General features: G+C 37.7%; 4 protein-coding genes, 1 long non-coding RNA gene and 2 pseudogenes across 13 annotated transcripts; 5 read left to right on the top strand and 2 right to left on the bottom strand.

The window, feature by feature from the left end:
• Positions 1-25,652: 25,652 nt before the first annotated feature.
• Positions 25,653-26,054, top strand: LOC142166735 (18S ribosomal RNA; annotated as a pseudogene).
• Positions 26,055-26,375: 321 nt separating this feature from the next.
• On the top strand, positions 26,376-34,317 carry LOC107806177 (GDT1-like protein 3). Its single transcript, XM_075224765.1, has 9 exons — positions 26,376-26,799; positions 26,907-26,975; positions 31,248-31,385; positions 31,712-31,810; positions 31,973-32,045; positions 32,720-32,808; positions 32,948-33,031; positions 33,584-33,643; positions 33,889-34,317. Exons 1-9 carry the CDS (start codon positions 26,725-26,727, stop codon positions 34,075-34,077), a joined length of 876 nt encoding a protein of 291 aa, XP_075080866.1. The 5' UTR covers positions 26,376-26,724; the 3' UTR covers positions 34,078-34,317.
• A 2,715-nt stretch (positions 34,318-37,032) lies between these two features.
• LOC107806174 (CRIB domain-containing protein RIC4-like) lies at positions 37,033-39,527 on the top strand. The gene is made up of 3 exons (XM_016630283.2): positions 37,033-37,289; positions 37,956-38,105; positions 38,955-39,527. Exons 1-3 carry the CDS (start codon positions 37,157-37,159, stop codon positions 39,203-39,205), a joined length of 534 nt encoding a protein of 177 aa, XP_016485769.1. The 5' UTR covers positions 37,033-37,156; the 3' UTR covers positions 39,206-39,527.
• A 7,690-nt stretch (positions 39,528-47,217) lies between these two features.
• Positions 47,218-54,371, top strand: LOC107806175 (methylenetetrahydrofolate reductase 2-like). Its single transcript, NM_001325781.1, has 11 exons — positions 47,218-47,622; positions 48,948-49,008; positions 49,158-49,240; positions 49,379-49,552; positions 50,633-50,806; positions 50,916-51,016; positions 51,099-51,210; positions 51,759-51,839; positions 51,924-52,101; positions 53,362-53,696; positions 54,288-54,371. The coding sequence occupies exons 1-11, from the start codon at positions 47,218-47,220 to the stop codon at positions 54,369-54,371; spliced, it is 1,788 nt and encodes a 595-aa protein (NP_001312710.1).
• Positions 54,372-55,755: 1,384 nt separating this feature from the next.
• LOC107806176 (uncharacterized protein At4g37920) lies at positions 55,756-62,032 on the bottom strand. Of its 5 annotated transcripts, none has more exons than XM_075224767.1 (7): positions 61,833-62,032; positions 60,198-60,382; positions 59,059-59,465; positions 58,447-58,615; positions 57,728-57,972; positions 56,606-56,793; positions 55,756-56,382 (listed from the first exon to the last, which is right to left on the bottom strand). In XM_075224767.1, the coding sequence occupies exons 2-7, from the start codon at positions 60,352-60,354 to the stop codon at positions 56,223-56,225; spliced, it is 1,326 nt and encodes a 441-aa protein (XP_075080868.1). In that variant the 5' UTR covers positions 60,355-60,382; positions 61,833-62,032; the 3' UTR covers positions 55,756-56,222. The 5 variants fall into 5 exon arrangements, with proteins under 5 accessions (XP_075080868.1, XP_075080867.1, XP_075080871.1 ...); XM_075224766.1 differs by having other exon boundaries at positions 61,890-62,028; XM_075224770.1 differs by having other exon boundaries at positions 61,768-61,837.
• Positions 62,033-72,483: 10,451 nt separating this feature from the next.
• On the bottom strand, positions 72,484-78,792 carry LOC107766104 (uncharacterized). 5 transcript variants are annotated; one of them, XR_012696407.1, is made up of 5 exons: positions 77,643-78,792; positions 77,404-77,530; positions 75,486-77,150; positions 75,322-75,375; positions 72,484-72,800 (listed from the first exon to the last, which is right to left on the bottom strand). It is a non-coding gene; the product is annotated as an uncharacterized LOC107766104 (long non-coding RNA). The 5 variants fall into 5 exon arrangements; XR_012696408.1 differs by having other exon boundaries at positions 75,486-76,874; positions 76,983-77,530; XR_012696406.1 differs by having other exon boundaries at positions 75,486-75,585; positions 75,924-77,530.
• Positions 78,793-78,798: 6 nt separating this feature from the next.
• Positions 78,799-88,120, top strand: LOC107763519 (methylenetetrahydrofolate reductase (NADH) 1-like; annotated as a pseudogene).
• Positions 88,121-125,768: the final 37,648 nt, after the last annotated feature.

Raw genomic sequence — 125,768 nt, forward strand, 5'->3', positions numbered from 1 at the left:
AAGGAATGAATATATACATCAGAAAGTAACTTTATATACAGATCAGGGTTGCAAAGTACGAAAATTGAAAAAAAAACTGGTAGAAATTATATACATACCAAAAGTAAAAAAGCATAATAAAACGGAAATAGTATCATAGTTACAACTCAATATCATCAAAATAGGGCTACCCCCTCAAATGAAAGCTAGCATTGTCCTCAATGCTAACTAACCAAAAATAGCTCAAGAAAAGATACAGAGTAAAGAAAAACTCCCTATTGGCCCTACGTCTACATAGGATCACGAGTCTGGGTCCTTAGGTCCTGGGACTGCTCAAGAACATGTGACTCGACCTCTATAACATGTGCCTGCAATGGGACCTGTGGCTACTCTGAGACCTGAGGCTGGCTAGAGGAACCTCTTTGCGGGTCCTCCAACTCTATCATTGCGTCAGCCATCTGTGGGATCGCTCTCCTCCTCTTTGGTGCCCTCTCCATCTCCTGCTCCTGCTCTAGCTCAGTCTGAGATGATGGAGGCTGCTCATGCTACAGCAGCTCCAATGGCAAATGATCAGTAGCCTTCATTTTCCACTTCTACCCTCAATTCCTTCATAGACTCCTTTGATGCTCGAGTCTTTCTCAACTTCTTTGTTTCCTTTGTCAGCTCCTTCAATGCTTTCCCATGAGTACCTACAGCCTCCAATATCAACTGCTGGTTCTCCAGGAGCTTCTTCTGGTTGTCCATAAGCTCCTTGAGAATCTCCTCCACTGAGGCTGGAACCTGTGGCTATGGGGGTACAGACTGGGCTGCCACCGAGCTAGAAAGCACAGATAACTTAGAAGTAGCTGCCTGCATCCAGTTGTTGACACTAGCAAGGGTTTGGCTTAAATGGTGGGCAGTCAATGGGTAGGTTGTGGATGAGGGAATATCTTTAGCGGTGGAAGTAGAGGGTCTTGGGGTAATGTCTGGTGTAGCTTAAGGAGGCTGAGAAGAAGCAACTACTACTACTGGCTCTTCAGATTGGCCAGTAGAAGCAGTGGCTTTGACTTTAGGATCTTTGCCTTTGGGGTTGTCATCACCCTTGAGGTTGTACCAAGAGAAAGGCATCTTTGACTTCACCTTCACATCAAACTTCATTTTCTCCATATCTTGGTCCTCAAAGTACATTGTCAGGAAATTCAGAAAGGAGTAGGATCTATCACCTTCATTTACCACCCTTGTGATCACCTTAGACATAACATTCCCGATGTTTATCGGGTACCACACCATGATAGAAGCCACCAATATTGCCCGGGAGATAGGTAGAGAGTTCTCATGAGTAGTGGGGTCCAGCCTGCTGCATACGAAAGTTTCCCATCCCTTTGCCTCGAAGTTTAAAGTTCTCCTCAAAATTGGGACTCCTGATGTCAACCATGCTGGGGTGGTACCCAGAGTTCTAGGTATTCTGCCAACCATGGACGGACTGCCTCATCCAATGCTACCTTTTCTAAGTACAGTGATTCATCTTCCCCCGGAAAGACCAGGTAGTCATTGATTGTCTTCCTATCAAACTTCACTGTCAGATTTTGCACCTTAGTCACTTTAGTGCCCTTTTTGATGCGGGCAACATTAGTGTAGAACTCATTGACTAAGTGCTCATTTGCCTCCTCGACCTTGCTTGTAAAATATTCCCAGCCCGGTCTCTCTCTGAATTGCCTCTTTACATTAGGGTTGTGAGGCAGAAGGTCCTTCTCAATAAATTTCCGCTTAAGTATCAATTTCTTCTTGGGCTGCCACTCTTGGACCTTGTGGTAAGCAATCTCACCAACGAACCTATCCTGCCAAGCCTCCAGGTTTCTAGTTCTCTCCACCCCCCTAGTTTGGGGCACACCCCCTCTTTCTTCAGCAATGGGATCCTCCCCGGGTGTTGAAGTTGATGTTGCACTATCACTGCTCTCTGTTGAGCCCTCAGATGACTCAAAAGAAATTTGAACTAAAGCTTGAGCAGTTGGAGAGCCCGGAGGTGTGGGCACATCTCTCAATCTATGTCACTTCGGCCAGTCAGAAACATACTCCGGCATGAAATCGGAGTCAGATGCCTCCCTGAAGGGTAAATACTCACTTCCCTCTAAATGGGAAGCAACTCTATTTGTAGCCTTTATTGACTTTTTGGTGTCCCTAATTGCCTTGCGAACTTGTGGAGTCAATTTAGATCATACCTCTACCCCTACCTCGGGAGGACTCTCCTTTGCCTTTCTATTTTTCACCTCCGCCTCGTGATTTAACCATTGTCTGCAAGGAGAATTCATTTAGTGTTTGTTAGTAGCACAGTACCAAGAGAAACAGTGAAGAATATGATTAAAAACAGCTTACTGCGGACCGCATAAAAAGTTGTGCGGACGCAAAGGAACCACCGTGGACCGCATAAAATGGCACCGCGGTCCATATTGAAGTGGGGTTCAGAACACCCACTCTCTGATTCAGAGCACCGCGGACCATGAAAAATCAACCGTGGTTGTGGTCCTCAACCTTTACCTCTCTGAAGTTTTACTATCGCGGACCGCGAAAAATCACATCGTGGACCGCAGATAGGTACCACGAACCGCGGAAAAATCCACCGCGGTCGCGGCAAGCATCACTCAGCAACACCAACATAGGGTTTCAACATTCTTCTCATTTTTAGCCTAAATTCACATGTCATCAACCCCCTAGGTAGTTAATCATCATTTTTCACTAATTAACCCTAATCTAAACAACATTATGTAACCCTACGCTACAAATTGAAAGAAAAGGGAAGAAAAAGAAGTACAACTAACAAATTAAAAGAAAAAAAACAAAGTTAAAAACTGGGGAAAGATTAAAAGTACCAGTAATGAGATGCAAAAAAGATGAATGAGAATCAGTGATTGAATTTGCACAGTTAGGGCTTGATGAACATTAGTTTTTTTCTATTTAGAAAGCAAATGATCGAAAAATGTAAATGAAGGCCGATGTCCTATTTACAGAAAAAGGACCTGGCACCTACGTTACCTACCCACCGCAGACCGCACAAAATGCACCGCGGTCCGCGGTACTTAAGCACAAGAAGCACTAGGGAGGAAGTCACTGCGGACCGCAAAAATGCTCTGTGGCCGCGGTAGGGCACCGCAGACCGCATAAAATGCATTGCAGCCACGGTGAAAATCTTCAAAGAACCTCCACTTTTTACCATTCAACACTGCGGACCGCAATGAAATTTTGCCCCTACAATAAGGCCATTGCGGCCGCGAAAAATGCATTGCAGCAGCAGTCCAAACTTCAGAGAGAATATTTTTCCAATTTGGTCCTGCACTGCATCAAAACAACCCTACACACATCTCACCACCAGTTAGTCCAAAAGCAAATCTTACACTAAAAAGAAAATCAAAGCAAAACAAAAATAAAGACACATGGGTTGCCTCCCAAGAAGCGCCTGATTTAACGTCGCGGCACGATGCAGATTACCATCAAATCACTTTAGATGGATCAGTGCCACCACTTGGCTATCATCAATCTTGCTAAGGTAGTGCTTGACTATGTTCCCATTAGCTCTAAAGACCTTCCCATTTTTGTTTTTCAAGTCAACTACACCAAACGGAGTCACAAGCACCACTTCAAAAGGTCCACTCTATTTCGACTTAAGCTTTCCCAGAAATAGACGTAACCGAGAATTAAACAAGAGAACCAAATCACCCACTTTGAACTCCTTGCCACGAGCATACTTATCATGAAGATACTTCATCTTGTCCTTATACAAGGACGAACTGAAGTAGGCATGAAATCGGAATTCATCAAGTTCATTAAGCTGCTCCACACAAAGATTTGCTGCCACATCCCATTCAAGATTCAGCTTCCTCAAAGCCCACATGGCCTTGTGCTCTAATTCAACCGATAGATGGCAAGCTTTCCCAAACACCAACTGGCACGAAGACATACCAATCAGAGTCTTATAGCAGTCCTATAAGCCCATAGAGCATCATCCAATTTCTTTGACTAATCGGTCCTATTTGCATTGACCGTCTTTGACAATATACTCTTGATTTCCCTGTTTAAGACTTCAACTTGGCCACTCGCCTGAGGATAATAAGGGGTAGAAACTTTGTGATTGAAACTATACTTTGCAAGCAAAGTGTCAAAAGCTTTATTGCAAAAATGCGACCCCACATCACTTATGATTGCTCGAGGAGGGCCATACCTAGTAAAAATGCTCTTCTTGAGAAATGCAACAACACTCCGGGCCTCATTATTGGGTAAAGCCATGGCTTCAACCCACTTTGAAACATAGTCAACTGCCACTAGAATGTATGTGTTCCCACACGAACTAACAAACGGGCCCATGAAATAATTGCCCCACACATCAAAAATATCAACTTCGAGAATAGTATTAAGAGGCATCTCATCTTTCTTCGAAATTCCACCCGCTCTTTGACATCTGTTGCATCTCTTCACAAGTTCACTTGCATCTTTGTACAAAGCTGGGCAGTAAATCCCACAACTAAGAACCTTTGAAGTTCTCCTCACCCTGCCATGATGACCACTATAGGGAGAGGAATGACAAGCCTCTAAGATACTCAATTGCTCCTCCTCTAGAACACACCTCCGGATCACACCGTCAGTGCAAATCTTGAACAAGTATGGCTCATCCTAATAGAAGTCCAACTATCCCTTTTAAGCTTCTTCCTTTGGTTAGAAGAGAGCTCACATGGGATTATACCAGTCACAAGAAAATTAGCAACGTCCGCAAACCATGGTATACCATTCACCGACACAGAAAGGAGTTGCTCATCGGGAAATAAATTATTGATCTCTATGACATCATGAGGCCTCCCATCCTTCTCCAAGTGGGAGAAATGGTCTGGCACTTGGTTTTCACAACCCTTCCGGTCCACAATCTCTAAATCAAACTCTTGAAGTAATAAGACCCATCGCATCAGCCTAGCTTTGGAATCCTTCTTCCTCATCATGTACTGCAGTGTGGCATGATCGGTATGAAATATGACTTTGACACCCATGAGATATGGCCGAAATTTCTCCATTGTGAACACAATAGCCAAAAGCTCTTCTTTAGTCACCGTGTAGTTCACTTGAGCATCATTCATTGTCTTGCTTGCGTAGTACACTGGGTGAAACATTTTATTCATTCCTTGACCCAAAACCGCCCCTACCACAACATCACTCACGTCACATATGATCTCAAAAGGTAAGCTCCAATTGGGTGCGGTAATAATAGGAATGGTGGTCAACTTGTGCTTGAGAAGTTCGAATGCTTGCATACATCCCTCATTGAACACGAACTTGGCATCTTTTTCCAATAACTTGCACAAGGGATTCACTACCTTTGAAAAGTCCTTGATAAATATCTGGTAGAACCCCGCATGCCCAAGAAAACTTCTAACTCCCTTGATTGAAGTAGGGGGAGGGAGCCTTGAAATTACTTCAATTTTAGCTTTGTCCACCTCTATACCGTGCTTTGAAATTTTATGGACAAGGACTATTCCCTCCTCAACCATGAAGTGACATTTCTCCCAACTAAGCACAAGGTTGGTTTCTTCACAACGGGCCAACACTCTATCAAGATTTTTCAAACATTCATCAAACGAGTCACCCACAACACTGAAGTCGTCCATAAACACCTCCAAAATGTCCTCCACCATGTCGGTAAATATGGCCATCATACACCGCTAGAATATAGTCAGTGCATTACACAACCCAAATGGCATCCTAGAAAAGGCAAAGGTACCATACAGACAAGTGAATGTAGTCTTCTCCTGATCTTCTGGAGCAATCAAAATTTGTTTGTACCCAGAAAACCCATCCAAGGAATAGTAGAAGGCACACCCAACAATTCTGTCTAGCATCTGATCAAGAAAAGGCAATGGAAAGTGATCCTTGCGGGTCACTTTATTCAACTTGCGGTAATCCATGCACACCCTCCACCTGGTGACAGTCCTGGTAAGAATCAACTCATTTTGTGCATTGGTAACCACGTTCATACCACTTTTCTCTGGCACACATTGCACCGGTGAAGTCCAAGAGCTATCAGAGATGGGGTACACAACCCCGACATCCAACCACTTGATCACCTCCTTTTTCACAACTTCTTGCATTGCCTCGTTCAACCTCCTTTGATGTTCCAAGGAGGGCTTTGCATCATCTTCAAGAATAATCTTGTGTATACAAAATGCGGGGCTTATCCCTCGAATATCAGCTAAGGTCCATCCAATCGCCTTTTTCCGTTTTTGGAGCACCGCCAATGTGGCATCTACCTGAATGTTAGTAATATAAGAGGAAAGAATAACTGGCAAAGTTGAGCTAGGGCCTAAGAATTCATACCTGAGGTGTGGAGGCAACGACTTCAACTCCAACATGGGAGGTTCCTCGATTGAGGGCTTTGTTGGTGGAGTCTCCCTATTCTCAAGATCCAAAGAGAGTTTTCGAGGCTCATAAGAGTAAGAGCCCATTCCATGTAAAGTATTGACCCACTCCACCCGGCCTTCATCCTCATTTACATCAAAATTTAACAATACCACCTCTAGAGGGTCCTCCACATTGATCATTGCACTAGTATCATCAACTATCACTGCCGTGACAAGATCCACAAAAGAGCACACTTCAGAACTGTTGGGCTGCTTCATTGACTTGCACACATGAAAGACCACTTTCTCATCATCCACCTGGAAGGTGTGTTCCCCTGCTTCTACATCAACTAAGGCCTTCCCAGTAGCAAGGAAAGGTCTTCCTAATATGATCGGAACCTCATAATCTACCTCACAATACAAGATCATAAAATTAGCTGGCAAAATGAACTTGTCTACCCGAACAAGGACATCATCTACAATACCAAGCGGCCTATTCATAGTTCTATCCTCCATTTGCAACTTCATTGAAGTAGCCCTAGGTTGCCCAACACCCAAAGTCTTGAAGACGCAGTAAGGCATCAAGTTGATACTTACCCCAAATCACATAGACTTTTGCAAAGTTTGCACTCCCAATGGTACAAGGAATGGTGAAGGCACCGGGATCTTCTAGCTTCGGAGCCATCGGGTGCACTATTACACTAACTTGGTGGGTCATCTTGATGGTCTCACAATCTATGGATCTTTTCTTTGTCATCAAGTCCTTCATGAATTTGGCATACCCCGACATTTGTTCTAGAGCCTCTACCAACAGCACATTAATCGATAAGCTCTTCATCATATCAATGAACTTCTTAAACTGGTTCTCATTTTTCTGCTTTGCAAGCCTTTGAGGATAAGGTGGAGGTGGCCTTGGCAAGGGGCCTTAGCTTTAGGCGCAACCATTTTCGGCATGTCTATTACGTGTTCCCTAGATGGGTTCACGTCGTTCTGTGTTTCCACCTCGGCATCTTTGATATCAATCCTCACTTCCTCATTCACATTCTCATCAATCACATTCTTAACCACCAAAGGGATCTCATCCTCTTGCAACTCAACTTCATCACTTAAAATTTCTTTTTGTTTGGAGGCATTCACATCACCGCCTCGTCCACTTCTTGTAGTTACCACCATTACATGCCCGAAATTGTTATCACCCTTCGGGTTAACTACCATATCACTATATAGAGCCCCCTTAGGGAGAGCATTCAAGGATTGTGAGATTTGGCCTAATTAAACCTCCAAATTTCTGATTGATGTATTGTGGGATGCCAACTGGGCATCAACGTCAGCATTCTTTTTCATCATCTGTTCAAACATCATTTCGATTCTCCCCATTTCATTGTTGGAAGAACTAGGACCTTGGGATGAAAATGGGGGTGGATTGTTCGGTTGTTGATACATTGGGGGCCTTTGAAAGCCTTGCCCCCGATTTCCTTGGTTGCCATTGTTCCAACCACCCTGATTGTTGTTTTCACCCCAGTTGTTATTGTTGCCATTCAATTACCCTTATTGTTCTGATTATTATTCTGGTTGCCCCAATTTGCATTTTGGTTGTTGTTCCCCCAATTACTATTCCCATATTGTTGTTGATTTCCCCAATTGCCTTGGGGTCTCCATTGTTGTTGGTTGGAAGAATTACCCCTTTGGCTCTGATAGTTGTTCACGTATTGCACTTATTCATTCTACTCGTCATACCCATCATCTTGGAACCACCACTATCTTGGTCATATGATCTGAACTCCCTTGGTTTTGTTGACCTCTTTTTCTTCTTTTGTTCACTAGCATGTTGACACCCTCCATAATATTTACTTGTCGTGGAGTTTGAACCTGCTATAATTGTGCCTTTCCTAGATGGTTCATTGTGGTTGTCAGTTCTGCTATTGCCTGCCCATGATCATGGAGCTCTTTGTGCAAGTGAATGACTGTGGGGTCACCTTGTGGTACATTGGCTCTACTTTGTCAAGCGGAAGACATGTCAACCATCTCATCTAATATTGCATTAGCCTCATCATAAAGTGTGTTCATGAAATTACCCCCGGCAAGTTGGTTCACTATGTACTGATTTGTTATGTTAATACCCCGGTAGAATGTTTGTTGTATCATTGCCTCAGTCATATCATTGTTGGGACATTCCTTTACCATGGTATGGTATCTCTCCCATATCTCATGTAGTGGTTCGTTAGGCTCTTGCTTGAAAGCTAAGATTTCATTCCCTTAAAGTTGCCATGTGCCCCAGCGAGAAAACCTTTGCTGAATTTATCCGCCAACTCATCCCAAGTAGTGATGGAATAGTTGGGAAGTTGTCCAAGCCAGTCCAAAGCCTTCCCTCTAAGTGAAAAAGGGAATAATCTCAACCGAAGTGCATCCCCTGACACATTTGTTTGTTTGCTCCCCCAACAGGTATCCACGAAACCCTTAAGATGTTTGTATGCATTCTAATGGGGAGCACCTGTGAAATACCCTTGTTGCTCCAACAAAGTCAGCATCACATTTGTAATTTGGAAATTGCTTGCCCGGATCCGGGGTAGGACAATTGCACTAGCATATCGTTGGTTTGGAAGCACCCGAGGAGCCACGTTTGGAAGTGGCGGGGGAGGGTATGGAACATTATCATTGGCATGTCAGCCTCTCGTTTGAGCTTGAGGAACTATAGGAACCTCATCATCAATATTATCATCTACCTCCTCCCCCGGCGGAAGATCTCCAAGAGGTGCGTTGTTTGCTACCATTTTGTACCTGAATTAGCGACACTCACAAATTAGTAACACAAAAGGAAAGAAAAGCAATACACAAAACTATTTAGATAGATAGCCAAAATCATTAGCTCCCCGGCAACGGTGCCAAAAAGTTATCGGGTCCAACCCTACACCACTACAAAGTGGCAAGAGCGGACGATGCAGCCTTTACCCGAGATGGTCGGGATCGAATCCACAAGGAGCTAGATTATTTTGGATTTGGATTCCTATCTAAACTAGCAGAGCGTAGTGCTCTTAATTACACTTCCAATCATAATTGTTCGTTTGTTACTTCTAATGTTATGCTAATAAGATGCTAAATTAAACTAAGTATGAATGCTTGTAAGGTTTTCTAAATGGTTAAAGAGGCACTAGGGAAGTGACTTTCTCCTAGGTGAATACTTGATGGGATCTAAAGCCTAAGGCAAAGTTGCTATGTTGAGGATTGCGATATAGCCAATGCGCGAAACTACTCACTCTATACCTCTCGGTAACTTGAGTGACTTTTCCCTAATTGACTTTCTCAAGACCAATTAGGTGTCAAAATTGTGCAAGAAATATAGGCTCAAGTCGGGTATGACTATCTCTAGGTTTAACGCTTTAATTGGGGCTATCAATCTCTTGAATACACCCCCAATTTCTTGTTGGACTGATTTTCCTATACTCAATCTCTCTTTCTCAAGAAGAACCCAAGTCAAAAAGACACAAATTAGTGTTTGCAACCACTAATTCAACATGGAAAACACAAATCAGTCCAAATATCAACTGCCCATTAACATCTAAGCCCTAAAATAAAAGACCCATCAAATACCCACATTAGGGTTGAGCCACAACCCTAGCTAATGAGCCTAGCTACTCATAATAATGGAAGAAATCAGAAATTTAGATGAAGAATAGCCCATATAATATGATTACAAACTAAGAATTGAAGATTCAGTGTTAAACTAGCTACAAATTACTCAAAATGGACTAAAACCGTCGTTCACATGCTCTGCTAAGATAAAGATGCCCTGAAAATGTGAAAAAGAAGTATATATACAAGGCCGAATTTTCTGGACAAAAATACCCCTAACGGAGGTACTGCAGACCGCGGAAAATACACCGTGTCCGCGGTGAGGCCTTTTGGCTTCGTTTCTAAGTCTCTGAATCTGGCCACCGCAGACCGTATAAAATGCACTGTGGCCGCGGTGGCTTCACTGCGGTCCGCACAAAATGGACCGTGGACCGCAATGGCTTCCAACTTCAAAACTCCCAGCTCTCTGAATCCCCTATCTGCGGACCGTATAAAATGGATTGCGGCTGCGGTGAGGCTACTGCGGCCACGAAGAATCAACCGCGGACTGCAATTCTTGAGCTTCCAAAATTGCATCTCTCTGATCTTTTCCACCACGGACCACACTAAATGGACTCCGACCATGGTTGGGTCTGTTGTGGCTGCAGTGGATTTTATGCTACAGTAGTGCCTTGACTTGTTCTTGGTACTTGTGTAGGTTTCACTCCTTTTTGAGCTGGTTTTGACTATTTGTCACCTTTTTGACCAAACCCTGCAAACAAGCACAACATGTAAGCTTTTGGGATTACTTGTATACATTTTTAGTCCAAAACTCAAGTTATCACACATGCAAAAAGGAGTATAAAATATACTATAATCCCTAGTTATCACATATGCTCCTCACGCCCGTAGAAAATATACATCTCTAACCGTGGTAGAAACCATCAAGAACTCTCTGAATTCCATTTACACAAAACCCAACCGTGAGGATTGAATCCTTCTAATTCAACCAAGATACGCATGTCACTAAAACCCAAGAGCATTACCGTGAAACATCTGTAGAAACTCATTACCTTATAAGCACCCAAAGAACTAATCATATCCTTTTCCATGCCGATCCGACCTACTACCAAGCTATCACATATATACAAGTTCCTTTGAATTTACCTTCAACTTGATACTTCTTCTCGCTATCACCTCACAATCCTCGACCCAAACTCACCACACGAGACTCAAGCATAATACTACACCATCCTAAAGCTCATAAGATGATGACTACTCTTTCAAATATCCCCAAAAGCACCACATTTGAAATACTTACCCTGAAGAGGCTTCCTATGAATCTAGAGCCATTACCTTCACCTTCCTGATACTGATGTGTAGAATCCATAATGATATAGAAATGCTACAAGTCTTGACACCCTTCGATGTAAACCCCCGTTCCTAGCCAAATATACATCATGAAGATCTCCATTTACTACGTGTAAACCTTAAATCCTTCAAAACCATTCTTGGGAGTCATCCACTCTACTCAGGTTTCAATTAGACTGATCAAATGAACCGAACGACTTGTGCCTCATTATAACCACAACACCTAGGGAAGTAATCCCACCTTAACGCAACCAAAAAATCCCTGCTCTATACACCATATATCCTTTACCAATAACAACTCAAATCATTCCGTGATTCTCATATACCCATGAAGCATAACATAACCTTTATTAAAATTCCTTTACTCGAACCATCCTTGATCTCAACCCCTGCAAGACACAACTGATTCACTAGTATACCTCAAACTAAAAAAAAATACAACACATAACCATGCCATCAACTCATCAATAGCGGACTCCCCCATTTGGCTCGAAGCCATAGGTCAAAACACACAAAACTCACAATTCACATACTCTACCACCACCATAATACCGTGGTGAGATTAAACTAAATCCTTCATAAGCTCGTGCAACACAAACCCTCTAGTACTTCAAATCATCTGAAAATCTCGTATTCATTCTTGTAACAGACAAGCCCACTCTCAAGCGATCCAATTTCAAATTGTAACACATGTCGCGTCCCTTTTTTTCCCTTCGCATGGAAGTCCGGGTTTCGACGTTCATGGGGTAAGAACTCGTTTTCTTTTGGGAATTGGGTATTTGAAGAGTCGCCACCTAACGGATTATGGTACGTTAGGGCACCTAGAGTAATTAACTCATGGACTAGTTTGCATTACCAGAGATTAGGGTAAGGGCTCGAAATAACCTTGAGGTAAAGGTGTTAGGCACCCCTCGCGGTCCACAACGACGGGTCTCGACCGAACTTAAACTATAGGAATTAGTCCTCTTACAAATAAACAATTTCAGCACGTATTCTCAAATAAAGGCATGTTTTCACATTCTAAATACATGTATGATTCAAGTAATGAAAACAAGGGAAAAGGCTTGAACAATTTGCACATATGTCAAGAAAAGTAAATTCATTTTAACAACGGGAGTTGGGAAAGAGGGTCCTAGGTTGGTTAGTCTACAGGATCATATCCACACAATGCCCGGTAATCACTCCTCAATGAGGGGCTATATGTGACATTAGCGCGTAGTTATTATATCCTTACTACCCAATTCCCTCCCCTTGGTCATAGCCTAAAGCGTTCTAGCAACCTTGAAAGATATCCTATGCGTGCACTACCTGTCCCTTCCTTGTGGCCCTGAAGGTATTTAGGTCCTCTAATTTAGGTAGTTCTAGACCATCCTAAGGTACTTAAAGGAAAAAAGTCTAGGCGTCAATCAAAACAGTTAGGACTGCATTTAAAGAGGGAACAATTAAAGGCTCACATTTTACCTCCATAAACAGAACAAGTAAGTGCACGTCTCAAACAACAGTTTCAGGTATTTATGAGAAACCCTTAGAATATAATATCTAGGTGAGCAGAAAGTATATAGTATTGAATTAGGACCAAAGTGTTAAAGACCTATTTAGCTTGTCTACTGATTTTAAACCTGTGGAATATGAGCAATCATAGATAATAGAGCATAGTTTCACAGTTGCAGGATTTTAATCGCCCTATAGGCTTGCATAGGCATATAATAGTGATATCCTATGAGCATGGTATCTATTATTGATTAGGAATGCAGTAAAACAGTAAACAATTTTAAACGAGTAATTTGGATCATATAGGCATGCTTTCTAGTAATATTAAGGCAGCGTTGAAAACTTATTAAAGAAACAAACATATTAGTTAATTAAACCGATTCAGAGTCTACAAACATGAGTTACAGTTAAACTAAGCTGGTTTCAGATCTTATAGGTATGATTTCTAGTTAGACATAAGGCGAAGCAAACAGAATTTATTTGGCCAAAGCGAAATCCCTATAGGCATGATTTCTATTAAAGCTGATTTAGACCTTATAGGCATGATCTCTATTATTAAAGCTGATTTAGATCCTATAGGCATGGCTTTTAATTGTGTGGAAGTAAAACAAGCATAATTTATTTAAACCAAAGCAGATCCTATAGGCATGTTATCTAACAAACACATTTGAATCGACATGGACCCTATAGGCATGGTATCTACCCAACTTTACCCACGATATATAACTACCCTCTCTTTTCACTCCTCGCCCCAATATTTGTTTACAATTAATTATTAAAGACTAAGAATTGAATAAATTACATAAATAGAATAGAAATTAAGTTATAGGGAGCCTGAAGTAGGCCCAAAGTGATTTCCAGGCCTCCAATAGTCTCAAATGCGCAAAGTTCCATAGCCAATTTCATGTTTAGGTGTGTCAGAGTTCCCTAAGGACCTCAAGGATCCCGGGCAGTGCTCACACCTAGACTTTTCTCAAATAATAATTGATTTATGTCTAGTGTGGAAGTGTCAGCCCTGATATGCCAGAGTTCAGAGAGATCTGAAGGGCCTCTAAGCAGTACACATACCAGAGGGGTAAGACTTAATAATCTAGGAGTAAGTGAAAGTGCATAATGGTTTGAAAGAGTTTAATAGACAGTATAAAGAAAGGTTTTAGGAAGGAAAGGATTTTCTGAAAACCAGTCCTGATTTAGTAATAAAACAGTTTGAGGAAAATGTCAAAAACAATTTGCAATCAGCACACAAGTCAAACAGCTTTAGGAAGTACTTTGGCAAATAGCTTTCACACAAGGGAAGAGAGGTTGGGAACATAGAGAGTACACCTTAATGGAGCACACAAACAACAAGATACATAGAGTTTTTGAGGGGTTCTATAGAACTAATAGGTTAGATAAAATGCAGGTCATACAACAAAGATCACAACAGAAACATATTGAAGCCACTCTAGGGAGAATAACTAACTTAGCAGGAGTGAGGCAGAACAGGCAAAGACTTAGATGGGCATGTTAGGCAAGTATTAACAGGTAAAGGCATGCTAATTGTCCAAAAGCAGAGTTTAGGCATGCTAGATAAACAGTAGTCAGTCAAACAGGCTAGTTACATATGTAGACATGTTAAACAAGATAGCAAACAAGCAAGTAAAGTGGAAACATGCTAATCACAGATTTTGAATAGGCAGTATTAGGCATGTTGGGTAAGCAATAAACAGAAGTAAGAGTGGACTCAGGCCATATGAACAAAGGCAGTAAATAAACACATAGGTTTAGATTTTTAAAATTAATCAGAAGCATACCTAGTTAAAGAAAGAAAACACAAGATGTGAGAAAGGTATTGTGCAATTTCCAGCCTTGGCTTGCAGCCGGCTAGAATGACAGAGATCACAAGTAGTAGAGAGAGCAGAGAGCCTTTTTTAGAGTGTAAACGTGGTAGTTTCTAAACTATTGTTCGTGTCTAGAAGTGAGAATATGTATGGGCATATATAGTAATCAAGAGTTAAACAAAATAAGGTAAATAATAAATTATCTAGCAATTAGGAAAATTCACAGAATCAGTCACACACGTGAAATCAGTAAAGTATTTCCCTTAGTCAAGGGATAATCACTCAACGGTAAAAGTATGACAGATATTTAAGGAAGGGAATCAAGTAAGACATGGGTATAGAGTAGGTAATTAGGGGTGAATGAATAGGAGTTAAATTAAGGAAACAATTAGTAAGAATCAGCAAATAACAAATAAGGTAAGAGAAAACTAATTAAGGCGAGAAGTTCAATCAAACCGAGTAGAGAAGTAAGATCAAAGGTTTTGTTGAGGAATAGAGTTCGAATCAACCAAAATAAGAACTTCAGAATAGTCAAGGGTTCAATTAAAGAGAAAATCACGTAAAGAGTCAGCAAGTCTCGCAAACAAAATAAGGCAAGAAAGGAATAGTCAGGACTCAACACATAGGTTTTAACGAAGCAAATTGGTAAATCAAAAATTCAAAACAATCCTGATTTAAGGAGAAAAATATTGCTTTACCATGAATAGATAGAATGAACATAGACATATAAAATCAGTAGAAAAGTTGAACCAAGAAACTTAGTAGAGGCATATTAGGATAAAAAAATCACAAGACATCTAATTGGCTAAAGAAAAATCACAAGAACCAAAGCAAGGACAAAGTCGGTACACAAGTAACTCAGAAACCAAACAAAAAATATCGAAAAATTAGGGCTTTTAGTATAATCGAGTTAAGGTTAGAGCAAACCTTACGAAATCGGTCAAAACATATATAGGAAACAGAAGATTAAACACTCAAAATTATCAAATGTTTTGGAAAAAGAAATTTCCGAGAAACCCTAGTTTAGAAAAATGGAAAACCATTCGAAAATCAGAGAGTTCTTGTAAAAATCAGAAGGTTCTTGTAAAACTCATACGAAATAGGTTCGATCTTTCTCAGATCTTGCACAGATCTGAGAAGTTCAAAGGACAAAAATTAGGGTTTCGAGAAGAACAACATAGAGGTGAAGAAGCAAGCTTAGAAATCCATAGATCTAAGGCGATATAGGAAGATCTTACTCGGAATCAAACCGGAACAGCCTGAAACAGGCAAGAAAGGGCCATAGATGCAAGCAGACTAACCCTGGTCCTTTGAGGACCATGGAGATGGTGATACCGGTACAGGAAAAGCCATTAGAGGCTTGGGGGTGGTGAGAAACCACCATGGACGACCATAGATGAGTGCTGGCGAGGGCGTATTAGTGTTTAGTCTTGAGAGCATTTGAGAGAAGAGAGGATTAGGTGACGGCGGGGAGGGTGTTAGAATGATTAGGGTTTGGGGGGGTATAGGTTAGTTTATTTTAGGAAGGGGGAATTTAGTCCATTGATCACAATGATCAACGACCAGGATTTAACTAGAACTGGGCAGGGTAGATGTTGGGTTTGGGCTGGGTAGATTTTAGGCAGGATTTAATTTGAAATTGGAGTTAGAATTGGGCTGGGCAATTAGGCTAAATTTGAAAATAGGGGCCATTTTTAAATACCTTATTTAATTGATAGAACAATTTTTAAAAATGGTTAATAAATTATTAAAAATAATTTTCATGCATGGAAATATTTTAAAGTAATTACGTAATATTTAAAAAATATAAAAGGCTATTTTTCGGTAAAATAATATAATAATGCATACATAGGCTATAATTGCAAAGTAATTGCAATTGTATCCTAAAAATACAGATATGACTATTTGTGCAATAATTGAAACTTAATACGAATGCAAATGATAAAAATAAGCCACAAAAATTATTAAAACTATTTTGTGATGCAATTTAGTGATTGTTTTATAAAATAAATGCTGGGAGGAATTAGTTAAAATATTAAAAAAATGCAGAAATTGTATGAAAAATACTAATTGATGCTCATTCATAGTTTTAAAATATTATGAGAAAAATTGGGTATCAACAACACATATATTTCACTGGTAATAGAGATCCCGCTACAAAACAACATAGGAATCACACCACTTCAGAACACTCCGCAGGAGATAACCCACCTGCTTCGCCTCAAACTAACACCTCTTTATACTCTTCCACTGTCATAAACATCACGCAATCACTTAATCTTCTTGAGTCTGAACTAGTATCGTAACATGAAATCTACTCTACTCCCCCAACTAGACAACATGACAAGATCCTTCAACACTCGCACAATTCGGGATATACATCAAATCACGATGTAAATCAAACACCAAATAGTTCCTTCTACCTTCAAGCAACCCCTTCTCGTCACATTCAAATCAAACGGACACCTCTTGCCGTCACATCATATTCATCACATAGCCATCTGGTCATCACTCCCACTAATAGGGACACTATCGAATATATAAATCCAAAAGCACACGTTTACACAATCAACACCTCAGTGCTCAAGCTACAGGCAAAACCCGGCCTCAAGTCTTCCAAACTGGACCAACATCAACACACAAGATCACATCTCGCCTCTTGATCAGGGAATCATAAGCCATCGACGCACATCTAATACTAAGCACTCATACGCGCATACGAACGCATGAAAGGAATATCAAGAGTTACATTTCAAGCTGAATCAATGACGCACGAAAAGAATTCAAGAATGTGGGATTTCCTAAAGGTTCTGCAGCCTCTAGAGGATAAATACAGACATCTCCGTACCGATCCGCGAGACTCTACTAAACCTGCTTATGACTCGTGAGACCTATGTAACCTAGGCTCTGATACCAACTTGTCATGACCCAAAACTGACCCAGTCATGATGGCGTCTATCGTGAAACTAGTCCAGCCGACACAAATTCCCAAAACCAACCAAACATTTATAATAATTCATTTAAATCCATTAATTAGATAAAATACCAAATATGAGATAAAATCAACAGTGCGGAAACATAACACAACCCGACATCGGGGTGTCACTAGTCATGAGCAACTACAACTCATCTAGGAATAAGAAAGGACAACATAGTCTGAAAACAAAAAGCTATTACATAGCTGAATAAGATAGGAAGGAGAAGCACTGGGCTGCGAATGCCAAGCAACTACCTAGTCAACTCCGGAGACCTGCTGGATGACTGACCAACACTCACTATCGCGCCACGAGACTCCTGGATCTGCACAGAAGGAATAGAGAATAATGTGAATACACCAACTCGGTAAGTAATAAAAGTAAATGAAAGCTAAGCAGTAAGAAAACACATAAACCACGTCATAACGCCACAACAAATACAATACAATTCCAAAACAGTACAGAAATCATTTACTTCATGAATCAAACTCGATTTCAGTAAAACCTTTTAAAACAACTTTCAATAGTTTCAACGAGTGATGAAAAAACGAGTGATGAAAATAGTGAGAAAAAGATAAAAACGTAAATAGCCCCTCGGGCAAAATATGTACCATAAACTGCCCTTCAGCCATAATATCAACAGAACCAGCCTCTTGGGCTACCTCACAATTACTCGTAATCATCCCCTCGGGCATGACATGTATCAAGAATAGCCCCTCAGGCAACAATATGAAACAACAACAGCCCCTCGAGCTACATCACATCACTCACACTGGGTACCCGTGCTCAATATGGGTGTTTAGACTCCGAAAGGGCTCCTACAACCTAAGCGCTATAACAAGACATCTCGTGTCATAATCAAACAGGCCCTCGGCCTCATAATAATCACAAGCCACCTCGTGGCATAACAAATCAGGCCCTCGGCCTCATAATCATGAAGCAGTAACAACCTATTGCAGCACGCAACTCGATACTATAATATCCTCACAACACAGGCCCTCGGCCTCACTCAGTTAGAAATCTCTCAAGCCACTCGGACAACAGTAAAAACATGACGCTCAACCCAAAATATAATTTCAAATATCAAAACGGAGTAAATATGGCTGAGTTATGAAAACAGTAAAGTACAACATGACTGAGTACAAACATGAAGTCAAAATAGTAAAGAATAGTGGTGAAAAGCCGTTAAGGGTCCAAAATAGTTGGCATGAGGCCTAAATATGGCATTCAGCCCAAAACATAATAATAATTTCCAAAATAGTTGGCAGGAGGCCCAAATACGGCATTCAGCCCAAAACATGATAATAATTTTCAAAATACAACGATATCAAACAGGTTTTAATCAAATATACGACTTAATAGTCGTACAAGATGGACCGAGTCACAATCCCCAACGGTGCACGACCCCACGCTCGTCAACTAGCATGTGCGTCACCTCAAAGTAGTACAACGATGTGAAATCCGGGGTTTCATTCCCTCAGGACAATATTTACAATCATTACTTACCTCAATCTGGTCCAAACTCTAGACCACGATGCCTTTGCCTCTCGACTCGGCCTCCGGATGCTCCAAATCTAGCCAAAAATAGATTCATACCATTAAAATATGCTAAGGGAACAAGCCCACTCGAAATTAACCAATATACATAAAAAAAACCGAAATTGGCCAAACCCGACCCCGGGCCCACGTCTCGGATTCCGCTAAAAATCACAAAACTAGAATCCTTACACTCTCACAAGTTCATACATACCAAGCACATCAAAATCCGACCACAAATGACCCCTCAAATCCCTATATCAAAGTCTCTAATTCCAAGCTCTATCTCTCCAATTTTTAACCCTTAATTTTCATAAATTTCAAGCTTAATCAGTGAAATAACACAATAGAAACGAGTTTTAGTTCCAAGAATCTTACCTCCACGAAGTTCCCTTGAATTCCTCTTCAAAAATCTTCCCAAAAGCTCCAATATCGGATAAAAATGGTGAAGAACAACTCAAATTTGGCGAAGGCCATTATTTATATGTTCTGCCCCAGTAATACCACACCTGCGGACCCGCACATGCGGTCCCAGGTGCGCACCTGCGGAAATCACTTATCCGCCCCAAACTCACACCTGCGCTCAAACACCCGCACCTGCGCCATCGCAGGTGCGCCCAAATATCCACATCTGCGGCTCCAGTCCTTTTCCACTTTGGCCGCATCTGTGACGCCTTTTCTGCTTCTACGAGCCCAATCCGCAGGTGTGGTTATGACAGGAACTTCAGCAGCTGAAACATGCTCAAACTTAACTCCAATCTTTCCGACAACCTCCCGAAATCATCCCGAGGCCCCTAGGACCTCAACCAAAGATGCCAACAAGTCACGTAACACTATTCAAACTTGCTCCAACCCTCGGAACACTCAAAACAATGCCAGAACACCAAATCACCCTCGGATCCAAGCCTAAGAATTCCAAAACTTCCAAATTCCACTTTCGATCAAAAAGTCTATCAAACCTCGTCCGAATGACCTAAAATTTTGCACACACTTCCCAAATGACACAACGAACCTACTCCAATTTTCGGAATTCCATTCCGACCCCTATATCAAAATCTCCTCTACCAACCGGAAAATACCAAAATTCCAGTTTCGCCAGTTCAAGCCTAAATCTACCCCGGACCTCCAAAACACATTCCGATCACGCTCCTAAGTCCCAAATCACCTCACGAAGCTATCCGAATCATAAAAACCAAGTTTTGAGATCATTTACTCACAAGTCAACTTCCGATTGACTTTTTTAACTTTATAATCAACTTAAAAGACTAAGTGTCTCATTTCTCTCTACAATCATTCCGAACCCGAGCCAACCAACCCAACAAAACATAAAAGAGTTGAACCACACAAAATGAAGCAGAAATAGGGGAAACGGGGCTAAACTCTCTGAACGACCGATCGAGTCGTTACATTCTCCCCCACTTAAATATACGTCCGTCCTTGAACGTGCCTAGAGTTGTTCCAAAAGCCAGCAAATCGTTGTATAACCTTACCATGCACATACTCCTAAGGCTAAAGTAAATTTAACTGAAGTCAAAGCTGATGACATAATTGCTGCAGTTGTTTCCCAAGTGGACCTTGTGGCCAATGTGAAAGATTGGGTGTTAGATTCGGGTTCCACTAGGCACATATGTGCTAATAAAAAAGACTTTGTGTCTTACACCCAAGTTGAGGAAGGAGAAGAGGCTGTATATCTTGGTGACTCAAGGACTACTCTAGTTATTGAAAAAGGCAAAGTTCTTCTCAAACTCACATCTAGCAAAACTTTGGCATTGAATGACGTGTTGCATGTTCCTAGTATCCGAGCCAATTTGGTCTATGTGGGATTATTATGAAAAATAGGGGTGAAGGTTTCTTTTGAATCTGATAAGGTCGTGTTGATCAAGAATAATAATTTTGTTGGAAAGGGTTATTATAACCATGGATTTTTTGTACTCAATGTTATGAATGAAAATGCTAGTACTTCTGCTTACTTGATTGATTCTTTTAATTTATGACATGCTAGACTAGGACATGTTAGTTTATCTTATATTAAGAAAATGCATTCCGAAGGTCTCATTTCAAATATTAATTATTCTAATATTGATAAGTGTGAAGTTTGTGCCGAAGCTAAACAAACTAAGAAATCATGTGCTTTAATATTTAGAGAATCTGAATTATTAAGTTTAATCCAAACTGATTTAGGAGACTTGAAACAAACTATGACTAGAGGAGGAAAAAAGTATTATGTGACTTTTATAGACGATTTTTCTAGATATACAAAAGTCTATTTGTTAAGAAATAACGATGAAGCTTTTGATAAGTTTTTAATTTATAAATCTAAAGTAGAAAATCAATTGGATAAGAAAATCAAAAGAGTTAGATCCGATAGAGGTGATGAATTTATTTTGTTAAATGATTATTGTGAGAAAGAAGGCATAATTCAAGAGATAACTCGCCATATTCTCCACAATCAAATGATGTAGCGGAAAGAAAAAATAGGACCTTAAAGGAAATGATGAATATCATGCTTGTTAGTTTTGGTGCGCCAGATAATCGTTGGGGTGAAGCCATTTTATCTGCTTGTCATTTACAAAATAGAATCCCCTATAAGAAAACCGGTGAAACTCCTTATGAGTTGTGGAAAGGGTATTCCCCTAATTTGAAATATTTGAAAGTGTGGGGGTGCCTTGCTAAAGTTATATTATACGATCCTAAGAAAAGAAAAATAGGATCTAAGACATCTGATTGTATATTTATTGGGTATGCTGAAAGTAGTGCAACATATAGATTTTTAGTAGTCAAAAGTGATGTGCTTGAACACAATACTATTGTTGAAACAAAAAATGCTGAATTTTTTTAAAATGTTTTTCCTTTAAAATTTGAGAAAATTTATGATGCTCCTATTATTACAAGTGATAGTATTACACATGTTCCAATTATTCAAAATGACTTTGAAAGTGAGGATTTAAGAAGAAGCAAAAGACCAAGAAAAAAAATCTTTTGATAATGATTTTTTACTTATCTTGTGGATAATGAACCTTTAACATATTCTGAAGCTATTTCTTCGTCTGATGTCTCATTTTGGAAAGAAGTTATTGATGTAGAATTAAATTCAATTTTACAAAATAATACTTAGATTTTAGTTGATTTACCTCCGGGAACTAAACTCATTTGTTGTAAATGGATTTTTAAGAAGAAACTCAATCCGGATGGTTCCATTGATAAATACAAAGTTAGACTTGTTCCATTTTGATACTTATGCTCCTGTAACTAGAATTTCCTCAATTCATGTTTTACTTGCCTTGGCTTTTATTTATAAACTTTTTATTCACCAAATGGATGTTAGAAATGCATTTTAAATGGTGATTCGGACAAGGAAATTTACATGGAGCAACCTGAGGGTTGTATAGTGTCTGACCAAGAAAATAAAGTATGTAAATTGCTAAAATCTTTATATGGTCTAAAGCAAACACCTAAACAGTGACATGAAAAATTTGATCAAGTATTGATTAATGATGGTTTTTCATCAATTGAAGTAGATAAATGTGTTTATACAAAATATGTAGATGGTACATGTGTTATTATTTGCCTTTATGTGGATGACATGCTTATTTTTAGTTCTAGCCTTGATTTGGTACATAAAACCAAATTTTTCTTGTCTTCTAATTTTGAGATGAAAGACATGGGAGAAGCTAGTGTTATTTTAGGCATGAAAATTATAAGAGATGACAATAGTTTCATGTTGACTCAAGAATATTATGTTGAAAGAAGTCTTAAAATTTTTGATAATTTTGATGTGATACCTATAAGCACTCCTTATGATGTTAGTAGTCAATTAAAAAAGAATAAGGGAGATGTTGTAGATCAAAATAAACATACTCAAATTATTGGTAGTGTAATGCATTTGATGAATTTCACTAGACCTGATATTGCATATGTTGTGTGTAGATTGAGTAAATATACTCAAAACCTGAGTCATGATCATTGGAATGCATTAGTAAGAGTAATGAAATATTTGAGAGGTACCATGAACTATGGTATTAAATATAGTGGATTTCCCACTGTACCAGAAGGATACAGTGATGCTAACTGAATCTCTAATTCAGATGAGACAAAATTCACTAGTGGTTATGTGTTCACCCTCAATGGGGTGTGTGGCATGTAAATCAACTAAACAAACATAGCTAGATCTATCATGGAATCAGAGTTTGTGGCATTGGAATTAGCTGGCAATGAGGCCGAGTGGTTAAAGAACCTTTTGGCGAGTATTCCACTAGGAATTAAACCGACACCTTCTGTGTCGATGCATTGTGATTGCCAAACTGCAATAGCCATTGCCAAAAATAAATTCTTAAATGGAAAACATAGACATATCCGATTGAGACATAATATGATAAAGCAGCTGCTGAGAGATGGAATTATTTCCATAGATTATGTGAAGTCAGAAGTGAATTTGGCCGATCCTCTGACTAAACCTTTGGGAAGAAAATTAATATCTGAAACATCGAGGGGAATGAGACTATTGCCAATTTGAGTTATATCCACAATGATGGTAACCCAACATATGTGATTGGAGATCCCATGAAGTAGGTTCATATGGGTAATAACAAGCCATTAGTTGATCAAATATGCACCATTAAATTATGTCCCTTCCTATGGTGTGTGTATATAGTGCATGACTGCAAGGAATGAGAGGCTGAGTTATTAAACTCTTAATCCAATAATCCATAGTTTTTTTATATGTGGTATATTGTGCTGCAGAATACACTTGATGAATGTACCTATATGAGTGTGGAGTGGGGTCGCTCCTATGAAATTTATGGCAAAAAATTTCTAGAGCACTCATGAAAACCAGGCGCGCAAAACCGCGACAAACAATAAAGTGTGTGCGGGTATAATGTGATAGATAAAAACTAAACTTACAAAAGAATTCTTGGTTCATAGAAGTTCTAAACTTCACCAACTGTTCCGTAAGGTTAATCTTATTTTATCTAGGTTTGGTTCATAGTCCAAGAGACACCAAATTCGACGCATTATGCTCATTTGTGAAAACCCAACAAAATTTTTTATTTTATTATAATATTTTTTTTGAGCTATGTGGGGGATTGTTAAAAAATAATAATTTTAATAGCTCAAAAGAATATTTAAATTGATGTATAGATTCATTTTTTTAATGGGTCTTTATTAGACAAATCAGTTTGATTGTATTTTAATGTGTGTAAAAGTATATTAGAATAACTTTGAATATAATATTTTATTAACATTGAATGGATATCAAAATCGGGTATGTTTTTGTAACTTTGAAATTGACCAAAATTGGTCTTGTATAACCGTTTCCTTAATGTCTAATTTGATAACTTTTCATTAATATTTTGAGAATAACAGTTCTTTGGTCTTAAATGACTATAACGTTGATGGTATTGAATTCTTAATGCATTTTAACGTTTCTTTCATTATTGTCTTCTTTGGACTATACATAGAGCTATCAACTTGTGTTTATGGTAGTAGAGTGAAAAAACAAAGTTAAAACTTTTCTACCATTTTCTTTTATGTTGGGTTTTCTTCTTAATCGTTGTTGTTTCTGCTCCTAGTTATACTAGAAGAGTTTGTTGAATCCTGGGAATACGCCTAATAGTATTCATCTTGGTGTGGGGGAAATATCCTTAAGGACAGTATCTTTGACACACCTCAAGCTAAACCTATTATTCTCCATAGTCATTCAATTTTTTCCAACAAGCTTCTTTTTGTCAAAATAAACCGCTGAACATTTCTGCCCTTCTGGTCAAGGGCGGAGCCACGGTGTTGGTTGTGGGGTCGGTCGAATTCAATAGCTATTATCCAAACTTCGTATTTGCATTAAGAAATTCAATGAATATATACAAACAATAACTTCAAAAAATTATAATTCCGAACTCATAAGGTTTAAATTCTAGTTTCGCCTTTTGTCGTAGTAGAAAATTGGAGAAGAACGCTTCAATAGGAAGAAAACAGGTTTTGAACTTCGTATGTTTTCGTTCAGAATTGTGGAAATATACTCTCAGAAGTGATGTGCAATTAATACATGGGACAAAAAGGCCTCTTCGTTACTGTTGACTTTTCAGACAGCAGCAGCAACAGATTGAATTTGGACTTTGGACCAAAAGAGTCATTTTCAAAAGACTGAAATGAATGTGACCAGATTCATTGTTTCAAACCATTACTAAAGCATTATGAGTGTGTCAAGTCTGAAAAAATATTTTACAAAAAAAAGAAGATATACTCCTATAGAAGATTAATAATAATAATAAAAGAATAGAAAAAACAATGAATTCTATTGATCAGACTCATTAATTCCGTAACTTTGGAAAAAAGTTCTATAATTCCATTAAAAATAGATAGAAAGGAGTTTTTTATTTTTTATTCTCCTTTGTTGGAGCCATTATTGTTCCTTTGGTGACCCGACACCACGAGACCCTGGAGTTATAGGAGGGGGGAGGGGGGAGGGGTTGCTCACCGCCTGAGCAACCTCCTCCTGTCGATAGAAGGGAAAATATTGCTTTAGAAAAGAAACAATAGTTAAGAAACAACAGTTTTTGACTTTCCATAATTGACTCCTAAGCTCGATGGAACTTGTGGTTTAATTTGATGCAAATTAAAGAATCTTACTAGGGCTTGATATGCCGTGAATCCTCTTGAAAGAGAGGGGCGCCTTCGGGAACGCGGGCACAAGTGGTGCATAGTTGTCATCAGCTCGTGCTGTAAGGTGTTGGGTTAAGCCCAACAACGAGCGCAACCCTCGTACTTAGTTGCCATCGTTTAGTTTGGAACCCTGAACATACTGTTTGTGATAAGCCGGAGGAAGGTGAGGCCGACGTAAAGCCATCACGCCCCTTATGCCCTGGGCGACGTGCTATAATAACGAAAGCAATTTGACAAAAATTTTGATTGAAGATTAAAAATAATGTCTATATATTTGGTGAGTAAAGTAAATTTAATGTTTAAAATATTATAAGGAAAATGACTTCGATCAACAAATGAGACAAGTTATTTTCCTCCATTTGTTGAAAAATTTGTCAACCAAACATTAGAAATAACTATTTAATCAAAATTTCTTTAGGTGTTATGAAACAATAAAAGAAGAAGAATATTGCAGAGCAAAGTAGAGAAGTAATTTTTATTGATATGACATGAATTACAATGGAATAGAACACTCTATTTATAAGGAGAGACTGACTTAACCACCAAGCAATAAACTTTAGAACACATTCACCTCTATTTATAACATTAGGTAAAAACTTACTCACATTTTGTGCTTAACACCGCCCAATGCACTTTTTCTTACCACATTTATTGGTTAATTTCTCTTTCTAAAAATAAAACATTAAACAAGATCCCCACTTGCCGTTTTCAGCTTTTGGGGGGAGAGAGATCTTGCTGGCAGTTTACTCTCTTTGCTTTGCTTGTGTCCGCAAGATCTCTCCTCTCCTTCTTCTCTCTTTCCTTCGTAATAATTAATAAAACTTCCGCGTTAAACCCAAATCCCAATTCCCTCTACTTGATCTTGTAACACCATTTTCATTTCCTTCAATAAAAACCTCAACTTTTCTCCCCTTGATTTCACTCATTTGCTCTTTTTCTTGAAAATTTTCAAGAACTGAGCTTTATACTCAATTACCCAGAAATAAAAACAAAATGGGTTTGCATTTAAACCCAAAATATGTATGGATCCTCTTACTTCTCATTACTACCCCTCTGATTTATGCTCAGGTAGTGTTAACAATTGGTTCTTTAACATTTTTCTTGTGTTTTTGGGTGTGCAAATGATGTATGATGTCCTTTTAATTTTGATTTTTTATTGTTTTGGGTTTACTTAGGATGCTGTGGATGAAACTGAAATTGTTGAGTCAGGTGGACGGTTCAAAGATCTGGGTAGGCGCAGTAAAGTGAGTATACTTTAGCTTAATTTGAAATTTTATCTGTTGAGATTTTGAAATTTTACTGGATGTATTGAAAGGTATAGCATTAGCTTGATGTGTGCGTGCGTGTGTGTATATGTAGTTATTTACTTTACTGTTTTACCTTGCTGCAAAGTGGAAACTAGTTATGATAGTGCTAGGCAGAGGCGGATGCAGGCTTTAAGATATGGTCCAGACCCTATACATCCATTAAGGTATCCACGGAGTATGTAAAAAAGTTAACTTCAGAACCAGTTATTAGTGTCACACCTCCTTTTTCCGCCCCGCGAGGGGTGAAGGAGTTTTTCCAATTAAAGGACAATCGAAACAGGATTTGTTTATTTATTTCAGAGTCGCCACTTGGGAGATTTAGGGTGTCCCAAGTCACCAATTTAATCCCGAATCGAGGAAAAGAATAACTCCATATTACAGTCCCCGAACCAGAAATCCGGATAAGAAATTTTGTTAACCTGGGAGAAGGTGTTAGGCATTCCCAAGTTCCGTGGTTCTAGCACGGTCGCTCAACTGTCATATTTGGCTTATATATCTGATTTTATACAATTATGAACTTATGTGCAAATTTTATCCTTTAGCCGCTTTTTTGTATTTTTGGAAGTCTTAATATTTTCGGAATTTTTCTCTCTTAAATATTCAGCTCCCTTTTTTTCTCTATCTTCTTCTTTCTGTCCTCCCAAAATCTGATCAAGTCTATCTTATTTATCTCTCATCCCCAACCCTTTAATCAATTAATAAAACAACCACTTTCTCTTACCAAACCCACTACTACATAAAAAATACAATTATTATTTATTTAAACAACTTTTCTTGAGCCCCGCAATCCCACAATGTCTTGTTCCCCATTTTTGATTAAACAAGTGCATTATTCCCAACCATTATGTCTTGTCCCCCATTATGAATTATTTTAATATTATTTAAAATATTATTTAATCTTAATGGACAAAGCACTCAAAATAAATAATTGTTCAGATTTTCAATTCCAAAAATACCCCTCCGACCTTACTGAAATTACCATTTTAACCCTGAAAATACTGCATTTCACCAATCTACCCCGTCAGCTATAACCAATTCACTTAATCAATACTAACCAAATATAGCAGTTATAATCAATTCCTAATCAAATTTTATGAACAAAACTCAAAATAAATGATGAACGACAAAGAAACAACTGGAATTATTTTGACTGAACAATATTTTTTAACAACAAACTTATTTTCAGATTCAACAACAATAACAAACAAATATATTCAAATCATGAGCTCAAATTCAAATTAAACTTAAACAAAAATAAATAAACAAATTGAAATCACTAAACTCAAATAATCAATTGATCTTCAAATTAAATCCAACGAAATTACAACAAAGATACATGATTCAAACTAAATCAAAAAATTAAAAACCAAAACATAAACTCACATTAAATCACTAGATTAACATGAACTTCAAACAAAAATGAACATGAATTATCATGTCTCAATTAAACAACAAACATGACGGATTCAAACGATTTAAACTAACACTCTTCTATATTAAAATTAAATCCTTTTAAATTAATAAAACAAACTGAAAAAATAATTAATTGAACTTCAACTTAAATCTAACAACATTATAATTAAACTAACAATTTCTACATAAAAATAAACAAGAAAAATGAAACAAACTGAAGAAAATAACAAAACGATAAACATGAAATTAATATCGAACATATTTAATTTCAGATCCGAAAATATCAAACAAATTACGGACAGAATCGAAACTTAAACCAACTAACCGGATCGGAACGACGACGAACTCGAACGAAAACAAAACTCGAACCATGACTGCCAACGACCTAACGGATCTTGACTTCAACGACAATCCCACCTTCCTTTTAACCTTGACGAACTCAAAACGACAAACAACGACCTCGACGAATTGAAACTGAAGATCGTCGAGCAGCAGTAGCTTGTGGTTGAGCAATGGCAACCATGGATGCTGAACGAAGAAGAAGAAACATCCAAGGTGGTCGTTTCCATGGCGGACGGGGAGGCAGTGAAGCAGAAGAAGCAGCAGCTCGTCCATGGTTGGACGTAGCAAAAGCAAGCAGCAGCAGCGACGGGCCTAGCAGGAGCGGAGCAGCAATGGGCAGCAGTGGTGGCGGAGCAGCAGCAGCGACGGGCTGGCTTGGTTGAGCTAGGTTTCGACGAAGGTTTTCCGGCGACGTGACGACGACAAAGAAGGTGAAGACGAAGAAGATGAAGATGGGGCAGCCATGGGAGCTGCTTCACGTCGTCCATGGCCGAGCTTCGAGGGTGGTCGTTTGCTTCGTATGTTTGTTGTGTGTGTGTTGTGTATGTGTGGTGTGTGTTGAAGGTGAAGGACGGGGGGAAGGCAGCCATGGGAGACCGGGTCGGTGACGGGGACAGTGTGTGTTTGGGTTATGGACTGGGCTGACCGGGTCGACCCGGTTTGAAATGGACCGGGTCGTAGGTGTTTTGGGCCTAAATTTATAACTGAAGAGGAGACCCAATTCCGATTTTCTTCTATTTTTTGCTCTCTTTTCTTTTACTTCCTAATTAATAAAACTAAAATTCTAAATTAACTTATAAACTAAATTAACTTATCAAAAATACTAATTAATTCCAAATAACTATTATCGCACATTTAAATAGCAATTTAGACGTTAAATGCTAAAAATGCAACGTACATTATTTTTTATGATTTTCTCATTTTTGTAAAACAAACTTAAATAAATACTAAATGAAAATGCGACATATTTTATATTTTTATTAATTTAAACAAATAAACATGCACAGACAAAATACAAATAATTATACAAAAATACCACAAAAATTCAAAAATTGCACACCAAGGAAAAATCGTTTTATTTTGAATTTTTTGGGAGTAATTCTTTCATAGGGCAAAAATCACGTGCTTACAATTAGCACTTGAGATTCCCATTCTAGAATCCAGAACCCATAAAGTTAAGATATTGGATTGGTCTCTGCTTGGAATTCCACTACTATAACCGTATTCGGAAGCGGTGTGTTTGGCCGAACCCACTGCACGTACAGTTAGTCCGCCCATAGGTGCTGGAGTAGTGTGTCATTGGATAATGCAAAGAGTGGAATAGAAGATCTTTTGACTAGTCTTGGTCTTTTAGTTCATATCTACTGAATCTTGGTGTCAAATATTGAGGTAAAATCCTAGTTCGATGTAAACTTAAAGAGATATGATGCATACAGAACTAAAGACATACCCCTATATAGATCTTATATATTTACTAAAGTAGAAGTGTAGGGCGGAATACTAGTCTTGCTATAGAGTACAATGTTGGATGGAGCTAAGATCAGATGCAAGCATGTGGTTTACCAAGTGCATAGAGTGACATGTTATATGCACTGCAGGAGCATCTATCAGAGAGAGAGAGTATCACTTTAGTTTAATAAGCTTTTGTCTGAGCAGTTGTTTTGTACTCTAAAGTAACTGGGAATCAATGATTCAGTTGTCTGTGTATCATTGAGTCAGGTGAAAAAAGATGTACAAAAATGATATTTGCTGGGAGTTATATGATTGAATTGATACCTTGGTATTACTCTGCTGATAAATGATGTGTCGTGGCCCCCAGGGCTTTGGTCTAGTAGTAAGAGCACAATGTGTGATCTGTGAATCAGGCGTGCGCCACGAGTTCGAACTCTGCACTTGAAAAAAATTGATATTTAAGTGGAGTAGATGGGGGAGCAGGCTCATTATCTGCCGAGTTTCGAACCGCGCTCCAGCTGACCAGAAAAAAAAATTGATCCATAGTGTGTTGAGATAAAGAATTGAAAGAACTGCAAACAAGAAATGGTTCCGTCTATATGTATGGTTTGAAATCTAATGGGTTACTAATAACCAAACATCAAATTTTATTGCGGCACTATTTGAGGAGTTTAATGTGTTAATTTGACTTGTGTATTATATAAGTAGTAACTTAAAAAAACTCTTAAAACAGTAATTGGAAAGTTAGCTTTATTGTAAAAACATCATATCCAGTTTTAATTTGTTTAGCTAAAATGAGTTTGATTTTGAGACTTGTAAAATTTTATAAAGTAGTAATTTAATGGTGTTAAACTTTTTGGTATTTCTCCAAATAATAGGAACTTGTCGTTGAACGGGGATTAGGGAAACAATACTCAGCGCTAGCTTAAACGATCTAGCTTGGCATTTCTACCACATGTGTTTCTTATCAGTTTGCTGACTTTGCATTTATTTACTGGGCAGATTATAGTTGAAAAACTTAAGACTGGTGTTGTGAGGAGTGACGATCCAGATTCTATTGATGTTGGTCTGGGTTTGGACTCTAATCTTGGCACCCTTGATGCCTTCTTTGCTAGTTTGTCGATGATCCTTGTCAGTGAGGTCAGTAACTCCGCCACTGTATTCTTTTACTACTGCTGTTTTTCATTGCAGTTAATTTCTGGTTAGTTCTGCTTTTCTTCAATCTTCATGAAAGAAGTTGTATACTAACTTGTGATTTTCTGCTTCTCATGATATTAGTGATGATGACTATGAGGTTATCTGTTGAAAACATAAAAACCAGCTGGCTGGCAACTTTTTAAATAAACACCACTGTTTCCTAAACCTAACTGCAGTTTGGCGATGTACTATTCATTTTGGCAGTGCCCTCCTCAAGATATTGCCTTACTCTCGTTTAATAAGTGTTTTATGGATGGCTATGCTGCTAGATTGGTGATGAGACATTTATAATAGCAGCTCTGATGGCAATGCGTCACCCCAAATCAATCGTTTTATCTGGTGCACTCAGCGCCTTGTTTGTTATGACTGTAAGTAATTGAACTTCCTTCATTACTTTGTTAGTTCACACATACAGCATTTCTTCTCTCCCCTTCATTAGGTTCAATTATTTCTCATACATTTACAGTTCTCGCTCATAGTATGTGCCAGTATGTTAGTACTAACTCTAGGTCTCCTCTTCATATAACTAGATACTCTCTACTGGGCTTGGTAGGATAGTGCCAAATTTGATATCAAGGAAGCATACAAATAGTGCAGCTACAGGTTGGTATTTTACATATTGCTGTTCTGTAATTGTCTCGGTTTACTTTAACGATGTGATACCTTTTCTGTTGATTTTGGCCTTTTAGCTGTCTCTAAGATCTCGAGTTGAAACTTGACAGTATTTTTCCACTGTTCATATTCCAGTTTCTTGCCAGATTTTCTATTCGTCCTTTGTGCAAGTCGAACTAGTGAATAGCTATTCGGTCTCTGTGCAACATAATGTAAATTGTGATTTCTAATTGGGTTGCAATACTATTATATTTTTCTGTTTTTCTTCTTGACATGCCTATTTTCCCCTATATATTCTTTTTCTTCTTCGGCAAAAAAGCTCCTTTTTCTTCTTTTTATTTCCCCATATTTTGTCGGATAAGGCTGATTCTATCGTTCCCATCCGTATTTTGTTCTATTAGATAGACAAGAGGGGTTGCTTTGATGGTAAGCAACCTCCACTTCCAACCAAGAGGTTGTGAGTTCGAGTCTCCCCAAGAGCAAGGTGGGAAGTTCTTGGAGGGAAGGATGTCGGGGGTCTATTTGGAAACAGCCTCTCTACCTCAGGGCAGGGGTAAGGTCTGCGTACACACTAACCTCCCCAGACCCCACTAAGTGGGATTATACTGGGTTGTTGTTGTTGTTGTAGATAGATACAAAGTTCTGTTTTTTCAATTTTTGTGCAGTTCTTTATCTCTTTTTCGGGCTTCGGCTTCTCTATATTGCATGGAGATCATCAGATTCAAAGGCTTCCCAGAAAAAGGAAATAGAGGAAGTATGTTCCCCTTTCTATTGTTTAGATGTTTTACATTGCTATATGGTCTTGCTTTAAATTCTGGAGTACTACTTTTGATTTTCACTTTTTCTGGAGTTGCCGGTAAATTTGATCCCTTGGTGAATATTAAATATTTCAGGTGGAAGAAAAACTTGAAGCTGGACAGAGCAAAGCAGCAGTCAGGCGATTCTTTTCTAGATTGTTCACACCCATATTTTTGGAGGTATTTATGTGCATTTGAGCTCAATATGTATTCCATTCAAAGGAATGCCTGTTATTTTTTTAAATTTCACTCAATTTGGGTCAAACACTTCATGACAATGGCTAAAATATGCAATCATCGAGGGATGGGGTATTAAATTCTTTAACGAGTGAATTTTGTGCCCTTTTCAAGATGCATTGATTGCTTTATTTGTCAAGGAAAAGGGAATTTCCCCACGGGTGCGTTCAATAAGTGAACCGGAAAATTGTGATAAGAGGAATCTAAGTAATCAGTTTTCCTCTTAATTTCGTGGAGAATATTACATTTTCTTCCATCAAATATCTGGAATGGCATTGCTGACATTTCTTCTTCAAGTTTACTTCATTTCCCCGTTTCCCACTTAAATGACCTATTCCCACATTCTAATTTCTATCCAATTTCCCATTATTTTGCTTCCTGCAATCGTGTCAAATGTTGTATTTTGTTGGTCCGACCATATCAGTTTATTACTTTATTGATAAAATCTATGAAATTTATAAAATAACTAACATTAATTTGTTGTTGTCTATGCAGTCCTTTATCTTGACCTTTCTCGCAGAGTGGGGAGACCGCAGCCAGATAGCAACAATTGCTGTAAGATATTCTTATTTCCTTTTGATTGGGGCTCACAAAAGACTGGGTGCTACCTTTGTTTTCACGTGCTCGTTAATATCTTGGTTTTCAAGTTGTAGCAATTTTCTAAAACAGTTACTCTAGAAGTATCACTGGCTCGAGCAAGAATACAGCTATGCAGAAACATACCGTGCTTATTAGCTTAACAATGTGTGTCATTTAAGTTCAAGCGACGTGTTCAATTGATTATGATCTTCATTCTGCAGTTAGCTACACATAAAAACGCAATTGGAGTTGCTGTTGGGGCAACAATAGGACACACTATATGTACTTCAGTGGCAGTGGTAGGTGGAAGCATGCTTGCATCGAAGATCTCACAACGAACAGTAGCTACAGTCGGAGGGCTTCTTTTCCTCGGGTTTTCCTTGTCATCGTATTTCTATCCACCTCTATGATTTTGACTTCATAAATCGACCTTAATTCTTCTGGAATGGCATTGTTGAATCCAATTTTTCGGTTATTTCAATAGGCTTAAGAGGGAAATGAATTATTTGTACTACAGCAATTTTACCTTATTTTTTTGTGTAAATGCAAGATTATTTAGTATGTTTTACATGAATCGGAAACATTGCTGAAAAAGGGCAGTGGTCTATGTTTACATTGTTGTAGAAAGAATTATGAAAAATTTGAGATGACTTCCTGTCAATTTATTCAAATGCCTAATGTCTAAGAGCTACTTTTACAAGTTAGAATATTGGAAACAAGGGGGAACTAATACAAAGATACAGGAATTTTTATAAAGCACTACAGTTTAGAGTCTAAGTACCATAGGTAACTATAGTTTGCATAGTTACTATTTGTAGCTACTGTTCTATTTGTTATCAGCTTATATCACTTGTATTCAGACGCGTAATGAATACAACCTGTGTCAATTGTATTCGTTGCGCAAATGAGTACCACATATATCGGCTGTATTCTTTCGCGCAGTAAATACAACCAAGGCGAAATATAGAATAACAGAATGCTCTTATTGAAAGTCGAATTCAAGACCTCCGCTTACTAAGCGGGCACTCTAACCAATTGAGCTATGGGAGGTTGTTGCTATCCTGTTTCAGTTCAAAACAATTGATATCTTGTTTCAATACTACATTGAATTCGCTATAAAATTCAAATACAACTATGACTTTTTTGAATGTATAGCTAAGAATAGTAAATGCAGTGCATATATTTGCTTTGTTGCGCAGTTTTTCCATAAACTAATCTCTACATTATTATTAACCGCATGATAATCTTTATATTATTATTTGTTGCATAAATAACCCATGCATTATAATACATGGACATACTTTTCCCCATGAAGCCACCTTCCTACAAAAATGAGACTAAATTTATTGATCTTTTCTTTGTTCTAATGATTATATTTCAGACAATTTGGACTGACTAGCAGTTAGGTATTCTATCTTTGTTTCATATTAGAAAAGGAAAATGAAAGACAGAAAATATTTAATGCAAAATTTCAGCAAAAAGAATGAACTTTTACTCTATAGGTTTGTTAGTTTTTTTCAGTCCCCACAAATGTATAGGCATTTGTCTACCTCAATGCCTAAACTTGGGTAAATGTCCACATCAAAGAACTCAATCAAGAAAATTTTGTAAGTACATGACCTTTAGGAATGTTTTATTTCTTCAAAAAATAAAGTTTGTACTTAGCTAATCTTGGGTGCAACTCTATGGATATATGCTGGTTTTATGTCTTAACTAAAGAGTTGTACTTTGAGGATATTCTAGAATTCTAACGATAACAACATACCCAGTGAAATCTCACAAGTGGGACCTGAAGAGGGTAGTGTATATGCAGATTTTCTCCTATCGTGTGGAGGCAAAGAAATTGTTTCTGATAGACCCTCGACTCAAGTCAAGCATAGTCACAACATTTTAGACAAAGAAATACAACATTGAAAAAGTCAATGAAAAAGAAGCAGTAGCGACAAATCGCTAGGTAATCATAAAACCAAAGCAGAAACATATTCTATAATTCTAGCTAATTTCTATCCATGGAGTTCCCCATTTAACATGTATAATATAAAGTTTTGCAGTTATCGACACTTAAACTATTAGAAGATAGCAGATACTCAGTTAAATAATCGAGTCGTATGTCAGTTGACCGGACCCCACCATTAACAAAAAACATTGTGCAATGTTTACTACATTTGTAAGCCATACACAAGTTATTTTGTTCATAAGTTATATAATTAATATCCACAAGGTACAGAGAGAAGATCTTATCCTATAAAGGAATAATTCAATGCAAGAAGTTTGGACCCAAAGTTAGTTACACATAATATTCCTTTACACTTAATATCATACATTTGCTTGTAATAGACTCCATAGAGGTGGAGTACAATTTAAGTATATAAACATTCCACTAGAAATGAAATGAAAGAAAAGGAAAAGAGAACTTAGATTATATATGTTTAGTGTCAATGGGAGAGTACTGTTTGGTATGATCTCTCCAACAAAAACAAATGGTGACTTCTCCTCTAAGTGTGGCAAGTAAAAAAGAGAAGACCCCACCATGCATTTAGCCCATCATCCTTCTACCAATCCACACACATGGGAGTTAAGTTATATACACCGTTAATGTAAAAAATATATTATGCACTATCAGCATTGGTAAAGTCAGAAATTCCGTTAAGAGTGTTCAAAGTTTAATATATGTACAGTCAGACGTTTCTATAACAACATCTCTATATAACATTCATTCACTATAAATATCAAATTGTTTTCGAAATCGAATTTTATGTTATGTTATAAATTCAGAATTATAAATTATGGTTGTTCAACTACTTTTAATATAACAATCAAAAAATATCAGAACATACGAGGTTGTTATAGAGAGGTTTGATTATATATAAAAAGTAATTTTTAACCAATATACAAAGTATTTTATATATGCAATGTAATTTTTCAATGAAGGATATTCAGTTCAACTTAATAGCCTTCACTCGATGTAGCTACGCCGCTGACGGTGCAGTATATACAAAGTATATTTCACTATCAGTGCATTTTAAGAACCATTTGTAACAGATTATCTACTTTAATTCCAGGTTATAATCTCGCTTATTATTAAAAATTACTTATAATTGCTTTTTAAATAACTTGATAGTGTTAAAATTTCTTGTGATGCCTTATATAGAAGTTAATTTGTAACATATAAAAAGAAGCAAAATAAAGACAAAGAAAGAGATATGAAGAATGTACAGTTGATATGTTTGATTTGGACATCCTAAGGTTTTTTTAATTTATCTTTTTTTTGAGCTAAATATTTGTTATGGACTTTTTAAATACGTACCATTATTCTGACTTAATAACAAAGGCAACTAGGAAACATTATATAACAAACTATTGTCTTTCACCAACCATCTTCCTCCTCCATCATCTATATCTCATTTCTAAAGAAGAAAAACAATACACTCTTTGATAAGTTTAGTGTGTGTGTGTGTGTTTTACTAGGTTTGTTAGAATACAACAATAATGAGGTATAGAATGGAAAGATTTGTGTTACTTCCATTTTCTGTGGGTTGCATCTCTGAATCAAGTGTTGCAGTTGGTCATCATCATCAGCTTAATAAAAGTCCAAGCCATGAACCCAAGTTAACTCCCACAAGTATGTCTCTCTTTCTTTTTCTCAAACATCATTGGCGGAATCAGAAATTTTAACATGATTTTTTTTTAAAAAAAAATATTAGCTCTAGGATTTAAACATGCGATATAAAGTCATTTTTGAACCATCTTTATCACTTTACTTTAATTTTCTTTATCTCCAAAAAAAAATTATTATTTTTACCTTATTTACGGAATATAATTTTTCGTAAAGGGGTTTAATTGAACCCGTCATTACATGTAGTTTCGCCACTATACCACCCCATCACTTCTAAAAAGGGCAGTCAAGTGCATGAGGCATCTCGGGTTCACGCATGATCCGGGGAAGGATCGGTGTCCAAGGGGCAGGGTCGAAGCTACATTCTATTAAGGGTGGTCAATTGACACCCTTCGTCGAAAAATTATAATGTGTGTATAGGTAAAATATTAAGTTTTGTAGGTATATAACATATATTGAACACTCTTTGTCGGGGATTTTTTTTTTTCTTCTTTCAAGTTTGAACACCTTTGGGTAAATTTCCTTCGCCACTGCCAAAGGGTGTGATGTAGACAGTCTACCCTAATATAAGCCTCAATGGCTGCTTCCACCCCGTCGCTTCTCTTCCCTTTTTAATAAATTTATATGTGAAGTTTTGGCTTATCTTAGTTTTTAACATTTGTCATAATGCAGGAAGCCAAAAAGAAGGAAAGGAGGAAGAGCGAGAAGATGAAGATGACAAAAGTTTGGAGGGTGAAAATTTGAAGAATACATTAGGCCTTATGGCCCTTCCCAAATTTCAGAGGCTTTTTAAAAATTTCAAAAATTTGTCTCAGCTATTTGGTAAGTTCTCCTATTGGATATTAGTATACTCTTCTTTTAAAAATAAAATAAAATAAAATAAAATATTAGTATAATACCTATGATGAAATTGGCTGCTTTCTGTTTAATCCATGCTTTGTACATGTTTATTCCCGCTATATTACGTGTCTACATCAAATCAAATAATTTAATCAAGTCAAATTTAAATGAGAATAGGTATCGCTTAATTTTTCATTAAAATATTATATACTATCAACTGAATTTGTAGTAAAAAGATCGGAAAAAAGAAACAAGATCTACACAATCAGCGTGAGAAAACGTGAAGGTAATAATTAAATTAAATAGTTCAGTTGGATCGGATGTGCTTAATTGCTTATAACCTTTGATCTTTTAACAGATTATTCACTAAAATAAAAAATGTATTCTTAATATACACTCAAAATCAGATCTAGATTCTTAAGTCAGCGAATACATATTAGTTATTACTACAATTAAACAAATATTTGTAGATTTAAAGAAAAACTAGTCATTTAATTTGTGATAATGGATATAAAATACTTCGCTACATAAGATTTTGTATAAATAATGTCGGTCTATTAGCACAACTCGGTAATTTGTATGTAGATTTGGGTGTAGAGTTATAGAGGTTCTAAGGCTTTATTTCTTATTCTAAATTAATGTTTACTTTGCGTTACTCTCAAAGATATTTGCTCGCCTATATCCATCTATTCTATAGATACACATATATATAGAGAGAAACACACACACGAAGATATTATTTACACATATATTTTTGTATTTTTTCGACGAATATTGTTAGATGCATCCATTTTGATTTAAGTGTATATTTTATTATTTATTGTGAACCAGTGGATAAGGAAGAAATGGAAGAAGAAGAAGAAGAGGAGGAGATGGGAATGGAAATAGGATTACCAACAGATGTGAAGCATGTAACTCACATTGGAATAGATGGTGCTTCTACTTCTATCCTTTCAACAAGAAATTGGGATAATCTTAAATCCCCTAATGATAATTTCCTCACTCATTTCCCTTTATCTCCTTTTGCCATGGCTCATTCACCTCACTCCCCTAATCACATTTCCATGGCTAGCTCCTCTTAATTAATTCATTAATTACCGCTTTTCACTTGTTCGCCACTGAAAATACCATTTTTCGTTCGACTTGTATGTGTTAAGCATGTCGCCAACGTTCATCCCGAGCCAGGCCCATTTTCCCGCTCTCAAAAAAGGATCAATTTGAATGAAGTAATTCTTATATGTTGGAAAATTTGTGTCAATGTTACCTTTAATTGGTTCTTATCAAAGTGTGGTACTTGGATGGATTACTTGCCTATAGAGTTTGTTGGGTGGGGGAAAAAAGTTCAAATCTATATTTGTTTCTTTTTTTACTTCAGTAAAAAATAAATAAGTTCATTATTATTAATACTAATGTTATTATTATTGTTAATATTATTATTATTAGTAGTAGTAGTAGTAATGAGTAATGAATGGTGTATGCATTATTTATAAGATCCATTTTCCACCTATTGTTTTATGTTTTCCAGGCCAAACTATACTGGGTTTTGGTTCTTGTCAAAAGTAATGTAGTATGATTGCTTTACTTGCATATACAGTTTGTCGGTGTGGCAAAAAACATTAACGCATATTTTCTTTCCTCTTTCTTTTGGTGAAAAATAAATAAGTTCATTTATATTATTATTATTTGGGTATTTTATGTACGTCTGAAATTATGATGGAAGAAGCCACCAAAATATCGTCGCAAATAATATTTTTCTAACGAGATTTCGACGATAATAATTTTATCAAAGTTTAGTTGTTGTCAGAATTCAGCTCGTCAAATTCCAAAAGAATAATTGAAAATTAGTGAATAATTTCACAAGTTTTTTGTGAGGTTAGGGTCGTTAGACCCTAATTGTCTATTGAAAAACGTTGTTGGGCTAGCGCGACTTTTTAATTGCTTTTGGTGGATGAATTGGATGGTGATCTTAATAGGTTCAAGTCTTGGGTATTTATTAGGAAGCACTTTACCCCTCAACTTCCAAACCCATCGACGCCACTAATCTACATGTCCCAACCTCACATGGCGAACCAACCTCTACAGTCTTGGCTGGAGATGGTGTTGCTCCTCCTGTATTTGTAAAATAATGATTATGGAAATTAAAACGTTAGCTTATTAACGTAAATATAAATGATATAAATGAAACACAAATTAATTCGAGCCCACTGAATTCACAGTGTTTCCTTAAGGAATTTAATCCCCTCCTAGTACCCAAGGTTATGGATTATTTTCTCCCAGGATAGAACGAATTACACACTGGTGTAGCGGTACTTCAAACCCCAATGTTTCAGCGAACACAAAGTTCGGCAGCAAATCACACTTACTGTTGCTTTCTTAGTAGTTTAAAACAATGCAGAACAAGGGAGGAGAAGTCAGAAATTCGTATGGAAAATCTGAGAGGAAGGAGTGCAAAGTATAGCTAGCGTTGAGTTTTTGGTGAAGAGAAGATCAATTGCTCTCAAGTTTTCAGTGTTTCTTTAACAGGCTGCTTGCACCCTCTATTTATAGTGCAATTAGCTGCTAAAAATGGACCCGCTGCCACTTATGAAGTGGAGCACTTGGCCATGGTGGACAGAGCACCAGGTTGTTTACTAATGGAGCAATCAATATGGCAATGGTGGCTGGAGCACTACTCATGGTGGAATGAGCACTTGCTCATTAATATTCACGGATTGGAAAACATCGGTTACAAACACGGATAATATTACGTTAATATTCACTATTAACAAATAAATTTGGTCCAAAAAATTAATCAATCAATCATTTGACCAAATCCGAAGCCGAAGCCGTAGCCGAGCGAGTGACGACGGCGCGAGGCTTGCCTTCTTCTTAACTCTTTAAGAGCTACATGAAGTGCATTTGTATATAAAACCCACCAAACTCCTTTTCCTCTACCAATGAGGGACAATGTCTCATTAAAAGGAGAGGAAAACTTAAAATTTTACTCAAAATTTTCATTTCCCTCCATTTCTCATTCACCCTTTTTTTAATACCTTTCTATATTAAAAAGAAACTCAAACATTCAAAACCTTACACATACTTAGATGTAGGATTGTGACTGCAACTCTAATCAAAATGAGAGTTTATTGTTGTTGATAATGAGTGATGGTTATCAAATACATTGTTAAGGAAACTGACCAATTCCAATCACAATAAAGATCAATAACAACAATAACAACACAGTGTAATCTCACTTAATGGGGTCTGGGGAGGGTAGTGTGTGCGCAGATCTTACCCTTACCCTGGGGTAGAGAGACTGTTTCCAAATAGACTCCTGACATTCTTCCCTCCAAGAACTTCCCACCTTGCTCTTGAGAGACTCGAACTCACAACCTCTTGATTAAAATTAGAGGTTGCTTACATAAAGATCATTTCGGCAAAATTATTCAATGTGGAAAGAAAGATGTAATAAGTAATTGGGACAATAAGGTTGAAATAGCATTCTCTGGTCATTTTTTCAACTTTATTTTGAAAAATAGCTACTGCCTTGAAGTTTTAAATTTGACATACGCATATATGACGTGGACATATTTGATTGTGAATAATATCCAGAATAAATTGGACACTTTTTCTTGAAGGAGAACTGTAGCTATCACCGCCAGAATATAAACACGATAATTAAACTAAAAAATCACCGACAAAAAATATATTTTGGAAAATTATTAAATAGAGAATAGAAGAGTTAAAAAGGAACTATAGGGAGTAGGGGTGTACATGGACCGGGTTGGTTCGGTTTTTATCAAAACCAAATCAAACCAATTATATCGGTTTGGATTGGTTCGGTTTTGTCGGGTTTTCGGGTTTTTTTGTTACATGAATATTATTTTAATCTTACTTTATTAAAATTATAGATAAAGCTTTGATAAGTGAATATATGTTTAGTAAATATGGAAAAAATTGACAAACATATGATCTATTAAAATATTCTAATCGGAGAATTTTTGTAGTAACACATGATAGTTATTTTCTTAGTCGTCTAACAATAATTTTTCGTTAATTTACGTTTTCAAGGTTAATACATGAGAGGATCTCAAATATTTCTACATTTTCTAAAGAAAAATCATTATAAAGTCTTAAAAATATAAATAAAAATTTACATATTTATATGTCGGTTTGGTTCAGATTTTTTTACTCAATACCAAGCCAAATCAAACCAAACTTAATCGGATTTTTTAATCGGTTTGATGCGGTTTTCCGGTTCGGTTTGAACACCCCTAACGGGGAGTGACATTCAAATGTTTCCTACAAGAACAGAAGAAGGAAACTCTTAAATTAAAAAACGTGAACGAAACTAAAACACATAAATAACAAAATAAGCAATCAATGCAATTATAACATTTCATGTCTATTACGTAATTACTTTTTAAAAAAAAATTGAGGGCGAGCATCAGTATAATGGTAAAATTGCAATTTTAGTAATTCATGCATCACGATGTCAAGGTATGAAAAATAATCTCCTTGCAAAAATATATAGTAAGAAAATAACTTTCACTCATAATCAAGAGAAGAATATTCCTCAATTAGATGGAAAACGTTTGGTTTAGAAACATTTTTTTATCAACCAAACGCTAAAAATAAAAAAATATTTTCGTTATACCCAATACAATCTTGATTTAAAGAGCTTTAAATTGTTGACTACTTGACTTAGATTACATCTTTTCATTCCTCTTTCTCTTCTTTTTTCCTTTTTTCTTTCTTTCTTTTTTTCTTTTTAGGTGAAACGCTATTATAGGTATAATGATAATGACACATTTGTTCTTTTCAACTTCTAATTGGAAAACGGCACGTGATAGAATAACAAATACTAGTAGGATAAAATAAACTAGAATTAGGTGATATTATCTTCAAAGTAGATAGATCAACTATATATATATATTTTTTTGCGATTAATTTTGACCTTGTCTTCTGCTTTCTCCTTGCCCGTATTTTGACTAATTGAGTATTCACAAAAACAAAAAAAAAAATGATGTAGGTGAAGCTTAATGAGACCCATAAGATGGTGGCAAATAATTTTTGCTAAGAAATTTTGCCTTGGATATAGTCCAATAAGTAAATTTCGATACATAGTATAGTAAAGAATAGTTGTGATATAAATTTTCATCCATTAAGCTTTTTTAAAAAATAGATTTTTGCCGACCTCTAAGTAATTTTTATTTTGTAACTCAAAATAAATTCAAGATTTCAGAGTAATAGGTGTTTGCTAATATAAATTCCGAAAGAAGAGGAAATAAAATTTAGTTATGTTCTCAGTTCTTATCTAAAAATTTTAATAATTGCCTATGTAAATTTAATAAGTCTGGTCAAAGGTATTGGATGCTCAAGCACCCATATAGTTCCACCACTTGCTCCAAGATTAATCAATCTATTGGATATGAATTAACCATTTTATTTTTCCACAAGAATGATAACAAGTAGAGCGGAGTTTGTTGGGTGAGTGGATCCCTTCATAGAAGATCTGGGATCGATTCCCATCACCAGCAGCCTCTCAGTTAGAGCTCGTCGCCCGTGGCTTGCCTTGTGTGGTTTACATTTTCCGTATGATTTGTAAATTATTACACAATGAGCAGGTTACTCAGTACGCACCCGAAAAATAGCAACTTTGCATTTCCCTTGGAATTTTCCAAAAAAGAAAAAAGAAAAAAAAACAAGCAGTGCGAAGAGACTGCTTTATATCCATCAACCCAATTGAAAAAGAAAGGTGGGGTATTATTCACCAAAAGCTCTTATTGAAAGCTATAGGTTTCTGCCCCAAATATTTAATGGAGTACTGGTTTTGTGGTTTTACCTCAAGAAAAAAAAAAGTTAACAAAATTGTGGTAAGTAATAAGTACTCATATATCAACAACAACAACAACAACGACCCAGTATAATCCCACAAGTGGGGTCTGAGAAGGGTAATATGTACGCAGACCTTACCCCTACCCCGAAGGGTAGAAAGAATGAAGTCAAACCAAATCGATTAAAAAATTCGATATTGTTTGGTTTGATTTAGTTTGGTATTGAGTAAAAAAATTCGAACCAAACGGATAAATAAATATATAAATTTTATATAAACTTTTTAAAACTTTATATAGAATTTTCTTTAAAAAATATCTAGAAATATTTGGGATTCTCTTATGGGATGTAATATTTAATAGAATATGAAGTGCTCCGTTTTTATTAACTTTAAATAATGTGTTGTATGATCACTTTTTTATCAAGTGTTATTGAAATGCGTCAATCTCTTTGTTCTTCCATATTCATATGTCAAGATCTATTAAATTCTTATATCTTTTTCGAATTTGAAGTGGTATTTCGATAATTGAAAATTAAATAGAACATATCATTATTTAGGTATCATATTGTTTTTTATATTTATTATTAAATTCGGTTAACCTTAAAAGTGTACATCAACGAAAAGTTATTGTCAGACAACTAACAGCTTGTTTGGATGGTTGTTACACATCGTTTCATAATGTATTGTATTGTATTGTATTGTATTGTATCGTTTGATGAATACAATGTTTGGATAGATTGTATCGTTTGCCGTTGTTTCATGATATCATGCACTAGCAATATGAAGAATAAATTTGTAATATTATAAAAATAAATTATGATACGGGGTAAATTTATTATATAAAAAGGTAGGGTAAATGATAAAATAAAATAATTTAATAATAGTTAAGGGTGAGATGAGAGAAAAAGACAAGATAACGACGCAACCACACCAAATCGGTCGTTATATAAAGTGACACATTTCGTCGTTACGTAGCGACGGATTTAACGATACGATACAATAAGATTTAAATAACAATCAAACAAATATCGTATTTAAAGTAACAATGCGATACGATACAATAGGTAACGACCATCCAAACAAGCTGTAAAAAAAATAGATCATCTGCTACTAAGAAAATTCTCCCATAAGAATATTTTAATAGATCATATGTTTGCCAATTTTTTTAATTTTTATTAAACATATATTTACTTATTAAAAAGTTTAATAACGTAAGATTGACATATTAATTATGTGACAAAAATACCCGAAAACTCAAAAATTCTGATAAAACCAAATCAATCCAAACCGATATAATTAATTTGGTTCAATTTTAATAAAAAAAGAACCAACCCATATAACAATGATCGGATGAGGAAAACAGAGACGGCTGGACCAGTCGATAGCAGAGAGGCTAACTGTAACAACCTCCCTTGTAATTTAGAGGCTCAAAATTGAAAGAATCAAGCTACCGACAAACACAGCCTACAAACTACGTCATCTAACTTATTCTTTTCCTTTGATTTTAAACCTTTTTTTATTGGATACAAAAATCTTAAATTTTTTTCAACCTTGCAATAACCATAGTAAAAAGAATATGTTACAATAATAATCTAAAAAGGAAAAGAAACTTTTTGTTCTAAAATTTACAGGAAAATCCGCAGCTACTACCCTTCGGATGCACGCACATTGCACGTAAACCACACAGGAAATATAAACTGCACTAGTCAAACCCAGTGCGACGAGCTATGACTAAGGAGACTGTTAGTGAGGGAAATTGATCCCAGATCAAGGGCGGAGCTAGAGTGTCGGGAGCGGGTTTGGCTGAACCCAGCAACTTTGATTCGAACCATGTACTTGTCTTAAAAAATTCATTAAATATATAAAAATCATATATAAAATTTTAATTTAAAACCCACTAAGTTAAACCGATTAAAATCTCGAACCCATAAGCTTAAAATCTTTACTTTCCTCTGTCCCAAATCTTTCATGCGGAAGACCACTCACCTAACCAACTCACCCGACCCTTGCGAGATGTGATAAAGATAGAATACAAGACTTTTAAAGTTATAAAGATAGAATACAAGAAAATTATAATGAAATCTATACAATGTAACAAGTATTACTTTTATGATTAAGTTATTACTTTTTATTATTAGTTTCAATATTTCTGTCAAATGCGTAATTATTTATTTATGATATTAGCTTTAACAATTAAAATTAATTTTCTATTGTTAATTCTTATTAGATACTTTAACAAGTTAATCCAAACGAGCTCTAAATATCTTTCTTAGATCTGATTAATTAATGAATCATGTGCACAAAACTTTATGATTCACTTAATTTATTTACTATTTTTATTTTTTAAAACAAAGGATGGATATGGAGGTTGGAGCAACTTGGGTTGCTGAGTAGGCCCCCAAACCAATAATAATAAGTCAAAAAAGAAATAGAAAGGAAAATGAACGCACCGGTGGTTGTTAGTAATTGTTACTCCATCATGTGACACAATTTATTTTTTTCAATAATCATAATATTCAGATCTATTTGTACACCTCGATTAATGTTATTCCTATTATTTTATTCAACAAGACTTGCATAGATAAGAACAAAGAATTTCCATTAGTATTTTTTTTTTATGCGAGAATTTGAATTTAAGATCTCATCATTCTTAACTTACTCCACTAACCACTAGTTATTTTTGCATGTCATTTTGGTTTTTAATGTGTTAAAAAAGAATGATATTATTTTAAATTTTTTGTTACGCTTAATGAGATAATATATACTCCTATTAAAATAAATATTTATGACTTGCTTAGATTAGGAAGTTTTTATTATTTTTTAAAATTTTGTAAATAGTCTATTATTATAGTGGTAGCCCACCACCACTCACCAACTTCTCAATCTTTATACTAATTTAAAAATAATTTAAATTTAACTTTTTTTTATTTATACTTAATGAGACAATAAGTATTGAAATAAATATTTATGACCTGTTTATATTAAAAAAATAATTTTTTTTCTTTCTTAAATTTTGTAAATAGTCGAACAAAATCAAATAACTTGTGCTGAAAAAAATACACTTACTAATATTATTGTAGTTGTAGCCCACCACTCACCAACTTCTCAATCTTTCTACTTATATATATCCTCTAACCTCACTTCTTCACTTGCCCCTCTGTACCCAATTAGCTGCAGCTGCTAAAAAAAAGCTGCATTTTTTTTCAAACATTTTTTTTTCAAGATTCTTGTCAAATCTTGAACATTTTCATTTTGTTCTCAATTTTGCAACACAAAAAGATGAAGGTAATTGAGAAGATCCAAGAAGCAGCTAAGGATGAAAACAGGGTTGTATTTTCCTTTGAATTTTTCCCACCAAAGACAGAAGATGGGGTTGAAAATCTATTCGAAAGAATGGAAAGAATGGTTGCACACAATCCATCATTTTGTGATATAACATGGGGTGCAGGTGGTTCAACAGCAGATCTAACTCTTGAGATTTCTAAAAGAATGCAAAATATGGTCTGTGTTGAAACTATGATGCATTTGACATGTACAAATATGCCGGTTGAAAAGATTGATCATGCTCTTGATACTATTAAGATTAATGGTATTCAAAATGTTCTTGCTCTACGTGGTGATCCTCCTCATGGTCAAGATAAGTTTGTTCAAGTTGAAGGTGGTTTTGCTTGCGCCCTCGATCTGGTAATTTCTCTACTTTATTCTTTTTGTTTTATTTGGGATCTACTAGTCTGAACGGGAGACTGAGGGCGTAATCGGTAAAGTTGCTTTTTCGCGTGACCAGTCATAGGTTAGAGTCGTGAAAACAAGACTATGTCCCAACCCCGCACATAGCAAGAGCTTAGTGCACGGGCTGCACTTGAGATCTAGTAGTTTAATAGGATATTGTAGATATTGTAATCCTTGAATTGTGTGACTGTCTTAAAAGTTTAGTAAGAACATAATTTTAGTTACTCAATTGAATTACTTCACGTGTGGACCTGATTCATAGACCCATCATATGGAAAAATATAAGCTATTAGAGAGATCGCATTTAATTACTAAATTATATTATGTTGAAGGGGAGCCTTGGAGCAACGGTAAAGTTGTCTCTGTGTGACCTGTCACAGGTTCGAGCCGTGGAATCAACCACTAATGTTCAGGGTATGCTACATTACACACTCTTGGGGTGCGACCCTTTTCCGTACCCTGCGTAAACGCAGAATGCTTCGTGCACCGAGCTGCCCTTTTTATATTATGTCTCAACACATCCCTCCTTAATATTATGTCTCAATACGCCCCTTCTTAATTTTATTATTTCTCAGCACATCCCTACTTCGTTATATTATGTCTCAACACTTCTAGTCACGTGGTTGGTGATGAGATTCGAGCTCAGGGCTTGTTACTTGCTCTGGTACTATGGTACCTTGTTAAATTGTGCAACCACCACCTTATCTAAAAGTATAATTTCTTTAATTAGTTCGTCTTTGATCTGGGATCTAGTTGTCTAATACCAATTGTTAAATTGCGTCATCATCTCATTTAAAAGCTTAAGAACTAGGTAGAAAGATCACACTTTTAATTATTTAATTTTATGTCTCAACATGTTTGTTCATGTGTGGGCCTGGTTCATAGACCCAATACATCTAAAAACTTATGTTGTTCGACTTTTAATTAATTATACTATGTCTCAACATGGTCAGCAGGATTCATATAGTCGATCATAACTTGTTTGGAACTGAGGCGTAATAGTAGTTGTTGTAGCTGATTATCTTTCAACATGCCCCATTCACGTCTGTGCTTAATTCATGACCCAACTCATTGAAATATTTTTTGCTTTTTGGGTGGCGATGAGATTTGAACTCATGACATATTACCTGCTCTGATACTGTGTTAAACTGTGCACCTTGTCTAAAAGTCAAATTTTTGGAGGGAGCACATTTTAGTTGCTTAAAACAGTAATTATGTTATGGCAAGTGTAATATTTGTGTTAGTATTAACTATTAATTGATTTTCTTTCTTGTTTTTAGGTGAAGCATATCCGTGCCAAGTATGGGGATTACTTTGGGATAACTGTTGCAGGTTATCCAGGTTGGCTACTAATATTTTGGGCTCTGGGTTATTTATTTGGACAAATATGAACCATGATTTGCTTATTACACATTAGTTTTGAAGCAAAAATGAGTTCTTTTCTTATGTCTTATGTACTGTTACTGACTACTAATTTGATTCCTTGTCAGAGGCACATCCTGATGTTATACCTGCTAATGGAATAGCTACACAAGAGATATATGAAAATGACCTGGCTTATCTCAAAAGAAAGGTAGCCTATTCCCAGCATTATAATTGTCATCCGATGAATGTAATGTATGTTTTTATTAATTTGACAACAAGAGGAATATTTTAGATAGCTTTTGTTTTATTTATGAGTTTGGTACTTATGTTACCTATTATTCTACAGGTGGATGCTGGAGCTGATCTTATCGTAACTCAACTCTTCTATGATACTGATATTTTCCTCAAATTTGTCAATGATTGCCGCCAAATTGGAATTACTTGCCCCATCGTTCCGGGTATCATGCCCATTAACAATTACAAGGGATTCTTGCGCATGACTGGATTTTGTAAGACTAAGGTATCCCCATATTTTGGAGTACAGATTTTACCTCTGTTTATTTTTTATGTTAAGCTTGTGGAACGACATATTATTGCACTCCTATTGAAATTCATGGTAACCCCAAAAATATGGAGATGTTATATTTCCCAAAGTTTGGTTGTACCAAAAAGTTGGTGCCTTTTATCTTCGATCTTAATATTATGGTCTCTCAATGTTGTTAAAGGCTCACTTGATGTGAGCTCAAGTTTTAAAGGTCGTGAAACCTAGGTTGTGCGCTTTGCTCACTTCTAGAAGTGTAGGTGGGGTAAGGTGCTTGGGCATGTGCCTCATTGCCCATGTGCTATGTCTTTAAGAGGGAAGCTATAGACAATAAATATAGTTGATAACATGATACATTAATTTGTCAAAATGATACATTACTTGTTAAAAAAAAGTCACGGCTAAACTTCTTTTTGTGATTAGGAGCAAGAAGTTAGTATTTAGTATAACAAAGCTAGGCTCCAAAAAGTTAAAACTTCATCTTTCATCTAAAACAAAAATTTAAAATAATTTTTGAATTTTATTGACATGATTTGTACTTCATATAGTTAGCTTTATCGTTTTTTTTAAAAGATAAACTCCAAAAAATCATTGGTTTATATTTATTGCTATTTTTTGCATTACATATATATTTTTATTTTTTCTTCATTAGCGTGTTGTTTCACACTCCTAGTTAGATTTTTTCATCTTCTTTCCATCTGTTGCTTTTGCTGTAACATCGCGAGTCGTCTTCCTTAATTAATTATGTTAGTTGAGTTGTTTTCCTTTTCTCCTTTTCTTGAGCCAAGAGTCTTTCGGAAACAGCCTCTATACCCCCCGGGGTAGGGATAAGGTCTGCGAACACACTACCCTCCCCAGGCCCTGCTAGTGGGATTTCACTGAGTCGTTGTTGTTGTTGCGTTGTTTGCATTTTGAATCCTTGTCTAAATGGTCATGCTTTCCTTGTTTATGTAAATGATGTTGATTAAGACAGTAAGTTGATCGTGTTTGAAGCTTGCTTTAAGGTTGATTAGCAGCTCCTGCTTCATAGATACTCAATTTTCCTTTATTATGTTGTAGATTCCAGAAGAGATAATGGCTGCCCTGGAACCTATTAAGGATAGCGAGGAGGCTGTCAAAGCCTATGGAATTCACCTTGGAACTGAAATGTGCAAAAAGATTTTGGCCAGTGGCATTAAGACTTTGCATCTTTATACATTAAACATGGAGAAATCAGCACTATCCATTTTGATGGTTTATTCTCTTACCTTTTGAGCTTTCTACCTTGAGATTTACGAAGTAATCACTATTTCTAGTATAGGCAAGAATTCAACTTACAATTTGAGATGTGTTGGATATGCAGAATCTTGGATTAATAGAAGAGTCCAAAATTTCTAGGCCATTGCCTTGGAGACGTCCTACAAATGTTTTTCGTGTTAAAGAAGATGTTCGTCCTATATTCTGGTATGTAGAGATGTGAATTAATGTCAGAATCCAGCTTTTACAATGTGATGATAATCTGATCTATGGTCCTCAATGATGGTAGGGCAAATCGTCCAAAGAGCTACATCTCAAGGACCTTAGGTTGGGATGAATATCCACATGGTAGATGGGGCAATGCTCAAAATCCATCATACGGGGCACTTAGTGACTATCAGGTATTGCAACTTGTTCTGTTCGTCTAAATCTCTCTGTGGAATAAGTAATTAAATAATTTACGAATAAATATCTGATTGACAGAAGATACTATAGGATATCACATACCTTCGTGAGCATACCCTGAGCTATCTTTCCTTTTTTTTAAGAATTAAATATATCTTATCGTTACATCACGAATGGCGTTTGGCCTTGGGAAGATGAGACAAGGAATTTTTTAAATTTTTTGCAGTGCTTATGTTGTTTGAGGCAAAATCAAAATCATTTGAAGTTCTAATATTGTTTGTGAAATACTGTGGAAACTGTCTAGGTCTAGGCACTAATAAAAAGAAGGAAATTTGTGGTCGGGCTGTAAACTTGATTTATTTTTCTAAGTTTGTTTATAAGCTTTCTTGTCCTCGTAAATTATCCTTCCTTTTTTAGTGCTTGCATAGTCATCATTAATCCGGTCAACCAAAGTGAAGATACAATCGGCATTTTTGTGCATTTTCCTGAGGAGTTGTTTTGGTACATTTGTTATCTGTAACGTAGCTTCTTTTGACCTCTACAGTTCATGCGTGCACGCTCACGTGATAAGAAGCTGCAAGAGGAATGGGTTGTGGCTTTGAATAGCGTGGAAGATACCTATGAGGTATGATTTTTGGATACAGTTCATTTCTTGTCAAAACCAAAGACTGGTTTCAAAGGCTTGATACTTGCATAATTTTCACATCAGAAATTTAAGGACTACTGTCTTGGGAAGCTGAGAAGCTGCCCTTGGTCTGAACTAGATGGTCTTCAGCCAGAGACAAAGATCATAAACGAAAAGTTGGGTCATGTCAATACGAAAGGTTTCCTGACTATTAACAGCCAACCTGCAGTTAATGCTGAGAAGTCTGACTCTCCTTCTGTTGGTAAGCACAATTCCATCATTTTTCTTCTCTTACTTTCGATTGATTGAACCTAAAGTTATTAATCAGATAGTAGATGTCTAAAAAGAGGAAAACATTTCATACAAGATTTTATACAGAAAATCGAGAGTTTTACACAAAAATATGATTCTCAACCAAAAGCATTAGTCACTAATAAGGGCAACTTGATACACGAAGCATCCCGCGATTATGCAGGGTTCGGGGAAGGACCGCACCCTAAGGGGTGTCATGTAGGCAGCCTACTCTGATGCAAACATCGGTCACTATTACTAACTGAAATATTGTAGGACCTCCAAAAGTGTACAAAAAGTAAAACAGTTCCGCTGATATGCACTGGAATTCAACAAGGCTTAGTCTTCTCTAGTCAACTTTGTTCAATACTCTCAAATGTCTAACCCGCACATCCCGTCTTCTAAGAGTTGCATCTGTTTCACACTTTTCTTTTTTAAGACCTTGTACAACTCTTATGGGAACTTGTCAGGATAAAACCTATTCATTGCTTCATCAACCAGGAAAAGAGACCAATTAACTTCTACTGAATGTTCAAAGTTCAATTTACACTATTTAATAAACAAGTCCATAAATTCTTGAGATGAGATCGCCTGTTCCCAAAATATCTTTTTGAGTTGCTAACTATCTTTGGTCTTTCGAAAACAGCCTCTCTACTCCTCCGGGTAGGGGTAAGGTCTGCGCACGCACTACCCTCCCCAGACCCCACTTGTGGGATTTTACTGTGTTGTTGTTGTTGTAGTAGTAGTAGTAGTAGTTGCTAACTATCTTTATGTCACGTCCTGCTTAGCACTTTTAGGATGCCTATCACCTCGTCCTATAACTACATGACGAGGGATTTGATTATAGCAGCCATTTTATCACCTCATTACTTATCTACGAGCTGTACATCCTTTTAGTCAGCCTTCTTTTTATTGCAAAAACATTTTGCTTTTTCCATGACATGTATGCTGATTCTTTATAACTACATGACGTGGGATTTGGTTATATAGCGTTTTTGTTTACGAGATTACAAAAGGGCAGCCCGGTGCACTAAGCTCCCACTATGCACGGGGTCCGGGGAAGGGCCGGACCCCAAGGGTCTATTTTACGCAGCTTTACTTGGCATTTCTACAAGAGGTTGTTTCCACGGCCTGAACCTGTGACCTCCTGGTCGCATGGCAGCAACTTTACCCGTCACGTCAAGGTTCTCCTTTTATTTGTTTACGAGATTATTTACTTTTTTATCTGCAGGATGGGGTGGTCCCGGCGGATATGTTTATCAAAAGGCTTACTTGGAGTTTTTCTGTTCCGGGGAGAAGTTGAACACCCTCGTCGAAAAATGCAAGGCTTTCCCCTACCTAACATACATGGCTGTAAACAAGGAAGGAAACTGGATTTCCAACATCAGCCAAACTGACGTCAATGCGGTGACTTGGGGAGTCTTCCCAGCTAAGGAAATTGTACAACCGACTGTCGTTGATCCCGCCAGTTTCATGGTATGGAAGGATGAAGCATTTGAAATCTGGTCAAGAGGATGGGCTCAATTATACCCAGAGACTGATCCATCAAGAAAATTGCTTGAACAAGTATGTATTCTTTCATACACTTACTTTGGTGTCTCAAGTATTTGATTTAACGATTTATAATTTTTTCGTTAATCCTATGGTATTTGGCCATGACCTGACTTGCAAATACTCGAGTCATTGTTTGCAAGTAGAAATTTGGCCATCAGTATTTGCAAATACTACGGCGGTCTGGTGAACTAAGCTCCCGTTATGCGCGGGGTCTAGAAAAGGGCCAGACCACAAGGGTCTATTATATGTAGCCTTACCCTGCATTACTGCAAAAGGCTGTTTTCACCGCTTGAACCCGTGACCTCTTGGTCACATGGCAGCAACTTCACCGATTATGCCAAGACTTCCTTTTTGCAAATACTAAACTTAAGTATTTGAAATGCTAGTAAAGTATTGAAAAACTTGCTTGAAGAGTATTTCAAGTGAAATAATAGTTTTCACTCACAACACTGCAATTTTTTTTTCGAGTAAAATTTTTGCGTCCAAGCACGTCCATATACACTTTTTCAACTTCAACTTCAAATACTCATTTTTCAAACTTCAACCAAATATTGTCCGAACGCCTAGTTTACTGATAATATTGCTCTTTCAATTTGTTTACAGGTTCAAAACAGTTACTACTTGGTCAGCCTTGTCGATAACGATTATATTAATGGTGATTTATTTTCCATCTTCCAAGATATCTAAATTAAGCTACAAGACTCAGTTTCTCAACCTTTATAGTGCCATTTATAGCGCCATTTAGTCCTATGAAGTTTCATCTTGGTTTTACTGGAAGTTATTACTATTATTATTGTTCTATTACCTATTGTTCTGTAACAGGAATAATTTAAAGGGATATCTTTCCCTTCAATTTTTTTCGTCTGCTTTTTATAAGATAATATCGCATTACACGGTCAAACCTCTTCTTCTATCCTTTATAGTGCCATTTAGGCCTATGAAGTTTCATCTTGGTTTTATTGGAAGTTATTACTATCATTATTGTTCTATTATTGTTGTTCTGTAACAGGAATAATTTAAAGGGATATCTTTCCCTTCAATTTTTTTCGTCTGCAAATCTGATTTTATAAGAAAATATCGCATTAAACGGTTACACAACCCGAATGATTATGTGACACAAAAGTGCGCGTCATTTAAATAATAAAAAGTTTAACGCGTCATGCCCACGACAGCACACGCTATAAAATAAGTTTCTTTTCTCCTTTTTGAGAAAAAAGAAGAAGAAAGTTACTACGTCATGTCCTCGCTTCAATCCCAAACAAAGTTTGACATTAATTGACTGAGACCAAACTTTCTATCAAACTAAATTGTTGAGACGTAATATGTTATGCTCTTGCATATAAAATAGTTGACATCATGTAAAGTTTTCCCTGAATTTGAGGCTTTTCATAGCAGACAACTTCTTGCCTAAGGAGCTGGAAGTGTTTGAATATACATAAAGAATAGGGACCTTTCGAAGTTCAATGCGAAGTAGTAGAGTTTGACAAATCATTTTAGTTTAAAATTGAGGAATTTTCAAAAATCTATATTGTTTAGTGGCTATTAACTTCTTGTAGCTACCATATACATAATTACTTCATATAGTTACTATTTAGTTGTTACGTGACTGTATTCATTGTATTTGCGCTACTGTATGGGAGTGATTGTATTCGCGCCGAATTCACCTAAACCAATTCACGTCCCAAAAGTTAAATGCATAATGCGAATAATCGAAATTTATTGACCTATGTTCATCCTTTGAGCGATCTGTTTTTCTCCTCTTTTGGTTTCTCACCTTGGTTTTGTAATCCTTTACAAATTTCTTTTTAGCCTTGTGTCTTTTTTTAATAAAAGATCTTATTTGTACATATAATAGATTTGAAAATAATGCACAAGAGAGTTACCCGATCATTTTCTTCTATTCAAATTGTAAGTGTGCATAGGAGCCATTTCCTCCTCTCTTTTTCTCCGCAAAGACCATTCAACTTCACTCATTTGGCAGTTCTCTACCGTAATAAAGCATGGGAAATAAAATTTCTAAAACTTGGCTACTTTGTCGAGCAATGAATGAATAAACACTTGGACAAGTTCGTACAACTTTAAACACCATATAAATTCATTGATGATAGTGATAAATTTCATCATAAATGATATATTCGTGTACAAAAATCATCGTAAAGGCGTAATTGAGCTTCAACAGGAAACAAGCTGAGTAGGAGAAAGGCCATCAAGTCACTGTCCCAGAATACAGAAGCTCTATCATACACAAAATTCAATGTTCTATACAACCAACGACAGCTCGTGCCTCTTCTGAACCAACGTCTAGGATATTTAAACTTTCAGGAATATCGACAAACCCGAGATAAGGACAGTTCTTCGATGTGAGGAGATTGAACCTATCAGCTTTGTGTTCAATTCTGCGATGCAATCATGTGGTCACCGCATCTGGCACTAGCAGCAGTCCCATAGCTGGGACATATGCTTATGGATGTTGATGGCACGAGCTGGTGAATCTGGCACTAGCAGCAGTGCCATAGCTATTTAAAAGCAAGCAAATGCTCACATAAAGTTATCTAAGATCAACTTCTTTAATTCCTCCATTTTCTGAATTATTTTAGGGTTCATCAAATCCCTGGCTTCTTTTATAAGAGTGCCTTCTCTACTGAAATTATATGCATCCACCACTGTCCCAATCCAGTTGTATAGCTGCTCTGGAGTCCTGTAAGGATCAGGGATTTATTAATAACAGTTAAAAGTGAATATGGAAAAAAAAACAAAATGAAAGGGAAAGGCAAAGCCTCCAAAATATGTAAAATTTCAGAACAATATACATCTGATAGAAGTGCTTCCACGTCAAGGCAACGGGTTAAAGATACTTCATGAATGCTGTGAGAAATTCAATGTAAAGAGAATAATGATTAGATATTAGATTCAATACATACGTGTATAAGCAATCTACATCTTTCCCTTCAAGTTCTTCTCCCGGTGTGAATGCATCTTTCAAAGTGCACAATCGCTCCTCAGGATCCTCAATTGTGAGTAGATATTTTAGAATTCTGATTTCTTTTGGCATAAGCCTCTGAAGATTTCCTCGTGCTGTCATATACAAGTGATAAAGGACATCCTTTACCTGAAAAAAGCAAAAAAAGATTTGACAAGCCTAACCATTTGCATGTTAGAAAAATGAATTCCACATTGCGAGGGGGGGAGGGGGAGTAGCCAACCTGTGCTGAAATATCAAACTTGTATAGAAATGGCATCTGGCCTTGTGAAAGTTCCATAAAAACAATAGAGATTGAAAAGCGAAGTCATGTAACTTGGATAAGAACAGCCAAATGAATATTATCTTTTACAGCTACAGCTAGGTCTATCTGTCCTGAAATCCTAAGACATTAAACTACCACATCTAAGATGCAGACTCTGCTATGCTACCTGTAAAATTCCAATAGTAACTTCAACATAAAGGCATTCCAACAATAAGTTCTCTTCAAATGCAAGATGATATAAGCTAGGTCACAAGAGTAAAGCAGCTTGGTGCATGAGCTCACAGAAGCTACTACCTATGCACTATCTTAAGAGTTTAAAATGGACATAAGCATTTTAGTCAACGTGGAGAATAGCAATCACTATTCCACCGTACCAATTCCAGATACGATAACCTTAGCTTGTGGCACTAGGTTACTAACGTTCACATTCTTTAGCAAAATCATGCAACATTTGCTAATCATCATCTGTAGCACTATTGTATTAAATAATGAGATAAACTCCCATCATTCATATCAATAGTCATAAATATTTTTTCACCTTTGCCCCGAACTTCTTTGTTTCTATAGCCTCACCAGTGGAGAGCCAAGGACACTTCAGAATTGAGAAGAAAATTTTCCAACAAAATCTCAAGTAGCTCCCAAAAAAATATTGTTTGGATATCACTAAAAATTGTGTCATTTTGAATACTATCACTTCGGTAAGCATCTCTCTTCTTAATTAAGTTAATGCTAAGACAGAGAAAAATTATTGCAAGAAGTGGCATATGGATGTGTATCTGAAGAAAAGCATGATCTTGCCTCGTCTTTTGTCATGTCCGACTCCTTGGCTGCTGACCATGCTTTCGTTATCATGAGCACCAGTGCTGAATCAAGTTGATTTTTCTGGGCTAGATCATCTATTTTCTTGCAAGCCACATCCACTGATGGAGAATTTATTATATCTTGGAATTTCAACTCTGCAGCATTTAACGCTTCTATACTTTCAGTTGCCGTATCATAAGCTTGCACAGCTGCCAAACACGTATTCCCTAGTTTTGCCACAGCTAATTATTAAGAAAAAGGAAGATCTTGTCAGTGAAACCTATCAACAGCAGATAAACTATTATGAAAATCAAGGAAATGATGTTTGTGAACTCGTGGAGTTTAATTTCTAACTTTACAGCAAGAGGAACTTCACACTCCCAAAGTCAAAGGTTCTCCAAAGCTTCTTCTATCTCATTGTATATTATATTGTAGCATTTGCTTTCAAAGGCAACAGAGAAATTCTTTTAGTTGATATTTTACTCACTTCTTTCCATTGGTCCTTTGGGGTGACTTCACATGTGGCAAGGTTGTGGGTAAGAGTAAACGATTTCATATATGGGAAACAACATTTCTAGAGTGTATATTTTGCAAAAAGGAAAAGAGTGTCTTAATGCAGAAAACAATCCGAAAGTCATTAGCAGTATGACCCCAAAAACAATATAGCAAACAGAAGAACCACATTTATTTCTTTTCCAGGCAGGAGGCATATTTACCATTCTGTTCCGCTGGATCATCATAATAGGATTCTGCTACAGTGTGAAGATGAGCAAAAAACTCTTTTGTAAAATCTTTACGACGCCTGGCAACAATATCACCAACCTCGGATGGTGACCGTCTGATTACCTCAAGAAGTTCGTTATGCCTCTGAACATCATTATCAACCTACAAAATAAAGTTACTGGTTGAAGTTCAATAGAAAACATACCAAGCTCAAACGAAATCTAGAATTTGTATCCTAACATGAGAGAAATACTGTAAGAAATCCACTAATAATCCTTAAATCATCCTCAATCCTTTGACCCGTAATATGTAAATTGATCATAGAAGTTCACCTCAGCCCAATGTACTGCAATTAGCAAAGACTAGACATAAAATAATTGATTATTTTGAGTATTTATGATTCAACTGAGCCCTTGCTTGGACTTCCTTAAAGAGGGACCTCATTTAAATACAACATAATAACATCTCGACTTATCATGGAGAATTGAAACTATTCCAAAACGAGTTTGGCATAATTGGGTCTCTTTGGAAAATGAAAGTGGTTACTAAGTCATGATCTGGCACGTACAGAATGAAAACTTCATGCTCGCAAAGGCGCTAGTTACCTCTCTCATCTTTCGTTGAAGCCTGAGTAGCTTGTGCTTCATTCCAAGATCACTCTCACTTTCTGCTCGATTTTGACACCGGTTATAGAAGTGGGGCCGGATATTGTTCCATTCTTTACTAAATGCTAGTAATCTTCTCCAATCGGTAGGATTGGGCTTGTCAACCAAGAAGACATCAACTAACTTGTCGCATACTCTGATCATTTTATTCTCATCCAACCCTTCAGAAGGATCTTTCCTGTCTTCTCCATTTTCCATATCAGTTTCTTGACTAGTAACTGAATCAGACAGCTTCACAGAGGGAATTTGCTCGTTAACAGCACCATTTGGCACTGCAGTTGTATCACCCATTACAGCGGCAAGACATGACTGTCGCAACCTCACACCATTCAGAGATAAGAGAGAACCTAACAATTTGATGGACATCATTATTATCCAAATGGCTTCACAGAACCAATAGGCAAATTCTACTACTCCCTCTATCCCATTTTATGTGAAGTTTGACTACTCACAACGTTTAAGCTGTTAATCTGACTTATTTATTATAATATTAGTGATAGTGGAAGGAAATTATTAAGGGCTTGTTAGTTGCAAATAATCTTACATAATTTTGCAAGTTGAAGTGTGTTTCATAAGTTTAGGAAAGAATTTGAACCCAGTGGCTCGAATGTATATTTCAACTCAAATAAAATTTTCCTAACTTCCATTCACAAATGTGCAACTCTTGCGAACCTCTTATTTTTTTTTTTTTTTTTGGCAAATATCCGAAAACAACTTCAACTTACGCAAAGTTTTTTCAACTTCAACTTGAATTTTGTCCAAGGGAATACTAATTAAAATTTCAAAAACGTTTTTTTTGATGAAGCAATTAAAAGTTCAAAAACTTAGTTTGATAGAAATGAATTACATCTAAGCTAAAATTTTAAATAGGTAGATGAATTAGAGTTCTGGAAGTTATATAAAATAACATTCGTAATAGAAATTTTTACATGCATTTTTGGTACTCTTTCAATGGAAAGAGTGTCTGGAGTAATTAGCTAACAGAAATCAATTGAAAAATTCTCCAAGTTGCAGGAGCACAAAAAAAATGCTAACATTTGGCAGAAATAAGTGTTGGTGGCTGGAAGAAAGTTTCGTACCTACGGAATTAGCCCCGGCGAGGTGCAGTTGACATTGTCGTTGAATTGGATATTGGATAAGCGAGAGTGGCGGAAGAGGAGAGAAGTTTCTAGAAGTAGAAGTGGACGGCCGTACAGAGAAGGCATAGCAATGGCTAATACAAGCTGCTAACTCCATCCAACAATACACTCCCCAGTTCCTTTTTCTGTTAGATATTTTAGGGTTTAAATGCGAAGAATAAAAAAGAGATGAAATTGAGGAATAAGTGCAGGAAAAAGAACCAGAAAATGACCAAAATTACGGGCGCCGTCTGTGGTATGTCTAAATTCATACAAATATATGTTCCTACTATTACTAACAGACAATAAGGCTTATATTTCAAGATAAAAACATATACAATTCAAAAAAAAGTGATTAAATATTACATCAATTAGTGAAAATATTAACTTGAACAAAAAAAGTTATTATTTGAGATAAATTGAAATATTATAAGATATAAATTAATATTTTATGTAAGTTCCAATTGTTAAACTATTTGAACTATAAATGAAAATTATATATAATAACAACAATTGTAGTAATGAAATGTAACCAAAAAAATATTTGGAACGTAAAGTATTCATACAAGATATATGACTTTTAGCTTCATTTAGTAATATTATTATTTATATTATCAAGTGTTAATTCAAATTAGTAAGATGTTAGCAATATGTTTGCAATGCATTACCTTGGATCTTGATGTAAAAAACTTTATTTGCTAATACAAAGATTTGAGTAGTTTAATTCGAAGTTCTAGAATATTTCTTATGTTAAAAAGTAAATATTCTTTGTTTTTTTTAAAACCTTTTTTACACGGATTTTATACTTTTTTTCTACAAAGTTCAGAATTGTCTAAGTCAAAATATTATTACGTATTTTACAACACTTTTTGGGGCCTAAAGCGAAGACTTTACTAGCCTCACCCTTGAGGCAGCCATGAAGATAAGTTGTATATTTCTAAGCAAATAATCTGAATGAAGATTGCAAAGATGTAGTAAATGGTATGATCTTAAACACAAAATAGGAAAAAAATTGAGGAAGTAAAGAAGCTATTCTTGAATAAACAAAAGAAAGCATGGTTCAATTATAAAACATGTAACATATGACTAATAATTCAAGAGCAATAGCACAAAAATATTCAGAAAGCACTGAAATATAAATCTTACTTATGTATACATTATCCGAATTCTAGCCAAATATGAAACTATAGCGGCTCTAATTTCAACAACACAGAACTTGATTATCCAAATTCTAGCCATAGCAAAGTTTCTTAATTTTGGACGAGCTTCATAAACACCAATTACGGTTTATATTTCAAAAAACTAGAGAAATTAAATTTCAGTCACTAATATGCAATTCTTGAAGAAAACAAAAGAAGGTTCAAAAGGGACTATGTGAATCTGCAAAAGAGAAAAAAACATTGCTAACAATTTAGAAGATTTACGATTTAGAGAACCGGGATGTCAACAAAATTACAGAAAATTCAGAGATTCAATCAAAATAGAATATCCAAGAGTGAGAACAAAGACACAAATAAGAGGCAAGCAAAACCTCCTAGCTTAGCCCCTTCTCAAAAAGGGGGTTTTTTAAACCCTAAACTCGAAAAAGAAATTTACCATTTAGAAAAGTGGAAACAAGATGGAGAATTCCAAGTGTAATTTTCAAAATCTTACCCACAAAAAGATCCGACGTGTGAAGGATGAAATTTGTTTTGGGGTTTAGAAGGAATAGCCTGATGTCAAGAGAGAGAATAAAGAGGCGTGTATTTTCGGTATTTTAAACAGACTTTTTAAAAATAAAAAAACAACTAAGATCTGATTCATTCAGATTTAGACCCTGCAAACAAATAAGGCCTTACTCCTGACACAATTTTTTTTCTTTTCAAAATAATCATAATATTTGTACACCTCGATTTATCCCATAATTTTATTCAAATAGACTTGCATAGATAAGCAAAAAATTACTCAATGTTATAAATATATTATATTATGGATGTTCGTTTAGTACTCCGTTGTAAATAAGTTTCCTGAAGAAGCTTATCCATATGAGACTCCATCATAAATATGTTTATCTATTTAAGTACTCTATTGGAAATAAGCTTCCTGAAGAAGTTTATCACTTCGATACCCGATTATCGATAAACATTACCCCCGATAGAAGATTATCCATACCGGGTATAATAAGCTTATCCTTTCAGTACCCAGTTATGGATAAACATTACCCCCGGTAGAAGATTATCCATACCGGGTATAATAAGTTTATCCTTTCAGTACCCAATTATGGATAAATATTATCCCCGGTAGAAGATTATCCATATCGGGTATAATAAGCTTATCCTTTCAGTACTCCGTTATGGATAAACATTGCTCTTAGTAGAAGATTATCCATATCTGGTATAGTAGCAGCTTACACAACAACTTCCTTTCTTCTATAAATAGAAGAGATTTCAGTTCATTATGTACATCAGTTTGAATTCGAATAATATATCAGTTTCTCTCTATACTTGTCTTTACTTTATAGTCTTTATTTTATAACACGTTATCAGCACGAGACTCTGCCATCTCGAGCAAATATTTTGAAAGTATCTGAGGTAAGAACTTTATTTTCCTAAATAATGTCAAATATTTCTAAACTTGAATTTGTAGCCCTGGATATATCGGGCAAAAGTTATATGTCTTGGGTGCTTGATGCTGAAATTCATCTTGATGCGATGGGTCTGGCAGACACCATCAAAGACAAAAATCAGGCATCAAACCAAGACCGTGCCAAAGCAATGATATTCTTACGCCATCACCTTGATGAGGGCCTGAAAATGGAATATCTTACTGTTAAAGATCCAGTCATACTGTGGAATAATTTGAAAGATAGATATGACCACCTGAAGATGGTCGTTCTTCCACAGGCACGATATAATTGGACTCATCTAAGGCTACAAGATTTTAAATCTATCAGTGAGTATAATTCTGCTATGTTCATAATTATTTCCCAATTGAAGCTATGTGGTGATAATATTACTGATCATCAGAAGTGATAATTTAGGCTTTCTATGGTTACAATTGAAGATAAGCTACATAAATATTCTCTATATTAAATGCACGCCTCGATTTGCTCCTGAAGTAGTAAATATTTTAAAAGAGGTTGAGGCATCACAATTTGATGTGATTAATGCGCATTCAGATAATTATGTTTGATTTCCTGAAGGATGAGAACTTTTGATAATATTAATCCATTTCCTGAAGTGAATGTGACAATACTAATAAGTCGGGTAAATATGAACGTGCTCTTGATGTGAATACATTACAATTCACCTCCAGAAGAGTTAATATAATTGAGAGAATATATACTCAATATTTCGTATTTTAAATTTGCTCCTGAAGAAGTAACACAATTGAAATTGCCTCCTGAAGTGGAAAAATATTATGAAGAGGAGTTTTCGTGTGCTTAAACAATTGTTTTACATTGTTTATTTGATTGTGATTTTCTCTCATGACACATGCAGTGTCTGAGCAATATTTGATAGTACAAAATGTATCAACAACTCCTGAAGAGCTAAATGTTTGCCTAAAGAATACATGACACCAGTAGTGCCAGATAAATATTAGATTGTGGATAATAAATGAAGGCTCTCGAAGAGCTTATATACAAATATGTCATTCATATTATATGATTATGGTCAAAACATATGTTGTAGTAAACCTGAAGTTTACTAATACAAATGGCTATCATATTGAGACTACAAATGATTGGAAGATTGATAATCTTCATGTTTCCACAATCATAGGGGGTAAAATAATATGTATGTGAGAAGTTACTCGCCTTATTCTTTAATTTGTACTATATCATGTATCACAGTAAACCAGAAGTTTACTAAGAGATATCACATGACATGATAAACTTGAAGTTTTCATTTGCCATTTTTAAATGAGCTATTTGAGAATTCAGATAAGCATATACTAAAGAACTAGAAGATTCTTCAGGAATTCTCATGTGTTGCTTGTTCTCATAATGAATTGATTATACCAGCTAAAGTTGGGACTAAGACCCCTGATTCTGAAATATATAAAAGGTGAATATGGGCCCGTTCACCTATCATGTGAACCACTTATAGGTGCATATATGAGATGGTTACATGTGTAATTATTGTCAACCTGCAGTTTGGCATTTGGAATTGCTTTTCTCGATTAAGAGCATAATTTTCAGATTATGAAATTAAGACAGTTCATCTTGATAATGTTGGTTTATATCCAAGCTGGTTTAGCATTGAATACCTCATATTAATGGCAAAACCATTGTTTATGAGAACAAAGCTTCATGTGTTGGTCTAAGATTTTCTAAATTGCATATAGCTGCACTTGTATGCATCAAATCAACAATATATGATAAGTCCTCCCTTCACAATTGGTTTAGGATCAGAAACCAAATATTTTTACTATCTTTTATTGTGTGGTATATGATTAATTTATCTACCATAATACACAAAGATATGTTTCCCAAAGATGATTGGGGATATATGTTAGTTTTTCTAACATTTGGGGGATGGAATAAACAGTTGAAAAATATGCTATATGAATCGAATTATCATGATCCTCACTTAGAAGATAATTCAAGTCGAATGCCAGAAGCATTTGCTGATCCAAAATTAAATATCATATTTCAGCTGCAAATGCTCCTATTAAAATTAAAGTCCCTGAAGGATAGAGTTTATTGTACGCATGAAGCGTGGTAGACCAATCGGTTCCAAAGGTAACAATCCTTGAAAAATAGTAGGAGCCAATGATCAAAATGAGGAGGAAATAAGCTCTAGAAGAGCCCACGACATAACATTTCATGAAACTCCCGAAAAAGTTCATGTACCTGAAAATAAAGAAAGTGATGAGATCTCCACAAGTTATGTCGCTTCGGAACTGACACAAAATTATCGTCGACGATATATTTAATACAATATAGTACACAATATTGTAAAAGATTGTGAGGATCAGACTAGCAGTCCAGACACTTGAAGATGTCATACCATTTAGATACAAGTCTTAACCTATATGACCTGTTTGGCTAAATCTATATGAAGATCCTTGAAGGATTGAAAATGCCCAAAGCATATAATTCAAAGTCTTGAGAAATGTACTCGATAAAATTATAAAGATCTTTGTACGGTTTAAAGCAATCTGTGTGCGTGTGGTATAATCGCCTCAGTAAATATTTGCTGAAAGAAAGTTACTTAAATTATGTTATTTGTCTATGTATTTTTATAAAGAAAATGTCATCAAAATTTGTTACACTTGCTATTTATGTTGGTGACATAAATCTTATTGAAACTCCGGAAGAGCTCCAAGAGGGTCTTAAAAATACTTTTACATGGACAAAGTGTACCCATTAAGTACACCAATGAATATTCAATCACTTGAAGTGAATAAGGATCCATTCCAACCTCTAGAAGAGGATGGGGAGCTTCTTGGTCCTGAAATACTCTATCTCGGTGTAGATGGTGCACTTATTTATCTTACTAATGCTAACAAAAGTGGTGCAGATCGTATTGGTAATGCAGATGCAGGTTATTTATCTGATACCCATAAAGCTCGATTACAAACCGGCAAGCAGGGAGTGCATATGATTGAGATCAATGATTCATTCGAGAAACATGTGGGTTGGAATGTGATAAAAGACCCACAATATTATACGGAGACAATGTTTCATGCATAGCACTATTAAAGGGAGGATTTATAAAAGGAGATAGAACGAAGAACATTTCACCAGAATTATTCTACATACATGATCTTCAGGAAAATTGTGACATTAGTGTGCATCAAATTAGTTCAAGTGACAATCCAACAGATTGTCTTTACCAACATCAATTTTTGAGAATATGGTATACAAGATTGGAATGCGGAGACTCAAATATTTGAAATAAGGTTTTCTTAAGGGGGAGTAAAATGCGCGCTGTACTCTTTCTCCCTTACTAAGATTTTTCCCACAGGATTTTCCTTATAAGGTTTTTAATGAGGCAGCTAGCAATGCGTATTACTAAATATGTGTACTCTTTTTCCTTCACTAGGATTTTTTCCCACGTGATTTTTCCTAGTAAGATTTTAATGAGGCACATTATCTTTTAATGAACATCCAAGGGGAGTGTTATAAATATATTATATTATGGATGTTCATTTAGTACTCCGTTGTAAATAAGCTTCCTGAAGAAGCTTATCCATATGGGACTCCACCGTAAATATGTTTATCTATTTAAGTACTCTATTGGAAATAAGCTTCCTGAAGAAGCTTATCACTTCGATACCCGGTTATGGATAAACATTACCCCCGGTAGAAGATTATCCATATCGGGTATAATAAGCTTATCCTTTCAGTACCCAGTTATGGATAAACATTACCCCCGGTAAAAGATTATCCATACCGGGTATAATAAGCTTATCCTTTCAGTACCCAGTTATGGATAAATATTATCCCCGGTAGAAGATTATCCATATCGAGTATAATAAGCTTATCCTTTCAGTACCCAATTATGAATAAATATTACCCCCGGTAGAAGATTATCCATATTGGGTATAATAAGCTTATCCTTTCAGTACTTTGTTATGGATAAACATTGCTCTCAGTAGAAGATTATCCATATCTGGTATAGTAGCAACTTACACAACAACTTCCTTTCTTCTATAAATAGAAGAGATTTCAGTTCATTATGTACATCAGTCTGAATTCGAATAATATATCAGTTTCTCTCTATACTTGTCTTTACTTTATAGTCTTTATTTTATAACACTTAATATTTTTTCCTATGCGACAATTTGAATTTATATCTCATTTTTGCGTGTCATTTTGGTTTTTAATGTATTAAAAAGAATAATATTATTTTAAATTTTTATTACCTGAGATAGTATATATTAAAGCAAATATTTTTTTTTTGTTAAGTAAATTTTTTTTATTTCACGAACCAAGTATAATCTTTGCAATTCTCATTCATTAGGATCTTGGACATCATGCCCCAAGTCCTATACTTTCCCGTTTCTCCTAATTACAGACAAAAAAATAAAAGGAAACACTGTAAAGCAGTCTAGTACTATCTCAAATTTTAGGATACTCTTTCATCTCCTGTAGCTTGCTATCTAGCTTCTTATATTTACTACCACAACTATGAATTTCCTGTGATATTACCCGTATGATGGCCTTATTTTGCCTAGCTTTCCCTTGAAAGATCCTCAAGTTCCTCTCATTCCATATGTGAAAGACGCATGCTGCCAAACAGATTCTATACACATTTGAATTTGCAAATTTCCCCTTTGCATGCACCTCTGCCCATTGAACTTCTTCATTCCACCCTTTTGCTTTCCTTTGGATTCCTTGCCATTCCAATAAGCTATCCCAGATTTGTGATATTACTCCACACTTAAAGAACAAATGTTTTGCACTTTCTAGTTCTCTTGCACACAATGGACACGATAGATCATCAATTTGACTCCATTTGCCACTCTATCTCTTGTTAACAGCCTCCCATGTAAGTTTAAGTATTGTGAGCACGTGATATTTGCCCTGTATGAGGATTACTCCCAAAAAATTCAAAATAAAATAATTTTCCTTTGTGTGCAATTTTTGAATATTCGTGACATTTTTTGATAATTATTTGTATTTTTGCCTGTGCATGTTAATGTGTTAAATTAATAAAAAATATAAAAATATGTCGCATTTGCATTTGATATTTAATTAAGTTTGTTTTACAAAATGAAAAAATCATAAAAATAATGTATGTTGCATTTTTAGCATTTAATGTCCAAATTGTGTGATTTTATCGTTAATCGCTATTTAATTGTGCGTTAATTATTATTAAGAGTTAATTAGTATTTCCAGATAATTTTGGGTTTTATAATTTAATCTTATCATTTTTAGCTTTATTATTTAGGAAATTGAATAAATAGAAAAGAACAAAAATAGAAGAAGATCGGATTGGGCCTTTTCTTCAATTTTAAACCACAGGCCCAAAGATACCCAACCTTCCCCTATGACCCGGTCCATTTCAAACCGGGTCAACCCAGTCCATAACCCAAAAAAAACCCAACACCCCTATCTCCCTATTTTTCATTTCACAAAAAAAAAAAAACCCAAAAAACCTAAGAACCTACCCGCCCCCTCCCTCTTCTTCTTCTCCAAATCCCTCCAAACCCTAGCAGCCATGGCTGCCTCCTCATCATCACCATCACCTCCGGCAACCATGGCTGCCTACCCCTGCTGCGTCGTCTTCTCCATCGTCACCACCTGATGCTGCCGCTGCTTTGTCATCTTCTTCGGCACGCAGCGAACCAGTCCAAAACGAGCTTCACCTCCGGCAACTATGGCTGCCTCCCCTGCGACTGCCTTCGAACCAGCACCCTACCGTTGCTGCTGCTGCTTCATCCAATTTCTGCAGCGTCGCCACTGCTGCTCCTGCTACGTCCAGCCATGGACGAGCTGCAGTGTCGCTTCTGCTGCCTTCTGCTACGTCCAGCCATGGACGACCACCAAAGCTGCCCTCCGTCGAGCATGTTCAGCAGTAGCAGCTGCTACTGCTTCACCGCCTCCTCGCCGCCACTGCTTCGTCTTCAAACGACACCAAACGACCATCTTCTTCGATCGTCCGTTCGTGGTCGTCTTTGGCGTCGAGTTATTTTGTTGCGATAATTGTTTCCGGGCAGATTTGTTTCCGTTCGAGTTCGTCGTTGTTCCAATCCGGTTAGTTGGTTTAAGTTTCGTTTCTGTCCGTAATTTGTTTGAAATTTTCAGAACTGAAATCAGATATGTTTGATATTAATTTCGTGTTTATCATTTTTTAATTTTCTTCAGTTTGTTTCATTTTTCTTGTTTATTTTTATGTAGAAATTGTTAGTTTAATTATAATGTTGTTAGTTTTAAGTTGAAGTTCAATTAATTATTTCTTCAGTTTGTGTTTATTAATTTAAAAGGATTTAGTTTTAAGATAGAAATATGTTAGTTTGATAACTTGAATCCTTCGTCTTGACTGTAGTATTGTTAAATTTAGTTTGAGGTTCAATTGGTTATTTAATTTAGTAATTTGAATCTGTTTATTTGTTCTGTTTAAGTTTAATTTGAATTTGATGCTCAATGATTTGAATATACTTGTTTGTTATTGTTGTTGAATCTGAAAATAGATTTGTTGTTTAGAAATATTGTTCAGTCAAAATAATTCCAGTTGTTTCTTTGATGTTCTTCATTTAGTTTGAATTTGTTGATTGAATTTGATTAAGAATTGGTTATAGCTGTTGTATTTTGGTTAAAATTGATTAGTTGAATTGGTTATACCTGATGAGGTAGAATGGTAAATTGCAGTATTTTCAGGGGTAGAATGGTAATTTCAGTAATTTCAGAGGGGTATTTTTGGAATTGAAAATCTGAACAATTATTTATTTTGAGTGCTATGTCCAATAAATTAATAATATTAAAATAATGTATAAAATAATTCATAGTGGGAGACAAGACATAATGGTAGAGAATAATGCATTTGTTTAATCAATAATGGGGGACAAGACATAATGGTGAGGAATAATGCATTTGTTTAATCAATAATGGGGGAACAAGACATAGTGGGATTGCGGGGCTCAAGAAAAGTTGATTAAATAAATAATAATTGTATTTTTTATGTAGTAGTGAGTTTGGTAAGAGAAAGTGGATGATTTTAAGGGGTCTGTGATGAGACATAAATAGAGCAGACTTGGACAAAATTTAAAAAAAAAGGAGCTGAAAATAGAGAGAAAAACTTCGAAAAATATTAAAAGATTTTTAGGGATTCGAATTTGAAGAGAGTTTAAAATAAAGAATTTTCTGAACATTAAGAGAGAATTAAGGGTTAAACATTAACCGGTCTTTCAATAAAGTAAAAATAAAAAAAGAAGTTCACTTTGTTATTACCCGTTAATTATTATTGGTGTTTCTGGATTTTCATGTGGTTTGTTTCTCGAGTTTAATTGGTTATTTGCTACTACTTCACTGGTTATTGCTGGATTTTATTCTGTTTTCAAATCTGTCACTAGGTGTTCCGTTTGTTGGATATTGCTGGTTATTTGTTGCTGTTGCTGTGTTACATACTACTTTGCTGACTTTCTTCTTCTTGTGTTGGCAATACCAGGTACACAACTGTAATTTTGGCATTTTTGTAAGCTGAAATGTGAAAGTATGAATGCATATGAAGAATGGAATTTTAAAGTTTTAATTTAGTTTTTTCGTTTCTTTTACTAATTGTATTTAGGCTATTTCATGTATTATTATTCTGTAAATTTCTGTCGATCTGCATAACTAGGCATCTGGTAGTGATGTATTAAATAATACTTTGCTTTAACTTGATTATTAGGTAGTATATATTTAAGCATGCTCATTACTGTCAAACTGTTTAATAATTGGAATAAGAGGAAAATAACATAAGTCGGTCTTTATTAAATCGGCTTGGCAAAACTGATTAAGTTCACTAGTTATGAAGGTTTTAATATTGTCAACATTAAGTTAATCGAAAACATGTAGCTAAATTTAGTTAAAGCATGAATTTAAATTAATTTCGCGAATTAGGCATTATGGCATGCTTTGAGTTCAAACAAGGCGAGTTAATGTTAAATTTAATAAATTTTGGAAATATGCATTAGTAATTAAGATTGATTCTAATTTTCAGTAGTTGTAAATAATTAATTTCAACAGTTCAAGTCATCTAACAGTGCGAGTTTAATCTGGTTATGGGATAATTAGTTTCTTTTAAATATATATTATTTGACAATTCCATATTGTATTTATAATTACAATTTTAGTAATATTCCTTTCCGTTAATATTTGTCTTAACCTAGCATTTAATATGTTATTTTTAAGTATGTAATTAATTAGAATTTTTTCTCTTTTATTTTTTTTAGAGACAAATTTAATAGGAAAAAATGTAGGCACTTTAGGATTATCCTTTTAGAATAAATAAGATGAGTCTCGCCCAATAAAACGCACAAATTGAGGGGCCCTCGATAAATGTTTAATTGAGTACTTAGACTTCGGGATGAGCCGTTTAGCAAATTTCACGGCCTTCCCCAAAGTAATAAAGCGTTAGACTCTTTTTGGCACGATTTTAATAATATTACATCCCCAAACTCGGGTGCGCATTTATGCGACCCAAATCCAAATTTCAACGGAGTCAAAATGTGTCAACAACCACGGGTGCATTGATTGCGACGTGGTTCGAAACACATTTTCACGACGTTGCAATTCTATTAAAAATAATAATAAAAGCGGTTTAAAGTTGATAAAAGCACATAAATTATAATATGCATTAAAATCAGATATCTAGCCATTACAACAGTTTAAGCGACCGTGCTAGGACCACGGGATTCGGGAGTGCCTAACACCTTCCCTCGGGTCAACAGAATTTCTTACTTAGAATTTCTGGTTCGCAGACTTCATTTGGAAAGTCGAATATTTTCCTCGATTCGGGATTCAATCGGTGACTTGGGACACCATAAATCTCCCAAGTGGCGACTCTGAAATAAGTAAATAAATCCCGTTTCGATTGTCCTTTAATTGGAAAAACTCCCTTATACCCTATGGGGTAGGAAAAAGGAGGTGTGACAAGTATAGTATGAATTGCCATCTAGGAGCTCCATAGTTGTTACAGATTAATCTTCTCCATGAGCATTTTGGATAATCATCCTGGAACTTCTTGTACATCTTTTGTATAGTGAAGCCTTGCATCTGATTGAGTTCTTCTTCTTGTATCCCCACTTCTTTTAGATATTCAGCAGCCTTTAGTATCTTCTGTACAATCCAAGACGCCTGCATTGGTTTGCTCTTCCACAGACTAGCTCTCCTTCCATAGTAACAATGTATCCATTTTACCCATAGTTTATCCTTCTTATTGCATATGTTCCACAATAATTTGCACACAGCTGCCTTGTTCCACAATTGAATGTCCATAATGTAAAGCAAATATTTATGATATGCTAAGATTATGAAGTTTTATCATTTTAAAAAAAAATTGTAAATAGTCTATTATTATAGTGGTAGCCTCTCACTCACCAACTTTATTTAAAAATAATTTAATTATGCTTAGTGAGACAATAAATATTGAGATAAGTATTTATGATTTGTTTGTTTAAAAAAATATTTTTTTTCTTTCTTAAATTTCAAATAAATCGTGATGAAAAATATACACTGACTAATATTATTGTAAGTTGTAGCCCACCACTCACCAACTTGTCAATCTTTCTACCACTTAATGCCCGATATAGTTTGCCACTCTTACTTGTTTATGAATTGTTCTTTCAACTCCCGGTGCTTTTGCAAAATATTTTCCTATAGTAATGTACAGTCTCATCATTTATTTATTTTTAATAAGGTAAATTGTATGTACAGTCTCATCATTATTGATTCCTAGCCACATATTTATCAGAAGACCGTGAATTACAGCATGATGGACCATGGCAAGTTGTTCTGCGCCAAAAAATAAACACAAGAAAATGTTCACTACATCTTGTAACTCTAGGCTGAGCAACATCCAACATTTTCACTCCTGCTTTGCACTAAAGTGGCCAACTCTTCAATCATATAAGGGTACTACATCATATTCCAACCTGAAAAAAGATCGTGTGTCAATAGGGTAAAAAAGTAATAATACTTCCTTAATTCACTACCATTTAACCTTGCAACTCATTTTGATAGCCTCGTAAAATTAAGGCCATAACCACATTGTACCTTAGTATACAACTACCTTTATCATCCTCAAGGCTCAAAGAACGGTTGAGGAAGAGAACAACAACAACAACAATGTGGAAGAGCTATATGTCAAGCTCAAAAAGAAAGTAATTAGCATCAGCCTCACAGTAATAAATACATTAATATATTATCGAACATTACCAACAATATAGTAACGATAAACAATTGTTAACTTCAATTATTGATGTAAGTCGTTTCAAAGGGATGATCTACTCTCAAATAAACACCAGTTAAAGTAGACAGCTAAAGCTAAACAGATACCATATTCTAATATTGGCAAAAGCAAAGAGAAGCTCCAGCATTAACAAGCCCATAAAGTATATAATGCGAGTGTTAAATTACTTCGAAAAGCTAACTATTACTCAAGGAACAAAATGAACAGAAAATACACGGCTGATTCAATAAGCCAATATCAAACTGGATAGATTTTTGCCGCATTTTTCACAAGTTAGTGAATCCTAAAAAAGATTATGACTCAAGCAGCTAGTGAAATTCAATGTAATTGCTCCAACTGTCCATCTTTGGCTTTTAATTTCTAGCTACAATGAAGATTTAATCAAAGATATTTACGCAAGTCAAAGTCAAGTGAGACATACATCTGTGACCAAAATAAATTGGTGACCATTTGACCCAACTTGAACTTCGACTAATTTATATCAGTAGTTAAATATGTATATTTCAACTCTGGATAAGGCTTTATTTTTAACAATATATGATAGGTGATTGACATTTCATTGCACCCTTCCATGCTTTATCTTCTAGTTCTTTTTCCCCTCAAAACTAATATTCATATTTTTTAGCTCCTTAACTGCAACATGTTTCGTATGCTTGTGCTTTATAAAAACTAATTTCATGCTTTAGATCTAAATAAATCTATGGGAGCCAAAAATTAATAACCAGACAAAGAATATCTTTGTTACTTACTTATGAAAGTGCTTATTGTCCAAAACTTTTCGGAGCCAAATTTCAGAAAAAAATATGGGAAATTTTCCTACATAATTTTCAGCAGAAAGGTTAATGTCTCCGAAAGAGAGACTTGAATTGTTTAATTAAGTACGGTATCTTAGTTGTTTTCATTTATTTGTTAAACTCATATACAAACATTGCCCAAAGCTAAAGGCCTCATATGCGGCAAATTTAGACATCAATAGTTAAACATCTATTTTCAACTCAAATAAGAAGGATCATAGGTATAGTGTTGAAGATAAATTACAGTAACACATTTATATACCGAGACACAAAGTAGCAGATTGACGCCAACATGGTTACATTTGTAGAGAAAATGTTGAAAGAAAGCATAGTCTACAACAAGCAACCTACATAACTGATATGTACCAGTTTTATAATCAAAAATAGATAGTAGCAATTTCATAAAAAAAATTCTCATATCATTAATCATGTAAAGCGGGAATTATAAACTCAATAATGAGAACCTTCTTAATACTTTCAAATGTATACTCAATATAGAATTTCTCTAGCAAGTTACCTGGGGGATCCAAGGTCAAAATATCATCACACTTGATGTTGGACTCACCATATTTGTTTGTCTTCTCCAATGTGGATAGGAAATAATGTCAAATAATTTTATTGATGTTCCTATTTTTAAAGTATTAAATGATATAAAAAAAGGCAATGATTAACTTTCTTTCGATATTAACTATTATACCCAATCGGTAGACATTTGGAAAGTCAGAAGAACCAATTTCAGATCGAGAGAACAAAATTTTAATAATTTTTCAGTAAGCAGCAAATATCACAAATAGAGGATGCACAAAGTCACCAAAATGCTTATTTTAAAACAATACGTTTAATTGTTAAATGCTCTTGACTATATATGCACAATCATCATTGTTATTAATAATTCACAACTGATTCTTTCGTCTTTTGCTTCAAAATCAATTGAAGCATCTCCAAGAATTCATTGTATGTGGTTACCAGAAGCTCCATTTAGAGAGGCATACAATAATATGGGAGGTCACAGAAACATATGATTCTTTGTTGGCTAGTGAAAGAGAAGACTTTGATTTTCAAATGCATCTCAACCAAACCACAAATTTCTTGAACTGCTCCATAGAAAGAGTAAGCAGAGCATCAGAGAAGCATTTGTCTTTTCAGCCTTTCATGTGGAGAAAACAACAACAACAACAACAACAACCCAGTGTAATCCCACAAGTGGGATCTGGGGAGGGTAATATGTACGCAGACCTTACCTCTACCCCGAGGGGCAGAGAGAATGTTTCCAGGAGAGCCTTGGTGGAGACAACCAAGTCAAAACTTACTACCAACGGTTACATTCCAATAAATCAAAGCGACTTTTGATTCTAGAAAGAAGATGTAGAGTAGAAAAAAGGTTCAGTTGAAGAATCCAATTTAACTCACCGGAAGTAGGACGAAAAGGTCTTACTTGATGCGTATTGACCTTCTGGAAATCAACTATGTAAAAATCAAATATTCAGAATCAAACACACTAAAATAAAAAAAACAAAAAAAAAAAACACAAATGCAAATATAATTTTATTGGATTTATGAAGTATCTAAATTACCAAAATGAAGATTGTAAATCGATAATCCACTATGTGATTTAGACTCGTCATTGTTGATTTAGAATAAAGAATCTAAATCGATACTCTCCAAGTTCTCCGCCTGCACCCCAAAGTATGTAATTAGTCTTAACTTTTCACCAGATTGGTTACTTTAACATCTCTTTTCATGCGTTTGGTAAAACCCATTTCTCAAAAGAAGCCATATCGTACGTTACACAATCAAAATTTGAAAGAAAAATCTGAACTCTAAAAAATAGAATCGAATGATACATGCTCACTCAGACAGAACAAAACAAACTAAACAGAACACAAAGATCCACTTAAAAAAGGGCAAAAATAAAATTTTAAAAATTTCAAAAATCAAGGTCAAAAGCACCAGAAGACTGTTGAAGTATGAAAAGAAAGTACGGAGGGTGAGTAAGTGAAAGAAGAGAATACCGTGTAACTGAAAAATAATAATAAGAAGAAGAAGGCGACAAAATCCGGCCATGTAGTCACTTGCTGGAGTTCCCGGAAGATTCAAGCCCCAAATTATACCATTTTGGAATACTCCAAATGAACCCTTGAAGTGGTCGTGACAAGTATATTACACGTGTTTGATACGTGAGGTTATAAGGATACGAATGGTGTCAGACAATTGTTTATGTTTCTGCTCATGTTCTGGGCAATAGATGCCATATAAACATGAGAAGTTTAAAAGTTTATCAGAATCCTTTTGGTAGTAAATATAAAGCAAGACAAAACTTTGTGAAGCATTTTTAGGATTGAAAGATTAGGCTCAATTGTAGTAATTACCATGTAATTATATGCTTATGAACCCAGTCCTTGACAAAGAGTTAAATTGGGTTTTTCCTTTCTTGTGTCTGCTACCACACTGCAAATGATAATGGACTCAACTAAAGCAGTGTGTTCGCCTCCTTCACAAAAGAGCACTCTGTTCTGCAAGTATCATCTTCTTCTTCTCGTAGATTTTGTTCTCTTAATCACTAAACCAATCACTAATGCTCAAAAGAATGAATTATCCTTTTTATCAATCTCAAACAGGGTTCAGAAAAGCGCCCGCTTCCTCGCTTTAAGCGAGAAGCGAAGTGGAGCGGGAGGTTGGGCGCTACTCCAATTAAAAGCGGCTCAGGTAAAGAAAAGCGCCCGCTTCTCTCTAAAAAGCGAGAAGCGGTGAAGCGGATCGAAGCGGTCACTTTTTGAATTAAAAGACCTAAAGTCTTTTTTCAATTAAAAGACCAAATCGCTGACTTCTGTTCCAGACCCAGTAGTTTCTTCGACTTCTTCAACAGCAAACTAGGGTTCTAAACTAGCGATTTCTTCCTCACTAAAACGGTAAAACCAGCAATTTCTTCAAGCAAACTAGGGTTCTTCTTTTCTTCTTCAACACTACAACAACAGCTTTCAAGTTTCAACAGGTATGTTTTGCTTTTGCACCAGATAAAGAACTGGACATGGGCTTAGAATAAAGGAACCTAAAATTGATAATGTACATACTTGGCATTTTCTGGTAGTGTTGTTGAGTACATCCAAAATGTACTTCCTTGCCTTCGAGTTCTTGCATAAACATGAACTCTCCAGTTTCTTGCTTAATACATGCTAAATCTTCAATTCTCCTATAACTACTACGACGAGCTGGAAGGATTTCATGATGCTTTGTTATACCTAAATCATTTGACCAGATGGCGTGAAAAGAAAATTGTGAAGATTATCAATGTCAAAGAAACATGCGATAAGGCACGAATAGATATATAAAAACCCCACTAATATAAGGAAAATAAGTAAAGTAGGCCACAATGACCAAAACAGAAGATCCACAAAAGAACATTAGGAACTTTACACCAAAAAAAGCAGCCAAAACAGCAGAGAAAAATTCAGAGACGGGTTTAGCAAGAAAAGTGAAAACTTCATCTCTTACTCTTCAAATACGAGTCACCTAGAAATCACTATCAAATGGCTTCTCCATTAGAGGCCATTCCCGTTTCTTTCCTTGAAGTCGAAAAGCAATCGAATGCGCATTCGGAAACTTCAATTGTTTGAACAATCTATGTAATGAAAGTAAGAGATGAAGTTTAATTGAAGATTAAAACCCTCAATTTCAAACCCTAGCCTAAAATCTCAAATTCCTAGATGAAATTATAATGTGAAAGATATTACCTGCATGCAATGATTTAGGGAATCTTTGTTCCAAGTCAGAATTTGGTTCCCATACTACAAATCTGCAATAAAACCCAAATGGCAGAAGTGAAATTAGTAAGCAAAAAGCTAAGTGGAAGAAGAAGAACAAATAAACTCAGCAAAGGATGGAATGAAAAAGCAGAAGGATCTCTGATTGCAAAGAGGAACCAGAAGGAAAAGCATAAGCCTAACACACCTGGAAGTCAATAAGGTTATACCATTACCATAATATCCCCAAAGAAAGTTAAATATACAGGAATACCCTTGGTCGTCCAAGGAATCTGTGGTAGCACGAGATCCTGTGGTAGCACGAGATCCTGTGGCTGGGCACCTGGATCATCTATCCCGGGGGCCTGTGGCTGGCCAGAAGCAACACCCTCCATTTCCTCCAACTCAATCTCAACATCATCCACCTGGGGATCATCCTCCTCCTCTTTGGAGCTCTTTCAATCTCTGCTCCGAAACCTGCTCTGTCTGAGCTGCTGGTGGCATAAGAGACGCTCAAGAAGTGGTCGGCGTCAAAGCAGGGATTTCTCTCCAAGGAGGAGGCTCTATTGCCAACATCTTTAATGGTGTTAGGGAAGGCGAATGTGGTGGCCGACGCTCTCAGTCGGAAGTCCCTGGGTGTTAGGGAAGGCGTCAAAGCAGGGATTTCTCTCCAAGGGGAGGCTCTATTGCCAACATCTTTAATGGTGTTAGGGAAGGCGAATGTGGTGGCCGACGCTCTCAGTCGGAAGTCCCTGGGTAGTTTGGCTCATTTGGGAGCGGATTAGAGGCCTTTGGCTCGGGAGGTTTATCAATTGGCCAGTCTGGGGGTTCGTATTTCGACCTCAGATGAGGAAATCTTTGCCCGAGGGTTCAACCTTGCCGAGGAGATAGCCGAGGAAAATGCACGAGAAAATCGATGCTAGGTTTCTTGTCTCCTCTAATGATGAGGATGTAGCGAGTGGATCCGGGGACGGGCAAGGTGAAGAAGATGTTCCCGGGGAGACTTTCATGAGGGCAATGACAATCATATTCCACGACATGATACACAAGGAGATCGAGGTTTATGTGGATGATGTAATTATAAAGTCGAGTAAGCAGTCTGATCATGTCAGATATTTGAGAAAATTCTTCCAAAGGACAGGTACAATCTTAAGCTCTTATATTGCTTCCTAGGGATAGGTCATGCATTTGTGACACCGGATTTTTGGATGGTTATGAGATTGTTTAATATTAAATTTGTTAAAGACATCATCTTATCTCAGTGAATTTCTTCATTTATTGTTTAATTGTATAAAAGGAACGATTTCAATAAGTCCTAAAACGAAAATTTAATTAAAACCCATTAACAAAATTGACAAACCGAGGCCCGAACCGATAACCCAATAGTGAAAAAGTTCTAAATTGTTACCGAACGGTTAACCCAATAACCCGATACCAATAACCCAATAAACAATTAACGATTCGGGTTATCGGTTTTACCCGATATATGCGCTTACTCTGCCAAACAAGATTGAGTATGAAGATGAACAAGGTGCACAATCATCAGAGGTTCCAAATGCTGATTCTCCAACATTGGAACCCAAACATACATATTGTCAAGAGGACAAGGAATCTTTGGTCATGGCGGGGCGGTGACAATGGTTTCTTAGGCCGTATTTGATGTCCGGGACAAATATTAGGCGATTCCAGGACGGATCCATCCGGGCCCAAGGCGGAAGGCATGGGCTATTGCATACAAAAATTTGGGACTCGCGCGGATTTCTAGTTGCCGAGAAACTCAGTGGAAAATTCAAAAATACCCAACTTGGGCAAAAAGAGAGATTCCTCGGCATATCGTTCACATGATATTTTCACTTCATTTCGCAATTTTGCAACAAAAATGAAAGTAATTGAGAAGATCCAAGAGGCAGCTAAAGATGAAAACAGGGTAGTATTTTCCTTTGAATTTTTCCCACCAAAGACAGAAGATGGGGTTGAAAATTTATTCGAAAGAATGGTAAGAATGGTAGCACACAATCCATCATTTTGTGATATAACATGGGGTGCAGGTGGTTCAACAGCAGATCTAACTCTTGAGATTGCTAAACGAATGCAAAATATGGTGTGTGTTGAAACTATGATGCATTTGACATGTACAAATATGCCTGTTGAAAAGATTGATCATGCTCTTGATACTATTAAGATTAATGGTATTCAAAATGTTCTTGCTCTTCGTGGTGATCCTCCTCTCATGGTCAAGATAAGTTTGTTCAAGTTGAAGGTGGTTTTGCTTGTGCCCTCGATCTGGTAATTTCTCTACTTAATTCTTTTTGTTTTATTTAGGATCTAGTAGTGAAGGGTAGCCTTGGCGTAACCGATAAAGTTGTTTCCATAGGTCACGGGTTCGAGTCGTGGAAACAACATCTTGCAGAAATGTATAATAGACCCGTGTGGTCCGGCCCTTCGCCGAACTCCATGTATAGCGGGAGCTTAGTGCACCGGGTTGCCCTTGAGATCTAGTAGTCTAATAGGATATTGTAGATATTGTAATCCTTGAATTGTGTGACCGTCTTATCTAAAAGTTGAAGCTGTTAGAGAGGACATAATTTTAGGCACTCAATTATATTATGTCTCGACATGTACCTTCACGTGTGGACCTGATTCATAGACCCACCATATGGAAAAATATGTGATGATTCATATCACACATATGTTGAAGGGAAGCCTTGGAGCAACGGTAAAGTTGTTTTTCGTGTGACCTATAAGTCACTGGTTCGAGCTGTGGAATCAGCAATTGATGCTTGCATCAGGGTACGCTAATATGAATTGTTGAACTTGATTCATTTCATTTAAAAGATTAAGTTGTTAGATAGAGCATACTTTTAATTACTTAATTATATTATGTCTCAACACGGGTGGACTTGATTCATGGACCTAACATATGACAAAGTTTAAGCTGTTATAGTGAGCACACTTTTAATTACTTATTTATTCCGTGTGACCTTTAGGTTACGGTTTCGAGCCATGGAAGCAGCCACTAATGCTTTGCATTAGGGTAGACTGTCTACATCACCCCCTTGGGGTGCGACCCTTCCCTGGACCCTGCGTGAATGCGGAATGCTTTGTACACCGGGCTACCCTTTTTCACATGTAGGCTTGATTTTTGGACCCAACTCATTGAAATATTTTTTGCTTTTTGGGTGGCGATGAGATTTCAGCTTAGGACTTATTGTTTGCTTGTCTGATACCATGTTAAATTGTGCAACCACCTCATCGATGTTGTAGATATCGTACTTGTTGAATTGTGTAATCATTTCATCTAAAAGTTTAAGCGGTTAGAGATAACATTACTTTTAGTCACTTATATATATTATGTCTCGGTACGTCCCTTCACTTGTGGACCTGATTCATGGACCCAACACATCTAATGATGTAGGCGAGCACAATTTTGCAAACGAAATGACTTACTAGCCACAACATATCATGAGACAACCTACTATCACAAAAGATTTGCTTAATTATATGATATCTTGGAAAAAAACTATGTTGTATCTCAACACGTCCCTTCACGTGCGAGCTTGATTCTTAGACGCAACTTATCGAAAGACTTTTTGATTTTTGGGTGGCAATGAGATTTGATTTGAGGACCTGTTACCTACTCTGATACCATATTAAATTGTGAAACCACCTCGTCTAAAAGTTTTGAACTTTTGGAAAGAGCACATTTTTAATTGCTTAAAGAGTAATTATGTTATGGCTGGTGTAATTTTGTGTTAGTATTAATTGATATTCTTTTTTGTTTTTAGGTGAAGCATATTCGTGCCAAGTATGGGGACTACTTTGGGATAACTGTTGCTGGTTATCCAGGTTAGCTACTAAGATCTTGGGCTTTGAGTTATTTATTTGGACAAATATGGACCATGATTTACTTATTCCACATTAGTTTTGAAGCAAAATGAGTTTTTTTCTGATGTTTTGTGTGCTGTTACCGACTACTATTTTGATTCTTTGTCAGAGGCACATCCCGATGTTATACCTGCTAATGGAATAGCTACACAAGAGATATATGAAAATGACCTAGCCTATCTCAAAAGAAAGGTAGTCTATTTGCAGCATTATAATTGTCATCCAATGGATATAATGAGTTTGTAGTACTTATGTATGATTGTGTATTTGTATTCTACAGGTTGATGCTGGAGCTGATCTTATTGTAACTCAACTCTTCTATGATACTGATATTTTCCTCAAATTTGTCAATGACTTCCGCCAAATTGGAATTACTTGCCCCATCGTTCCGGGTATCATGCCTATTAACAATTACAAGGGCTTCTTGCGCATGACTGGTTTTGTAAGACTAAGGTATCCCCATATTTTGGAGTACAGACTTTACCTCTGTGTTCATTTGTATGTTAAGCTTGTGAAACGACATATTACTTTACTCTTATTGAAATGCATGGTAACCCCAAAGTTATGGAGATGTTATATTGTCCAAAGTTCGGTTAGGTACCGTCAAGTTGGTGGCTTTTATTTTCAGCCTTAATATTACAGTCTCTCAATGTTGTTAAAGGCTCGCTTGATGTGTGCTTAAGTTCTAAAGCTCGCGATACATATGTTGTGCGCTTTGCTCACTTATAGTAGTGTAGGCAGTAAGGCGCTTAGCTTGGGCATGTGCCTCATTGCCCATGTGCTCTATCTTTTTTAAGAGAGAAGCTATAGACAATAAATATCGTTGACAAAATGATACATTAACTGTTAAAAAAACATTATGACTAAACTTTTTGTGATTAGGAACAAGAAATTAGTAATTTAGAATAAGAAAACAAGGCACTAAAAATTTAAACTACATCTTTCATCTAAAACAAAAATTTAAAAGGGTTTTTGAATTTGATTGACATGATTTTTACTTCATGTAGTTCGCTTTATTATTATTATTTTTTGAAATCTCCAAATAATTATTGCTTCGTATTTATTGTTATTTTTTCGCATTACAGATATATTTTTATTTTTTCTTCATTAGCGCGTTATTTCACACTCCTAGTTAGATTTTTGCATCTTCTTTCCATCTGTTGCTTTTGCTGTAACACTGTGAGTCGTCTTCCTTAATTGAATATGTTAGTTGAGTTGTTCGCATTTCGAATCCGTGTCTAAATGGTCGTGCTTTCCTTACCCGTTATTATGTTTTACGTAAACGGTGTTGCTGATTAAGACAATACGTTGATCATGTGTGATGCTTGCTTAAAGGCTGATTAGCAGCTCCTGCTTCAGCTTCGTAGATACTCAGTTTTCCTTTATTATGTTGTAGATTCCAGAAGAGATAATGGCTGCGTTGGAACCTATTAAGGACAACGAGGAGGCTGTCAAAGCCTATGGAATTCACCTTGGAACTGAAATGTGCAAAAAGATTTTGGCCAGCGGCATTAAGACTTTGCATCTTTATACATTAAACATGGAGAAATCAGCACAAGCCATTTTGATGGTTAATTCTCTTACCTTTTGAACTTTCTACTTTGAGATTTTTGAAGTAGTCACTATTTCTAGCATAGGCAAGAATTCAACTTACTATTGTGAGATGTGTTGGATATGCAGAATCTTGGATTAATAGAAGAGTCCAAAATTTCTAGGCCATTGCCTTGGAGACGTCCTACAAATGTTTTCCGTGTTAAAGAAGATGTTCGTCCTATATTCTGGTACGTAGAGTTGTGAATTAATGTCAGAATACACCTTTACTTTGTGATGATAATCTGATCTATCGTCGTCAATGATGGTAGGGCAAATCGTCCAAAGAGCTACATCTCAAGGACCTTAGGTTAGGATGAATATCCACATGGTCGATGGGGCAATGCTCAAAATCCATCATACGGAGCTCTTACTGACTATCAGGTAATTGCAACTTGTTCTGTTCGTATAAGTCTCTCTGGGGAATGAGTAATTAAATCATTTACGAATAAATATCTGATTGACAGAAGATACTATAGGATATCACATACTTTCCCCTGAGCTATCTTTCCTTTTTTTTTTTTAAAAAAAAAAAATTAAATATATCTTACATTAAATCACGAATGGCGTTTGGCCTTGGGAAGATGAGACAAGGAATTTTTTTAATTTTTTGCAGTGCTTATGTTGTTTGAGGCAAAATCAAAGTCATTTGAAATTCTAATATTGTTTGTGAAATACTGTGGGAACTGTCTAGGTCTAGGCACTAATAAAAAGAAGGAAATTTGTGGTCCGGGCTGTAAACTTGATTTACTTTTCTAAGTTTGTTTATAAGCTTTCTCGTCCTCCTAAATAACCCTTCTTGTTTTAGTGCTTGCGTAGTTCCTTTCTTCGAATCATCATTCAGCTGGTCACCCGCAATCAAGATGATACAATTAGCTTTTTTGTGCATTTTTCTGAGTTGTTTTGGTACGTTTGTTATCTGTAACATAGCTTCCTTTGGACCTCTACAGTTCATGCGTGCACGTTCACGTGATAAGAAGCTTCAAGAGGAATGGGCTGTGGCTTTGAATAGCGTGGAAGATATCTACGAGGTATGATTTTCAGATACAGTTCATTTCTCGTCAAAACCAAAGACTGGTTTCAAAGGCTTGATACTTGCATAATTTTCACATCAGAAATTTAAAGACTACTGTCTTGGGAAGCTGAGGAGCTGCCCTTGGTCTGAATTAGATGGTCTTCAGCCAGAGACAAAGATCATAAATGAAAAGTTGGGTCATATCAACACGAAAGGTTTCCTGACTATTAACAGCCACCCGGCAGTTAATGCTGAGAAGTCTGACTCTCCTTCTGTTGGTAAGCACGACTCCATCATTATTCTTCTGTTACTTTCGGATGACTGATGCTAGAATTCTTATTTGGATAGTAGATGTCAAAAGTGTGTCCTGGATTTCTCTTTAAAATGAAGTCGGGAATTTTAATAATGTAATAGGAAAACCTTGTATTCTCGTATTCCTTGATCTTGATTATTACATGTTTTGCCATTTGCTTTCGCTGCCTTTTACCTTGTTGCTATTATTTGGTTATTGCTTCCTTTCACTGTTCTGGAGCCGAGGGTCTATCGGAAACAATCTCTCCAGCTTCATAAGGTAGAGGTAAGGTCTGCATACACATTACTCTCCCCAAACTCCACTTGTGGGATTCCACTGGGTTTGTTGTTGTTGTGGTAGGAAAACCTTGCATACAGGATTATATACAGAAAATAAAAAGTTTAGACAAAAATATGATTCTCAACAAAGAGCATTAGTCGCTAATATAACTGAAATATTGTAGGTCCTCCGAAAGTGTACAAAATATAAAACAGTTCTGCTAATATGCACTGGAATTCAACAAGGCCTAGCCTTTTTAGTATAACTTTGTTCAATACTCTCAAATGTCTTATCCACAGATCCCGTCTTCTAGGAGTTGCATCTGTTTCACACTTTTCTTTATAAGTCCTTGTCAACTCTTATTGGAACTTGCCTGGATAAACATTTCATTGCTTCATCAACCAGGAAAAGAGACCAATTAACTTCTACTGAATGGTCAAAGTTCAATTTACACTATTTAATAAACAAGTCCATACATTCTTGAAATGAGATCGCCTGTTCCCAAAATATCTTTTTGAGTTGCTATCTTTGGTCTTTCGGAAACAACCTCTCTATTCCTCCGTGCAGGGATAAGATCTGCGTACACACTACCCTCCCCAAACCTTACTTGTGAGATTTTACTGGATTGTTGTTGTTGTAGTTGCTAACTATCTTTATGTGACATCCTGCTTAGCGCTTTTAGGATGCTCTATCACCTCGTCCTATAACTACATGACGAGGGATTTGATTATAGCAGCCATTTTATCACCTCGTTACTTATCTACCAGCTGTACACCCTTTTAGTCAGCCTTCTTTTTATTGCAAAAACATTTTGCTTTTTCCATGACATGTATGCTGATTCTTTATAACTACCATGATGTGGGATTTGGTTATATAGCGTTTTTGTTTACGAGATTACAAAAGGGCAGCCCGGTGCACTAAACTCCCGCTATGTGCGGGGTCCGGGGAAAGGCCAGATCACAAGGGTCTATTTTACACAGCTTTACCTAGCATTTCTGCAAGAGGTTATTTCCACGGCTTAAACCTCCTGGTCTCATGGCAGCAACTTTACCAGTTATGGCAAGGCTCCCCTTCTATTTGTTTACGAGATTATTTACTTTTTTTATCTACAAGATGGGGTGGTGGATATGTTTATTAAAAGGCTTACTTGAGTTTTTCTGCTCTGGGGAGAAGTTAAACACCCTCGTCGAAAAATGCAAGGCTTTCCCCTACCCAACATACATGGCTGTAAACAAGGAAGGAAACTGGATTTCCAACATCAGCCAAACTGACGTCAATGCGGTTGTCACACCTCCTTTTTGCGCGCCCGCCCCGAATGGTAAAAATGCGCGAGGGAGTTTTTCCAATTTAAGTGACAATATTCGAAATGAGATTATTTATTTAATTCAGAGTCGCCACTTGAGAAAGGTTTGGTTTTTGGTGTCCCAAGTCACCGGTTTATCTTGAATCCCAAATCGAGGAAATTTTCGACTTTTCCAAATGAAGTCTGCGAACCAGAAATTCTAAGTAAGGAATTCTGTTGACCCGAGGGAAGGTGTTAGGCACCCTCGAATCCCGTGGTTCTAGCACGGTCGCTTAAATTGTTATAATGGCTAAATATCTGATTTAAATACATGTTATTAAGTTTAAACCGCTTTTATTATCATTTATTTTTATAGAATTGCAACGTCGTGAAAATGCATCTCGAACCACGTCACAATCAATGCACCCGTAGTTGTTAACACATTTCGACTCCGTTGAGATTTGGATTCGGGTCACATCAATGTGCACCCGAGTTTAAGAATGTAATTTAATTAAGTCGCGCCTAAAGAGCCTAACGCGTTATTATTTTTGGGAAAGGCCATGAAATTTACTAAACGGCCTGTCCTGAATTCTAAATATTTATTATGTTTAGTTATTGAGGGCCCCGCAATTTATATTTTTTATTTGGCGAGGCTCGTTTCTATTTTAGAAAGGATATCCTAAAGAGTCTACATTTCTATTACATTTGTCTCTAATAAAATGAAAGAAAGAGGATTATGTGCTAATTACATGCTTGACCAGCTTCGGATCCTTACTTGATTATCTGATTTTATGAGGCGTGAGTTATTTTGTGCCTTATTTCATGGATGAGCATGTTGTTAAATTGTCAGGGGAAATTAATATACAATATTAATAGAACTGTTAAAAGCTTATGATAAATGTTCTTCAGATCCGAGTTTGAAACTTGCTTATTTAAACCAAATCAGTGGAATTAACTTATCGGAAACTACTACTAATAGAGTTTGAACAGGATCCTGTGAACTATCTACAAAGATTCAATAAAACTAAATATCATATCTGGCGAGCTTAAAGAATTCTTTTCTATACATGCAGAATATTAGTTGAAAAGTTACCTAATTATCTGTGTGTTAAAACACTCATACATTCCTCATTAGACAACCCATTAAGCAAACGAAATCACAATTTAGGACGGACTAAACTGCGATTAAGTACAAGGCTACCTAACGTGTTTCTTTATTGAATTACAAACTAAACAAATTACATAGATCTTAATAACATTCGTAAAAAAAAAAAAAAAAAAACTGTAACTGCAGCAAACGAATGATTAAACTTCTGCATATCTTTGATTTCATGCTTTCATTGTTACATCAGATGCAAAGTCTTAGTATGTACCTGGATGTTGGATACAACAGAAGAAGCAAGGGGTCAATAGGACAAATACGCAACACCAAACAACAGCAGTAACAGCAGGTACAAATAGGACAGCTCCCAGTGCAGGATACAGTTAGAACCGATAAAAATGGCAGAAAGGCAGCAGCAGACAATGCAGTAGGAAACAGAAATCCAGACAATCCAATTCCAAGGGAATCAACCAAGGCAAACCAAACCGACACACTTTAGCTGATACTTGAAAGAAAAGAAAACTGACTGAATAGGCTGAGCAGGCTAAGAATTGAACAAAAGCAGGAAGAAAACCAGTTTCTGATTTCTGTATTTTTATCCCTCTTACTATCTATTTCTTTTCAAGATCCAATGTCCAATTTCAGTCTTGGAATCTATTTTTTGGCTATCCAAAAGAATTCTTTTCCAGTTTTCTGTTTTTCAGAACTCAACTCTCCTCACAATGTTCCCTCTCAATTCACCCTGTTTTTTAATGTCTGTCTGTGTGTGTCTATCCCTCAATGTGTGTCCCCCTTTTATCAGCCTCAAATCAACCCTTTAACAGCCTGTTTAGACCATCAGAACACCCTTCCATGTGCTACCCCTTTTCAGTTTCCACCCACTATTTAAATAAGAGCACAACCCCATGATATTCCCTTGGCAGGCTTAACTTTTTAGTAATGTTTATTATTTCTGAAACTTAAAGCAGAATATGGGCAGCAGGATGTAGTCTGACAGCATATGCTGTCAAACTATTTAATTCAAAAAGCACTTAGGCAGGGCACAGGCTGTGCACAAATGCACATGTTGTGCACAAGTGCACATGCCCTCCAATTTCAGAACTGTGACTAAACAGAACATTGATTTTTACATTTCTGATTCAAATTAACAATTATAAGCACTAAACTCAGTTCCTAAATGATTCAGGCCATGCTTATCAAAAGTAAATCGATTTGTTATTGTTCAGGCAGCTGAAACTAATTGACGACACATGTCGACTCGACTATATTAATCATAACATGTACAATCGTAGCCAAAATCAGACATTTAACAGTATCGAACACCTGATTTGAATTGTACTGACTAAGCAGAATTGTACTCGAGGAATCAGTTAATCAGTTCAAATTTGAAATTCAGCTAATTGCACAACACATACATACATACACATTATCAGAACAAGTAGCAGAAGGACTCAAAACACCGAGGTTCAGGCAAAGTAGACAGGACACAGTTGGTAAAACTCGAAACACAAATTTCACAAAAACATGAACACCCTTTTAAACAACATATGGACTAAAAAGAATAAAGAAAAGAAAGCAAAACTCACCTTAAGTCCCGAAAAATCAAAACCTTAGCTTGGATTCGAATAGACCTTTCTTAGGGCTGAACGGACTTTAATCGAAGTGTTTCTCGGATGAGAAACACTTCGATTAAGGTCCATTAAAACTTAATCTCTTGGTTTAAACGAAATACGGACCAGTGACTGTCACACCTCCTTTTTCCGCACCCGAGGGGGTGCGAGGGAGTTTTTCCAATTAAAGGACAATCGAAACGAGATTGGTTTATTTATTTCAGAGTCGCCACTTGGGAGATTTAGGGTGTCCCAAGTCACCAATTTTAATCCCGAATCGAGGAAAAGAATGACTCCATATTACAGTCTGCGTACCAGAAATCTAGATAAGGAATTCTGTTAACCCGGGAGAAGGTGTTAGGCATTCCCGAGTTCCGTGGTTCTAGCACGGTCGCTCAACTGTTATATTCGGCTTGATTATCTGATTTTATACAAATGTGAACTTATGTGCCAATTTTATCTTTTAACCGCTTTTATCATTCACTGTTATTTTTATAGGACTTGCAACGTCGTGAAAACATATCTCGAACCACGTTACATCAATTCACCCGTGGTTATTGACATATATCAACTCGGTTGAGGTTTAGATTTGGGTCACATAAATGTGCACCCGAATTTAGGGAGATAAATTATTAAAGGCGCGCCTAAAGCAACTAGCGTCTTGTTATTTTGGGGAAGGCCGTAAAATTCGCTAAACGGCATGTCCTCGAATTCTAAGTATTTTAATATATACATCTAGAGGGCCCCGCGACTTGTACATTTGTTTGTCGAGGCTCGTCTCATTTATTATTAAAGAATTTGCAACGTCATGGAAATGCATCTCGGGCCACGCCGTAATCAATATACCCGTGATTAGAGACACATTTCGATTTCGTTGAGATTTGGATTTGGGTCACATAAATGTGCACCCGAGTTTAGGGAGATAACATTATTAAAGGCGCGCCTAAAGCAACTAGCGCATTATTTTGGTAGGGCCGTGAAATTTGCTAAACGGCCTGTCCCGGAATCTAAGTATTCGATACATATATTTTGTGAGGGCTCCGCAATTTGTACATGTTTTATTTGGCGAAGCTAGTCTCGTTTTTTTTATTTATTTATTATAGGGCAAACTTAAGACAACTAAGATTTTTTATCAATGAAGTCATCCGAGGTTAAACAAAAGCAACAATCCTAATAGGTAATAATATCCATGATAAAAGTAAAAATAAAATAAAAAAACAATTCAACAAAAACGACACACAAACAATTCATAGGAAATCCATATCATTTTTTTTCATTCCGTTTAAACAAATATCACAAGTTTGGAAATGTGTATACACCTGTTTGAAGCAAGAACAACAACCAAACTGGACCGACAATTATCGACAACCTCTCCAATAACAGAACGACGGAACCTCGACGTCAAGATCAACGTACCGGACCTCGACGAACCAAAGACGACCTCGACGGAAAACAGAAAACTCGGCCAAGCAGGATCGCAACAACCCACAGCTGCTCGCGAAAGATGAAACAACGTCGACAGCAGTAAGGTCGACGCGAGGGGGGGCTGCTGACGGGCGTTTGAACGGCGTCGACGCGAGGAGGATGAAGCAGAAAAAGGGGTCGTTTGGATGCGAGGAATGAGCAGCTGTGCGTTGCTTGGAAGCGCAGCAACAACTGCTTGGCACGCAGCAATAGCTGCTTATTGGACTAACAATGGCGGAACTACTGGGTTTTTGTTCGGGCTGTGCGTGGGGGTGGTGTTTGGACGATCGAGCTGGGCAGCGGCAGTGGGTCGTCGGGGCAGGTGGTTTCACGGGAGTTATCACCTTTGGACAGTAGGGTCGTTAGGTTTTTTCCAGTTTTTCAAGAGGAAGGAAGAAGGTGATGAGATGAAGGGAGCTGGAAGTGGGAGGGAGCTGGAAGTGGGTTGTTGTCGACGGGGGGGTGCGACGACGGGGAGCAGCTGTGGTTGTGGGGAAGCTGGAAGTGGCATCAATGGTCGTCGGAACAGGTGGTCGACGAAGGAGAAGAAATGGTTCCGACGAGGGGGTTGCGGACGTGAGGATGGTGGGTTTTCGTCGAAGGTGGGTGGTTATGGCGTCGGGGCAGGTGGTCGACGGTAGGGTCGACGGGCCTGTTTGGTGATGGTGTTTGGGTGGTGTTTGGGGCAGTGGTCGACGGGCTTGGGTTGTAGGGTTCTAGGGTTTTTGCTTCTTCCTCTTTAGGAAGAAGATGATGTACAGTCGTTCCAATTTTTCAAAATCCCTGTCCGTCCCCTCTTCAAAATGTTTTGCCCGTGCATTTGTAATGGTTTTGCCCAGGGAAATGAGCCCCACGCGTGGTGGGGTTCGAGGCTTGTGTCCCCCACGCGTGGTGGGGTTCCCCATGTGTCGTGGACTCGGTTTATTATGGGCTAGGTCCGAAAATTAGGCCTAAAACCGGGTAGTTTGAACCCGAATATTATTCTTTTGCCCGGACCCGAGAAATAGGAACACGACGTTGCTCAACTAGTCCTATGTAAGCAAAATAACTAACAAAAATAAGACTAATATTTAAAACAAAACTATATTATTATTTTCTTAATATTTTTCGAGATTAAAAATAGCTACAAAATATTAATAAAACTATTTTTTGTAATTTTCGTTTTTATATGAAGATAAAATATAAAGTAATATTTTTGTATTTTTTCAAAAATTAAAATGACTACAAAACATTAATAGAACTATTTTTTGGTAATTTTCGAAATTATGTAAAGTACAAAATAAGGTACTATTTTTTGTATTTTTCAATTTTATGAGAAATACATTTTATATTTTTTGTAATTTTTCTTTTTGTAACGAAATAAAGCAAAAATAGTCAAAATAGGTATATTAGACCTAAATTGCATATTTATGCTAAAAATGTGAAAATTCTCGGGGAGGGTCAAAAATCCGGTGTCTACAGCTGCCCCTCTTTGACTGAAAACACGAAGAGTTTTCCGACAAAGAACGACTAGACATGTTTTTGACCCGACCATTACTTGGACGGACTACACTAAGGAGAGGAAGGGAATGTGACCGAGCCCTGGTATCTGAGCTGCCTACATATCCTTGGTTTTACAGGAATCAGGCCACGTGTAGTTCGGAAATGAGAGAGATGGTAGAGTGTACCGAGGTGAAGAGCCGATCGAGGTGCCGTTCCGTTGAGGTTCCGGTCCGCGGTCCTGTCATTACAACAAAAATAAAAACTGAAAAAGACTAACTAAGCCTATCAGCTACTAGTTACAAGGATTCCTATCTTTAAGTCTTCTGAAACTTGATCTTGAGTCTTCAATGGTGCTTCATACAGACTTTGGATTTGAACCTTGAAACTTTCTAGTTGTAGGTGCTAGTCCTTGAGCAGACCACCTCTGTTCTCCACTTCCGTGCTTTGGATTCATTTTTCTCTTTTTTTCTTTTTTTTTTCTTTTTGTTGTTGTGACCAGCTTTTGTTGACCATCTCAGCCTGTTGACTCGCATTCTTGAGGCGAGCTTCTGCTATTTATAACTTGGTTGAATGCTGGGGATTTTTGTTGTAGCCTTCTGCTTCCCGGAGCTGGGGATTCCTGTTGTAACCTTCTACCTTCCGGTGGGGTTACTGATTTCCAAAATCTGCAGTATAAGACTAAAAAGTATTCCTCTTGTTATACAGGTGGGCGCCTGAAAAGAAATTTAAAGACTGAAAAGTATTCCACTCGTTATGTAGGTGGGCGCCTGACATGAAATTTAAAGACTGAAAAGTATTCCACTCGTTATGTAGGTGGGCGCCTGACATGAAATTTAAAGACTGAAAAGTATTCCACTCGTTATGTAGGTGGGCGCCTGACAAGAAATGTAAAGAATGGAATGTATGCCTCTATTCTATGGGCGGGCTCCCAATTTCAACACTTGAAAGTAAAGACTGAATGTATTCCTCTGTTATTATGGGCGGACTCCCAATTTCAACACTTGAAAGTAAAGACTGAATGTATTCCTCTGTTATTATGGGCGGGCTCCCAATTTCAACACTTGAAAAGTAAAGACTGGAATGTATTCCTCTCATTATACAGGTGGGCGCCTGGCATGAAATTTAAAGACTGAAATGTATTCCACTCGTTATGTAGGTGGGCGCCTGACAAGAAATTTAAAGACTGAAAAGTATTCCACTCGTTATGCGGGCTCCTGATTTCAACAACTTTTAAAATAAACGCCACTCCTCTCTTCAGGCGGGCTCCTGATTTTCACAACAACTTTAAAAATAAACGCCACTCCTCTCTTCAGGCGGGCTCCTGATTTCAACAACTTTGAAAATAAAATGCCATTCCTTTCTTTAGGTTGGCGAGATTTAAACAACTTTAAAAATAAATGCCACTCCTCTCTTCAGGCGGGCTCCTGATTTCAACAACAACTTTTAAAATAAACGCCACTCCTCTCTTCAGGCGGGCTCCTGATTTTAACAACAACTTAAAAAATAAACGCCACTCCTCTCTTCAGGCGGGCTCCTGGTTTTAGGAAAGCTAAACATTGATAATTTTAGGAAAACTAAAAATGACTCTCTTTTTTTCTTTTTCTTTTTTCAATCGTTGTTTTTTTTTCAACTTATCCTAGGAGAAAATTCGTCAGACTAGGATTTTTTTTTTTTAATTATTATCTTCGGAGAAAGATTCATCAGACTAAGATTTTGATCCTAGGAGAAGGTTCGTCAGACTAGGTCTCTATCTTAGGAGAAAAATTCGTCAGACTAAGATTTTGATCCTAGGAGAAGGTTCATCAGACTAGGTCTTTTCTTTTTTGGTATCTTAGGAGAAAGATTCATCAGACTAAGATTTTGATCCTAGGAGAAGGTTCATCAGACTAGGTCTCTATCTTAGGAGAAAGATTCGTCAGACTAAGATTTTGATCCTAGGAGAAGGTTCATCAGACTAGGTCTCTATCTTAGGAGAAAAATTTGCCAGACTAAGATTTTGATCCTAGGAGAAGGTTCATCAGACTAGGTCTTGTTTTTTTTGGTATCTTAGGAGAAAGATTCACCAGACTAAGATTTTGATCCTAGGAGAAGGTTCATCAGACTAGGTCTCTATCTTAGGAGAAAAATTCGTCAGACTAAGATTTTGATCCTAGGAGAAGGTTCATCAGACTAGGTCTTGTTTTTTGGTATCTTAGGAGAAAGATTCATCAGACTAAGATTTGGATCCTAGGAGAAGGTTCGTCAGACTAGGTCTCTATCTTAGGAGAAAAATTCATCAGACTAAGATTTTGATCCTAGGAGAAGGTTCATCAGACTAGGTCTTGTTTTTTGGTATCTTAGGAGAAAGATTCGTCAGACTAAGATTTTGATCCTAGGAGAAGATTCATCAGACTAGGTCTCTATCTTAGGAGAAAAATTCGTCAGACTAAGATTTTGATCCTAGGAGAAGGTTCATCAGACTAGGTCTTGTTTTTTGGTATTTTAGGAGAAAGATTCGTCAGACTAAGATTTTGATCCTAGGAGAAGATTCATCAGACTAGGTCTCTATCTTAGGAGAAAAATTCGTCAGACTAAGATTTTGATCCTAGGAGAAGGTTCATCGGACTAGGTCTTGTTTTTTTTTTATTTTTTTTTATCTTTAACAACCACTTAGGAGGAAATGCATCTTCTACGGGTGAAACTAAAAACGAACTTAGGAGGAAATGCGTCTCCTAGGGGGTAAAACTTAAACTTAGGGGGAAATGCGTCTCCTATGGGTAAAACTTAAACTTAGGAGGAAATGCGTCTCCTATGGGTAAAAGTGAACTTAGGAGGAAATGCGTCTCCTATGGGTAAAACTTAAACTTAGGAGGAAATGCATCTCCTATGAGTGAAACTAAAACAAACCTAGGAGGAAATGCGTCTCCTATGGGTAAAACTAAAACAACCTTAGGAGGAAATGCATCTCCTATGGGGTGAAACTAAAACAATCTTAGGAGGAAATGCATCTCCTATGGGTAAAACTCAAACTTAGGAGGAAATGCATCTCCTATGGGTGAAACTAAAACGAACTTAGGAGGAAATGCATCTCCTATGGGTAGAACTCTAATGATTTCAAACTAGGAAGTGCGTCTCCTATTAATGAAACCTTCGCTTTCTTTTTTTTTTGAATTATTTACTTACTTGTGTTGTCCCCATTCGAAGCTGTTGGGGATTATTTAGATGGGGATGACTTTTTACCCTTTTTTTTTTCATTATTATCTTTTTATTCTTTTTTTTTTGTTTTGTTTTTGCATAGCTTCTTCCTTCGAAGACTACCTCCCTTGAGAGTCGTTTTGCCTTTCCCCGAAAGGAACCGCTGAGGATACCGACTTTCCAACCTTGTGTTGGACTCCTCGCAACTGCTAGGGATAACATTGTTGGGGAATTATTTACTTACCTGCTAGGGATAACACTGTTGGGTAAAATGTTATCAGTTGGGGGTACCTGACTTCCAGAAAATTTTCTAAATGGAAGGAAAATTTTCTGCCCCAGTTTGATAATATCTCTTGTGGCATGCAGTTCTGGCATCAATGCCATTTCCTTTACCTGCTTCAAATCAAACAAAATTTGTTAGTTTAAAACATGATGGTTGGTTGTGATACTCCTACTGGGACGGCTTTTCCTTTTCTCCTTCCTTGCTCTGCATTCAACGACTTGTTGGGGATGATATTATGTGCCGGGGATAATCCCTTCCTGCTGGGGATATCCCTCTTCTTTTGTGGCATAGCTTGGAAACTGACATTTCCCCGACCCTTTAGTCTAGTATGGATTTCGCCAAATCATGCTCACTGCTCTCCTTGCTTTGTTCACGGGCCTTGTCTTTGAGGTTTATAACCTTGGTTTTGGCAAGGATATCCTTCTTGACCCTCGTCAATCCTTTTGTCAATTCCCTTTTGCTGGGGATATCTTTCTTGACACTGGCCTCGCGCTTGTTCTTTACTGACTATACCATTTGGAGGTACTAGTCAGATCTCATCTGGCATAATTGGAAAGCTGATGGCATATTTTAAAGTCATTTCATACTCGTTCTGACCAGACATACTCTATTGGGGAGTTTTTCTATGAAAGGAGAAAGATAAGAGAAACAAAATAAAAGACAAAGGAAACGATGACTCTTTTACAAAAGAAACTATAAATAAAAATCTATCAAACGCAGATACCGACTCTAATGTCCATGACATGCGTATGTGGCCTATCCTCTACCGTCAATCATCTTTCAAGATCTTCAATTGGCGATTCTCCATCTGATTCTCAATCTTATTCGACTTGTAGTGCCCGAAGGGTTTTCACTATCAAGTCTCTCTCATTTTTGGTTCTTTTCTCAGCTTTCATCGCCTTATGGTGCATGTGAAGGTTTTCACCAATAAGACTCTCTCGTTTTATATCTCTCTCCAGCTGGGGGATTTGGAGTGTCGCCGGTATGACTCTTTCTGCCGAGGATTAGAGTCTTTTCTGCTGTGGAACAGAGTGTTATGTACACCGGTAAAACTCTCATTTGTCTGACTTGACATCTTTTGAAGACTGATCAGAAGGTCTTTCTTTGGACCGTAATGTGGGTTTTGGATAGGGCTAGAAAAAAAGGGTATTAAAGGCTCAAAAAATGCATTAATTTTGGGTTATTAATTACAACCTTCGGAATTAGATTTATTTACAACAAACGCAACTTTTGCCCCAGTTTCTTGCTTGGAGATATTTTAATTGATTTTTTTTCATTTTTCAAAACTATGACCGAGCCGTGAAGCGCCTACGGATCCTCTTTGAGGAATCAGGTCAAACGTAGTTCCCAATTCCTCTTTTTTCATTCGACTCTCCTCTTTTTTTTGTTTTTGTTTTTGTTATCATTTTTCTTTTCTTTTTTTTTTCATTTTGTTTACCTGCCATGCTTGTGTTTTCTAGGCGTTGCTACTGATTCCGAACGTGGGGTATGAAAGAAAATAAATAAGGCTCAAAAGGGGTAACGAAGGATAGAGTGTTTGGGTAGCAGAACAAAATGCCTTCGTCATTCCAGTCTTTAAAACATGCCAAGTGCAAACAACACAATTAAACGATAGATTTATAGTCTCTTCCGATGGTGCTGGTCTTGACAATTATATTCAACATCTGTTTGTTCATTTGTCACTTCTAAAGCACCGTTGGGCGACACTCTCTTTCTCATTATTATGAACGACCCTCATGCCAATTTGGCGAATCTTGCATTTAACGGTTTATGTTTTACTTGCCCCAGTTCTACATGACTCGGGCTCCAGATAATCTTGAACCGTTCCTATTCCCTTTAAAAGCTTTGATCACCTTCCCAGGGTTTCATGATTAACTTTTAAGATTAGGCCCAAACTGGGTGCGCATGTCATGTCCCTAGAATCGGCTTTGAACAAAAATGATAAAAGGACTAAACAGAAAGATGATTGGAAATAATAAAACACCGGATTTTGTATTAGACTACCGGTGAAATGGTTTAAATAACGAAACAAACAAAACAATCCAGAACAAAATCCTAAAACAAACTGGACAAGACAACATCCGACTTATACCCTAATAATCCGAACAACAGAAATGACAACAAAATGAGCCACCACAAGCTTTTCTCTTGCTGACCAAGGAACGAAACGTTCTCCCACTTTATCAAAATTGGCATTTTAGCCACTGAGCTTTGCATCAATACTGCCGAGACCATTACCAGCTTCAACCTCATCAACCTCCGTCGGCCAGTTCTCGAGGGGGTTCGAGTGCTCCATGTCACTGTTATTAATCACAATCCGCCCTTCTTGGATCATTTTCTCCACTTCCCTTTTCAAAGTACGACAGCTCTCAACGTTGTGCCCTACGACATTGGAGTGGTATGCGCATCGCGCTGCCGGATCAAAGTTCCTTGCAAGTGGATCTGGAGTACATGCGGGGAGTGGCTCAATCAAGCCAGCATGCCTTAGCCTTCCAAACAGACTGGCATAAGATACTCCGATAGGGGTGAGAGTCTTTCCTCGTTTCAATAGCCTCTTCATTCTTGCATGTTGACAGGGCCGGAAACCTGATCCAGGTGGCTTTTGGTAGGCTTGTGTAGGTGGGTAGGCATTTTGTGGAGCCGGGTGCCTGGAAAGTGAAGTATGGCGGGGAAAGAAGTGGTGTTGGGGAGCGGAGAAGCATTGAGGAGTGATGGAGCTACTCGGGTAGCTGGGAAAGCTGCCATAAGTGGGTTGGGATGGAGAGTATGGGGGATCTTCCATTATGGTGTTGGGTGCTTGGGAAATGACCGAGCTCAAGAGACTTGGCGGTGGAGGGGGTGGTGCTTTTCCCGTTATCCATGCCTGATACATGTCTGCCACATGCTGTCTCAGCATTCTCACTTCTTTTACCAACCCGCTGTTCCGTTCGATCAATTGTTGTCGGTCATCAGTACCGACCCACTCGGTTCTGCGGTTCTGAGCCATTGTCCTTTGATTTTGCTTTGCAGGGAGGAGTTACCACAACCAACCACTTTCTATATATGGACACATCAAAGGGAAGCCATCACGTTAGAGTTAGGGCATTGGACAGACAATCATATATCAGAGATACAATGTACCTAAGCAGTTAGACAATTGTGCCCCCTGAAAATCTTCCACACTCTCTTTTATTTATTTATTATTATATTTTTTTATTTTTATTTTTATTTTTTTTATTTTAGTGGTGGTCGAATCTTATGGAGATTGCCTACGTATCACGTCCCCGCGTGAATCAGACCTTGCGTAGTTCGGACCAATAAAAGATAAACAGTAAATAAACATTTTTTTTCCAACTTTCAAATTAAAACAAACTTGATTGCAAAAGTTTAAAAACTACCCATACTAACAGACTTTTGACAAGAGACAACAAACGGCCTCGAGAATCAAATAACTCGCATACTCTAATCAAAGAATTACAAACTCAAAACAAACGGCCAACAAACGGCCAGTTCCTTTCCCCGTTTGCCAAATGCAACCAAACGGTTATTTTTTCAAATGTGGCCCCTTCCAAATTTCATATAAATTTTGAGGTCGGGGAGGATTATTTTATGACACTTTATAAACTTGTCCATTCTTTTACGAAAATAACCTTTCGACAACTGAAATATACTCTAAGGCTATTTCGGCAAGAACGGTTTAAGACGCGGCCGAAGCTGGCTCGACTTATTTTTGACTAAAAATTCAAACGGTATTCACCTGACCGCTGACTCTTTGTTTTTTTTTTCAAATTGCAATAAAAACCTGGTGTTGCAAACACGGCCCTTCAACGCCTCGGGGACGAAGATTTTTAAGGCTGTGTGGGTCCATATCTCAAAATGACCCAAAGGTGGCTGTTTATGCCAAATCAGCCTTCCGGCGTCCCTTTCGGGAACATTTGGCTATTTATGACAAAACAGCATCACCTGACTTATTTATAACTCTTTTTTATCGTTTTTCAAATTAGAAAAGTCAATATTGCAAACACGGCCTTTCAACGTCTCGGGGACGAAGATTTTTAGGCTGTGGGGGTCAACTGGACCAAGTCTTAAAAAAATGACCCAAAGGTGGCTGTTTATGCAATGTCAGCCTTCCGGCGTCCCTTTCGGGAACATTCGGCTATGTTTTGATAAAACAGCGCCACCCGACTTCTTTATGACGCAACTAAAATCTGACATATTTTTTTTTTGTTTATTATTATTATTTATTTGTTTTTGGCTTTTTAGCAAAAGGTGGGGTTGGACCCGATGAGGGTTGCCTACGTATCTCACATCCGGTGAGAATCAAACCCGCGTAGTTCGGGCAATCAAACTATTTTTGGAGAAGACATTTTTCCATTTTCTATATTTTTTATTATTATTATTATTACAACAAATAAACAAACTATTATTCATAACAAACAAACAAACGTAAAACATAAAACATTCCTTCTTTTTTCATTTGTTTTTCTTATTCTAAAGAAAAGAAAAATGTTTTTTTTTGGATTTTTACCTTGCTTAAAAAAAATATTTTTTGAATTTTGAATTTTAAAGAAGAATCAAAATATTTTCGGATTTTTTATTTATTTATTTATTTATTTTTTATTTTTAAAAATATTTTTTGAATTTTGAATTTTCTTTTGATTTTTTTTTTGGATTATATATATATATATTTATTTTGGAAAAAAAACAAGACAGAACAATGATGATCTTTTTCTTCTATTTTTCCTTTGCTACTAATAAGACATTTTTCTCGTTTTCTCAAAATTTCGGCAGAGTTTTGATACTACTCGGACATTGGTTTCTTTTTTCTAACAATAAGTAGCCACATCTCTACACTGTTATTTTCTCTCCTCTTTTCCACTATTTTCTAATTTGTGGATGATGAAAACATACACCATCCTTTTTTGAATTTCCAATGTTTCTTTCTATATATATACATATATATTTTATTTTTTATATTTATTATATTTTCAAAAATGTGGCATGGGGGACATAGGGAATTTCAAGACTTCTTTGGATTCCGCAAATGTTCCCCATTTGCTTTTCAAAAATGAAGCGTGGGGGACATAGGGGAATTCCAAGGCTTCTTGGATTCCACAAATGTTCCCCATGCTTTGATTAAAATAACACCATGTTGGAGATGACCAAATGACTCATTCGCCCTTGACTAAATACAACATGTAGCACATAGGATGCCGAAAGATGGTCTATTATTTTCAGGTTGCTTGTCCTAGACGGACCCAACCCCTATGTTGAGTCCCCTAAGTCAAATGCACATGATGCAAATAAACGTTCCTACTAGGGATCCGGCATGTGGCTTTGTTATACTAGGTTCAAAAACCTGGGTCGGTGTTCTAGACAGTGTACCCGAGCGGACAACTCGAGCTGAGGAAGGAGCTCCTTTCCGGGAACCAAAGGCCAGCCGGCTTAGAAACTTTCCGAGCCTCTTTTATTTAGGGTATGACACTAACAGAATAGGGAGTCTCAACCAGTAAGCACATCCCCGGAGGTAAGAAGAGAAAGGTTTCGACACAGTTTATATACAGTTCAAATAATATCAAAGCGGTAAAAGCAGCATTTAGCACATTAGGCTCAAAACATGTAAAAATCAGATAAAGCCAAATATAACAATTTATCTAAGCTCGAATTCTTAACCCTGAACCATTGGTTCTGGGTCATTTATCCCCAGTGGAGTCGCCAGAGCTGTCACACCTCTTTTTTTCGCACCCGAGGGGGCGCGAGGGAGTTTTTCCAATTAAAGGACAATCGAAACGGGATTGGTTTATTTATTTCAGAGTCGCCACTTGGGAGATTTAGGGTGTCCCAAGTCACCAATTTTAATCCCGAATCGAGGAAAAGAATGACTCCATATTACAGTCTGCGTACCAGAAATCTAGATAAGGAATTCTGTTAACCCGGGAGAAGGTGTTAGGCATTCCCGAGTTCCGTGGTTCTAGCACGGTCGCTCAACTGTTATATTCGGCTTGATTATCTGATTTTATACAAATGTGAATTTATGTGCCAATTTTATCTTTTAACCGCTTTTATCATTCACTGTTATTATTATAGGACTTGCAACGTCGTGAAAACATATCTCGAACCACGTTACATCAATTCACCCGTGGTTATTGACATATATCAACTCGGTTGAGGTTTAGATTTGAGTCACATAAATGTGCACCCGAATTTAGGGAGATAAATTATTAAAGGCGCGCCTAAAGCAACTAGCGTCTTGTTATTTTGGGGAAGGCCGTAAAATTCGCTAAACGGCCTGTCCTCGAATTCTAAGTATTTTAATATATACATCTAGAGGGCCCCGCGACTTGTACATTTGTTTGTCGAGGCTCGTCTCATTTATTATTAAAGAATTTGCAACGTCATGGAAATGCATCTCGGGCCACGCCGTAATCAATATACCCGTGATTAGAGACACATTTCGATTTCGTTGAGATTTGGATTTGGGTCACATAAATGTGCACCCGAGTTTAGGGAGATAACATTATTAAAGGCGCGCCTAAAGCAACTAGCGCATTATTTTGGTAGGGCCGTGAAATTTGCTAAACGGCCTGTCCCGGAATCTAAGTATTCGATACATATATTTTGTGAGGGCTCCGCAATTTGTACATGTTTTATTTGGCGAAGCTAGTCTCGTTTTTTTTATTTATTTATTATAGGGCAAACTTAAGACAACTAAGATTTTTTATCAATGAAGTCATCCGAGGTTAAACAAAAGCAACAATCCTAATAGGTAATAATATCCATGATAAAAGTAAAAATAAAATAAAAAAACAATTCAACAAAAACGACACACAAACAATTCATAGGAAATCCATATCATTTTTTTTCGTTCCGTTTAAACAAATATCACAAGTTTGGAAATGTGTATGCACCTGTTTGAAGCAAGAACAACAACCAAACTGGACCGACAATTATCGGCAACCTCTCCAATAACAAAACGACGGAACCTCGACGTCAAGCTCAACGTTCCGGACCTCGACGAACCAAAGATGACCTCGACAGAAAACAGAAAACTCGGCCAAGCAGGATCGCAGCAACCCACAGCTGCTCGCGAAAGATGAAACAACGTCGACAGCAGTAAGGTCAACGCGAGGGGGGCTGCTGACGGGCGTTTGAACGGCGTCGACGCGAGGAGGATGAAGCAGAAAAAAGGGTCGTTTGGAGGCGAGGAATGAGCAGTTGTGCGTTGCTTGGAAGCACAGCAACGACTGCTTGGCACGCAGCAATAGCTGCTTGTTGGACTAACAATGGCGGAACTGCTGGGTTTTTGTTCGGGCTGTGCGTGGGGGTGGTGTTTGGACGATCGAGCTGGGCAGCGGCAGTGGGTCGTCGGGGCAGGTGGTTTCACGGGAGTTATCACCTTTGGACAGTAGGGTCGTTAGGTTTTTTCCAGTTTTTCAAGAGGAAGGAAGAAGGTGATGAGATGAAGGGAGCTGGAAGTGGGTTGTTGTCGACGGGGGGGTGCGACGACGGGGAGCAGCTGTGGTTGTGGGGAAGCTGGAAGTGGCATCAATGGTCGTCGGAACAGGTGGTCGACGAAGGAGAAGAAATGGTTCCGACGAGGGGGTTGCGGACGTGAGGATGGTGGGTTTTCGTCGAAGGTGGGTGGTTATGGCGTCGGGGCAGGTGGTCGACGGTAGGGTCGACGGGCCTGTTTGGTGATGGTGTTTGGGTGGTGTTTGGGGCAGTGGTCGACGGGCTTGGGTTGTAGGGTTCTAGGGTTTTTGCTTCTTCCTCTTTAGGAAGAAGATGATGTACAGTCGTTCCAATTTTTCAAAATCCCTGTCCGTCCCCTCTTCAAAATGTTTTGCCCGTGCATTTGTAATGGTTTTGCCCAGGGAAATGAGCCCCACGCGTGGTGGGGTTCGAGGCTTGTGTCCCCCACGCGTGGTGGGGTTCCCCATGTGTCGTGGACTCGGTTTATTATGGGCTAGGTCCGAAAATTAGGCCTAAAACCGGGTAGTTTGAACCCGAATATTATTCTTTTGCCCGGACCCGAGAAATAGGAACACGACGTTGCTCAACTAGTCCTATGTAAGCAAAATAACTAACAAAAATAAGACTAATATTTAAAACAAAACTATATTATTATTTTCTTAATATTTTTCGAGATTAAAAATAGCTACAAAATATTAATAAAACTATTTTTTGTAATTTTCGTTTTTATATGAAGATAAAATATAAAGTAATATTTTTGTATTTTTTCAAAAATTAAAATGACTACAAAACATTAATAGAACTATTTTTTGGTAATTTTCGAAATTATGTAAAGTACAAAATAAGGTACTATTTTTTGTATTTTTCAATTTTATGAGAAATACATTTTATATTTTTTGTAATTTTTCTTTTTGTAACGAAATAAAGCAAAAATAGTCAAAATAGGTATATTAGACCTAAATTGCATATTTATGCTAAAAATGTGAAAATTCTCGGGGAGGGTCAAAAATCCGGTGTCTACAGTGACGAGGAACCCTAAGGTTCCAAAAATTAGATCTGGGATTCATGCTTCCCTGGTCAGATTCGGACCAAACCAAGCATGGTTTGGTCACGAAGGGGGTCTGGGGAGTGTCTGGTGTGAAACTGGGGTTAAACGGTGTAAGTCAAGTTCCGACTCGAATCTTCAAACGAAGATTCGAGAAGGTGGGAAGGGATTCGAGTTAAGTGGTTAACAGATCCATGTTCAGGATGGCAAGGGGGTTCTATGGTGTTAAGGGTGGGGTCACCGGCGTCCATGCCGCCGGCTTTCATGGTGAAGAATACAGGGGCGGCTGGGGTTTTGGAGGGGAAGGGGATGAGGACGAAGGTGACCTAAGGCTGGGGTTCGGATAGGGGGGGGGGGGACAGGGTAAGGTTATGGATTTATATAGTTAGTGAGGGGTTGATTCCTAACCGTTGGATGGGGTGCGATGAAGGGTCAGGATCTCTTGGCTGATGGGGGACGGTGTCGTTTTAGACTAAAAAGGGTTGGGTCGGTCTGGGTGAGACGGGTCGGGTCTATTAGTGGGTACGGGGTGTGGGATCTTGGTCGTTGGGTCAGTTTGGTTTGAATGGTTGAGATGGATTGGTATTGAAACGACGTAGTTTTGGTGTCAAACTACGTCGTTTTGTGGCCTGGGGGTGGGCTGTTCGGACCGGTAACTTGGGCTGCTCATTTGGGCCCTAAATTTGAAATGAGGATCAGCCCAACTTCAACAAATTTTAACCCTTTTTTTTCTTTATTTCCAATTTTCTAAAAACACACAACCTAATTAAATAAAATTAAAACCATTAATTAACGTTTAATGTTTTTATCACACACATATAAAAATGTTAAAAGTAGGTAAGATTAAACAAAACAACAAATCAGGATAAAAATGCGTATTTTATGATTTTCTATTTAACAACCGAATTACGGTTCAAATTATGCCTGACACACACATTTTTTGTATTTTATTTTAATAGAATAGCAATGGGAAAACATCATAAACAATTAACAAAGTGTCACATAAAATCCAAAAATTGTACAGCAGGACCATTTGTTATTATTTTTTATTTCTTTTGGAGCGATTGTCGCGTAAGACAAAAATCACGTGCTCACAGCTGCCCCTCTTTGTTCGGAAACACGAAGGGTTTTCGTGCAAAGATAAAGTTAGCGGATATGAGCGATTTTTGCCTATGGACTACTCCGTGTGAAGCATTTTTGAAAGATTTGACCGAACCTTTGCTCCAAAGGTTTCCTACATATCCTGGGCTAAACAGGAATCAGGTCAATGTAGTTCGGGAAGTTTTGGTAGCTGGGACTACCATGGGACTGCGATGCTTGCTGTTACTGCTGTTGCTGTTGTCACCTGCTTTACTGACCGCCTTATTACAACCAAAGAAAAATTGAAACTGAACTAAATACTTATATGCATGTCAACTGCTAGTTACAAGATCCCTATCTATGATTCTTTTGCGACTTGATCATGGGTCTTAGCTGATTTTGCTTGGAGACTTCGATCCGAATCTTGATGCTTGCGAGTTGTAGGTGCTTGTTTAACCTCTGGGATACTCAGGGAGACGTGACTAGCAGAGTTCTGGACCTTAATCAAATCTTGGAATGATCCGCCTTCCATTCTCTCCGGTATCTCGGGACATCTTCTTTTTGTCCTTTTCTTTTTTAGATTCTGAGTTGAGACTCATCTCGTGGGTCATTTCGATCCGTGTGGCTCGAGGTTAGACCTGCGGGAGAAAACAAACAAACGAGCGAAATTTTCTGCCCCAGTTTCACTAGGAAAATTTCGTGAATTATTCGCCAGAAAGTTCATAAAATTGATGAAGGAAGATAAAAATGCTCAGTTCAGGGTTGGAGCCCTAATACCGAATAGCTGGGGAGAAGTTCAGTTCCTAGAGTTGAAACTCTAATACTGACCAACTGGGAAAAAGTTCAGTTTAGGGTTGGGGCCCTAATGCTGACTAAAGGAAAAGTTCAGTTTAGGGTTTAAAACCCTAATGCCGACTAGAGGAAAAAAGTTTAGTTTAGGGTTTAAAACCCTAAAGCTGACTAAAGGAAAAAAGTTCAGTTTAGGGTTTAAAACCCTAATGCTGACTAAAGGGAAAAAGTTCAGTTTAGGGTTTAAAACCCTAATGCTGACTGAAAGGAAAAGTTCAGTTTAGGGTTTAAAAACCTAATGCTGACTGAAAGGAAAAAGTTCAGTTTAGGGTTTAAAACCCTAATGCTGACTAAAGGGAAAGAGTTCAGTTTAGGGTTTAAAACCCTAATGCTGACTGAAAGGAAAAGTTCAGTTTAGGGTTTAAAACCCTAATGCTGACTAAAGGGAAAAAGTTCAGTTTAGGGTTTAAAACCCTAATGCTGACTGAAAGGAAAAGTTCAGTTTAGGGTTTTAAAACCCTAATGCTGACTAAAGGGAAAAGTTCAGTTTAGGGTTTAAAACCCTAATGCTGACTAAATGGAAAAGTTCAGTTTAGGGTTTAAAACCCTAATGCTGACTGAAGGAAAGAGATTTAGTTCAGGGTTTAAAACCCTAATGCTGATTAAAGGAAAAGGTTCAGTTCAGGGTTTAAAACCCTAATGCTGATTAAAGGAAAAGGTTTAGTTCAGGGTTTAAAACCCTGATGCTGACTGAATGGAAAAGAGTTCAGTTTAGGGTTTAAAACCCTAATGCTGACTAAATGGAAAAGAGTTCAGTTTAGGGTTTAAAAACCCTAATGCTGACTAAAGGGAAAATTCAGTTTAGGGTTTAAAACCCTAATGCTGACTGCATGGAAAAGCTCAGTTTAAGGTTTAAAACCTTAATGCTGGCTGAATGAAAGAGTTCAGTTTAGGGTTTAAAACCCTAATGCTGACTAAAGGGAGAGTTCAATTTAGGGTTTAAAACCCTAATGCTGACTAAAAGGAAAAATTCAGTTTAGGGTTTAAAACCCTAATGCTGACTGCATGGAAAAACTCAGTTTAGGGTTTAAAACCCTAATGCTGGCTGAATGGAAAAAGTTCAGTTTAGGGTTTAAAACCCTAATGCTGACTAAAGGAAAAATTCAGTTTAGGGTTTAAAACCCTAATGCTGACTGCATGGAAAAGCTCAGTTTAGGGTTTAAAACCCTAATGCTGGCTGAATGGAAAAAATTCAGTTTAGGGTTTAAAACCCTAATGCTGACTAAAAGAAAAATTCAGTTTAGGGTTTAAAACCCTAATGCTGATTGCATGGAAAAGCTCAGTTTAGGGTTTAAAACCCTAATGCTGACTAAAGGAAAAATTCAGTTTAGGGTTTAAAACCCTAATGCTGATTGCATGGAAAAGCTCAGTTTAGGGTTTAAAACCCTAATGCTGATTGCATGGAAAAGCTCAGTTTAGGGTTTAAAACCCTAATGCTGGCTGAATGGAAAAAGTTCAGTTTAGGGTTTAAAACCGTAATGCTGACTAAAAGTCAAATTCAGTTTAGGGTTTAAAACCCTAATGCTGATTGCATGGAAAAGCTCAGTTTAGGGTTTAAAACCCTAATGTTGGCTGAATGGAAAAAAGTTCAGTTTAGGGTTTAAAACCCTAATGCTGACTAAAGGAAAAATTCAGTTTAGGGTTTAAAACCCTAATGCTGATTAGCTGGGGACAAAATTCGAGAACAAACAACTGACCTCTTTTTTTGAATTTTCTTGTTTTAGTAAAAGACAAAAGGGAGTTTCGTGAAAACTTACCTTTCGAGTGAATTCCTTATTGCCAAAATATTTCTTGTACCCATGTACCTTCTCCTTTGGGCAACACCTGCTTCTTGCACGGTTGTCTTGGATTAAACCTGTTTCAACTTTTCAGACGAAGAACAATTGTTAGTTCGGAAATGACGGTCGGTTTGGTGACCTTGATCGTTCCCGGTTGCTTTGTTGCGTCTTCATTTCTGTTGCAAAGTCCCGCCATTGATTTGATTCATATGTCGGAACCTTTTAGACTGCTCAGGCTTGTATTTCCAGATTCCATGATGATTCGCCTCACAAGGCTCTTTTTCTTTTCTCTCTTTTTTTTGTGTCCCGTTTTGCTTGGAGGTTCTCAACGGGGATTTTATTGGAGGTATTCTGTGGGGATTTGTACAAAAGGAAGTCCTATGGGGGAATATTTACAAAGTGTATTCTTTGTGTGGATCTTTGTACAATGGGGCATGCTGGGTAATTGTTTCGCAGCGGGCTTTCTAGGCTTGGTTGGGGTAAGCTTGTTGGGGAATTTTTACAAAGGGACTTGCTGGGGATGTGTTGGGGAAATTCCAACGGGGATTTTTTTTTAATATATATTGGGAGACTTTGTGGGAGGATTGTACAGGGAGAGACTCTGTGGGGATTCGTCCGAAGGCGGACTTGCTGGGGGAAATTTCTCTTTTTCCTCTTTACTTCGAACGCCATCAAACATCATGATTTATCAAGTTCGGACAAATGTACCAACGAAACGGGGTGTTTTCCTTCATGAAACGGAATTCCGTGAAAACAAACCTGCCACATGCCCTCTCCGGTGTATCCTGAACTTGGGGTTAAAAAATAAAAAGGGATTCGAAGAGAAACAAAGAAAAGAGAAAACAAATTTTAGGAAGGGAATGTCTCTTTCGGGACGAGAAAGACTTATCTGAGGAAGATAACGCTGGCTTTAAATGACATGACATGCTCTTTGGACTGGACGCCTGACCTTCCATGAACTTGCGTTTCCCTGAACCCGAACGGATCTGTGATTTCAAACCGGTGGAACTTTGCCGAGACCTCTTTGGGGTGGAGTCATTCTTTTCGGCCAACAGCGCCCTTTGCGGGTTTTCGCTGGCTGACCTCTCTCATTTCTCTTCCTGTCCTCGCTTGATAGCACTCTTTGTGAGTTTTTACTAAACAAGCTCTCTCATTTTTGTTTCTCTACTCCCGTCGCCTCGTGGTGCCCGAAGGTTTTTACCGACAAGACTCTCTCATTTATCTCTCTCAATTCAGAGTGTGTCGGTCTCCATTTGTGACGCTTATTGGTTCCCCACTATCTTTGGTAATTGATTTGAAGGCTTGTGCTTGGTAAAGAGAGGTAGATGATACTAACTTCTCAACTGCTCGACGTGCCCCGGTTTCAATTTCAGGGCGAATGGGATTTTATTGTTGGTGTGACTGAACCTCAGGGAGAGGCTGCCTACGTATCCTTTCGGAATCAACTCAAACGTAGTTCAGGCCTCAATCAATTTTTTTTTTTTTAAAAAAAAAAAGCGGCCCAAAGGCTTGTAGAGAGAATTGGGCAGTGTTTGGGGAGTAGTGGGGAATAAAACCTTCATCATTTCAAATGTGTCAAGACTACTGGAGTATAATTCAGACGTAGTATCTCTTGACTGCATCCGCATTTACTGCTGTGTCGGGGTCATTTCCTTCGATATCACCTAAATACAATGCTCCTCTCGGCAATATCTTCCTTATGATGTATGGGCCTTTCCAATTTGGAGCAAACTTCCCTTTTGCTTCCTCATGATGCGGCAGAATACGCCTCAGTACCAGCTGACCTACTTCGAAATTCCTGGGTCGGACTTTCTTGTTGTAAGCACGGGCCATTCTTCGTTGGTACAACTGTCCGTGACAAACCGCGACCATTCGCTTTTCATCAATCAAAGTCAATTGCTCTAACCAAGTCTTGACCCACTCGCTGTCTTCGATTTCTGCTTCGACAATGGTTCGAAGCGAAGGAATTTCTACCTCTACCGGTATTACAGCCTCGGTCCCATAAACCAGAAGATAAGGAGTCGCTCCTACTGATGTGCGTACCGTAGTGCGATACCCCAACAGTGCAAATGGTAACTGCTCATGCCACTGTCGGGAACTTTAGATGGTTTTCCTCAAAATCTTCTTGATGTTTTTGTTTGCCGCTTCCACAGCACCATTGGCCTTTGGCCGATAAGGAGTAGAATTCCTATGCGTTATTTTGAATTGCTCGCATACATCTCCCATTAAGTGACTGTTCAAGTTTGCTGCATTATCTGTAATGATAGTCGCAGGAATACCGAAACGACAGATAAGATTTGAGTGTACGAAATCCACTACAGCTTTTTTAGTGACCGACTTGAGGGTGACAGCCTCTACCCATTTTGTGAAGTAATCGATGGCAACCAATATGAATTTGTGTCCATTCGAAGCCTTTGGTTCGATTGGTCCAATAACGTCCATGCCCCAGGCGACAAATGGCCAAAGTGCAGACATGGGATGCAGTTCCGTGGGAGGTGCATGAATCAAATCACCGTGCACCTGACACTGATGACACGTCCGAACGAAGCTGAAGCAATCCTTTTCCATGGTCATCCAGTAATAACCTGCTCGAAGGATTTTCTTCGCTAAGACATACCCGTTCATGTGAGGTCCGCACACACCTGCGTGTACTTCGTGCATGATTTTCCTCGCTTCCTCGATATCGACACATCTTAGGAGATTGAGGTCCGGGGTCCTCTTATATAACAATTCACCGCTCAGAAAGAAACCACTTGCATGTCGCCTAATGGTCCTCTTTTGATCTCCAGTAGCGTGCTCGGGGTATTCTTGTGTCTTCAGGAACCTCTTGATGTCATGGTACCAAGGCTGCGTATTTGATCCCGCCTCGATTACATTGCAGTAACCGTGTCTTTCCTTGATTTGGATTTCCAAAGGATCGACGTGGGTGTTGCCCGGGTAGGGTAGCATTGAAGCCAAAGTAGCAAGTGCATCTGCCAGTTCATTGTGACACCTCCGGATATACCTGAACTCTATTGATGTAAAGCGCTTGCTGAGGTCCTCCACATGCTGTCGGTATGGGATAAGTTTGACATCCCGAGTTTCCCATTCACCTTGGACTTGTCGGATAATCAGGTCAGAATCTCCCATAATCAATAAGTCTTCGACATCCTGATCGATTGCCATATGCATGCCCATGATGCAGGCTTCATACTCAGCTGTATTATTTGTGCAAAAGAAACGCAATCTAGCTGTGGCGGGATAATGCTGACCGGAAGGCGAGATCAAAATTGCCCCAATTCCTACACCTTTGGCATTCACGGCTCCATCAAAGAACATCTTCCAAACATGAGCGTCCTCCGAGACCACCTCTACGGCGTTTACTTCTTCATCTGGAAAGTAGGTACTTAATGGCTGGTATTCCTCATCGACCGGATTTTCGGCCAAATGATCTGCTAGCGCCTGGGCTTTCATTGCCGTGCGAGTGACATAGACTATGTCGAATTCAGTAAGCAGGATTTGCCACTTGGCCAGTCTCCCAGTAGGCATCGGTTTCTGAAATATATACTTCAAAGGATCCAGCCTGCTTATGAGGAAAGTAGTGTGGGCTTGGAGATAATGTCTCAGCTTTTGAGCAACCCACGTCAGAGCGCAACATGTCCTTTCCAGCAGAGTGTATTTGGCCTCGTAGCCGGTGAATTTCTTGCTCAAGTAGTAGATTGCTTGCTCCTTCTTTCCGGTTATGTCGTGTTGCCCGAGGACACAACCGAAAGAGTTCTCCAAGACTGTTAGATACAAGAAAAGTGGCCTCCCTGGTTCTGGAGGGACCAAGACTGAGGGATTCGAAAGGTATTCTTTGACTTTATCAAAGGCTTCTTGACACTCAGCTGTCCATTTAATCGCCGCATCTTTCCTTAACAGCTTGAATATAGGCTCACACGTGCTTGTCAGCTGGGCAATAAATCGACTGATGTAGTTCAACCTGCCCAACAAACTCATCACGTCTTTCTTCATTCTCGGGGGAGGTAGATCTCTGATAGATTTTATCTTAGTTGGATCTAGTTCGATACCTCTCCTGCTTACGATGAAGCCCAAAAGTTTGCCCGACGGGACTCCGAAAGCACACTTGGCTGGGTTTAGCTTCAAGTCATACTTCCTTAGTCTCTCGAAGAATTTCCTCAAGTCTTGGATGTGATTATCCTGCGTCCTGGACTTGACTATCACGTCGTCCACGTATACCTCTATTTCCTGATGCATCATGTCATGAAAAATGGCAGTCATGGCCCTCATGTAAGTAGCCCCAGCATTCTTCAAACCGAATGGCATGACCCGATAGCAGTAGGTGCCCCAAGGCGTGGTGAAGGCAGTTTTCTCGGCATCCTCTTCATCCATCAGTACCTGATGATACCCAGCGTAACAATCTATGAAAAACTGTATCTCGTGTTTGGCGCAATTATCAACGAGGATGTGGATGTTGGGCAGTGGGAAATTATCTTTGGGACTTGCTCTATTCAAATCTCGGTAATCTACGCATACCCGAGTCTTCCCGTCTTTTTTCGGTACCGGAACCACATTCGCCAACCATGTTGTATATTGGACTGCCCGAATCACTCCCGTTTTCAGTTGTTTAGTGATCTCCTCTTTAATCTTGTCGCTGACCTCAGCTTTGAACTTTCGTTGCTTTTGTTGAACTGGAGGACAATCAGGATGAATCGGCAATTTATGAACCACTAGATCAACACCTAGACCCGGCATGTCATCATATGACCAAGCAAACACGTCTTTAAATTCAAAAAGAAGTTGAATTATCGCCTCTCGCATTTTCTTGTCCGTGTGAATGCTTATTTTGGTCTCCCGGATTTCTTCAGAAGTTCCTAAATTAACCGGTTCGGTGTCATTCAGATTTGGCTTAGGTTTATTCTCAAAATATTCCAACTCTCGGTTTATTTCCCTAAAAGCTTCTTCCGCATCATATTCTGGTTCTGGGTTCATTAAATCGCAGTTAAATAGCTCATTGTGATCTGGGCGTGAAGTCCGCAAGCATGTCATGTTTAAAGCCGCATTATTATAACTGAAAAGAAAGATAAAAGGAAAAATAACAAAAATCAGAACAAAAGAAAGAATGGGAAAGCAATGATGATTTTTTTTATTTTCTTTGGAAAGTTGGAAGACAACAATGTTTACAACTTAGGAATTCAAAACAACAATTGAAAGGAAGAAAACGTTCAAGTTATGTCCTGGAGATAACTTGTGACACAGGAAAGGTGGCAGGACAGGTCTACCCGGACTTCCGTCTAGTCGGGAATGGCGTGGCCTCCCAGTTTCGAAGTTTGGCGTTCGGCCCCACGTACAGCATCTCAGCAGTGCTTGTGCCTTCACCTGGTTGAACCATGTGAGTCTCGTAGAGCATTTCTCTCATTGCCCCACATATCTCCTCGATTTCCTCAGCCGTGAAGACCTCACCGTCCTCTTCTTCGGTGTATCTTGGCCTGATGAAGGTTTCATATAAATCCGGCAATGGTTGAGGTAACTTCCAACCCTCATTTCTCCTTTTCTTTGCCCACTCTTTGTCTGCTGGAGTAGGTTTGAAGCCTAGTCCAAAAGGTTTCTTGGTGACTGGCAAGGTAATGGGTTCTGTTATTCCCTGAAGGGTTCGTCCAAGCCCTTTCCCTGGCCTAAATCCGTGCCGGATCATCTCTTTGGCCACCATAACCGAGGCGTTAGACAAGAAAGGCTGGGGGCAGGGTATTCCCTCTTCGTGCTGCTCTGCCAGTACAATCTCGAAAGCTTGATAGACCGTATGTTCGCTCCCTTCTCTCGGTTCAAGATATGGGATGGATGGGTCCCGATAGATAGCATGCTCGTCTTCCCCATGGACCACGATCTCTCGGCTTCGTACTCGAACTTCACCATCTGGTGAAGAGTGGAAGGCACGGCTCCTGCCGCATGGATCCAAGGTCTGCCGAGGAGGAAATTGTAGGATGTATCCATGTCGAGCACCTGAAAGGTTACTTCAAACTCGACTGGTCCTATGACCAACAACAGGTCTATTTCCCCCATGGTATCTCTCTTGATGCCGTCGAAAGCCCTTACGCAGACATTGTTGGGTCGGATTCTTCCGGTCCCAATTTCCATTCTTTGTAGTGTGGAGAGCGGGAAAATGTCAACACCTGATCCCCCATCCAACATTACTCGCTTGACATAGTAGTCCTCGCATTTAACTGTTAGATGCAAGGCCTTGTTGTGTGCCGCTCCTTCTGGGGGTAAATCGTTCTTGCTGAAAGAGATTTGGTTGACGGCGAAGAATCTTTCCGTCATCCGCTCTGGTTGTTCAACCGAGGTTTCAACTGGCACATGTGCTTCATTCAGGGTCTTCAGTAAGATCTTTTGATGCTCGGTCGACCTCATCAATAATGACAGCATGGACACTTGATCGAGGCACTCGCGCAGTTGATCTATCACTTCGTAATCCGGCATTTTCATTTGTTGGAAGAACACTTCCGCTTCTTCAACGCTTACAGGCTTCTTTGGTGGGAAGCGCCTTTGTGTGGCGTTGTTCAGCTCTTGGGTATTTGAATACCTTCAAATGAAAGTATTTTCTGGAAGTTCTCCCATGACCTCTTTACCTTTGTACATTACCAAAGTCTTTTGATAATTCCACGGCACTGTGGACGGGTTGGTCATTGGCTTTTGTGGCACGCGTCCGATAACCACTGGCTCATTCAGCCGAGGTGGTTGAATCGTCCCCCAGACCACATAGGCCCCTTTCGGCACGTACATAGGTTTTGTCTTTTTGATTCCGAAGTTCTGCGTCTTCTCAGCTCGACCTCGTGGTATGTAAAGAACTCTATCCTTTACCGGTACCACTTTCTTCTCCATCTTCTTTTCAGGCACTTTCTCTATAGCTTTGGCCTCTTCCCCTTTTTCTGGTTTCTGGTCTGTTTCGGGCCCCTTTCCCGTGTCGACAATGGCAATTATGGCTTTCAGAGCAGGGTCGAACTCTTTGTCTTCACAAATCATTCCGATCAGCGGTCCATTATTGTGAGCAGGTAATGGATTGTTAGTTACATTCGGGATCTCCTCATCCCTTAGCACTATTTTTCCTTGCTCTATCAAATTTTCGACCACTCTTTTCAACGACCAACAGTCATTTGTATCATGTCCTTTGGCCCCTGAATGATAGGCGCATCTGACTCCAGCTTTGTAAGAAGGTGACGTCGGGTTTTGCCTTGTTTGAGGGATTGGTTGCAAGAAACCCAACTGGACCAGCTTTGGGAACAAAGTTGAGTATGGTTCACCGATGGGCGTGAAAGTCCGCCTTCTGGGTGGCTCCTGAGGGCGGAAGTTATTCTGCGGGGGTTGTGGGTTATAGTGGTTGCGGTAAGGAGGCTGATTTCTGGGAGGTGGAGCTGGGCCTCGGTTGGCTTGTTGTGGTGGATGGGTATAAGGTTGGGCATTCATGACCATATAAGGTTGATGAGCATATGCCAAATTTGAGTGGGGGTAGTAGTGTTGTGGGGTTCTTTCCGGAAAACGGGGCCTGGGATGACGATACTCCCTTGCTTCTGAGGCTGCCATAGTCGTTTCTTCCTTCTTCTTCCCTTTTGTCATTCCTCCGGACCCGCTTTGGACGGCCTGGGAGGTCGCCCTTATGGCTGCTTGACTCAGAATCCTACCTGTTTTCAGACCATTTTCCACCATCTCTCCAATCTTGATCACTTCCGCGAATGGCTTACCCATGGCTGACATCATGTTTTGGAAATAGTCAGACTCTTGAGCCTGGAGAAAGGTAGTGACCATTTCCACTTCATCCATGGGAGGCTTCACTCTTGACGCCTGTTCACGCCACTTAATAGCATATTCTCTGAAGCTTTCTGAAGGTTTCTTCTTCAAATTCGACAGAGAATTTCGGTCTGGCGCAATGTCGATGTTATACTGGAATTGTTTCACAAAATCTCTGGCGAGATCATCCCATATATGCCATCGGGACATTTCCTGGTCCATATACCATTCCGAGGCTATCCATACTAGACTTTCCCCAAAATATGCCATTAGCAGTTCTTCTTTTCCGCCGGCTCCCGCAATTGGTTGCAGTATTTCTTAAGATGTGCAATGGGGTCACCGTGCCCATCGTATTTTTCGAACTTTGGGGTCTTGAAACCCGTTGGCAGGTGCACGTGAGGGAACATGCATAGGTCGGCGTAAGAGACGCTCTTCTGTCCGCTCAATCCTTGCATATTCTTCAAACTTTGTTCAAGGCTTCTCATTCTCTTGGCAATCTCATTTTGTTCTGCAATTCTGGGGTTCTGATCCTGCCCGGGTGCAAGCTCGCACTGAGGCGGTAGAGGATTAGTACTGGTAGCGAACCTAGTTGGTTCCATTGAGAATGATGGTGCTTGGAATGTAAAAGAGGATGAGTCAAAGCTTGGCTTGTACGTGGCAGGCTGTGCCGTAATCGGGCAAGGTGATGCAGTAAAGATGTTCATGCTTGCATCAGTGGATGACATTCGGGGATGAGGCTCAGAAGGCGATCCAGCAGAGAAGGCAGAGGTGGCTGGGTACCCGAATGGGGTAGCAGGATAAATTATGGGGACATTAGAAGTCTCACTCGACCTGGAGAATAATTCAGGGAATCCGGGGACGACACTTGGCGGTTCTTTCCCATTATTCCAGTCGTCCAGCATTTCCAACATGCGAAGCCGTAGGATTCTATTTTCCTCCGCAGTTGCGGATTCAGGTGTGAGGACGACTGAGATTGAGCTCTCCTCAGAAACAGGGATTGTTTGCAATGGAATTTCTAAAGACATTTCCACACTTCCTTTTGACCTGGTGAAGTAAGTGTGAGTACTGCTTCTGGTCCTAACAACAGGTAGTTGAACACTTCTCCTTGACCTCGTGAAGTATGAGTGCGAGACCAGACTTTCACCAAACCAACCATCTTTTCAAAACCCTGGAAGTACTCAACGACAAATGCATGGTTAATTTGCAGCAAATAACAGATAATCAATCTCACGTTGGGCATGATGCACCTATACAGTTAAGTGGATTACTACATGTTTGCTACGAGAGCATGCGTCATTCCGGCATTTTCTTCTTATTAGTTTTTTTTTCTTTTTTTATTTTTTTATTTTGCAGTAAAAGAAATGCGACCGGATCCGATGAGGATTGCCTACGTATCACGATGCCCACATGAATCAGATCATTACGTAGTTCGAAAAACACAAATGAGCGTAAAAGAAGAAACCTCTTTATTGTTGAAATGGTCTATTACAAACTACATTTTGCAAAAGAAAGAGCAAACTTTGAAAATAAACCTAGACTCAAAATAGACTAAAAATCACCCTGATGGGAAAAACAGGCAGAAGATGCTAAGATGCAGGCTTGACTTATGAGTGCATTATGGTTTTGAAAATTGGTGTCCGCGGGGCATCGTTCGGCCTCGCCGCGGTCCTAGGCGTGAGATCCCTCTCAAGTTGCTCCAGCTCGTGCATAGTTTGCTTGACATAACCCATCACTGCCGAGAGGACGGTAACGCTGGACATGTTCTCACATCGTAGACATCGTCTGGTGATGGCATGGGCAATGGCCTTGATCCTATCTCTGGTTTGCTTCTTCTCTACGAGCAGGCGTTTTATCTGATCGCTGCATATCTTGAATACTTGAGCATCCTGTATATGCTGATGCTTCAGTCGCCGTACTTCCAACTTCATCTGGGCTATTGAGTCGTACCAATATCTGCTCTCAATTTGGAAATCCTTGGCCTGATTAACTGCTTTGATCTCAAGTGCAGCCATCTCTCTCTTTATTTTAGCAACAGTTTTCTCGTGGTCGCCTTCCAATTGATTCAGGTATTGGCGATGCTTATCTACTCTTGTATCCCACTGTGCCCTGAGCTCTGCTATGACGTTTTCAGATTTCTCCAAACCATCTTGCCATTCCCTGATTTCACTTTTTAGCCTTTTTATCATCTGCTCGTCTGATCGACGCCTTGGGTGTTTATCCGCATCCACCTTTATCTGTTTGATCTGGGCTCTGAGCATTTCGTTTTCCTGAATTAACCTGTTCCGCTCTCCCAGATTGGTAGCAACTTGCACGTTGTGCTCATATTTCAAGCCTTCTACTTGTTGTTTTAACCTGCTGATTTCGGCGCAATAGCCTCTTTCCTTTGCTAACCAATCCCACTGCCTTTGCGATGATTCGGTGAAATTCCGGATGTGGGGTCTCTTAGCCGGCCTTTCATGCTCCAATTCCCTTCTATACCATGCAAGGTAACATGGCGCCGTCTCTCCTTTGGCTCGATCCCGCACGCAAGTATCTGATTTCAAATATTGACACTCACTTCAGATTTGGCGAATCTTTGCTTCTGGGAATTGTCCGTTAGGACTTATCTCAACTGCTTGAGTGCTAAGATCTTCCTCATGAGGTACTGTCTGGCATCTTCCGAACTGTCTCAAAACTCGGCAGGGTGCGTAAGGTTGAATGCTCTTAAGCCCCATCAGTAAGAAATAAGTTTTAGCTGCCGACATATATAGGATCTCATCAACATGCAACCATCCTAGCGTCCATTGTATTTGGCTGGCAGTAAGAGCTTGAAAGAACGAGGTCCATGCCAGGACTCCTTTGAGCAAACTGATCTCTTTGGTTCTCGTGTAAGATTCTTCTATGCAAGTCTTTTCCGGGGAACCATGGCTCAAAATCTCGGAATGATGGCAGAGGCGCTCGGTCATCCATATCTGTAGGAGAAAGTTACAACCTTCGAAGAAATTTCCCCCAGCTTTACAAGCTGTAAGAGCTCGAAAGATGTCAGATACCACCATAGGCGCGAGAGTACTGTCACTTTGCGTGAGTAAAGTGTTGACGACCCCGGATATCTTCAAATCAATGTTTCTGTCTTTCCTTGGAAATACCAGAAGGCCCAGGAACATCATTATGAACGCTACCCGTCTGTGCTTGTCCCACTTCTGACGAACACCTTTGCTGCACAGTTTGTTGATTGGATTATTGAATCCCCCCTCATGACCGTACCTATCATATATGAAGCATGGAGTACAAAATCCGGCTGCCAGATCCGGGTTGTGGACTGTTCTGGGTATCTTCAATGAATCTAGGAACCGATGTACCGTGACGACTCTTGGGGCGACCAAGTATTTTTGCCTTAACGGAAGTTCAGCATTCCCGATGTACCCAGCCATTTCTTCCAAAGTCGGGGTGAGTTCAAAATCAGAGAAATGGAAAACATTGTGCACCGGGTCCCAGTAGGTAATCAAAGCTCTTATGATATCTCCCCGAGGCTGGATTTCCAACAAACCCACGAGACCTTTCAGATATTTCTTGACCTCATTTTGTCCTTCAACACCTAGATCATTCCACCATAGCCGTAACTTGACAGGGATTTTGGTCATTATTGAAAAATGTTCATTTTGCATCGTGCTCATCCTGCACATTTATTAAGGTGATTTTAACAAAAATGAATTGACTCAAAAATATTTTACAAAGGGGATCAAGTTTTGAAAACGGCCTTTAAACACTTTGGGGACGAAGATTTTAAGGTTGTGTGGGTCAACCGGACAAAAATGCTAAGCAAGACCCAAAGGTGGCTGTTTATGCAAAGTCAGCCTTCCGGCGTCCCTTTTTCGGAAACATTCGGCTATTTATGACAAAACAGCGTCACCTGACTTATTTATGACTCTTTTAAAAAATTGACACATCTTTTTTTTTTCTCTTTTTTTTTATTTATTTATTGATTTTGGCTATTTTAGCAAAAATGGGGTCGAACCCGACGAGGGTTGCCTACGTATCTCACATCCGGTGAGAATCAAACCGGCGTAGTTCGGGCTATCGTGAATAGAGAAAATCAAATAAACCTAGAAAACAAGAATATATATTTTTATACTATTTTTTTTCTTTTGAAAAGAGATAAAGACTAAAGAAAATATTTATTATTATTTTTTTAGGAAATATTTGGACTATTAGTCTGAATTTATAAAAGGGGTACTACGAAAGAAACAACATTTTTTTTTGAATTATGAATTTTCCGTTTTTTTTTACTTTTAAATAAATACCTTCTTTTTTTTTGATTTTGAAAAATGATAAAAAGAAAATTTTTATATTTCTTTTTTTAAAAAAAATCAAATAAAAAGAAAATTTTTATTTATTTTTTTTTTAAAATCAAACTAGAAGACAATCTTTTTTTTTTATATATATTTTTTAGAAGAAATTCCGGCGAGGTTTCGACACTACTCGGACATTGGTTTTTCCAAAAGAAGTAATTATCTCCTTACGCTGCTATTTTTCCCTTTTATTTTTAGAAACCGGTCAGCATGCGGAACTGAAGCAAATAAATGCGCAAAACAAATAGGATGCAGCAGGATGGTCTTTTCATTTCAGGTTGCTAGTCCTAGACGGACCCAACCCCTGTGTTGAGTCCCCTAAGTCAAATGCAACATGATGCAAATAAGCGTTCCTACTAGGGATCCGGCATGAAGTTTCGTTATACTAGGTTCACAACCTGGGTATTTGTTCTAGACTGTGTACCCGAGCGGACAACTCGAGTCGAGGAGGGGGCTACGTACCGGGGACCCGCGAGATCGTCCGGCTTTGTAACTTGTCCGACCTCTTTCTTATTTCAGGTATTGACACTAACAGAATAGGGAGTCTCGACCAGCGAGCTTCTCCCCGGAGGTAAGAAGAGAAGAGTTTCGGCACAGTTTATATACAGTTCAAATAATATCAAAGCGGTAAAAGACAACATTTAGCACGTTATGCAAAAACATGTAATAAAGATCAGATAATAAATCCAAATATAACAATTATTCTAAGCTCGAATTCTTGAACCCTGAACCAGTGGTTCTGGGTTGAACCAATCCCCAGCAGAGTCGCCAGAGCTGTCACACCTCCTTTTTGCGCGCCCGCCCCGAAGGGTAAAAATGCGCGAGGGAGTTTTTTCAATTTAAGTGACAATATTCGAAATGAGATTATTTATTTAATTCAGAGTCGCCACTTGGGAAAGGTTTGGTTTTTGGTGTCCCAAGTCACCGGTTTATCTTGAATCCCAAATCGAGGAAATTTTTGACTTTTCCAAATGAAGTCTGCGAACCAGAAATTCTAAGTAAGGAATTCTGTTGACCCGAGGGAAGGTGTTAGGCACCCTCGAATCCCGTGGTTCTAACACGGTCGCTTAAATTGTTATAATGGCTAAATATCTGATTTAAATACATGTTGTGACTTATGTGCTTTTATTAAGTTTAAACCGCTTTTATTATCATTTATTTTTATAGAATTGCAACGTCGTGAAAATGCATCTCGAACCACGTCACAATCAATGCACCCGTAGTTGTTAACACATTTCGACTCCGTTGAGATTTGGATTCGGGTCACATCAATGTGCACCCGAGTTTAAGAATGTAATTTAATTAAGCCGCGCCTAAAGAGCCTAACGCGTTATTATTTTTGGGAAAGGCCATGAAATTTACTAAACGGCCTATCCTGAATTCTAAATATTTATTATGTTTAGTTATTAAGGGCCCCGCAATTTATATTTTTTATTTGGCGAGGCTCGTTTCTATTTTAGAAAGGATATCCTAAAGAGTCTACATTTCTATTACATTTGTCTCTAATAAAATGAAAGAAAGAGGATTATGTGCTAATTACATGCTTGACCAGCTTCGGATCCTTACTTGATTATCTGATTTTATGAGGCGTGAGTTATTTTGTGCCTTATTTCATGGATGAGCATGTTGTTAAATTGTCAGGGAAATTAATATACAAGATTAATAGAACTGTTAAAAGCTTATGATAAATGTTCTTCAGATCCGAGTTTGAAACTTGCTTATTTAAACCAAATCAGTGGAATTAACTTATCGGAAACTACTACTAATAGAGTTTGAACAGGATCCTGTGAACTATCTACAAAGATTCAATAAAACTAAATATCATATCTGGTGAGCTTAAAGCATTCTTTTCTATACATGCAGAATATTAGTTGAAAAGTTACCTAATTATCTGTGTGTTAAAACACTCATACATTCCTCATTAGACAACCCATTAAGCAAACGAAATCACAATTTAGGACGGACTAAGCTGCGATTAAGTACAAGGCTACCTAACGTGTTTCTTTATTGAATTACAAACTAAACAAATTACATAGATCTTAATAACATTCGTAAAAAAAAAAAAAAAAAAACTGTAACTGCAGCAAACGAATGATTAAACTTCTGCATATCTTTGATTTCATGCTTTCATTGTTACATCAGATGCAAAGTCTTAGTATGTACCTGGATGTTGGATACAACAGAAGAAGCAAGGGGTCAGTAGGACAAAGACGCAACACCAAACAGCAGCAGTAACAACAGGTACAAATAGGACAGCTCCCAGTGCAGGATACAGTTAGAACCGATAAAAATGGCAGAAAGGCAGCAGCAGACAATGCAGTAGGAAACAGAAATCCAGACAATCCAATTCCAAGGGAATCAACCAAGGCAAACCAAACCGACACACTTTAGCTGATACTTGAAAGAAAAGAAAACTGACTGAATAGGCTGAGCAGGCTAAGAATTGAACAAAAGCAGGAAGAAAACTAGTTTCTGATTTCTGTATTTTTATCCCTCTTACTATCTATTTCTTTTCAAGATCCAATGTCCAATTTCAGTCTTGGAATCTATTTTTTGGCTATCCAAAAGAATTCTTTTCCAGTTTTCTATTTTTCAGAACTCAACTCTCCTCACAATGTTCCCTCTCAATTCACCCTGTTTTTTAATGTCTGTCTGTGTGTGTCTATCCCTCAATGTGTGTCCCCCTTTTATCAGCCTCAAATCAACCCTTTAACAGCCTGTTTAGACCATCAGAACACCCTCCCATGTGCTACCCCTTTTCAGTTTCCACCCACTATTTAAATAAGAGCACAACCCCATGATATTCCCCTGGCAGGCTTAACTTTTTAGTAATGTTTATTATTTCTGAAACTTAAAGCAGAATATGGGCAGCAGGATGTAGTCTGACAGCATATGCTGTCAAACTATTTAATTCAAAAAGCACTTAGGCAGGGCACAGGCTGTGCACAAATGCACATGTTGTGCACAAGTGCACATGCCCTCCAATTTCAGAACTGTGACTAAACAGAACATTGATTTTTACATTTCTGATTCAAATTAACAATTATAAGCACTAAACTCAGTTCCTAAATGATTCAGGTCATGCTTATCAAAAGTAAATCGATTTGTTATTGTTCAGGCAGCTGAAACTAATTGACGACACATGTCGACTCGACTATATTAATCATAACATGTACAATCGTAGCCAAAATCAGACATTTAACAGTATCGAACACCTGATTTGAATTGTACTGACTAAGCAGAATTGTACTCGAGGAATCAGTTAATCAGTTCAAATTTGAAATTCAGCTAATTACACAACACATACATACATACACATTATCAGAACAAGTAGCAGAAGGACTCAAAACACCGAGGTTCAGGCAAAGTAGACAGGACACAGTTGGTAAAACTCGAAACACAAATTTCACAAAAACATGAACACCCTTTTAAACAACATATGGACTAAAAAGAATAAAGAAAAGAAAGCAAAACTCACCTTAAGTCCCGAAAAATCAAAACCTTAGCTTGGATTCGAATAGACCTTTCTTAGGGCTGAACGGACTTTAATTGAGAAACACTTCGATTAAGGTCCATTAAACCTTAATCTCTTGGTTTAAACGAAATACGGACCAGTGACGAGGAACCCTAAGGTTCCAAAAATTAGATCTGGGATTCATGCTTCCCTGGTCAGATTTGGACCAAACCAAGCATGGTTTGGTCACAAGGGGGGTCTGGGGAGTGTCTGGTGTGAAACTGGGGTTAAACGGTGTAAGTCAAGTTCCGACTCGAATCTTCAAACGAAGATTCGAGAAGGTGGGAAGGGATTCGAGTTAAGTGGTTAACAGATCCATGTTCAGGATGGCAAGAGGGTTCTATGGTGTTAAGGGTGGGGTCACCGGCGTCCATGCCGCCGGCTTTCATGGTGAAGAATACAGGGGCGGCTAGGGTTTTGGAGGGGAAGGGGATGAGGACGAAGGTGACCTAAGGCTGGGGTTCGGATAGGGGGGGGCAGGGTAAGGTTATGGGTTTATATAGTTAGTGAGGGGTTGATTCCTAACCGTTGGATGGGGTGAGATGAAGGGTCAGGATCTCTTGGCCGATGGGGGACGGTGTCGTTTTAGACTAAAAAGGGTTGGGTCGGTCTGGGTGAGACGGGTCGGGTCTATTAGTGGGTACGGGGTGTGGGATCTTGGCCGTTGGATCAGTTTGGTTTGAATGGTTGAGATGGATTGGTATTGAAACGACATAGTTTTGGTGTCAAACTACGTCGTTTTGTGGCCTGGGGGTGGGCTGTTCGGACCGGTAACTTGGGCTGCTCATTTGGGCCCTAAATTTGAAATGGGGATCAGCCCAACTTCAACAAATTTTAACCCTTTTTTTTTCTTTATTTCCAATTTTCTAAAAACACACAACCTAATTAAATAAAATTAAAACCATTAATTAACGTTTAATGTTTTTATCACACACATATAAAAATGTTAAAAGTAGGTAAGATTAAACAAAACAACAAATCAGGATAAAAATGCGTATTTTATGATTTTCTATTTAACAACCGAATTACGGTTCAAATTATGCCTGACACACACATTTTTTGTATTTTATTTTAATAGAATAGCAATGGGCAAACATCATAAACAATTAACAAAGTGTCACATAAAATCCAAAAATTGTACAGCAGGACCATTTGTTATTATTTTTTATTTCTTTTGGAGCGATTGTCGCGTAAGACAAAAATCACGTGCTCACAGCGGTGACATGAGGAGTGTTCCCAGCTAAGGAAATTGTACAACCGACAGTCGTTGATCCTGCCAGTTTCATGGTATGGAAGGATGAAGCATTTGAAATCTGGTCAAGAGGATGGGCTCAATTATATCCAGAGTCTGATCCATCAAGAAAATTGCTTGAACAAGTATGTATTCTTTCACACACTTTGGTGTCTCAAGTCTTGATTTTTTTTCAAAAAAAAAAAAACATTCCGGTGCACTAAGCTCCCGCTATGCGCGGGGTCTGGGGAAGGATCGGACCACAAGAGTCTATTGTACGCAGCCTTATCCTACATTTCTGCAAGAGGTGGTCACGTATAACAACTTTACCAGTTACTTCAAGGCTCCCTCCATTTAACAATTTATAATATTTTCGTTAATGCTATGGTATTTGGCCATGACTTCACTTGCAAATACTAAAGTCATTATTTGCAAGTAGAACTTTGGCCGTCAGTATTTCCAAATACTAACCTTAAGTATTCAAAATGCTGGTAAAGTAACGAAAAACTTGCTTGAAGAGTATTTCGAGTGAAATAATGGTTTTTCAATCACAGCACTTCAATTTTTTTCCCTTGAGTAAAAGTTTCACATCCATATAAACTTTTTCAACTTCAACTTCAAATACTAATCTTTACCGACTTCAACCAAATATTGTCCGAACGCCTAGTTTACTGATAATATTGCTCTTTCAATTTGTTTACAGGTTCAAAACAGTTACTACTTGGTCAGCCTTGTCGATAACGATTATATCAATTGTGATTTATTTTCCATTTTCAGAGATAATCTAAATTAAGCTACAAGACTCAGCTTCTCATCCTTTATAGTGCCATTTAGGCCTATGAAGTTTCATCTTGGTTTTATTGGAAGTTATTACTATCATTATTGTTCTATTATTGTTGTTCTGTAACAGGAATAATTTAAAGGGATATCTTTCCCTTCAATTTTTTTCGTCTGCAAATCTGATTTTATAAGAAAATATCGCATTACAGTGTCACACCTCTTCTTCTATATGCTACTATTTTTCTATTATTCACAATTTTTTGTTACTACAGTATATCATTAAATAGGATATTATATGGCTGTCCAACGGGACGGGCCGTACCGTCCAGGTCCCGTCCCGCGTCCCGTCCCACTTCATTTTAAACGGGATGGGCCAATGTTAAACGGGACACGGGATGGGACATGACGACCATTTCATCTCGTTTGTCCCGTCCCATTTCGTCCCGTCTCGTCCCGTCCCGCCTGTCCCGTCCCATCTCGTCCCGTCCCGTCCTGCCTGTCCCGCGAGTTTTTATGGTATATTTGTGAAATTTCTGTTGTATTTGATAAGTATAAAACAAATCCAACTTATGCACCGGCCATTAATGAAATGATTGCAAAATTTGAAAAGTATTTTTTCCCTATTCCCCAAGTTTATTTAATTTCTACAATACTTAACCCATATTTAAAATTAAGAGGTGCAAAGGGACTTGTTCGTAAAATTTATCAAAATTTAGCAATTCCAGAATATGAACAACCATCTCTCGAAGACTTCCAAGCTCACATATATTCTTATGCTAGAATCTAAATCAATGTTTGATAAATATAAATCTATTGAAATAACAAGTGGTGAAACTGCTCC

Source organism: Nicotiana tabacum, chromosome 11 (assembly GCF_000715075.1).
Source record: "Nicotiana tabacum cultivar K326 chromosome 11, ASM71507v2, whole genome shotgun sequence".
NCBI lineage: Eukaryota > Viridiplantae > Streptophyta > Magnoliopsida > Solanales > Solanaceae > Nicotiana > Nicotiana tabacum.

Excerpts from the sequence above, each read along its gene's own strand:
- LOC107806177 (XM_075224765.1), top strand. The coding sequence starts at position 26,725 with ATGGGTTTGCATTTAAACCCAAAATATGTATGGATCCTCTTACTTCTC. Across the intron at positions 26,800-26,906 it reads CCCCTCTGATTTATGCTCAG|GATGCTGTGGATGAAACTGA; the intron begins GTAGTGTTAACA and ends GGGTTTACTTAG. Across the intron at positions 33,644-33,888 it reads GCCAGATAGCAACAATTGCT|TTAGCTACACATAAAAACGC; the intron begins GTAAGATATTCT and ends TTCATTCTGCAG.
- LOC107806175 (NM_001325781.1), top strand. The coding sequence starts at position 47,218 with ATGAAGGTAATTGAGAAGATCCAAGAAGCAGCTAAGGATGAAAACAGG. Across the intron at positions 49,241-49,378 it reads TGGCTTATCTCAAAAGAAAG|GTGGATGCTGGAGCTGATCT; the intron begins GTAGCCTATTCC and ends ATTATTCTACAG. Across the intron at positions 51,211-51,758 it reads GGGCACTTAGTGACTATCAG|TTCATGCGTGCACGCTCACG; the intron begins GTATTGCAACTT and ends TGACCTCTACAG.
- LOC107806176 (XM_075224767.1), bottom strand. The coding sequence starts at position 60,354 with ATGGAGTTAGCAGCTTGTATTAGCCATTGCTATGCCTTCTCTGTACGG. Across the intron at positions 59,466-60,197 it reads CGCCGGGGCTAATTCCGTAG|GTTCTCTCTTATCTCTGAAT; the intron begins GTACGAAACTTT and ends TCAAATTGTTAG. Across the intron at positions 58,616-59,058 it reads TTCAACGAAAGATGAGAGAG|GTTGATAATGATGTTCAGAG; the intron begins GTAACTAGCGCC and ends TTTATTTTGTAG.
- LOC107806174 (XM_016630283.2), top strand. The coding sequence starts at position 37,157 with ATGAGGTATAGAATGGAAAGATTTGTGTTACTTCCATTTTCTGTGGGT. Across the intron at positions 37,290-37,955 it reads ACCCAAGTTAACTCCCACAA|GAAGCCAAAAAGAAGGAAAG; the intron begins GTATGTCTCTCT and ends GTCATAATGCAG. Across the intron at positions 38,106-38,954 it reads AAATTTGTCTCAGCTATTTG|TGGATAAGGAAGAAATGGAA; the intron begins GTAAGTTCTCCT and ends ATTGTGAACCAG.